This window comes from Rhineura floridana, chromosome 9 (genome assembly GCF_030035675.1).
Source record: "Rhineura floridana isolate rRhiFlo1 chromosome 9, rRhiFlo1.hap2, whole genome shotgun sequence".
Lineage (NCBI taxonomy): Eukaryota > Metazoa > Chordata > Lepidosauria > Squamata > Rhineuridae > Rhineura > Rhineura floridana.
Window position 1 is genome coordinate 31,276,048 of NC_084488.1, and position 144,179 is coordinate 31,420,226.

General features: G+C 42.3%; 1 protein-coding gene across 3 annotated transcripts; it reads left to right on the plus strand.

The window, feature by feature from the left end:
* Window positions 1-16,014: 16,014 nt before the first annotated feature.
* PDGFRA (platelet derived growth factor receptor alpha) lies at window positions 16,015-83,606 on the plus strand. Of its 3 annotated transcripts, none has more exons than XM_061583223.1 (23): window positions 16,015-16,491; window positions 36,468-36,528; window positions 37,370-37,684; window positions 42,413-42,679; window positions 43,524-43,654; window positions 46,719-46,890; window positions 46,985-47,174; window positions 50,604-50,719; window positions 54,413-54,536; window positions 55,707-55,900; window positions 57,943-58,037; window positions 58,131-58,263; window positions 64,076-64,180; window positions 65,762-65,872; window positions 66,579-66,732; window positions 67,339-67,505; window positions 70,484-70,599; window positions 72,538-72,660; window positions 73,989-74,100; window positions 75,470-75,569; window positions 76,792-76,897; window positions 77,364-77,599; window positions 79,189-83,606. In XM_061583223.1, exons 1-23 carry the CDS (start codon window positions 16,399-16,401, stop codon window positions 79,334-79,336), a joined length of 3,369 nt encoding a protein of 1,122 aa, XP_061439207.1. In that variant the 5' UTR covers window positions 16,015-16,398; the 3' UTR covers window positions 79,337-83,606. The 3 variants fall into 3 exon arrangements, with proteins under 3 accessions (XP_061439207.1, XP_061439208.1, XP_061439209.1); XM_061583224.1 differs by lacking the exon at window positions 16,015-16,491 and adding an exon at window positions 16,974-17,206; XM_061583225.1 differs by lacking the exon at window positions 16,015-16,491 and adding an exon at window positions 17,660-18,780.
* Window positions 83,607-144,179: the final 60,573 nt, after the last annotated feature.

Below are 144,179 nucleotides of genomic sequence, written 5' to 3' on the forward strand. Positions count from 1 at the left end.
ATTGGACTCGATGGCCTTATAGGCCCCTTCCAAGTCTACTATTCTCTGAGTCTATAATTCAATGAATACTCACATGAGAGCCACATAAACCAAACCAAGAGTACTGGGCTACAACTGGGGAGACCTGGATTCAAATTCCTACTCGAGGATGAAGTTCACTGGGTGGTCTTGGGCCAGTCACCATCTCTCAGCCTAATGTATCTCACAAGGCTGTTGTATATATTGGGCAGGGATAACCATTTTTCCAACTCCAGCTCCTTGGAAAAAAGATGGATAAAACTGTACTACTACTCCTGCTGCTAATAATAATACAGATCTCCTATTTTTGCTACCTGTCAGACTGCAAGAAACAGAGATTGTTAAGCACACGGGAGGACACATGACATGGCTGGTGACTTCCATTCAAATTTGTGGATCAAAAGCTGTGTAAGCCCGATCTGCGCTAAATTTCATGACCTCTTTCCTATAATGGTGGCTTAGGGTGCAATCCTATGGTGTCTGGGAAGGCATCCCAGGGGCCATGGGATAGATTGGATCTGCTCCTATGACAATGGAGAGATCCAATGTCAGAGCCTCTCTTTCCATCGCTGCTGGCTCCTGTTTGGAGCTCCAATGTCAGTAGGGCTGAACAGTGGGCATGCTGAGGACATGCAGTGGGTGTACCAGGAAGCAGCTTGCATCCAGTTCTATCTTGGTCCCCCCCCAATGCCCCAAACTGGGGATTGTAGACACATTTCTGAACATGACTCCCTCTCCTGTTTTCCAATGGGATAACAGAATTAAAAATTGAACAGTGAACAGATCGAGGAACATTAACAGCATCTCTCCACTTTCACATTGGCTGTTAGAATTGGTCTTCAGCAGTTGAAGTTTTCAAAAGCTGAAGATCTTAATCATAGGTAAGTATTAGTAGTAATTTTTATTTGTTTGACCACAAGGCATAACAAAAATAAAACGTTAATACAAAATAAAATCCAAGAACAGTATTTAGATTCAGGAAAGCAGCCTCAGCTCTACCCAGGTGATCCTTCTCATCCCATGTTTATATATATATATATATATATATATCATCCCATGTTTATAGATATAGATATAGATAGATAGATATTTTCTGGTCCTGGAAGTAGCATTCCAGCTTGCATACTAGCAACAGGAATCTTTTGTGCCTATACACTTGCTGTAATTATTGACAGTGCTGAGTGCCAAATACTGACAATCTCTTATTTGTCATGGGCTTTTTGCTTTCTTTTGATTCCTTCATTTGGGTATTTGAAGTGATGTCAGCAATGGCCATTGTGAAACCGCCTCCTTTTCTTCTTTGTTCTTCTAGGCTAGGGACATTATCAATCAAGAGGTCCATCTTCATGTTGTGACATGTGCAGCTGCCCAAACTGTGTTTTTCTTACAGTGAAACGATATTAAGAACCGCTGCTCCAAACATTACTTATACACAAAGGACATGTATATCTTTCTTCATGCCTCTTAATTAAATGGCTAAATAATCTTCTTTTACAATTCTTTACAGTTCTTCAGAGTAGGTGATTCAAAATGTCAGAAGGTTCAGTAAAACTCTAGTTAGTATGTGTTAAAACACACACATGCATACACACACACAGATAAGTGAGAGAGATGAACAACTTCTAGTCCTGTTCTTGCATACTGTATACATCTGCTAACAGCATGTTAGGTATATCTTTAATGGTTCATTAGGCTAATATTTATATAAGATGATTGAACTTTATCTAGACATCCATTGCAAAAGGCACCTGAACCAAAAATACCTTGGAGTTGTAATGAACAATTTTTACAGTATTCAGCATGACCAGAGAAAGAAGTAAAGGAGAAAAGCTGAATTTGGACCAGCTGCCTTTTTAGGATCTTAGGGTGCTGGATTACAGTATGGTGTTTTGGAGCCTGTTCTGCTATCTGCATGCCCACTTGCCTCCCATCTGCAAAACCTGCATATTTCTAAATAAACAAATATTACAAAAACACCACAAACCTCTAATATATTTAATTCTCTTTCTGTTTGCAAGAAATAATTCTTAACAGATGCTTGGAATTTCCTATTTCTCAGGGAGCAGCAAACAATATACTGTAATAACATTACAATATATTATAGTCTTTTAAAATACATTGCAATAAGTGAAACTGCTGAGGGAAGTACAGGCAGGGCCCCATTGTAGCACCCCCCAACCTCTGCACACACACACACACACACAAATGCATGCATATGTGCACTGTCACAGCCATAGCAATAATGTAAAGCATTTGGCTCCATTACCTCATTCCATAGTAGAGTTGCTAGGACTGCTTAAGGGCCAGAGGCAACTTGCTGCCAGAAAAGTCTAGCCCCTGGACTATAGAAGAAAATTAAACTTGTTTCCAGGAAAATGGCCATATTTAACTTTTTTGGAAAAAGGTTTGAGGGAAGGAAGAAACCAACATTTGACATTAAAAGCCAAAGAAAACAACAATGACAATAACAACAACAAAGAAAATATACTGAGGCTGCAACAGCAGCCACAGTAAAACAAGCAAGGAACACAATCAATTATCTTAAGTTAAACAGCAATGTCGGGTGAGTAAAACAAAGGTGGGGGAGGGGAGGGGTGGGAACAACTAGTCTTTAACTTCTTTTGTCTCTAGCTTAGTTCTCACTTCCCTCCCTCCCCACACTGGAGCCTTGCTATTCAGAGCCAAATTATGTTGAGCAAACAGAATGAGTAGGCTGGTGCTGTGGAAGAAAAACAAGAATCCAAAGAAACCATCCATGTGAGCATGTCAGCAAAAGAGCTGCCTAACCTTGTTAGACTTAGCACAGATGATGGCTGAGATCTGATGTTCTGTCCTCTCTGTTCTTTTGTCTCCACAATGGAGGGAGTCTTTAGTGTCTCTGGGAAGAGAAAGACTTGAAGCTTCACTTACATGTTCTTCTCATTGTTTGTCCTGTTACAAAAACCATCCTTGTTACTTCCTTGTCAGAAAATGGTGTGAAAAGAAAAGGTGGAGATTAAGGTCTCTCTTTCCCTTCTTAGACTGTGCCTGGGACTCCTAGATAATCTTTGGAATTACAGTTGTCATTATTTTGATATCAAAATAAATGTGGTATCAACTGTGTTTTATTGAACAAAATTGTTCTTGTTGTGCTCAAGGCTGGCTCTACCATTAGGTAGAGTGAGTGTTTCAGGGAGTGGATGCTGAGGAGTGATGAGCAGTGGCAAAATACTGGAGAACAGAGCTGTGTGCACCATAGATCCTGCCTTGCACTGCTTAAGATAACCTACTGCTTAAGATAACCTACTGCCCAGCCTCAGGTACACTAGAAGATGGTGCCAGTTGTTATAGTTGTATCTTACAGAACTTCAAAATCATTTAAATAGTTCTGATCTATCACTGCTTGGTTTAGATGGTAGAAAGAACTCCAATGGACTCCAGGAACACATGACTACACAGTGGTAGGATCCCTTGGGGAAGGGTGATAGCTTTGCATGCAGAAGATCCAAGGTTCAGTCCCTGACATCTCCACATTGGGCTGGGAGGAAACCATGCCTGAAACCATGGAGAGCCACTGCCAGTCAGTGTAGATAGTAGCAAGCCAAGTGGACAATGGTCTGACTCAGTATAAGTCAGCTTCCTATGTTCCTGTTGGGGAGTGTCAAAGCCACATTATAAAACATCTCACAAAAATTCCTACACAATTTTGAAGAAAGATTCAAAGATTAGTTTGTTTCTGTAAATGGGGCACTATCTTGTCCACCTCAGGCAGCAAAATGCAAAAACGGCTAGCCCTGGTTCTGGACCTTACCAGCTGCCAATTCATTTCAAAGCCCAGTTCAAGTTGATTACATACACTAACATATAAAGCCCTAATGACAAGGCTGACAAACAACCCAAAAAAACACTGATAGTGCCTCATTGGAAGAGGCAGTAGTGAAACCACTCCTGAAGAGACCCTCCTTGGACCCAGAAAATCTTAATAACTATAGGCCGGTAGCAAATGTTCCATTCCTGGGCAAGGTCCTGAACGAGTGGTTGCAGGCCAGCTCGAGACACTCTTGGATGAGACCGATTATCTGGATCCATTTCAGTCAGGTTTCAGGCCTGGTTTTGGCACGGAAACAGCCTTGGTCACCCTGTATGATGACCTCTGTCAGGAGAGAGATGGGGGAGTGTGACACTGTTGATTCTCCTTGATCTCTCAGCAGCTTTCGATACTGTCGACCATGGTATCCTTCTGGGAAGACTGGCTGAGTTGGGAGTGGGAGGGACTCCTACTTGGCAGGTCGGCTCCAGAAGGTGGTGCTTGGGGAACATTAATCGGCACCCTGGATTCTCCAGTATGAGGTTCCACAGGGGTCAGTTCTGTCCCCCATGCTGTTCAACATCTACATGAAACCATTGGGTTCAGTCATCTGGAGCTTTGGAGTGCATTGCCATCAGTATGCTGATGACACGCAGCTCTATTCCTCCTTTTCATCTTCTTCAGATGAGGCTGTCAATGTGCTGAACCGGTGACTGGCTGCAACAATGGACTGGATGAAGGCTAATAAACTGAGGCTCAATCCAGACAAGACTGAGATTCTGCTAGTGGGTGGTTCTTCTGACCAGATGGTGGATGTCCAACCTGTCCTGGATGGGGTTGCACTCCCCCTGAAGGAGCAGGTTCGTAGCTTGGGGGTTCTCCTAGAACCATCTCTGTCACTTGAGGCTCAGGTAACCTCGGTGGCACGGAGTGCCTTCTACCAACTTCGGTTGGTGGCCCAGCTACGCCCCTATCTGGACAGGGATAACCTGGCTTCAGTTGTCCATGCTCTGGTAACTTCCAAGTTACATTACTGCAATGTACTCTACGTGGGGCTGCCTTTGAAGATGGTTCAGAAACTGCAGCTTGTGCAAAATGCAGAGGCCAGATTGGTAACAGGGACCAGACGGTCCGAACATATAAAACCAATTCTGGCCCGCTTGCATTGGCTGCTTGTATTTTTCCGAGCTCAATTCAAGGTGCTGGTTTTAACCTATAAAGCCTTACACGACTTGGGACCACAATACATGATGGAACACCTCTCCTGATACGAACCCATCCGTACACTACACTCAGGTGCCTACTCCGAGGGAAGCTGAGAGGGTGGCAACAAAGGAGAGGGCCTTTGCAGTGGTGTCCCCCAAATTATGGAATGATCTCCCTGACAAGGTGCAACACTTATCTTTTTGGCACCACGTCAAGACTTTCCTCTTCTCCCAGGCATTTTAGCATGTGTTTTTAAATTGTTTTAAATTTTTAAATTGTGTTTTAAATTGTTTTTAAAAGATGTGTTTTAAATTTGTATATTTGTTTTTAATGTTTTTAGTTACTGTAAACCGCCCAGAGAGCTTCAGCTATGGGGCGGTATACAAATACAAATAATAAATAAATAAATAAATAAATAAGCAAGCTCATTATCTTGTCAGGTGGCAGTCCAAAATGGTTGCCATGGGCAGCAAAAAAAAGAGTTAACAGTACTTCATACCAGCAAATACCATCACAAAAAAAGCACTGATGATAATATAAAAAACTAACTTTCACAGGAAGTGAGTCTGAGGAATTGAGGCAAATAATAGCGACAAGAGAACAAGTTCTAGGTCTTATTGACACAATTGACACAATAAAACTGACAGATCATCAGGTCCAGATGGCATCTACCCAAATGTTTATAAAGAACTTAAATGTGAAATTGCTGATCTTCGGGGGGGGGGAAGTATTTTGTCCCTAAGATCACTCTCCATGCTTGAGGACTGGAAAGTGTCCAATATAACACCAATTTTAAAAAGGGATCGGGGGGTGGATCCTGGAAATTATAGGCTGATTAGCTTACTGTTTGTTTTGATAAAACTGGTGGGAAACATTGCTGAATATAGAATTACCAAGCATATAGAAGAACAAGCCTTGCTGAAACAGAACCAGCATTGCTTCTGCAAGGGTACATGCTATCTTACCAAGCTTTTAGAGTTCTTCAAGAGTGTCAACAAGCATATAGTTAGAGATGATCCATTGTGTACTTAGACTTTTTGACAAAGTACCTCATTAAAAAAAATCCTGAGTAAGCTTAGCAGTCATGGGATAAGAGAAATTTCTCTTATGAATCAGTTACTGATTAATAAACAGGAAGAAGAGAGTGTGAATAGATGGACAAATAAATTTCCCCAAGGATCAGTATTAGGACGTGTGCTTTTTAACTTGTTCATAAATGATCTACCTTTAGGAATGAGAAATGAGGTAGCCAAGTTTGCTGATGATATTAAATTGTTCAGGGTTGTTAAAACAAAAAGGTATTGTGAAGAGCTCCAAAATGATCTCTCCAAACTGGGTGAATGGCAGTAAAATGGCAAATATAATTTAATGTAAACAAGTGGGACAAAATGCTAATTGGGGCAAAAAAATATATATCTAAATTTCACATATATGCTCCTAGATTCTGAACTGGTGGTGAGTGACCAGGGGTTGTAGAGGATAGCTTGATGAAGAAGTTGCCCCAGTGTGTGGGTGAAAAAGGTGAATTCCATGCTACAGTTCATTGGGAAAGGGATTGAAAATAAAACTGCCAATGTCATAATGCCATTATACGTATCCATGGTGCAAGTGCACTTGGATCTCAGTGTTATGGTTGCCTCACCTCAAAAAGGATATTGTAGAGCTAGAAAAGTTTCAGGTAAGAGAAACCAAAATTATCAAGGAGATGGAGCAACTCCTCTCTGAAGAAAGGTTATAACATTTTGGGCTTTTTGGTTTAGATAAAAGGCAAGTAAGAGAGGAAATATAGATAGTTGCAACCATGCCATGTTAGCCCCATGGAATGACAAATGCACAAAGTCAGGTCAGGTTTTATCTTTTATTAGACCAAGTGATGTTTTTGGGTGGCTAACTCCGGGGGGCTGACGAAGCCCCCCAGCAAATTTCAGCCCTACCCCCAATACCCCACTGGTTTTAGCAGTGGTGGTGAAAAGAAAAATAAATAAATTAGACATAACACTGAAGTGAGTGAGGAGAAAGGTTTATACCTCTTTGTTGAGCCCAGCACTTTAATGCAAATGTAAATCGCCCCCTTCCTGGTCATCAGATCAATCATATGATGAGCAAGGTCTGGTTAATAACCCTGTCTCCTTAGCTATTCTCCACAGATCAGCTGAGAAGAGGGCTCTGTGAGCAACAGTGTGGATGGCCACACCCTCTTGTGTCATGTGGCCCCTATAGGGTTGGTGAAGGATGAATGGCTCAAAAGGTTTAGTCACCCCTGCAGAGACAAAGAACTATTGGATTATTTCTTTGAGTTTGGTAACTAGAGGCCCCATGAGTGGAAGGATTTCAGAATAGATTTTACCTGGTACACAAGACCACTCCTCCTCTGTCTCAGCTGATAACACCGTGTGGAGTGCCTGCTTGATTTCCTCCAATCACAGGGCACAAAATAGTGGAAACATTTGCACATGTGAATGAAACGAGTGTTACTGCTGTCATTGGCTAGTTGTTGTGGTGTGGGTGTGGGTGTGCATGCGCACACACACACACACATTGCCCCATGTGTGCTCTGTAGGAGGAAAAGAAAGAAGAAACACATTGATGAAGGAAGATGCTTGTGAGCTAATCCCACATTATTTTTGCCCCTGCATTCAATGGGATTCCAGGGACTGGCTGGAAAAGTTCTGCTTGCATGTCCTGTGGCAGTGAAAACTGATTACAGCTTCTTACCTACTTTACCACTGACAACCTCCTGCTATATGCCTGTGTGGCTGCTCACCTAAGGCTCCAAAGGACCCAGAAGTTTCTGTTTCTAAAATATATGTATGGGCAAATCTTCAGCTACTAATTGGAAATCATAGGGAGATGTACAGGGTGAGATTAGCGATGTGTTTTTTTACCTCCGCTTGGAAACAAGCGTTTGCCTCCAGATCAAAGAAGAGATTTCTAAGTCATTTCCTGCTACTATGAAAGGATGGACGTGCTACTGGTTTGGGTTCTTTGTGATTTCAAGAAATCAGTTAGGAAAGATTCCATCCTTTGATGTTGCAGAGAGTGAGGAAGATTGTCACACCTTACCGAAACACCACTTGGCTTCAGGGAAGTAATGGTGCCTTTTGTGAAAGTGTGGGGAAATATACCCCCAAACACACACACACACACCACGTTTAAGAGGTGTGCACCCACTTTTTTCTTTTCACAGTCCTATAGAATTCCAGTTATGGGGCAGAGTTGAAAAGGAGGTTAGAGGAAACGGGAATCCAAGCAAGAGGTTCTTCATGGACTGGTCTAAAACGGCTTGCAAGACAGAAAGAGGCGCTGGGAAGCGACAACTCAGGACTTGTTGTCCCAGACTTTAAAAAACCCGCCAATTTGGAGGGAGACGTTCCAGAAGGTAGAACAGGAGGGGGGGGCAGCAAGAAGGAGTTCAAATGAAATCGGCGAGTGCAAGTCTATTTGCTGCAAAAATGCATAAACACGGGCCACCATAATTGAAGCCAGACCTTCCACAGAGCAAGACAAAAGACTCCAGCACCCCGCCTCAGGGACCAGTCTGCAGAGTCCCACCCACCCCCGACCCCCTCCCAGCCGGCTCCCTCCACCTCCACTTCCAGAAGCCTCACACACACACCCATTTACAAATTAAAGCACGTTAATAAAAATTAATCTCTGGTGTCAGGGAGGTGGGAGCAAGAGGGCTCGGGGAGGACTCTGAACCAAAGGCTAGCCAAACAGCAAAGCCTCCCTTGCTGCAGTCAAAACAAAAGGGAACCAAATTAGCGCACTGTTTAGAGGCAGCCTCAGATGTGCTTGCTTGTGCCCCATTGAGATGAGGCTGGACAGGAGGGGGAAGAGAGAGGAAACATATCCCCAGCTTCTGAGTTGAGGACAAACAGCGCGCCGCTGAAGGCGGGGGCTGGCTGAATCGTCTGCCTTCGAGCCCTTCGACCCCAACAACAGCGGAAAACGTAACGAGCAGTAATGGAAAGAAACTGCTGCTCATCTTCATTTCCCCTTCCCTTAGTGTGGGCTGTCCTCCCTCTGCCTCGGGCTCTCAGTCTCTACTCAGTGTGTATATCCACACAATCTACTACACTGGCGTACATGGACAGTGAGGCGAGCACGGGTGTGTGTGCATTTCTGCTGGGGGAGAGTGGAAACAGTATTAGAATGAGCTACCTGAGGAGGGGATTTAGGTGGCAGTCTCGGGTCATCCGCCGCCTGCTGTAAAGTAAGTTGGTCTGTGAGGAGAAACAGTCCAGGGCAGCCACAGTACCCTCGGTTTGCCGTCCAGGGTTTCGGGGAGTCTTAGACCCTTTCCTTTCGTGGGATCAGGGTCCCAGCTGGGTCCCTATGTCTCTAGCATTCTGTCAGCCAATCAGCATGAAAGGGGAATGCCTTAGCCTAGCCACTGAGAAGAGTCTTCTAACGTGCTTCCTTGACTTTTCCTGCTGATTGGAGCCCATCAAAGTGAAAGGAGATGAGTCAGCCATTGAGAAGAGTCTTCTCGGTAGCTAACACTCTCCCCTTTCATACTTGTTGGCTCCCAGGAGTATCTATTCTGGAAGAAGGCATTAACAAGGATCTCATTCTCAACCCCGCAGCAGGGAAGGGGGAGGGGCGTGACTAACATGAAGTGACCCTGCACTTCTGAATTGCCACTATACTACTGGCCACAGCGCTACACGAGGTAAAAAGGCGGGAAATTGAAAGTTGTGGGGAGAAAGAAGAGTCAGTGCTAGAATTATGGACAGTGGGAGGGGGGGCAGAAGAAGACCAGCCTCCCACGCTCAGTGATGAGCTATTGTTTCCAGCTATTGTTTTTAGAAACCTACGGTGGTGGGGGTGGGCATGGTTTGGCTAGAACTCGGGGGAGGTAGGAAGGCGGCAGGGCTCGTTAGCTACGGGGCAGCCATACTGTTTCAAGGAGCTGGTTTTGGGTGTCATGAAAGGGCAGCAATGTGTGTGTGTGTGTTACTGTCAGGTAGTAGAAGCGCTTGTTGGGTTTTATTTCCTGTGCCAAAATAACTTGACGGCTTTGTTGGCTACGATGCCCCTCGACCTTTGAGAATGAGGGCGCCATTTGCTGCTGTGACTCAGGCAGCAAAATGACTTGGGCCCTCCCTTCTACCTTTCCCGCCCTTTCTAATTCGGACTCTATTGCGCCCACACGTTCCTCACTTCCAACAGCCCCTGGAGCTGTGTGATTTTCCACCTGGACTGGATAGTCTTTATTCACTCCGCAGCTGAGGAAGTCGTCAAATGATGGAGAAAACCCTCTTTTGAGAAGTCTGGTGACGCGAGGCTGGATTCTAGAATGGAGCTCAAAGTCATCCCGCCATCCCTTTTTATACTGCAGCGTGACTCTCTAAATCTAAACCTATAACCAAGCCCCCTCCAGATTCTCGTTCATTCTCCCTCTCTCTCTTTCTCTTCATTTTACAGCCTGCCACTAGCAGAACTAAGCCACAGATGGCAGAGTGTGGATTGCTGTGATATTTATTGCAGCAGCGGAGAAACAAGACCTTTGGAAATATAAGATCTAATCTTAAGTTTGCCCAAGACCTTAAAATGCCCCAGCTTTACACGACATCCATCCCAATCGGCTCAAATAAATGAGACATGCTACAAGTTATAGAAGATGAGAGACCCCTCTGTATGCCACCAGCCAATCGAATCTAAGAGGGTGTATGAAAATCACATGGCTGTCAAATATAGCGAGCGTGCAAGCCAAACCCACTTTATCGTCAGCATTTCTATAAAAAAAAAAAAAGTTCTAGCTCCGCCCCAGCGGTCCATTCTCATTTCGATCCATTAACCTTTGTTGTGGGTTTCTCTAGCTGCTTACTTTTGGACCCGGATCGCTGGACTAGCCACATGATTTCTGATTTGACACAGTAAGGCAATTTTTAGTGTTTATGTTTTAAAAGGAAAAGGGCTGCCAAAAATCTTATAACTGGGACTTCAGATTAAAACTCATCCTATAAAAACTCCTTACAAATGTATGGATCTAGCTCAGTCCATTAAAATCTAGTGGAAATAACTGGAAAGGAAAAGGAATCCTGCCATATAGCAGGCACTTTGGGTAAAGGATATGGGTTAGATTTGTCATGCTATTAAGGCTACAACCCTATATTCATTTACCTTAGAATAAGTCCATTGAACTCACTGTGAATTACTTTTACTAGACATTATCTATTGCGCTGAACAAGGTTTTAAGCTGCAATCTGCAGTGTATTTGTTTGTCCATGCCAATTAAGTTCCATTTCAAAATTTCCAAGTTACTGCTTCTTATATTTAGGACAAGGTATTAATCCATTGCCTCGCTTTTAATTGACTGATGTATAACCGATTAGAATCAAGAGTGCAATGTCCTAATAAAGGCAACATATGGTACTTCATTTATCTACACTAAATATGGTGCTTATGGGAAAGTAAATTTTATGGGAGCAGAAAAACATATACCTTACATTCCAGAAAGTGCATACAACCTGTTTAAGCTATGTCAGCATAAGTCCACAGTCTTTCATCAAGATACAGGTCTGATTAATATACAACATTATTTCATTAATTATCCTTCCCAACGAACTGATTAATAATACCTTAATGACAATCAGACAGAAAGGGACCAAAGTAGGGCAGTTTCAAATACAACGAATAGGAACTGCTATGCAACGTGTACATTCATGTTTCACCGATGGATGTGCACCATTTGATGAGTGTATCAAGACTGTGAATGAACCATCACAGATCCAACATTACAGAAAGAATGTTCATACACCATTCCAAACACAGTCGTTTCGTTGAAGTCGGTGCAGGTGACCTGATGAGCATGTCCGTGTAAATTACCTCTCAGGTGTAATGATCCTACATTTCTGTAATTCACTGTATGCACACCTGATGTACACTCTCTGGGAAGTGTGGACATGAATCTTCAACTGGTTTTCACAAAGTGGGATAATTAATCCAGACAATCGACATATTAACGCAAATGCCTACACTAAGGGTGCAACCATAGACATATTTCAAGTCCCGCTGAAAATTGGTATTTATGAGTAGGCGTCTATAAGGATGAGGTGCAAGACTACTTTCTTGTAAGAGTCTCGTTCTGTGTTAAGTTCTGGTAGCCTTCCAAAGAAAAATAACCGGCTACGGACAAACGCTCATTTTCACAATATGAGTGCCTACACATTCACCCCTCCCTACATGCTGGTTAAAATTTGTTCTTCACATACAATGTATATGAAGAACGCAGTGTTTAAAGAGGCTCTAGAAGAAGCTACAAATCACACGAAGCTTAAAAAGGACTAGTTCAATGAAAATCAAATGTCCTTCAAACTACTTTGGGGGATAGAGTTATAAGTGGTTTTTGGAACCCCAGCACACACATACAGGCATACAACCGAACAGATGCTGAATTGCACGGAAAGTTTGTTTCCGCCTCCTCCGCTGCCACACAAGTCAACACTCCCATTGCTCCTCACAGGGCTTTCTTGGCTGTCCACTTGCCAACGTGGGACACAGTCGACACAGAATGGAAAGTGCGCCTGGTGGCGCTTTCCCCTTTGGGCTAATATAGCCACAGTTCATTGATCACTGCACAATCCTGCCATTAGCAGAGTTGGCTGGCTCCTAGGCACAATGGAACAGACAAGGAGGCGAGGGGTATGAGCGGGAGGGCAGTTGGCTTCAGCCCAGTGGGGTGCCCCTTCCAGCAAATGGCGAGGCGACAGCTGAAAGGTGGTAAGAGGGGCCAGGGCAAGAGGGTCTTCTACCCAAGGACACATATGGTGTGGATATTCTCTGCTTTCTATCAACTCCCAGCTACCTAGATAAGGAGAAAAACAATAAACACACGGGCTTTGTCAAGAGGAATGGGGTGGAGGTGGGAAAAGAGCGATTTCTCGCCCTGTTCCCAAGCGCAGGACCACACAGGGATGGCACCTCTGCTCTTCTCTGTCCAACAGTCTTGTAGAATCTTACAATAACAGCGCGGGATCAAAGGCTTCTCTTGGCCTCTCTTTAGCACTCCCAGCAAAGACCGAGAAAGAGTGTGTGTGTGTGTGTGTGTGTGTGTGTGTGAGAGAGAGAGAGAGAGAGAGAGAGAGAGATTTCCATTCTGTTATTGGTGGGTGAGCTGCCTTAACATTAATCTGGTCAAGTACAGCTTATCTATCTATCTATCTATCTATCTATCTATCTATCTATCTATCTATCTATCTATCTATCTATCTATCTATCTATCTATCTATCTATCTATCTATCTATCTATCACAGAATTGTAGCATCAGAAAGAGGGACGTGTGATCCCAAAAGCTCACTTGGAAACGTATAGTTTCTCCTAGCTAACGACTGTAACAAAGGCTTTATTCAAATCAAGCGCCTAATTACAACCAGAAGATGCTTTTCTTTCCCGTTCTCCTCTCCCCCTTTCTTCCCCCCTCTCCCCTTATGTTTTTTTTTTCTTTTCGGTTTTCTAGAGCAGTGGCTCTGTCTTCACATCTGACCCGGACAATACGTTCTGCAACAAAAGTGCCCTTTATCAAGCTCCAGGCTTTATCTGCACAGAGAAACCACACACACCCCCCCCGCTCTTCCGTTAGATGCGTTGACGACGCACAGACCGACCCAGAGGACTCAGAATGTAGTAACTTGGATGGAAACAGACTGAACCTCACTGACATTAGTGGGGCCTGATCCAGGCTTAAATCCAAAGGATTTTAACTCTAACCTTTTCTCTCCATGCGGGAGGGATATTACCAATGGAACATCTTTGAGCTGATCATTGTTAAAATGGAACGCGTTTACTGCGTATCATCTTAAATGATCGAGGGTGTTTAACCACTGATTCTCGTCCCCGCCCCCTGCTTAGTTGAGACTACAACCCACAAACCACTTATGCCAAAGCACTCTTGTTGGAGTCAAACTCAAAACTTCAGAAAACCTCTGCAGCAATTATTTCGCGACTTGCAACTGGTCAATTTCATAACATTTCTCTCCCCGCTCCTCCCAGTCCATAACAAACATAAACCTGTATTTCCTGTATTAGCCTTTCAGCCATAATAAACTCCGAAAAGGTAGGTTAAATGGGAGTTTTCTCCCTTCAAGTTGAACTCATTGCAGACTGCTATTCATCTCCAGGCAATACGGTATCCTGTTAGCATTCCGAACAAGGGGCTGTTCATAGATTTGCCTCCAACGATTTCCTGAAGAAACATATGGAAGCAATAGCGAGGGCTGTGCGTTCACCCCAGCTGAAGATGCAGTAGTGGAAAGAAACCGTGCTAAGGACTGCAGGCAATATGAGCCCAGAAACATAAGGGGGAGGGGGGAGGGCCTGGGAGTACAACCGGAGGGGATCCTTGAGATGAGCGGGGAAATTCTGCCATTACATTCCTCGGCCTCCCGTTCCTTTTAGCCCTTAGAATTGTCAGATGCCTTTAGCTAGCCGCCCCTTATTTTAGCCCCATAAAGAAGCGCACAGTGGTCAGACACGCGTCATGTAAGGAGAACCGGGAGAGGAAAGAGCCCTTTCCCTATCTTACGGCACGTGCTCGGGACCACATTTCTTCCGCCCACTTCCCAGCACCACCAGTGAAATCTGGAACTCCCCTGGATCCACCGCTCCACAAGAGAGAAGGAACGGCCCTTCTCTCGGAAGAACCCGCTGTCTATAGATGAGATGCATACAGTGAGTTTCAAGGATGGCCAGCACCACACCCAGGCAGATCTGGATAAACTCAACGGAGCCAAAAATCCCTACAGGAGTCTTCTATTGGGAAGAAGGGGGAAGGAGAGGAAAAGGAGTGTGAGGTGGAAAGACAGAGTTTAACACCCATACGCTACAGGACTCTCGGTTTTTTGGTTGGTTTTGCTGCTATTTTTTAAAACCCCAACACACGCCTGGAAATGGATATGATAAACGCGCGCCCCCGCCGCTCTCTTTCCTGGAGCTACACTGCCCCCTTGGCCTCCAAAGCGGAACAGCGCCCAAGTTACAAGAGGCGCGCTTTTATGCTTCATTTCCTACGAGCTAGACAGAAAATAAATATAGCAACCTCTTCTTAACTGCCACGACGATCGCACCGAAATCTCCTTCTGCCCCCAATTCATTCTCTCTCTCTCTCTCTCTCTCTCTCTCTCTCTCACACACACACACACACACACACACACACACACACACACCAGCAACAACGAAAGCTCACAACATGCCTCTCTCGCTCAGTCATCAGGCTTTAATCTGGCCAGGATTCTCTGCCTCCCCGATCCCAAACGGTCGCTCCAGTGTCATTTGACTGATATACAAAAGTGCCTAGCATAGTCGTAGCTTGCCCGCAATTTTACACTCCGAAAGACCTTCTTCCCAGATCGAAACTTTTCTCCCCAGTTATCTTTCTTAGAAAGATCTTTAAATTCTTCCTGTCAGCAAAAAGCCGAAGCAGCAGGACGTAACAATTATGACTAGTGAAGGACATCTCCCTCCCTCCCGCTAAACCTCTCATATCCTTTTCACTTTCATTCAGAAATCCTCTGTAGTAACCCGGACTCCGTGAGCGCTCTCAGAGCTGCGGGCTATTAGCCTGTAACCATTCATCTCAGCTGTCTACACCGAGGTGCTCCAGCCTGCAGGAATCATAACGATCGCAATTTCCCCTCCATCACCAACTTACGTGGCGAGAGTGGACCCAAATCTATGCAGCTGACCGACCCACCGTCCCTGGGACTGTGCGATGAGGGAAAACTGTGTTCATTCATGAAATTGGGAGCACTTGGGAAGGGGGGGGGAGATATAGTGACCTCCTGCAGCGCAAATGTCCCCCTCCCACCCCATTCCTTACCATATGCTCAAGCTCTCCCCATCACTAACACTAACACACGCACACACACTTCTCCGCCCCAGTTCCAGATGAAGTCTGGAAGCTTAAACTGACCCCCCCTCCCTGCCAGCGTAAGAGCCACGCGCAAGAGCCCAGACGCCAAGTAAAACCAGGGAGGCTTTTATTCTGAAGGAGCGGGGGGGGGGGCTTCATTTCCTGACAGCTATTTACTTGAAGCAAATGATTAGTTTGGGCAGCATGGACTCTAGCGTTGAATCAATTACAGGACTCTGAAGTTTCTGAAGCCATCACAGGGAGAAGAAAAGAGGAGGAAGACGTGGACCTTCCTTGGGGGATGTTTTGTTTTTAATTTTAACTCCTCATATTATCTTTACGGATTATTAACAAACAAAAGAAGGGAAGCGAAGGGGATTCTTCCTTCTCTTTCTCTCCTTTGGGACGTTTCCGACGTCGGGTCCAAGCCAATGAAGAGGGCTGAGCGGCTGGATGGGCTAAGAGCGCACCTGGGGCCGAGAGAGGCGCTAGGTGGGAGGGAGCTTTTGCCACGCGATCCTGTCTCTGTCTATGCAGAAGGGAAGCCCCCCTCCCTGGCGTCGATCAAGGGGGCTCAATCCGAAGGAAGCGGTCCCAGGATTGCAGCCTTCCTTTAAAAGAACGGTGAGGCAAAAAGTAACGAAAAGGTTGGAGTTGTGGGGCAGCCCCTGAGCCAGTCTTTATGTCTGGCGCGGAGTGAGAGAAAGAGGCAGCGCTCCTGGGTGGCGGGGTGGTTTGATAGAGAATCCCGAGGATGGGGAAGGGGGTTGGGGGGGTGAGACCCAGGAGGGCGGCGGGAGGAGAGGAGGGGCGCCTTCATTCGGAGGAACAAAGCCACCTTCATTCGGATGGCCCCGGTCCCCACTCCCGATCCCTTGCTGTAAGGCAAAGGGCTCGGACAGCGTCGGGTGTTGCTCTCCGGGGGACTGCTGAGCCGAGCCTGAAGGGAGGCTGCGGCGCTGTCGGAGAAACAACAACCCTCTGCTTGCTTTGGCAGCCTTAATGACAACCAGATTTGGAGGAGCGCGGAGGGGCCACCGCGCCGCATTCCTGCAGCGGGGCTGGGAGGAGGGACTCGGGGGCAGGCAGGCAGGAGCAGCAGAGACGGCTCCTGGTAGGGAGGGGAAAGAGGTGCGTGCGTGTGTTTGTCAGCGTGCCCCAAGCTGGAGTGAAGCCCCTTTTGGAGCGTAGCTGCGTTTAAAGAGCGGGTTAATCTGCAAATGAATCACGGAACAGGAAAGGGGCTGGGGAGCTGGCCAAACACCCGTGGCTTATCCCGCCAGACTGCGCGCGGCAGATGGAGGGAGGTTGGGGACCAGCTCGGAGCCTGTTGAGGAAGGTAAGGAAGGGGGGGAAAGAGATTTTAAACCCGAGCCTCGCTTTCTTTCTTTCTTTCTTTCTTTCTTTCTTTCTTTCTTTCTTTCTTTCTTTCTTTCTTTCTTTCTTTCTTTCTTTCTTTCCAATACCCACTAAAGTTCTTCGTTCCTTGCCCTGTCCTTTCCTTCCTAACCCGAAGTCCCTCCGAATCCAGGCGTTCACACTGGTGATCCCGGTGTCCGAGACCCAGGGCGATCCCCCACATCTGCCCTCCAATTCGAAGAGGACAGCCCGTCCGTGGCGCGCTAAATGTAGCCAGATGCCTTCAAGAGTGGCGCCTTTCGCCCTTTTGGCGACTGGCTGCCGCGATACCCCCCCCGCCCCCCGCCAAGGAGATGCGTGTTTACATCTACCCATCCCGAGCGAGATTCCTCGCGCACAAGCTGGAGCTGTGAAGAAGGCTAGGAGAGGAGGGTAGTTTTGCTGTGGGGCTGAGAGACGCTGCCTATGGAAAACCCGACGGGGCTGTTTTCCTGACTATGCCAACGCTGCCTGGCGAGTTGGGCTGCCTTGGAAAAGTTCTTGGGCGGGCGCACCAGGAAATGGCTCTCTCTTCACTCGGTTGCTCAACGTTTTCTTTGGACGGGGATCATCCAGCAGCTGGTGGGCGATCCAAAGAACACGGCCGGCCGGGACGACTCGCTGGAGTGGAGAGAAACGGATCTGAGGTTGGGCAGGCCAGCGCACAATTCCCAGTCCCCTCAGAGGTGGGATTACCCCCCCGAGTTTTCTGCGTGTGTGTGTTTCTTTTCTAAGTCTTTGAAGTCGACTGCAACTTCGCTTCAGTTCGATTTGCCCCTGAAAGGACCACGGAACTGGGATGTACGTTTCGCTCACCGTTGGATCGTAGGAGAGACGTTTTCTTCCCTCTCCCCACTGTGCTGCCCCCCAAAAGGTGATGCGACTTGGGACATCGCCCGCACTGGTTGCTTGCTAGCCAGGCTTATAACGGTGTCAGGCGCAGTCTAGGAGAGAAGCCGACCCTCCTCTCTTTTCTTCTTGTTAATTGGCCCGACGGGACGGTCCTGGAGTTCCCGTTGCAGTAGCCCTCTGCGCTCCTCCCCACCCCTCGGCGTGACACTTTGCTCCCAGATGAGCCCCAGTTGGTGAAATCTGGCGTTTTCCAGACCTGCCGCTAGTCTGAAGGAGGAGGACACCCCCCCACCCCAGTCGCCTGCAACCTTCCTTAAAGCTGCCAGCTTCACCGATTTCCCCCAGCTCACCGGATTTCATACCGCTGGAATTCTTTCTATGGGCAACCATTATTTTGAATGATTTTTATACAGAGATAGCATTTCTTTTAAGCTTTTGCCTCCTGGTGCTTTGACCGAGGGAACTTTTGGCAGACGCTGTTCTCTTGCCTCCATCGCACGGATTCTCTGTTTTCACCTACAACCCCCCCCATGTCTGGATACAGTACCCCCGCCCTCGAAATACCGCTTAGACAACGCGGCTGAGAAGATTTCGAGCATCCTGGAATCTATTCCACATTTAGACAAAGGATCTCCCGGAAACCTGGAAGAATCTTTTAACTAGGTGATTTGACGACAGATCCTCGTGGAATACTACAAGGCCTCTCGGCCAAAGGACTCAGGGGAGGGGACGCCCCTTTCGCCTCGCTCACCCTAAAAAAATGTTTCTTGAATTTGGTCCAAACAATCCTTTTGCTTTCTCATGGGGGCGGGGGGAGGAGGAGGTTGACATCAGGGGGATCGTCACGTTGTCTATAACCTTTTCTTCTGCTTTCTGATCTCCTTCGCTCTTCTTTTTAAACGAGAAAGCGAGTACTTCAGCCCGAGGTGAAGGTCATGGTCTTTCCACGAAAACCGATCCTCACGCCAGTTAAGCCGCAGCGCTGGGTTTTAAGGCGTCTGATGTCAATGGACTTTCCACTCCAACGACTCCGGCTTAACAGGTTGTGAACAGCGACCTATCAACTGATCTCCCATTAAGTCTTGGCGGGCATTCAACGGGCAGGCTGGGGGACTTGTGTGAACGTAAACCGTCTCCAGCCCGCCCAAACGAAACAATGTGACAGTTGCCAGTTGTTCTGGTTTGGATGGAGCCGTTTATATGGGAAAGGACCCCTTAAATTGACCCAGGCTGGTGGATTGTGTCCTTTGGTCTGGGCTATATGGGTTTACTGCATATGGCTGAAGACTTGAGGCCCATTCACACGTGTACGGTCACCATCCGATTATACTTGTTGATGACTTGCCGCTGAACGTGTGACTAGGCAGGAGTGCAAAGGACGGCGTCTGAGGGATAGGGAAGTTCTGTCTTTAAGATCTGCGATGGCTCATTCACACATGCATTTCTATCGTCTTCGAGTGATGGCGCCAACTAGCGTCCAGATTGAGCGGTCGTCTCCAATCCAGGCTTAAGCTAAAACACTTTGCAGAGTGCATAGCCAAGAGGTGGGGGAGCTGGCAATTTAATTTTTGGGGTGCACTGATGTGGTTAAAGTGTTGCTCGTGCGAGGATTGCTTCTTAAATTTCTCTCAGGGATCTTACCCCTAATCTGTGGAAAGCGCGCCTCGTTTCCTACGCCAAACACCAAGTATTCGAGCCCACGCCTAAATTTCCCACTCTCGCGCCGAGTAGGCTCTCACGTTTAGACGGGCTCAGGCGCTCAGAACAGCGTCTGTATGACTCTAGTTTGTCACTCTTACAAATGGACGAACAGTCCAGAATACGCAGAAAGGAAAGAGGTGACGTGCTTTGGAGCGCCGAAACGAGAGGCGTCCGTTGTGTGCTGCCTTTTAAAATAAAGGGGATCCCATAGAGGAAAAAGGGGGGAGAGTATATAGCTCCGGTTCTATTCGATGTAGAGAGGGCGGGGCAGAGGAATACTCCCGCTTCCCGTTTTTGCTTTGTTTTGCTTTCTCAGACCAGACCTCGGCGATTCCCATATGGATGGAAAACAGCGGTCTCTAAATCGCTGACTAGCGCTGGGGCTGGCGGAAAGTCATGAATGTGGTTTGCTGCTCGGCTACATAATCATATTCTTCCTCTTCTAAAATTGTTGAGTCTGCAAGCCACCGCCCCTTCTTCATGTACGCTTTTCCAAGGGGACGAGGGAAGCCACTGTGTGAACTCCTTAACTGACGGGGAGTTACCAGTCATTGACTTTTCCGTGTGACATTGATCAGCAAAGGGTTCGAGAAACAGTCCTCAGCCCCACACCGGTGGCGGTGGTGGAGATAAGGCGTGGGATAGGCAAGAGCCAGAGGGAAGAAAGCCTGGAGTTTTAGGCGAGGGGCTAGAAACGCTGGACTCTGCGTGTGTATATGGGGTGCGGGGAATAGCACAAATTTCTTGATGGCTGGTGTGTGGCGGCTATGTGATGTGGCGGGGTGGGTCGGCTGAACCGTGCCAGATACTCTGATTTTCCCAAGGGAAGAGGCAGCACTAACTTATAGAACAACAGCAAGTTCCTTTAGGTTTGCGAAGCTCTGCTGCCCTCCAGCGATGATTTTGACGAATAGCACGAGCGCGTTGCGTCTGGAAGTGCGGGGTGTGTCACGTGTGGAGTCAAGATTCTTCAGGCAGCTCGTTTTACACTCGTAGCGAATCTGTTTTTGAACACTCCCCTCCCCTCCAAACATTAGTGAGCCTCCTGCAGAGACACATGATGGACAAAATGCAAAGGCCCCTCACTTGCAAGATGTTTGGGAACTCTTAGCTGTTTCGGTTATACTGCATGCAGTATCCACAGTGGTTGAAGCCTTCTAAGAACCATGCAGTCACCTAGTCTTTGAGGAGCATTTGAATAGGGAGGACCCTGCTTTGGTTGGTGCAATTGGTCTCAGAGGAACATGCTCTTGTATGCAGGAGGTTGGAGCAGATGGCGCTTCTAGTTATCTAGTTTAACATTTATACATTATAATTTAAGTATCACTTCTGCTGATAAGGAACTCAGTGTCCTCCTGCCCACAGAAATCAATCCAAAATGGAGCCACAGAGAAACAAGAGGGAGGTGTCTGCATGCTTGGGGGAACTCTTTACATATTTTTTTTTCTAAAACCTAACTCTTTAAAACAAACACACCACAAACACAGAGGGGACAACTGCCCCTCAATGGCCCAGTGAGGATTGCACATGCCTTGTGTTCACCATGAGCTACAACATGTTCAGTGTTAGTTGAAAAAGTCAAAATGGACAACTGTGGGGAAAGGGGGAGAGTTCCTTACCATTGTCCCAGGAGAGTTGAATGTAAGGAGAACATGGCTGGTGGGCGAGAACCCTGACTAGGAGCATTCCTCTTAGGGTAGAAGGATATGCTGCCACATGAGTCTAACAATGGCATTTGCAGTAGAATGTCAATAAGATATAAAGAGTCAGGGTTCAGTCCCAGCACTTCTTTTTCAGTACCAAATGGACCCTGTGAAATAATAAAGACAGAATACCTCTGAGTATGTGCAGCAGGGATTTCTCAACACGAGTGGGCAGAGGTCCACAACTAGTCCCAGGCTTTCAGAGCAGGGGATGTGACATCTGGGAGCTTGAGCCCTGACACCTCTTGATTTAAGAATACCCTGCCCCTAATAAAGACAGTCAATTTATTTCTTCCTTTAGATTCCTCTTACTCTGGTTGAATCAAACTTTGCCCATCAAGAAGTCAATGGGAGCAATTGCTATTTTTGCATAAAGTGAGAAACCACATGAGCAATAAATCCTGCTTCAAGACATTTCTAGTGCAATGATGAATTTGTATGACAATTTTCTTTCAATCAAGTTGATGTCTGTAGTCAACTTTGATAGCATGTGGATGTATAATTCTGCTCTTGTGAATGGACCACTTGAAAGACATGCCCGGTTTGTGGGCCAGCCTGAGCATGACGTTCGGAAGGCTCTCAAATGTGATTCAGCAATGACCTGGACACAATAGTTGAAAAAGTCTAAATAATTCATGAGTGCATTCTCATGACCATTTCTTACATGCTGAATATGAGAGTGTTTTGCCTTGTTCTGGATATACTAATAGCCCCCTGCATGCTTCTACTCACTCCTAGTTCACAGTCCAAGTTTTCCTAGTTAATTTTTGTGGAGGGGAGGATATATTTTTCAGTATGTGTTGATTTGGTATTACCTTACACATTATAAATTCCAAAATCAAGTCATGTGAATTTAGCTAGGCAAAACTATTGCTGTGACAACCTGGCCAGCGTACTGTGAGTTGGGAGGACTTTTTTTTTAAATGGTTGTGCGAATTTGTCATCCGATTCTGAACTCTATGACACTCAGTCTTACCTCCCATGTAGAATCAGACTGAACTCAATATCAACAATATACAGTTAAAATATACAATTTCACACTAAGTGACTGACACAGAGAGACTGGAGACAATGCAGCAGAAGCTGAACCCAATTTAGGTGGCCTGGAATCCACTTTTCAAGTGTTCTTAACAAAATTTCATTTATAAAAATATTACTCCATTGAAAAACATTATATGAGAAGTAGTGTTAAAAACCCGTCTGGGTTGTTGGATCTGTAATGGCTCATTCAAAACATTGCTCATGGCTTCATGACTTTCACTTGATCCTGATGATAGCATAGTAGCTTGCTAAGGTGTGATAAATGTGAAACTGGCGTCTTAATAGCGGTATGTTGTGCCTAGAAAGAATAATTTCTTGAAGATACTGAGACTTCTCTCTCCTGATGGGACACTGTTGGCAACAACCTAGATGTTAAGAGCAAATCCATTTGTATCTGTGTATTCATATGGGTGTGATGGAACAGTTTTGCTTTTACTAAACGTTTAAGTTTTCTATGTGCTGGGTTGCAAAAGAATGGTTTCCTCCAGAACAAGTGGATAGTGACTCTGGAATATGTTTGCTTCACCGTATAGCTAGCAAACAGTAACTGCTTGCCTAAGCCACCTGTGGCTGCTTTACCAAACCTATTCTGTGTCTGGTAGGGAGCTCTGGCATGTTGTACTTTGCTCTGTGCTTGTGGCACACTCAAAGTGGTGGATGTGTACAAATGTGTGTAAGGGATGATGAGTACTGATGTTCTTGCCTCAACACTGGAGGTGAGATTTGAATACTGGAAAAGCTTTACATTGCATGACGAGTTTACAACTCAGCTTACATTTATGCAATCCACTAAGTCCTCCTGAATTTAGTGGAGTTTACCTGTAAGTAAATTTTATTTCTCTTATTTTGACGTTTATATTCCACCTTTCCTCCAAGGAGCTCCAGGTGGCATACGTGGTTCTTCCTCTCCCCATTTTATCCTCACCACAACCCCATGAAGTAGGTTAGGCTGAGAGATAGTGAATAGCCCAAGGTCAGTCAATGAGCTTCATGGCTGAGTAGGAATTTGAACCCTGGTCTCCCAGATCCTAGTCTGATACTCTAACCACTACATCAGTGTAATGGTTGACTGCAACCTTATGTATCTTTCAGCTTTCTCTGGCTTTTAATGGTCAAAAGGATTCCTCAACAGCTGGCCTACATTCTTGTAGGAATGTTTGTAACAGCTTCAAGTTCTGTTTCCTCGCTGTGTAACTGACATGACAAAACCTGTGAAATCCTGGCTGTCCTGACATTGGTGACCTACAGCTAGGAGTTTTCATTCAGAGAATCTGAGAGGCCAACAGCCTGTGGTAATGTTGGGATACTTTCTTACCTTTTGCATTAATGGTCTTGCATAACGGCAGTAAAACCACACATATCATCCTGGAACCTCAGCCAAGTAAAAGGCAACTGATGTTATCATGTTAGGGTCAAGTGATCCTTTAATGACATAACATGAATGTGATGAAAGAGTCAAGATGCAAAGATAGGAGTGTTGTAAGCATACATATTGGGTTCCTTTGGGAGGAAGGATGGAATAGAAATGTAATATAATTAACCACAACACATTTACAGTACATTAATAGGGAAATGAAAAGCCAGTTTATTTATATCCCACCCTTCCTCCCAAAGCAGCCCAGGGCAGCAAGGATAGTTCACACATGCATATTCCTCACTTATTGACTGATGCTTCAAGTAGTGGTTTACATGTGTGAATGACCCATCACAGATTAGGCACTGCAGACAGAATCTTTGTATCACAGGTCAGCTCAGAGACACTTGTTAGTTCAGAGCAGTGAGTCATCAACTGTTGAATAATCTTGTATGATAGACATGCCAGCAGTGGAACAGCCCATAGTTTCAACTCTATGAGACTGATGACTCTTCCTTATAGTATGTGAGCAAGACCTCTTCCTACACAGATCAATATTTCATCCTAACCAATGATACATCTCCAACAATAAGAGACCACACTTACAATGAATAGATGACGTGGTAGCTTGTACTTCTAGAATGGAAACCCTTTTGAGGCATTGATTCAGAATGTCCTCCATACTGTTATTTAATCAATAGATCGTTGCTTTACTGTGGTGATGCAACAATAACAACAATGCAAGATTCAGACAATATATATATTTAGATATATATTTAGACATGTTTTCAAAAATGATGGGACAGCTCTGTGGGTAGGAGTCTATGCCCCCTCTTGACCACATGAAGAGTCAAGCATAAGGTCCTGGGTTCATTAGAAGCTTTTTGGAGTTCCCAATGCAACACACAGCAACTATACTCTATGTCTATGCAATACAGCCACAAATGGAAGGCTGGCATAGTTACTCATGAGCAGGCCTGAAACTTAAATGGCTTACCAGGTCAATCAGTTCACATATTTGATGCAAGCTTGCAGCAAGATGTTATTCCTTGCATTGAGGCAGCAAAGTAGCTAGGCATCTTGAAAGGACCCCTCTCTTAAAATTTTGTCTCTTCTCTGCTCTTTCAGCATTTTCTTGGCTGGGAAACAGTCCAGGAAATGAAATGCTTGCAGTGGGTAATGAGCCAAAAGGGAGAAGTGATGTCTATCAAACTGAGGAGGAATTGACATTTTTGGAAGACAATCTTGGATAAGGCCCCTGGATGGAGAATTTGATCTTGTAACTCATTCAGGTTTTATGCCCATGAGTTTATCATATTTAAAATGTCTTAGAAAGCCAATTCTTTTATTGCCTGCTTCTCCTTCCCCTGGAGTCACTGAAAGCTGCAGAATCTCCCACTATTCCCTGCACTGGGAGTTTCTGCTTTTGGTAGAACTTCGTTAGGAGAAAGGCCAATAATTGTGAAAAGTTGCAGGTGGCCCCATCGATGTGTTTAAAAGATGCTTGCAAAATATACAGCTTTCTTCAAAAATGGTTTTCTTTTTACTGGGCTTTCTTGAAGTCTTCTTGGATAAATGCACCATCTCCCTGGGGAGGCTAGACTTGTTAACATCTGACAATCCACAGGAAGGATTTCAATCCTTGCAAAAGTTGGACAATGTTGCCATTATGTAACTGGTTTCCTACCTGATTCTAATCATTCTAGTGCAGTTTCTAGGACTATGAGGTCATGACATTTTGCAAAAGTAGAACCAAAATCCAAATTATTTCCATTTTAACATTAAAGTTTTTCAGCAGATTTTATTTAGGTTATCTGGATTCACTCCAAAATTGACCTATGAGACAAAAGTTTCCGTGGTCAAAAGTCATAGAATGTTGCAGTATTAGCATGAATCAACACTGCCACCAACTGGCTGTTGGAGTAAATGCAGGCAAATTATGTGGTGGGAAGTTATAAACTCTACATAACTACCCACTTCATAGAAAGGATAAAGGGGTGTTTCGGGAGGCAGGGTAGAGTGGGGGAGTGAATTTTCTTCCCTTGCATTCTTTTTGCTCATACCCTTTGGCTGTATTCCACATCACTCACCCTTTAGCATGGCATTGCTAGAGTGTGACAGACAGATGGAATTTTGGGAACTGGTTATTTTATGGCAACATAGTGCCTGAGCTTCGCTTCTTATATACAGATGTGGCCAATTTAGAAACAACAGCCCAATCTTATGTATGGTTTCTTAGAAGTACACTCCACTGTGTTCAGTGGGGATTCTCAAGCAAGCTTGCATAAGATTACAGTCAGGGATGTAGTTGTGCAGGGTCTTGGTCCTAGACCCTTTACTTTTTTTGGGAGCAGGGTCCCAGCAGGGTCCCTATGACTCCAGCATCCTACAAACCAATCATCATAAAAGAGAGAACTGAGAAGAGTCTTCTAACATGCTTCTTTCCTGCTGATTGCAGCCAATTCAAGTGAAAGGAGGCAAGTCAACCACTGAGAAGACTCTTCTCAGTGCTAACAGTCTCCTCATTCAGGCTTATTGGTTCCTATGCATTAACAAGGATCTCATTCTTAATTATTTATTTATTTTATTTATTTAATTACACTTTTAAACCACCCTATAGCAACAAGCTCTCAGTGCGGTTTACAACAAGATAAAACCACATTTAAAATACGAACAAGTGTGGATTACAGCATACAATTATAAAACATATTTAAAAACAAAATTAGAGTACAAATTAAAATAAAAATTACAATTACAGTTAAGTTTAAAATTAAAATTAAATTTAAGCTTAAAATGCCTGGGCAAAGAGGTAGGTTTTTACCTGGTGCCAAAAAGATAACAAAGAAGGTGCCAGGCGTATCTCATCTGGGAGGGCATTCCATAGTTCGGGGGCCACCACTGAAAAGGCCCTAGATCTAGTTGCTGTTCTCCGGGCCTCCCTATGAGTTGGGACCCAGAGAAGGGCCTTAGACATCGAGCGCAGTGAACGGGTAGGTACATAACGAGAGAGGCGTTCCATCAGATATTGCGGTCCGATGCCGTTAAGGGCTTTATAGGTAAGAACCAACAGCAAAACAGTAACCCCACAGCAAAAAATGCAGGCATGGCTGTGATCAACATGAAGGGACCCTACGCTTCTGAATTTGCCACTACACTACTGATTGCAGTATTAGGCAGCAATATTATACACATTTACATGGGAATAATCCACAATGCTAATGGTTTACTTTAGAGTGTTTTTTGTTTTGTTTTCAGTGTAGAATAAACATGCATGCGATTGGGCTGTTACTTTGCTTTCATTCTGCAGAATTGCAGATTGACTGGATGGCGCTGTTTATTTTAATTATACTGCCACGAGAGTGGCTGTGTACTATAGCCAGTGTGGATTTTCACATTCTGCAATGTTAAATTGAAAATACCCCCATGCCATTCTGATGCTTCCCATAAACTCATTTCAAAACAAAACCTCACAAAACTTAGTCCTGAACTCAGAAATGCTTGCTTAACAACCCTGTCAATTTTCATGGCAATACACAAAACAGTCAGAGAGAATAGAGGGTTTAAAATCCAAAAAGAGAGGGAAAAAACCCAGAGCCCTTTTGGACTTTTTTCTCTCAGAGTTCTCATAATCTGTTGAAATTCATTAAAAATCAGCCATGTTCACAGAGTACCTGTAATCCTAATACTGACCTTGCCCCATACTCTGACCTTCATCTTCTGCAGTTTAAAAGTTAAAAAAAATGCCTGGCTGATTTTTAATTAATTTAATAAATTTTGCATTGAACTGAATAAGAATGTTGGGCATGCTCAGTAAGAACCAACTGTCAGTGTTCTAAAAGCCAGACTCACAGCTGATGGGCTTGGCTAATCAGGGAGCCACACCCATACCAGACTTTGATTTCACTTGAGACAGTCATGGCTTCCTCCAAAGAATCCTGGGAAGTGTAGTTTGTGAAGGGTGCTGAGAGGAGACTCCTATTCCACTGACAGAGCTCCAGTGGCCAGGTTTAACAGTCAGCCACTCTGATTGAAGGTCTGTGAGAGGAACAGGGCATCTGCTAGCAACTCTCAGCACCCTTCACTAACTACACTTCCCAGGATTCTTTGAGAGAAGCCATGACTGTCCAAAGTGAAATAAATGCCTGGTGTGGATGTGGCCAGGGACAGCTTTGGTTTAAATTTGAGTGGGAGGCTACATATGCCTGCCTGCTGTAAAATAAAAAGGTGGGGGAAACGCTGAAAAGCAATGATACTTTCCTTTTGGAAAGGAAAGGGGCTTCCCCTCTGCCCAGTGCCCACCCACCCAATCTCCTCCCCTCCCATCCTCCACCCTCCCTGCCCCTCCCCCGGGTCAGTGTTGGACTACTATCTGGGAGATCAGAGTTCGAATCCCCACACAGGCATGAAGCCAACTGGGTGACCTCGGGCCAGTCACTGCCTCTCAGCCTCAGAGGAAGGCAATGGTAAAACAACCTCTGAATACCGTTTACCATGAAAACCCTATTCAAAGGGTTGCCATAAGTCCAGTCGACTTGAAGGCAGTCCATTTCCATTTTCAAACATGATTGCACAGAAATAAATCCCATTGAACTCAAAAAGTATGCAAATGATCAAACCCACCTCCCTTCTCCTCCCTCTTATCCCCTCCCTCTTGCCCCTTCCCTCCTGCTCCCTTTGCCCCTCCTTCCCCATCCCCTTCCAATCCCCTGTTTCCCCTTCCCCCTCCTCCCCCTCCCCTTCCGCCTCCCCATGGTCAGTTTTACCTATCTTAAGCATGATTGCATGGAAGTAAATACCATTGAACGCTATAAGCATGCAAATGATCAAACCTCCCCTCCCCTCCCCCTTCCTTTGCCCCACTCCAATACACTTCTTCCCCCTCCCCTTCCTTCTCCCCCATGGTCAGTTTTTCCTATCCTAACCATGATTGCATGGGAGTAAATCCCATTGAACTCAATAAGCATGCAAATGAGTAGACCTGCTTTTCTCCTCCTTCCCCTCTCCTCTCCCTCCCCCCTCCCCCCTCTTCATTCTTCCTCCTCCCCTGCCCACTCCAGCCCTCCCTCCCTCCCCCGGGCAGTTTTACCTATCCTAAGGATGATTGCATGGGAGAAATCACACTGAACAATAAACATGCAAATGATCAAACTTGTCCTTCTCCTCCCTTCCCTCTCCTGCTTGCTCCCATCCCAATCCTCCCCTCTGCCTTTCCTCCCCTCTGTCCTCCTCCTCCCCTCCCCATCCCCTGTGGTCAGTTTCACCTATCCTAAGCATGATTGCAGGGGAGAAAATCCCACTGAACTCTATAAGCATGCAAATCAAACCTGCCCTCCTCTCCCCCTTCCTTTGCCCCCCTCCAATGCGCTCCTTCCCCCTTCCTCCCCATGGTCAGTTTTTCCTATCCTAACCATGATTCATAGGAGTAAATCCCATTGAACTCAATAAGCATGCAAATGATCAGACCTGCTTTTCCCCTCCTTCTCCTCTCCTCTCCCTTCCTTCTCTCTTCCTCTCTTCCCCTCTTCCTTCTTTCTCTTCTCCTGCCCACTCCAGCCCTCCCTCCCTCTCGGTCACTTTTACCTATCCTAAGCATGATTGCACGGGAGTAAATCGCACTGAACTCAATAAACAAATGATCAAACCTGTCCTTCTCCTCCCCTTCTCCTCCTGCCTGCTCCCATCCCAGTCCTCCCCTCTGCGTTTCCTCCCCTCCCTCCTCCTCCTCCCCCCCTCCCCATCCCCTGTGGTCAGTTTCACCTATCCTAAGCATGATTGCAGGGGAGAAAATCCCACTGAACTCAATAAGCATGCAAATGATCAATCCATTCTCTGCATACTTGCACAGGATCCCATTTCTTACCTCCCGGATTAAAAAGCAGGGAAATTCACTAGTAGGCAAAAAACTTTGCGGTTTAAGAACGTACCTATAGCCCACAGATATTTCTATCAAACTTTAAAAAGCAGGGAAATTGGGCAGCTATAGTGAATGCACCAGGGGAGCAGGAGACCTGACCTCCTCTCTGAGATATTGTACTGCCCTACAAATTTGTCAAAATGCAAACACCATTTGGGTTGGTCTTTCACAGTCCAATCCACTTGCTGTGTAGCTTGGAAGAATTTGGTAACGTGCCTCTGAGCATATGGTGAAATCAACCCAAATAATAGAAAGAAGACATGTGCTGTGCTGATCTTGTTTTAGCTGGGAGGAAGCAACATTATTAAGACAGTTAAGATGGTCACTTTAAATATGTCTGATTTCCTGTGCAATTTTAATGAAGTTTCCTATAGGAAATCATTTACTTTTGTTTCTATTTCTGTGAATATGTGAAGTACAGCAACACTTTGCAAAAATTACACTAAAAAATCTCCAAACATAATTGTGGAATATGTGAAGTACAGCAACAGTTGGCAAAATTTACACTAAAAAAATTCCAAAAATAATTGTGGAATAATGGCACTGACTGTTCTGCAGAATAGTCTCCAGTGTACCTCAGGAGTGTCTCAATTTGCACAAGATAAAACACTGGGAGGTGAAATATATTCTAGCAAAATTATAGGTGTGCTGTATGTTTTTAATTGATTGTGCCCACCTTGCCTATTTTTTTGCCTATTAGTGATATTTATTTAATTATTTTTTATCTTAAATTTTCTTGCAATGATTACTCTTCAGTTGGGCCTGCAGAGGGCAGCTCAAATGTCCATGTAATATTTCTCATGCAGTATAATGAGTTTCAAGAAGAAAAATGTTGCATATTTGCTATATATTTGATCCTTTTACAATTCAAAATAAGGATTACCTGTCAAGGCATATAAATCCATCAAGTAGGTCAGTACTGAGAAATCTTGGGGTTGCAATCCTAGGCACAATTACATGGGAACAAGTCTCATTGAACACATTGGGATTTACTTCTGTGAAAACTGGCACAGGATTGCGCTACACATCACATTAATGTCAATGGGAGCAATTTAAGCATGTGCTCAACTTTCCTGGGGACTAAAATTGCTTAGCTGTACCAGTGGCTCAGGAGGACAAAGTAGTCTTTCCACTGCAGTGCATTTTGGGGTTAGTTGGAGAAAAATGTGAGGGACCGTGGTGGTTTGTGCTTAAGTATGCATGAAGGAGAATGCCATGTTTACTAATTGGAGCAAGCATTAATCAAATCCTGTATTCTGTTTCCAGCAGTGATCACTAGATGTCTCTAGGAAGCTTATATGCGGGCCATGAAGGCAATGGCCTTCCCTCATTAGCCAGCTCCAGCCTCTAGTTGCCACAGATACACTGTCTCTAAACATGAAAGTTCCATTTGGTTATCATGGCTTAAACCCAACAACAGACATATCTTCCATAAATTTGCATACACTTTAGCCAAATATATATATCCAAGGGCCAATCTACACATTGTATACAAATACATGAAAATGTAGCTCAACAACACTTTTTAAAAAAAGCTTGAAAAACTGCTTCAGGAGGAAACAAACAGAGAGTGGAGAAGTAGCATAGGCGAGAGGGGTCTTGAACCCTTTGTCCTGTCCAACCCCTCCAGTGGCTCCCCCTCCTGCATGGGATTTCATGTGCATCTAAATGCCCTTCCCTTCTGCTTCTCTGCTGTCGGGGTGCCTCCAGACTGCCAATGCTTTGCAGGAGGAATTCAAGCACATTCCGGTAAATTTAGGTTTGTGCGATTAAAGTGAATTAAAACACTCTGTTGCCCTAGTGCAGCAAATTTACTTTTAAAAAGAAAGACTTTCTGCAGTTAGGAAAGTAAGAGGGAAATACCTTGAAAAGTGTGGAATAAACAAATAATCAAGGTGAAGATCCCACAAACCAATCAGGATGAATGTTTGATGAAGACTGGATATAATCTAACCTCTGCCTAAGCTTTGCACAAGCAAATCAGAATAAATGTTCAATAAATAAGTTATCCGGAGGAGTCCAGTATTACTCCCTGAGGTTAAAAGTTTCCACTATGCTACAGTTACACATATTTTACACATAACATGTAGTTTGGTCCTCTGCTAATGGACATCATCACATTCTGAAGCAAGGAATTTGAGAAGTTTCTTAGGTACTTTGTGAAGAAGGAATTCTTTTTGTCTGTTCTAAACTGTCGCACACCCCCTTTAGCCATTCCAGTGAGCAGCCCTGGCTTTGAATAGCATGGCAGTGGGTGGAATTTTTCTGTCTATCTGTTCTCTGCACAGTATTCATGACTCTTTCTTTTGTCCCCCAGTCATCTTTTCTCTCATCTAAATTAAAATGCCTCCATATCTTCCAATCTGTTGATCATCAAACCTAAGCTTTTTTGTGGAGCAAACGCTTTTCCCCACCCCAAGCAATATGTGCAGCACGGGGGTCCATTAGTCCAGAACTCCAGATGAGGTTTATTTTAAATATAAACACTTTATTCCAGAATGTTGAGGCATCATGGTCCCCTTTTAGTTTGGGGATTCTCCAGCTTGTTCAGGCAGCTCCCGTCAGTCTCTGGGTTATTTCTATTTGTAATTGATCGGATGACTCTAACGGCTGGAATTCTAAGCACACTTATCTGGAGTTAGTTTCACTGAACTCCATGTGTTTTCCTTCTCAGTCAATAGATGGGAGAGGGCTGCAAGAAGAGATGGCAGAGGCAGCTTGAAGCAGGAGAGATTAACTAATCAAAGAAGAGGATGGGAATTCTTTAAAGACATACGTACTGTGGATCCTTTATCTAGAAAAAATACAGGACAGAACTGTGATAATAAAGGGGGAGAAGATGGCTGGAAGGGAAGACGACTTTGATGTCCAAGAGTTTGTTATCAGTGGGAGGCACTTACATAAACACATGGCCATTATTGGTAATTGAAAAACCACGGCAAATGACTTGTTTCTGCAGGAATGCCATCTGCTGAATTTCTGGAGTTGTGCATGTGCTGGTCATTTGTCAGTCTTGGTGGTGGAATGTAGGCTGTGACTCAGGCCCCCACTTGAGAAGGCAGCCCTATTGAGATTGCACCATTTCAGTGGTCTGTAAATCACTCCTAAAGGTTTTCCAATGCACTGGTTTAACACTCCACTCTGATATGCTGTTAAATTCACACGCTGGGGCATACCACGCATGCGCATCCTGAGTATGGTCTGTGTTTAGGAACACAGGAAACTGCCTTATACTAACTTAGACCATTGGACCACCTAGCTCAGTATTGCCTACTTTGACTAGCAGCAGCTGTGAAGGGTTTCAGGCAGGAGCTTTCCCAAGCCCTACCTGGAGACACCAGGGATTGAAACTGGGACCTTCTGCATGCAAGGCAGATGCTCGATTGCCGAACTATAGCCCTTCCCCAGTTCAGTGGGGCTTACTTTTGAGTAAGCATGCTAAGAATCATTATCTAAATATCTGTTGTTTATAGCACCCACTTTTTCTCCCAGACAATGAGAAGTTACATGGATACATCTTGTATAAAGGCATTGTACTTTACTGGGTGTGTTTCATGAAGAAAGAGGTACTGATTTGTCATTTATAAGCCAATATTTCTTGGCTTTTTGAGGTCTTGCTGCCAAATTGGTTCAGAATAATCTGCTGTGTGAGTGGAGCAGGACCTAGCATAGCGCATTACAGGCTACAACCAGGATCCAAAGAACTAATTGAGTGCACGCAAGGCCATTCTCAGTAGGATGTTTTGCCATCTATTAGTGGGGGTGGGGTGAGTGCTGTTTACCCTCCCCCCCAAGCTGCTTTGTAGAAACAGCTGTGTGGATGTCATGTGGCTGCGTTTGCAACCAGTATCAGCACTGATACAGCAATGCACAACAAAAAATTTTGTAAAAAAGAAACTGTATCGTAGTACATGCTCCAGCATCACTTCTGACACACTACAGACATTAACACTGCAATCTCACCAGGCTCACCTGCATTTATACCTGTCTGCCACGCAAATTGTGCAGGTCAGTTTTGCATTAGGTGTGCACTGAAATCCTAGAGAGGCATAGCGCATCAACACAAGTTTTGCAAAAACTGACATCTACCAAAAATTGGCATTCTTATTTTGAATCAAAACCATGAATCTGAAATTCAGTTTTTTACCTGAATACCAGTTTAGTGTAATGTTCATGAGACTCAGCCATGAACCATTACATCCCTAGTTTAAATCTGCCTATGTCCTGAACATGGAGGAGGGGTTTTACGTGTCCCTCTCTCTCGGGGCCAACTAGATGTAACATTGACGACATCATCAGATTTTTTAAAAAAATGTAAAATAGAGCTGGCAGGGGAGGGGGGATGCAGTTTGCATCAGGAGCACAGCACATGCAGAGGACAGGTTTAACCCTCCCATCCCCAGCTGCAATTCTGACAAAAATCAAAATGGGATGATGTGAAGTGTTTTAAACATTCTAAATATTAAGGTGGCTTTTAAAAGAACCTTAACATTTGCAGTGTTAATTCTTTAGACTTATGAACACTTATAGTGATGATGATTATGGCAAGTTTCAAATAGGAAACCTCATCTGCTGTCAACAAACATGAAATACTATTTCATGATGTCTATCAAATACTATCAGTCAATAAACTAAAATTAAATACCTTTGGATATCAAGAAAAGTATATCAAGTGTCTAGCAAATATTCCAAATGTGCGACTGACATTTGAATTTGCAGAGGAGAATTTTGGGAAACATAGTAGCAAGCTGCCTTATACTAACTCAGAGAATTCATCCATCTAGATCAGTATTGCAGTACTTGCAGTAGCTCTCCAAGGTCTCAGACAGAGGTCTTTGATGTTGCTACCCGATCCTTTTAACTGGAGATGTCAGGGATGGAACTTGGGACCTTCTGACTGCAAAGCATATGGTCTATACTGAGCCATGATTCATCCTAAAATGCAAAAATATTTCAGACTAAATTTGTTTCAACTACAGTTAGTTGCACACTGACATGGATTTTGTGTGTGCACCTTAGCACAGAACGGTGCCAGCTTGCCAAGACAGTCAGAATCTTAATGGTTCTGTTGAATGTTCTTAATGGCCTCATTAATACTTTCTTTGTAGAGTCTTCTCCAAACCACACAGTCAGCCTGACCCATGTAACACCAACGTCATTTCCAAGATGCTCATTGGATCCGAAGGCAATTTTGTTTGAAAAGAGAATTGAATGTGGCCTTTTGGATGTGAGCAGGTGGGCAGTTTGATTACCCAAGACAGTAAATTACACATGGAACATAGGTTATTGGTTGTAATCCTTAAGAGATTTCCCACTGATTTGTAGCAATTCACTCTGCCAAATTTAAAAGAGAATGTAGTGATGGTGATAATGTATTGCTTGTCTTACTGTTCAAGAAATGAAATATGATATAAACATGAACCCAGTCTTGTATTCCTTCTCTTGTCTAGCAAGAGAGTTTCATTATACATTTTGATTTTATACATGATTTTACATAGATATACATCAAGGAAACTCTTATTTCACACTTATCCTTCTTTTAAAACTAAAATTCCAAAATCTGCAATACTAAAGCTTCAGCAAAGCATGACAGCCTTTCCTCCCACTGTCAATGGAGTAATGTGTATCCTGGCCCTCTGTATATTTACCTTAGAAGGAGTATGTTGATTGTGCTTATTCCCAGATATGTGTGCAGAGGATTGCAGCCTTACTTGTTGGAAGTGGCGAAGATATTTTCAATCTGTGTATTCAGTACTGAACAAAGATGGGTCAAAGCAAAGCTGGTATTTCTTTTGGGTTGTTTTCATATGAAATCCCCAAAGCTTAAGGATAATATTTTCAGGGAAAACAAAGGAATTTTGGAGAAGAGCATAACTAAATCCTGCCCTGGGGTCCTACTGGGAGAAAGGGTGGGATATAAATCTAATAAATAAATAAATAAATAGATGCTGCTTTTGGAACAGGCTAATCAAGATCAGGCTTTTCATTCCTGCATGCCCCCCCACTCCCTACCAATGCCGATGCCTTCCAGAATTGCATTTAACATGTATTACTCTGTTCTCAAGATGCTGAATTTAGGAGACTGAAATTTTGCAAGATCTACTTAGCATATTTTTATGGCTCTGGATTTCAGAACTGATGTTATTTTTGCTTTCTGGGGAAAAAAGATAGTGGGCCAGATTTACAGCAAGGTTCAAAGGCATGATCTTAAATACATTCAAGATTTAAGGCTGCAGCCTTATGCAAACTGACTAGGGAGCAAGTCCCACTGAAGTCAGTAGAACTTGTTCTGAGTAAATATGCAAGGGATTGTGCTGTGCGCTGTTAAGAGCATTTGTTGTGGTTATCTTTTTTTTAGTCCATAGTAACCAGAAATATATGATTTTATCTGATGCAGTCTGAAATACTGTGTATGCTTGCCAAATGCTACCCCCCTGGTGAGTGTAATATGGATTTGAATGTAACAGCCCAAAGCTGGGGGAACCAGGACTATTTGTCATTTTTGACAGTACAGAACGATTAATGTCAGTAATGCATATTTTCAAGGTGCTAATGTGCATTGCAGATGTATCATTGTCATTTTCTATACTCCCATTAACTAATCATGTCTTGTCTTTATTTCCTGTTCTTGTTTCAGTTGACCATTACCATGGGTCCTTCCCAAAGGACATTCCTGATCGTGGGCTGCCTCTTGACAGGTAACATCCATCTGTGTTTGAAATGGTTTTTTTTATTGTGAGACTTGTTAAGCCAAAGGGATCTTAGCCTAGAGTCAAAGACAAAAATAAACACAACTGCTGAACTACTTGGAATTTCATCCATTTTGCTGGCTTGGGCTGGAGAAGTATCATCAGGAAGCTTAGAGAAAGGTGATGCTAAAAGCCTAAGGAGAAAAACACTGCTCATTATGCCCCATTCTGCTTGCTGTGTAAGGACTCACTTGCCTAAGCACATTCTCATTACCTGGTGGGCATATCTGTTACCCAATGATATGACCATTTTTTAAAAGGAATCTATAAGTTGTATACAATGAAGTCATCCCATTTGCACAAGGACTTCTGCTTCCACAACAGACTTCCCCTCCCTCTCCTCCCCCACAGTGCCCCCACTAATCTGTTCTTGGAATTCCCCCAATCCTCTGGAGCAGATTTGGTGAGGGGATCATGGGGAGAGGAGGGGAAGGGGAAGTTCTGTTGCACAAGCAGAGGTCCTTGCATGGACATGACAACTTCACTGGACATGTGCATGGTTTCATATCTGTGGCTGACTTATACAAAAGGAATCACCTTAAAATGAGACAATCATGCTTGGAATATGGACTTCTCCCGGTCCCCAGCTAGGTTCTTCATCACTGTTACCTGGTATTCCAAAATAAAAAGGTAGCTGCCTTCATTAATGCATGTATTCCAGCTACCACGGAACGATGGCCTTTCCCATAGAAATGGCAATAGTTCAAAACTGAGCAGATAATCATTTCCTCACCAAATGATGATGTTAAAAGGTTCTTTATGGTAACATGTTGCACTTTTCTTTCCACAGGGCCATGGCTAGCATCTTGCCAGTCTTTATTTCCAAGTATTCTTCCAAACAATTATGAAATGGTTGTGCAGCTGAATTCTCCTTTCACTCTGAAATGTTCTGGAGATAGTGAAGTAAGCTGGCAATATCCAGTTCCTGAAGGCAACCACACTGTAGACATCAGAAATGAGGAGAACAACAGTGGCCTTTTTGTGGCTGTGCTTGAAGTGGCAAGTGCTACTGCTTCTCACACTGGATTGTACACTTGTTACTACAATCATTCTCAAGAAGAAGATGGTGAGGTGGAGGGAAAGGATATCTACATCTATGTGCCAGGTGAGTTGATTCATTTCCTTGTATCTATGATAAATTTTCCACAAGGGCTTTTGGATGGAGAAGATTGTGGAGCAACTCAATGTTATGATGATGGTTCTTCCAGCAGATGGAAATACTCACATTTAAGAACTACATGTAAATCCAGTTCAGAGCCCTTCTTATGTCTGGATTTTCAAAGCTCACCCGATCCCTTGCTGCAATCAAAAAGAAAGCCGGAGTAATCTAATGGGAATATATTTTGTGGGATTAGTCCAAACTTGACTTGTTTAGAAGGAAAGCTACATTAATTTAGTTCCTTTCCACATCAGCTTTTCTTCTGGTAACTGCTGCATGTCTCTTATGTGTGTAGCACAAAAGAATCTGGGCAATGTTAAGTTCATACTACCCAGAATCTACTGGGTCTTACCATCATTCCATGTGCAACCTACAGAATACCCAACCCTTCTGTGCTGGTATGCATCATGTGTGAAGGATGATAGTAGTTATGGGCAAATTATCATTCAGGGAAGCTTGTCTGCCATTACTGATATTTTCAATTAGAAACCTCTGATAAGCTTCCAAGGAATCCTGGGGTCCCCTAGAACACAATGCAAAAACCATTGCCGTAGATTGTATAGAATTAGGGAAGATGATTTTTAGAATTAGACGATTTTAGAATTAGGGAATCCATCTTGAATCCTTTCAAAACTATTTGGAGTATGCAGGTGTTTTTTTTATTTAGTTTCTGGAGACCATCTTAGTTTAGTTTCACCTTCATTTTACTTGTTAGTTTAGTTTCACATTAGTTATTGTCACATTAATTTTAATTTTACCTTCATTTTTACATTAATTTCAATGGAGACTCAGACTGTCTTCTAAGACTTATAGTGTTGTTGGTGTATTCAGTCCAAACGGCACAACATTTACAGGCATTCTACTACTCCCCTACCTGCCAAATTTCTCACAGATTGGTCAAAGGGACCCCATTCCAGAGGCAATTCAAAATTGCACACATTCTATACTTCCCATTGGTTTGAGTGGGAAATCTAATTGCCTTTTATCCTGTTTGTAACTTTTGTGTTTTTCAAGCAAATGTCATGAAAGCTGTGAGCATTCTTGATGCTTCCAGATGACCTGTTTACTGAGCATTCATCCTGATTTGTTTGCAGGGAGATTAAACAACATACGCTATTTAATGAGCATTCATTCTGATTTGTTTGTGGGGAGGTATGTGGGGGATGTTGCATCAAAACAAGAGTTATCCCACTTTCCAGTGGATGATTTCCCCATTGCTTTACTTATAGCAAAAAGTTCAATCCTTTGGGGAAGTGGGTTTGTTGCACAAGACTTCCCAATCAACTAGAATTGTGCAACCTGATTTTGCCAATATATGATTGAATCTCACCCCAAAATAGCAATAGTCTGGAAATGCTTTCTATTGCCACCATTCCCAGGCCATCAGACAGATTGGACAAAGGGTTCCAACTGATTATTGGAGACTTCTTGCAAGACATTGAGCTAATGTTTCTTTGCTTCAGGTTGGAGAGAGGGCATGTATTCTCAGTTCACAGATCTCTCCCTCCCCTCTTTATACCAAGTGTTTCAGAAATTTCTTCTTTTACAATGCAATACAATAAGGCAATACAATACAATACAATATTTAGTTTGCACTTCAAGCTGCATTTCTATCAACTTTGCACTTTCCAAAACAATATCAGAACCGAACACAGCCATCCTTTGATATTAGAAATTACTCAAATTTTGCAATGCAGTTTGCCAACCAGAAATGCATATATTAGGGGAAAGTGTGCATAAAAATGAATATAGGAGTGAAAATAACATACAAAAATGCATTAGATGGGGAGAAATTGCTTATGTGTACATTATTTAAAACCGCCTACAAAAATGTGTTTATTACAAGAAAATGCTGGAGAATTTAAATGAGGATTTTAAAAAAAAACAGTTTGCTGCAGAAATCTGGAGAAACATTGGAAATGAGAAATTAAGAGAACTGAAATTGACAGATCTTTCCATCCCTACAATACAATGCCTTCAATGTAAAACTAACACTAGAAACGAAAAAAGGTGCCCACTTTAGTTTCTTGCATTTGTTTCAGTTTATCCATTGCAAGTTATATGAAACTAATATGGCACATTAGTTTCACATTACTTTCTGAAACTAAGGCACATCTCAACCATTAACATAAATGGGGACTTAACAGCAGCTTGAGAACCATGAAGCATATGCGTTGCATTCCAAAGTGTGTCTTCCATGAACATAAGGAGAATCAACAAACAAATCATAATGGACTGGCCTGACAGAGATACTTAGGGCTTGATCCTGTCTAGTGCAGGGCAGCTATCTTGCCTTTATAAAAGTAAAGGGTAAATCTATACTGCAGTTTCACCATTGTTTAACAGGGCAGTTACCCTTGGAAGTATTACCCCACTAGTGTGGCATTTCTACTTGTCCAGAGGTAATTACCCTTTGCTTGAATCTCCCCCCTTCCTCCTGGCCCAGCCTGGAGTAAAGAACAAGCTGCCAGAGTTGCAGATCTTAAATGTCTTTTTGTTCTTTATTATTCTAATGAAAATGCCTCTTTCCATCATGAACAATATATTTGTCAAGGAAACCATATATTTCATGTTCCCCCTGTAAGAATTTTGAAAGCACAGGTGGAAGCCATTTTCTTTATTAAAAGCAGAACGCGTTTAAAGTCCATACACTGAAGCAATCCCAAGGCAAAAGGGATGGAAGAGGGAGGGGAGGTATGAGAACCCTATTGGGGGGGTGGAAGCGAATGCATTGGCTTTATGGAATGCAAGTTTATATGCTGCTATGTTTGAATGATTGTTACAAGGTCTCATAGTGCACATTACAAATTCTTTTGTTGGCTGGGTTCAGACATCCATATAGTCAATCACCCCCACCCCGTAAACTTGATAGAAGACATCCCAGGCTTGTAGCACAATGGTATTTATTTTTACAAGGCAGACTTTAATACTGTAAAAACTGGCTTTTTAAACATAAGCCTATCTTGCAATAAAATTGGAAAGACTGTGGGATGTGGTTTCTTTCTGTTCTTTCCAAAGAACACTTTTTATTTGCATTGCCTATAAACCAGGCTATACATACGCTGCACTAAAGAAGAAATGAACCAGTTCTGTTGTTCCCATTTCTGTGACAAGAAAAGCTGGATTCTGCCACCCATATAAATTATTTAAATTGAGCAAACTTGCATGATTTCTCTTAGTTGCATACTTAATTCTGGAAAACATTACTATGTGTTCTCTTTCTAGTAAGAGTAAGCAGCTGTCCAGAGTGGTGTTGAGCTGAAAGTTCTCCTATGGGAATTTTCAATTTGGATGTTAGGAGTTCAGGAAGTGAAAGGGTAGTTGAATCCCCTCTTTCAATTTGGGGTTGGGGAAATTTCAGAGATGAAACTCATCCCTGCCACCCAGACGTCCCCCTGGCCACTACGATTTTCCTTTCCCCAAAGTCCTTAAAGCAACTCTATATTACGGTTCAGTTTCAATGTTATGCTAAATCATAGTTTAGTGAAAGCTTCCCCAACCTGGTGCCCTCGAGACATTTTGGACTACAACTCCCAACATCCAGTGTTTTGATTATAGCTTTAATATGATTGCATTTTTTAAAATTGTTGCTGGCCACGCTAGCATTCTTCAAGAGGAATAATGGGATGGAAATTTAAGTCATCACTATTGTCATCTCTGACCACTGGCCATGCTAGCTGGGGCTGATGGGAGTTGTAGTCCAAAACATCTGGAGAGCACCAGGCTGGAAAAGATTGGTTTAGTACTAGGAGGCCAAGCCTCAAAGTGTCTGAGCAAAGCATCACACTTCTGCCAAGATTAACTTCACTTCTAAAGGATCTCATAGTATTACCTTTGAACTAGGGATCCTGAGCTGAAGCAAACTCTGGGTTGTTTAATATGCCAGCTGCAAAACTCATGGTTTGAAGTTGGTTAATTATGACCACTGTTTCACTCAGCCTTTGTACAGGGCACTAAAGTTCCTCCCTCTGGCCACTGGAAACCTTATTCAGCAATTTTCTGGCTTTGGAGGTATTTCCCACATACTTTCAAACATGCCTCAAAAATAAAGAAGCCCATTAAAAGCCATTGACAGGCTATTATGGGAAATAGAAAAGTAGTTCTTATGGCTTCAGTTCCCTCCATATGGCTGCTTGTCCCTGTCTTTGCACATACTAATGAAAATAACACACAAAAATGCATTATCTTGAGGGAAATTGCATACAAAAATGCGTATAATAGAAGAAAGTTGCACTAAAATGCTGTTGACTTTCCATGACATTTTTTTTTTAATTGCCAACTGATATGGAAATTTGGAGAGCCAAACTTAAGACTGGAAAAATGCGATTCAGAGAGAAGCTAACATTGACAAATTTGCCCACCCCTAAATTCTGCAGACCTCTCTAGAACGGCCCTCTCCCCAAGAAAGCTGCTGCTGGCCTGAACATGCTGGGCAACTCAAGTGAAACAAGCTCCTAGCAGAGGTGGATACAGGCCTCGCATAACTTGAATTGCCTGGTTATGTCAGAGTGCAATGAGGATGGCATCAACTTGCTGGGGTAAGAGAGGATTTTAATGGACATCTGTTGGAGCTGCTCTGCTTCACACACATGGAATACAGGATTGAGTCACAAGATATTAAAGTAACCACTCCTCTAGCCCTGTTGATGGTACAAAGCACCTCATTTTCCACAGATCCAGCTGTTCCCTTTGTTCCTACGTCCCCAGAAGATGTGTTCATCGTAATTACTGAGGAAGACAGGTCCTCCATCATCCCTTGCCGCACAAGTGACCCCAACGCTCAAGTAACTTTAATGAACGGTGAAGGGAAAATCATGTATGCCTTTTATGACAATAGGCAGGGCTTCATCGGAAACTTCTCTGCAGGCTCCTATATGTGCAAAACCACCGTTGAGGCAATAGAGTTCCTGTCTGATGAATTTTTCATCTATGTTTACAAAGGTATTTCTTTACATCCTTTTTCAATGGAAGGGACAAGTAATGAGTTTTACTTTCATGCCCTGAAGCATGTAATGACTGATATTTTAGGGTAAGGTCAAAGTAGCTGTAGAGTTTCAGAAATGGTTCCCCACTGAGCTTTTAGTGTTTTACTGTTCCACAAATCTATTCAGCCCAGATATAACTCCATATCCTCCTGTGACCCTACAACTCCACTCAGGGCCAGCCTTGCCAATAGGCAGAATGAGGCAGCCACCTCAGGTAAAAGATCCTGAGGGCCAAGGAGGTATAGGAGAACAGAGCTCTATGTGCCATGCAGCCTCCCTAAGCTAGCCTGCTGGCCTCAAGAGTAGCAGGGGACACAAGCCTCTTTACAGTATTGAATTAGGATTCAGCTGCCAGTCCAGCGAGCTTTTGTACACAGAATAGGGAGAGGCGCCATCTTACCTCGTGCCTCAGGCAAAAAAAGACTTTGGATTGGCCTTGACTCAACTGTTCTTTAGTATGAGGGTTGCATCGCTTATTTGGCAAAGTCACAACAGTTTGCAACATGTGAAATTAAGGAGTTGAAATAATTGGTTCCAGAGCAGGCCAGACTTTGCAGTCAGTAAGAGTAGATAGGAAAAATGAATGTAGGATATCCATTACAATGTGGAACACCTCTGAGGAATCATGTAAAAAGTTGAATGCTGTTTTCTGAAAGCACCATGGTTTATTTTAATAGACTTATTCTTGTGGCGTAGTGCAAAGGTCCCCCTCAACATTTACTCAGAGAAAATAGTTCAAAAGAAGCTCTGTAATGTGCAGAATCCTTCCTAAATGTGTTGATTTTTTTTACTGCTTCCAGCTCCATCACATCTTCATGTTGAGATTGAATCCCTCAAGACTGTGTATAAAACAGGAGAAACCATTGTTGTAACGTGTGTGGTCTTGGATAACGAAGTGGTGAATTTACAGTGGAATTATCCAGGGAAAGTGGTAAATAACCCCACTTTGTTGTTGAATAAATGACCAGAGAAGACTGTGGGTGGGAATTTTGTTATTGCTATTTTTAAAAAATGGAATATGGACAGATGAGTGATTTGTTGCATTACCTAGATGTCAAGAATCAAGAGTTTATTATTCGTAAACTTGCAGAACTTACAAGATGTTACAGGGAGATGGCTAACATATGAGGTTTACAGGAAGTGGGACTACAGTTATAGAGTAATAATACTCACTTGAACCTGGAAAACATAATATAACAAAAACGGAGTGTTCATAGAGCTGCCCACGTTACACTTCTGTTGATGAGAGAGTATAACTTCCTACAAACGACTTCCTGTCACAATCTGACAGGCCAATTCTTCTCTGAGGCACAGCACAGCAAACCAGTGGAGCTAGTGGGGCAGAGCAGCTTAAAGTGCTAGATTAGGACCAGGAAGACCTTGGTTCAACTCCTCACTCTTGTCACAAAGCTTGCTGCCTAACTTTGGGCCCTTAGCTCATCCCACCTCACAGACCTGTTGCAAAGATCCAAAGGAAGAATCCCATGCACTCCTTAGCAGACGGGTGGATAATTAATCACATTGGGTTGGAGCCAGTCTAAGCTGGTCACACTTAGGTCCTATGGAAATCAATGTGAAAAGTTTTGTATCTAACTTAAGTATCATTGATTTTGATGGGAACTAAGTGTGATGTATGTCATTTGGCTCCAACCCAATGTTCATCACAGCTATCTCAGCAGAGAAGAATAAATCCCAAATTGTCATATTTGGCCAAACGGAACTGAAATTAGATACCATGACCTTCAGCAGGCATAGACTTAAGATGGGGTCTCTCTAGTTCCATTCATGCTGATTCTGTTATTGAGAACATCTTACTTTTCTCCACAGCCATAAAGTGTCATGTAGATGGACAAGCAACACCATAACAAAGGTTTCTTGCTTCCCACCCTCCCAATTGTTATCTCACTGTTGGCTTCTACTAAACCTTTATTATAGACCTCCAAGAAAAATGTCTTGATTTTTGCCTAAACCGCACTTGCTTTAGTTTGCATATTCATCATGTGCTCTTGCTATTCTCCCCATGCTCTCAATTATTCCACCACATTTAAGGAAGGCTGTGGTTTGATCCATTAGAACATTTGCTTTCTTCTTGGAATATATTTATTCGCCAAAGAACCCTTCCTTTGACAATGCCCTATGTCACAACCCAGCTATCAGCCAGGAACTGAGGTGTGTGTGTGTTTGGTTTTTTTTGCCGGGTATTATGAATTTTGCTTTTTGAAAATCTGAATAAGTTATTGGAACAAAAGTCAGTAGCATCAGAACTTGGAAATAAATTCCTGTCATCCCAATTTGCACTTTTCCTTTTCACCATCATTTGCATTCAGTACTTTGGATGTGTTATGGATTTTTAAAAAATGCTAATTCTCGTTTTAGGCCTAAATTTTACATTCTTATGGCCTACTTTCCCTCTCTCTTTTTGTTTTACATTCACAGTGTAAAAATTAATCTGTAACTGAATTCCTTTGGCATACCAACCACGTTGTAGACCCGGCTTCCTTAAAAGTGCGACTACAGTCTTCAGCAGTCTTAGCAGGCTGTGCCAAGAGGTCATGGGATCAAATTTTCACATAAGCACTCTGCTCCAGCTAGGGCCATATGTGCATATAAGCAGCATAGCATATGTATCCCTGGCTGGAAGAGGAATTTCACAAGCAAATGAGGTAGCATGTGCGTATGATTATCCATTCCAACCTACCAGCACAGCTGTGTGTGCATCACCACAGCAATAGCACCAATCACCTCTTTGAGATGGGAAACAGAAGGATTCCATCCCCCCCCCAAACAGCGCATTGGCACTACTATGGATATCTAAGAGCAAAATTACATGTAAGGGTTAATGCACAGTGTGCAGCTGCATCTCAGCCTTTTCTTTATTTACTACATGAGGAGGGGAGGTTTATACATTCCCTACCCAGCTGTATTCGGGGGGGGGGAACCTGGCTCTCATGTGCAGCTATGAGGGTTAGGAAAAAATACTTTCCCCCTTATTGTTGTAACTGCATTGGGGGTGGGTGGGAGATTTTTTGTCTTGATCACAACTGTGAAAAGAAGGATTAAATCTTCCCCCTCTACATGCTGCACTCCTGATACCAATCACCCATCATGCCTGTTCTTAATGAAAGAAAAACACTCATTTTAAAACAGCAAAGTAATGACCATTTATTTTCTGAATACTCATTGAGATAAGGTCTTTGCTAATTTTGAGAAGTCTGTTATTTCATATATTTCTAGGCCACTTTGCATAGCAACTGACATAACTTACATAAAAAGAATAAATCACCATTCCAATAAAATATGATCAAATTAACAGCAGTTAAAACATTTCAAAAGCCAGCATCGCAACTATATAAAATTATTTCAAGCAGCAAAAAGAGCAATTAAAAACCAGCAACAATATAAACCATTAAAAAGCTCAGCACAACATCTTAAACAAAAGCAGCCTGGAGTAAATGGGTTTACAAGGCCTGTTTTACAAACCAGCACTGAAGGGGCCAAACATATGCCCCTTGGCATATATACAAATATGGAGCCACTGTCAAAAGGCTCTGTCACTAGGTAAGAAGCGAGCCTTTCAGGGGACTACCACTGTAAAGTCCTTGGCTCTTTGTCCCTATCCATATGACCTTGGGATGAAGATGGGATTTAGTGCAGGGCTTCCGAGCCAGTGTGGTGTAGTGGTTAGAGTGCTGGACTACGACCTGGGAGACCAGGGTTCGAATCCCCACACAGCCATAAAGCTCACTGGGTGACCTTGGGCTAGTCACTGCCTCTCAGCCTCAGAGGAAGGCAATGGTAAACCCCCTCTGAATACCGCTTACCATGAAAACCCTATTCATAGGGTTGCCATAAGTTGGGATCAACTTGAAGGCAGTCCATTTCCATTTTCCTCTGAGAATCTTTGTGAAACATGGAAACTGATTAAGGATCACAGGAATACCAGTTTTCTGTAGCTATGTTACTCAACCAAGTTTTTTGCTTCTTTTAAAATGCAGAAGAACAAAGGTATAATCTCACTTGAGGACATCAAAGTTCCAACCCAGAAGCTGGTTTACAATTTGACCGTTCCAGATGCATCAGTGAAGGACACTGGAGATTATGAATGTGCTGCTCGACACGTGACCAAAGATTTTAAGAAAACAGAAAGAGTTTTCATCACAGTTCATGGTACAGTCTGTTTCTAGTTCTTTGCTGTTCCCAATTGAGCATGCCAACAGCCTGTCATTGAGAGATACTTATGGAAACCTTTGTCCTCCCACAGATAAAGGGTTCATTCATCTGGAACCCCATTTTAACCCTATGGAAGCTGTCAATCTACATGAAGTTAAAAACTTTGTAGTTGATGTGCATGCATACCCAGAGCCAAAAATGTTTTGGCTGAAGGATAATGTGACTCTGATGGAGAATCTCACGGAGATTGTCACTAGTTCCAAGCAGATCCAGGAGACGAGGTAAAGAAAATGCTTGCCAAGGAATCTGTAGGTTTTAGGTGTCCCATTCTCCATTTGCAAATCAAAGTATCCCCTTGGAAATTGATTGTTCTCTCATTTGGAGACTCTGCAAGCCATTCTGTATCTATGAAAATGCCACTGGGCAGATTCTTGAGTCTCCAATTTCTGAACTACCCCTATCTTTTAGCATTTTAAACATCTTTCTTTTACCACTCTAACCATCATGTCTTTAATACAATTCACAATCATAAATCACTAATTGAAAAGAACAGAGCCACTATCGCCCATTCATTATATCTTGGTATCACTGTCATATACAGAAGACATTCCAGCAAAAAACAACTTCCTTTCCTTCCCCCTGTTTCACTCTCATTCATTTCCACTTACTGCCATGTTCCCTTGCAATCTGTCTATACCTGAACCTTTCTCTTCTGGTTCTCCTTTTTTTTCTTAATCTCAGCCTTCAGAGGCATTGTTAGGGGGTGGTCCAGGGGGCCCAAGCTCTGGGTCCTTTGAAATAAGCCCCAGATCTCCAGACCCTTTACCCTTTTTATAAAATTTTATTTATTTATTTTCCTTGAGGGCATACTAGCAAGATCTCAGCTGCCTACTATCTTAATTTCTCAGAGGAATAAAGACATATAAGCATATTCAAATTTTATGCAAATTTGTGTCATGGTCCTCTGCCCCTCGTCCTTTAAGTACCTAGCAATGCTCCTGATTCTGGTACATCTTTCACTAGTTCTGCATCGTATATGTCACACCTTTATGCATCTCTTTAATGTTCTATCCTCTCACATGGGATTCTGCAGTCTCTGATAGAACTTTATTTCTCTCTTGTGGGCACTCACGTATACTCCTTACAGTAATAATCACCCTGAACTCAAGCCAATACCCAACTTACGAGACCTTTCTTCAGCACCATGCAGGTTGTAAGAAGTCTTGCTTGCTTCTCCTTCAGATTTATTACAAGATGTGCAGTATGGGCCTATGGATGTTTACTCAGATGTAACTTCAGGTGACTTCATTCAGACTTATTCATAGGCTTACATGCTTACAGCCTGTTGTGTGCATGTTTACTCAGAAGCCAAGTCTCACTGGGTTGTATCCAATGACGTTGCACAGTTGACACTAAGGCTAAGAGTACCCTCATGTCAGCTCTGGAGGCTCCCCCAACCCTGTGGAGTATATTTAGGGGGTATAGGGGGTGCAGGGGGAGGGGGAAACCACTGAAAGTTGCTTTGCTCTCTGTTTTGCTGATGGAAGCCTTGCCATCAGCTGAGCAACACCATTGGATACAAACTATTGTGCTCAGTGAGGCTTATTCCCAGGTAAGTATAATAAAATTAGGCTGAAGTTCCATGCACAGAATCAGGCTATTAGAGAAATACACAGCCCCCTATGTAAAGGGTAGCACACATACTTTTCTTGCATAGTACATAATGTTTATCCATTTAAGTTTCACTGACGTTAATTATGTTCACTTAAGTTTCACTGAAATAGGGTTTAGGCTGTAATTCTATTCACACTTATCAGGGAGTAAGTCTCATTGAACTCAATGGGGCTTACTTCTGAGCAGACATTAAAGATGAACTGCACTGATGAGTACTTAATTCTCACTGATTACAACTGGATTTAAGTGCACTCAGCTCTCTGTGGTTACACCAAGGATGGCCAGATACAGGAGAGGATGGGGCTCCACTACTTTTAATAGTTGTGTAGTAAAGCAGGTGTAGATTCAGCAGGTGTAGATTACATGACAACCATTGACGATGCAAGAGCCCAGAAGTCTTTTGCATCCAGCTGCCCTAGGTGCAGTCCAGCTAAAGACACTGCAGGTATTGCTGATTGCACTGATCTAAGTGCAGTGACCTGAGAGTCAATTCCATTGAACAGGATTCATTTGTTTAACTACTTCAGCAATATAAAATGATCATTTATAACTTAATTAGAATATACAGTTGTACTATCTGGCATATTGATAAAACTAAAAACTATAAATGCATCACACTGCAATCCAAGTCCTTTTTGTGTGGGGCTGGGGGAGGGGATTGGACTGGGCGTCCCTCCACCCAGCCTTGCTAGCCTTTGCTGGCATGGGGCTTTCCCTTCCACCTGCTTAATGTATGGGAGGGCAGGTGGGATCCCTGCTGGGGGCAGCTAACAGAAAGCCCTGAAATGGGGCATTCTGGGGGAGGGGCTGAACCATTCTGAGATCCATTGGATCCCAACCTGGCCCCACTGTTGCCACATGATGGCACATTGGGTCTGATCTGGGTTCAATTGTTGTATCAGCTCCAGGCTGGCACAACAATTTGCCTGTCCCGCCCACCCCGACCAGTATGCACAGCAGGACTGTGGGGAGGGGGTAGTCCTATCACTCCACTAATCCCCACCAGGAGGTAGCTGGGTTTTTTAAGGACAAAAATGGTGAATATACCCTATTATAGTCCAGTTCCTACTTGGCTAGACTTCAATTTCTCACCAGAACACTGGCTCCTTTGGGAGGAAGGGTGGGATATAACTACTACTACTACTACCACTACTACTACTAATAATAGTAATAATAATAGTAATAGTAATAATAATAATAATAATAGTAATAATAATAATAGTAATAGTAATAGTAATAGTAATATTTCCTCTGAGGCTTTGGCACCTACAGCAGGTCTTTTGCAGCTTCTGCTCTATCACCTTCTGACCTTTTTATTGTCCAACAATGGAGAGCAATATGCTGCTTGTTTCTCACCCTATAACAATTTTGATGACACAATCATTTGAGAGGAGAGGTCAAAAAGTTGACTACAAGGTTGTGACCAAAAGACACTAAAAGTAGGATACTTGCTTCCAGTATCTCCCAGCTAGGTCAAAGATCATCACAGGTATGCGCACAGCACTTCATAAGCAACGTGTATGCTCCTTTCATAAAGATGGCAGCACCCTCTATGTGTAGAAATGCATCTGGCATCTGAGCCCTGCATATGTCAGAATTATCATTCTCTAATGCTGTATATGGTCTTCCATTTAAAAGCATTCTTCTCATTCTAAAAGAGAAAACATTTCACAGGAGTGTTTTCAAAGTTCACTCCAAAAAGTCCTTGGAAGAAAATGGGAAAAACCCACCCTCCCCTAATTTTTCCAGCCCCCCCCCAAAGGCCTTCACATCTCTAATCAGATCTCCCCATAAATATAAAATATTTGTTGATTTTTTGGCTTTAAAGAATTTCAGACTGATAGAAATGAAGAAATCTACACATGTAAATGCACAGGGAACAGAAATCAAGTTTATACTGGTCCATTCATCCTTACCATTCAGTCAGCCTGTCTTGTACACGCACATTGGTTTCCAATAAAGTTACCTCTTCTTATAGCTTCTAATTGTGCAGTTGTGTTGTTTTGGAAAATGACCATAATATTCTGTTTCAACAGGTACCGGAGTGTATTAAAATTAATTCGTGCCAAGGAAGAAGACAGTGGACGTTATACACTTGTAGCACAGAATGAAGATGAAACCCAAAGATATATTTTCACTCTTCTCATACAAGGTAAATCCATCAAATGGGTAAAATTAGTATTACAGCTGTTAAGTAGACATGAAAGTGATGTTATAGAGACTAGCGTCACCAGAACATGTTATGATGCATAGGCCAGTGAACAAATATGAACTACCAAGGCACAGGATATATAGAAAGTTCAGAATTCTAAGAAGTAGAGACTTAGACTGCAGGGGGGGGGGCACCTGTTTTTAAATCCTTGTTCAGCTGTGAAGCTCACTGGGTAACTCTGGGCTAGTCATCATCTCTCAGCCTCATCTACCTCAGGATGCTGTTCTCAGGATGAAATGCGGTGGGGGACCCACATATGCATCATGGCTGAGGTGGAATTTGATCCCAGGTCTCCCTGATCCAAGTCCAATGCTCTAGCCATTCCACCACACTGGTTCTCTGGGGGATTTAAGCAGTCTGGTTGTGCACATATGAACACAGATGGGAGAATAAAACTGTTCTTAGACTCTACCAATCAGACTGTGGTTGACACATCCCCACACCTATGAAAAATAATCACTGCACACAGTACTCAAGCATTTCAGGGGAAAGGCTAAATTAGAACCCTTCTCCCTGACATCTAGCTTTTTATATGCCCAAAGTCATCCAGAGAGATAATTCAATCATGTGATTCCCTTCCCTGCCCCCAATCTATGATACAGCCCAAGAACAGTTTGACCATCTCACCTGCTGTTTATGTAGATCAGGTTTGGGAACCTGCCCCTGCCCTCAGTATGGCCAACGGTCAGGGATGATGGGAGCTGTAGTCCAGCAACATCTGGAGTGTTACAGCTTCTCCGTAACTGGTGCAGACCAAGCCTAATTGTGCAGGATTGCAGCCTAGATCGCTAGAACTAGATTATTTCTTCCATGACTCCAACCATATTGTAAACCCTTGGCACAAATAACTGTTTGTACATAACGATCTGATCCTTAGAAGTAAAGTTCACTTGCCATTAATGTATTCAGCACCTGTCTTCTCTCAAGAAACAGCATGTGGTATGAATAATACTTCTGAAAATAGGAGTCAATAATAAGGAAAATTATCTAGGAACAAACTTGCTTGCTTGCTGCTGTCCATGGAAGACACTTTGGAGATTAGTTCAGGTCCAGATGCTGACATACTTAAACATCTGTTGTGCCTGGCTAACAGTCAGAAATGGCCCCTTCCACATGGATTTAATTTGGAGAGAGGAAGGGGTACATAAAAGAGACAAGGAATCACAGTGCAAAATGAGCATTTCATGGAGAACTTATTGTTGTGACCATTGTTCAGTGATGTTTAGAAAAAAGAGTTTTGGAAAGAGTTCATACAAATGTCTGCTGCACCCCATTCACCCTGCTATCAATCACTTACTTACTTATCCTGTTGTATTTATCATACTTGTATGCAACTCTTCTTCTGAATTGTTTGCATATGGTTCCCAAGCAGATTCTCATCCATACCTGCTTCAACAGCAGAATGGCTGTCATGTCATCTGCCTTCAGACCAGTCTGTTTTAGCTGAGACTGTAGTTCCTCAGTATTAGAGCACATGCTTTGCATGCAGAAGGTCCTATCTTCAGATAAAAGGACCAGGTAGCAGGTAACAGAAAAAACCACCCATTGCCTGAGTCCCCAGAGAGTCTCTGACTGTCAGATAGAGTAGATAATACCAGACTAGATGGATAAACAAATTGACCTAAAATACAGAGTGGCCATGTGTTCTATATAAAGGACAGGCCTCTATTTTAAAGTCTGTGAAGAGGAAAGTGCTTTGTTTGAAGAAGTCCTCTATTTCAATGGCTGACCAATCCAAGATAAAGAATCATTACAAGGGAGATCAGGAACATTGATGTTGCCTATCTATAGTTAGTACGTGGACAGCAGGTTCAGCGAGCACACTGGTCACAGTTTCCCCCACAATGGTGAGATTTATTGCCTTTCTGTTCGTGTTAAAGTCATTATTTCTAAATTTGCATCTACACATATAAACAGATGCACATTTTATGCAAATCTGTCCCTCTTTCATCCTCCTTCTTTAATAATGCATTTCCTCTTTTTTGGTCATGCAGAAGAAGCCACCCTATTGCCATAAGTTGGGGTTGCTTAGAGTTTGCGTTCAAAGCACCTCGAGGCCACTAGATTGGTGAAAGCTGATCTAGATGAACTATATAATATTCAAAGCAGAGCAGCAAGCTTAAATTAGTCAATTAACCAATTAAAGCTTAAATTGATTAATCAGTGAGAGCCAATTTATTAAGTGCAGACAAATTTTGATAAGTGGGACCATGAGCCTAGGGCATACTCTTTTTTTTTCAAGGTTGTTTTGGTTATGGTGTGCTACTATAACAAGGAATGAAAAATTATTTTAAATATAAATGATCTTTTTCTAACAATTAGTGATAGCTTTTGGTTATTAAATTGTAAGTTGTCTGAAAAATGCACCTTCCTTGGCTGGTCCACCAGAATCTGGCAAACAGCATTGTCAGAGAAATTAATCCATCATAGTAAGATTAGTGAGGGGAATGACAAAGCAGGATTGATGTATAGAAATTTTCAATCTCTTTCTGCCATATGTGAATTAGGGATTTCATTATCTTTATCCACTAGGGTTGCAAACCTAGTGATGAGATGTCACTAGTCCAACTAAGGATGCCCTAGCCCATGACACATAGAGAATCCTTCTCAAACCCTAGACTGTTTATAACTCCACTTGTAACATAAGACGTGCCAGGCTGTTTGCTCATTGCACTCAAGTTTTGGTTTATTGTATTGTTATACAAGTTAATAAAATATACTCTTTAAAAAGAAATAAACACACCCATGTTTGGTTTTGGCAATATGCCAGTGTATTTAAATGTAATTTATTGAAAGGCAATGACTAATCAACTAAAAACAATGAATCCATTTACAGTCTTAATTAAAAGATTTATTTAGTTATTTAGTTATTATTTGATTTATATCCCGCCCTTCCTCCCAGCAGGAGCCCAGGGAGGCAAACAAAAGCACTAAAACCACTTTAAAACATCATAAAATGAGCTATGTTTTCTTAAGATTTTCATTTGAAATGACCAACTCAAGAGTTCATTCATATCTTGACTTGAATACACAGTCACTGTGGTGTTTAGCTGCCTTTTTATGCTCATTTGAATTCTCTGTCCCACTTCTGAGCATGTCAGAGCCAAAGTATTGCCATATGTTCTTCATTTGAAGCCAAATAATTCCCTACAGGATGTAACTCCTAACTAAAGCCAGTGGACTAGTAATTCCCACTGATGACTTCAGCCTGATCTTTTGCATGTTTCCTCACTTAAGTTCATTGGGACTTTCCTCAAGAAAGTGTGCAGAGTTTTGCAGTCTAACACTATGATATTATGCATTATATACTCAGACATAAGTCATACTGCATTCAGTTACTCCCAGACAAATGTATACCCAGCTAGCAGCCCAATCCTATGTAAAAAAAGAAAGAAAAAAGTCCCACCAAGCTAAATGAAGCTTGCATTAGGCTTACATTACCGCATAAGTAATCTATATAAGACAGGAGAGGATCATGTGTTAGGTAAAACTAGCAAAGAACCCCAGAAGCTCTGAGTCAAGAAATGATTGAGTTTGCCAGGCAGATGGCAGTTCAAAAATGTGCTTGTGTTTAGTTTTTCCCCCCAGCATGGTAGAGATTTCATATGTTCTTTCCAAATTATCCCTTTTCAGTTCCAGCTTTAATTCGAGACCTAGTGGACAGTCATCATGGCTCTGCCGGGCAGACAGTAAGATGCTTCGCAGAAGGGACACCACTCCCTGATGTGGAATGGCTGGTTTGCAAGGACATTAAAAAGTAAGAAATAAATGATTGTGGCTGTCTTGGAATATCATCATTGTAATTGTACACTGACAGTGTGATTAGAAATGGAAAAGCTTGTAAGTTTTAAAAAATATATAGTGACTTTAATTTTTGGAGATGGCGGGGTGGGCGGAATCTGACTGCTTTTAATAAAACACCTTTGGGGCTGCACGTTGCTGTATGCTGCCCTCTGCTGTATGCTGCCCTCGTAACACAGAATGCCAAATAAGCATGATGTTAAATACACAGATGAATTCAACATGTTTTTTTTTTACTTTCAAGACAACATCCATGTGGTTGCCCAATCAAGACTGGATCACAGCACAAGGGGAAGGGGTGGTAAACCCGTTCACACGATGTGGTGGTCCAAGCAGAAATACCCCCAGCTGCAATTTCCTTTGGGTGGGAAGCTGCCGGCTTTAATTATCACATTGTTTATGCTAGAACCCAGATGTAATGATTTCTAATAATTTGGCCTTATAAGGTGCATCTGCTTAACAATATTTTCTAAGCTGATGTTATACTAGCTTGAGAGCAGGCACAGCTGAGGCAAAGACAGTATGCTGAAATGAAAGGATAAAATTCCAGAACTATATGTGGCTACCAGCCTACTGCAACAGAAGTACTGCTTTGTGTTCATTGGCTATCATTACTGGGCACTTCCAGATGACCTGTTTATTGAGCATTCATTCTGATTTGTTTGTAGACAGGTTAGATGGCATTGCATCAAAGAAAGTGTTATACACTTTCCAGTGCATTTTCCTGTCACTTTCCTTACCACAAAAAGTGTGATCATTTGGGGAAGCAGGTTTGTTGCACAAGACCTCCCAATCAGCTACAACGTGAATTGTATATGCTTGAATCCCATCCAAAAATAGCAGCAGCCTGAAAGTGTCCCCTGCAGTTTCCAATATAGTGTCTGTATAAGGACAAGAAATCTTTAAGGCCAGTCTTGATGTTTTGTAGGCAATATGTTTTTATGGAAGGGGTTGCCTTCCAGATGTTTTGGGCAAATCCCATCATCCCTGACTAATGGCCATGCTGATTAGGGTTGATGGGAGTCTGAAATATGGAGGATAACACATTGGCTAATCCTGCCTTATGAACAATAAAAGAGCAATGTTTGGCTTGATCATCCTAATTTAGATTTATATTTATCTTCAGGTGCAGCAATGATACCACATGGACTCTCCTGACTAACAATATCTCAGATATTACCATGGAGACCCATCTTGATGAGAAAAACATGGTAGAAAGCCAGGTGACTTTTCAGAAGGTGGAAGAAACTTTGGCTGTTCGATGTATGGCAAAGAATGACCTTGGCACCGTTACGCGGGAACTGAAGCTGGTGGCTCCGAGTGAGTTAATTTTGTATATGATTGCTGCAGCTGTCATTGACTCTATCTCCTTAAAACGATCCAAAGAGATGCAGTGAGAACATAAATGTAAATGTACATTCCGACTTATGGCGACCCTATGAATAGGGTTTTCATGAGGCCGAGAGTCAGTGACTGCCCCAAGGTCACCCAGTGAGCTTCATGGCTATGTGGGGACTCAAACCCTGGTCTGCCAGGTCGTAGTCCAACACCTTAACCACTAAAAAAAAATGCTATTTGGACAGAACTTGCGGAATGAGCAGGAGGGCCGTCAAACGCAGTGGGGATGGCTTAACAATTTTAGAAGTAAATGAAGAAATACATATTGCCATCTAAAAGGGGGAAGCACCATAAGGCCATTCAGAGCCTAAAATTACCTAACTGTGCCACTGTTTTAACTGGCCATACATTATTCATCAGTTTTAAGCACTATGATGCTTCCAACGCATCTTTAGAAGGTTTATTTATATATTTTTATTTATTATATGATTTATATCCCGCCCTTCCTCCCAGCAAGAGCCCAGGTTCAGGCAAGATATATAAGAGTTCAGTGTTCTCTCTCTCTCTCTGTGTACGTACTTACATACAGAGACTAAATGACCAAAGCTCTTTCTAAACAGTTTCACAGATCACAGAAAGCTACCCAAATAATTTTACTTAATGATTAATGATACTGAGTGTTGCTAAACTGTCTTTGCTGAAATAATTACTAGACTACTGAGAACAGGAGTAGATGGAGAATTGTGTGAAACTTTGAGGCTCTTCTTCCCCCTCATGTCACTCTACAACTTTTGTCACAATGGATGTGTGTGAGGAATTTACATAGGAAAGATTGTTATCATATAGATCTTTAATCTCAAGAAAGACAGGAAATAGCAACTGGTTGTTAAAAGGTGGATGCATACAAATTTAAAAGGGCACATGATTCAGACAAGCTAAGCACTTTTAAATCCCTTTTATTTCTGTGGGAAAGACTTAAGTCACAATCTTGTGCATGTCTAATCAGAAGTAAGTCTATTGAGTTGAATGGGATCTACTTTGAGATAACTGTCCGTAATAATGCTTCATTGAACCCAGTGGGATTTATTTCAGAGTAATCCTGTACAGAATTGTGCTTCACAGCTCATGCCTAATTCTTCCATCAGAATCAACTAGTCTGCCAAACTACATACCAGATTAATTGCACATCATTTGCTTGTGACTGCAAGATTTCTCTTTCACAAAAAGCCAGTGCAAGAGGCCCAGTCTGGAGTGGGACCCTTGCTGCAATTCAGATCCGGATCAGGCAGAGCCAGCCATAACATTAGGCAGAGTGATGCAGTTGACTTGCCTCAGGCAGCTGATTTTGAGTGTCATCCAAGGGCAGCAAATTGCTGGTTACTTCATTTATTATTACGATGGTATTTTTTCCAGGGAGAGGCACATATTGGTTGTTCTGCCTCAGATGCCAAAATAACTTGGCCAGCCTTGGATACTATCAGGGGTGTAGTGGTCTGGGGTCTTGGGAGAACTTAGACCCTTTACATTTTGGGGAGCAGCATCCCAGCAGGGTCCCTATGTCTCCAGCATCCTATGACCCTGAAAGGAGAGTGTGTTAGCCACCAAGAAGTCTTTTAACATGCTTCTTTGTCCCTTCCTGCTGATTGGAGCCAATCAGAGTGAAAGGAGGTGAGTCAGCTATTGAGAAGACTCTTCTCAATAGCTAACACTCTCCCCTTGCATGCTTATTGGCTCCTAGGGATGTTTGTTGTTGTGAGAGAAGGCTTTAACAAGGCTCTCATTCTTAACTCAGCAGCTAAAAAATAAAGGATAGGAGAGGATGTGGCTGTGACTATAATGAAGGGACCCTGCACTTCTGAATTTGCCACTACACTACTGAATACTATGCACCTTGACTGAGGATGAAGCATTGTTTGCTTTTCCACCTCAGGCAACAAAATGCCTTGGACCACACTATTTTTTTTTGGGGGGGGAGCTCCCATTGGAGAGAAAAATATGAACTGCTTCTCTCCTTTTTCCTATAGCTTTAAGATCAGAACTGACTGTGGCTGCTGCAGTGCTTGTGTTGCTCGTGATTGTAATCATCTCGCTGATTGTCCTGGTAATCATATGGAAACAGGTAATTTAGAAATGTGCTTCTTTCAAACTCTGTCTTCACTTATTCAGTAGGGAGGAAGCTAACATGCTGCATTCCATGTCTTGTGCATTGCAGAAACCAAGATATGAAATAAGATGGAGAGTCATAGAGTCCATCAGCCCTGATGGCCATGAATATATTTATGTGGACCCCATGCAGCTGCCTTATGATTCAAGATGGGAATTTCCGAGAGATGGACTAGTGCTTGGTAAGGATCACAAAAAGACCTGCTAGTGCTACAGAGAGAGCAATGTTCATTTCATGTAGAATGTTGATATCATTATTAGTAATGGTATTTATTTAGTCACTGAGTGAGGAAATTTTATTATTATTATTAATTATTACATTTATATCCTACCCTTCCTCCTAGAGCCCGGGGCGGCAAACAAAAACACTAAAACACTCTAAAACATATTAAAACAAAACTTCTTTAGCTGTGCAGCTAATAGCAAGCTCCTTCTCGGAATGTGACTCCTTAATGCAGCCAGAATGCGAGATATCAGCAGTCTTGGGGGAGCCCCAAGCTTTACAGAAATGCAACGAGACAGAAAGGGGGAGAGAGAGAACGAAATGAAGGGGAACCCCCAAAATGGTTGAATGCAAACTAAGCATGCACAATGGCCACAGAAGGCTGTCTGACTGACTGCTGGAGAGGGAATCGAATGGCATATCCTGCACAAGGGCATGGCTGGCTGGAACTCTGAACAGGAGTATTGCACACTGCAATATTTTGTTGCAGGTTTCACTTGTATATTTTAATGCTCCCATATGTACGAAGTTTTTTTTTACATGTTCTAAACTTGTATATAGGGGAAGGGCTGTACTAAACCTTTCACCCTGATATGCTTGTCCCAACACTACAGCAACACCAGAGAGGGGATGAGTCACAGAATCATGGGCTCCTCCCATGTAGCCTTGTGTGGGAAAGAGCCCTGCAGCTGCCATTAACATGGCCAGCTCAAAAAGAGGACAGGGCTCTTGCAACTATCCAAGAAAACATTTTGGCAATATCTGCTGACATATCCTCTTCTTTGCAACTTTGAAAGGTGCAAGAGCCCAGTTCTTTTAAAAACACTGTTCACCTAACTCAGCCACCACCCATCTAACATGAAAAGGGGATCCACCATGGTGAATTATTTCACTATAGGATAACTTGAAAGGAGGGTTTTGGTGTACAAATCATCACTATAGACTACAACTGGAGCATACTACATGATTGTTTATTGAAAAGCCACAACCAATTAATTTGTTTAAATTCTTTAACTTGTTTCAACCTCTCACCCTGCTTGCAAGGGGTTACTAAAGGCCAAACTATGGAAACTGAAAGGGGGGGTGGAATGGAAAGCTCATGGATAATTATGAATGTGTGCCTTCCCTTCTCTCATTTTTGAAGAAAGATGGTTTGATCCAGGGACAGGGAACCCGTGGCCCTCCAGTTCTCAGTGCTAGGGCCCATCCCTGGAAGATGTAAAAGAATGCCTCTGATTTCGCACAGAGTACTTTCCCTTCACAGAGATAAGCCGCTGCCTGCAGGAACAAGCTGTGAATTCTCATCTGACTCTGGACATTCATGTTGTAAACACCTGATAAACAAGTCTTTTATCCAAATGAATGTATATGGGGAGGATAACCTGGAGACCCACTTATAAATCCCTGACATTCAGGAAGTTCTCCCACTCTTCCCTGCACGTATTGAGCAAAAGTGTGGGCAGAGTAGGAAGTATTTTTCATGTTGAATACATACCACCAAGACATTGAGTGGAACAGGCAGAGGATGATGACTAGATTGAGCCACACCAGTAAATATTTAAGAGGAGCAGCATCCTGCCATGTGGTCCACAGATCTCAAATCACAAAGGCCTTTGGGGCTTTGGTTTAAGCTCAGCGTGTTGGCGTGGGCTTGAAATGCCATAGGAAGCTTTCTTCATCCTGGTTATATCACAAGAAGCCAGATCAAAGTTTTGTTTGGTGAATGAACTGGATGCTTCCTAGTGGGATTTTCAGGAACAGACCTGACTGTACTTGCATTAAAACCAATGATGAATTCTAATGGGAGAATTATTTGGTCAAGCTTCTCCCAGGATCACCTTTAATTTATCACACAGGCTTTGAAGGTTGCACCGAAATCTGAATTATGACGCAGATTGTGTGGGCCTTGAGGGTAAATTTACATTGCACAATGATCATAATTTTCGTGATCTGATCTGCCTGCACAAATGTGGAACTAGCATTGAGACAGATGAAAGTTGTCCTGGAACCCAGACACCAGAAGGGGGAATAGGGGCGTAGATACAGGGGACACAGTAATTAGAAGGACTGCAACCTTAACAAAGTGAGAAAGCTCCATTTCATTGCCCAGAAAGAGCTGCACACCTATTTTCAGAGGGAATCATGAGGTCTAGAGACCTGCCTTATGAATGAAAAGTGGAAATGCTTGGGGCCCTGTAGAAACTGCTATGACAGATCTTCACTACAAATGCAAACCCTTATGAAGCCAGTTTAACCTCTCATGGTTTAAGCCAAACTGAATTGCAGAGCTTGGAAAAGTTACTTTTTTGAACTAAAACTCCCATCAGCCTCAGCCAGCATGGCCACTGGATTGGGCTGATGGGAGTTATAGTTCAAAAAAGTAACTTTCCCGAGCTCTGCTGAATTGTAAACTAACTCTGGGAATTGTAATTGTTTCAGGATGCTGCAATGTCTATGTTACAGATTCAGCTACTTCATAGAAGTACCTTGACTGGGAATCACAACAGTGAAATAGGCTGTGCTTGCCCTTAGTTTCTGCAGCCATAATTCTGGGAATGCACCAAGCATGTAAATTCCCGCACCTTAGGGACTGCCAACATTTGAACTGGACCCCTCTAGCTATCCCTTTAACAGTACTTTGATCTACAGCAGGGGTTGAGAAACTGTAGCCCTTCAGATGTTGTTGGACTCCTACCTACCCCACCAATCAGCATGCCCAATGGTCAGGGATGATGGAAGTTGTAATCCAGCAACATCTGAAGAGCCACAGCTTCTACAGTAAGCAGCAGGAGACACTGTTTAGCTGCCTGCCATAAAAACCTTCACCTGCTGGTTTCTTTACAGAAGATTTTACAGACTAGGTTGATTTGAGATTTTAGCCTGTTTTATGATATTTTGTGGTATTATTGATACTGTTGTAGTTTTATATTATTATTATGTTCTGAACTGATTATATTATATTATTTTGTTCTTGATATGGAAGCCGCTTTGAGGTCACCTGGTGATGAAAAGTGGCGTACAAATATATTAAATAAACAAACAAACAAACAAATAAATAATAAGATTTCTCTTAAAGACACAGGAGCAAGCCAGCCAGTTCGCCTCCTGGCCAGTTTGCAGCTCTATGTGCTTTCCTCGAGATGGCATTTAAATCAAACAGAGACCTTTTTAAGACTATAGTGAGAAACAAGATCATAAGAAGAGCCTGCTGGCTGATCTAGTCCAGCATTCTGTTCTCACAATGGCCAATTAGATACCTATGGGAAGCTCACAAGCAGGACCTGAGTGCAAGAGCACTCTCCCCTCCTGCAGCTGGTTTTCAGGAGTATATTGCCTCTAGTACCACTGATAGCCTTACCCTCCATGGATTTATCTAATCTTCTTTTAAAGCCATCCAAGTCGGTGGCCATCACCACTTTTCGTGGGAACGAATTCCATAGTTTAAGTATGCGCTGTATGAAGAAAAATATTCTTTTGCCTGTCCTGAAATCTTCCAACATTCAGCTTCATTGAATGTCCGCAAGTTCTAGTGTTATGAAGACTCCTCTGTACTTTTACATTCGATGCTTCATTTTAGATACACTAGATGTCTGGGAAAGGTGGGGAGGAAAGTACAAACAAAACAGAAAACCTGATTTACAGGGAGATCAACGTGGGTAAATGCTGACTGGCTATGTTGTTGTTGGCATTTGGGAAATGCACTAAAATCTATTCCTGCTGTATATTAAACTTTAGTTCTTTGTTTGCTGAACTTCTGAAGATTTTCTTTTTCTTTCCCTCACATATGGGACAAATTTCCTTCAAGCTAAGGCTTTGATAATTTCTAGTCTGTTGATAATGCCATATAAAAGAATGGAATTTTACTGTTAGAATATGGCTGTGATTGACAGAGACGTTCTGGTACTGAATTAGCTGTATTACCTTCCTGCTAAGCAGAAGAACACAAGCCATTTGGAGGTGTTCCAAGAAGGTATAATGAACACACATGGGAGACAATGCTTGCCTCAATGATATTGCCCCCCTAGGTGTTATTATATATCCTTTGAGCTTATGAAAAGGGCTGAGAGTGCAGCTGGTGCAAAATGAGGTGGTGAGACTGCTTACTAGGGCAGGGTATCGCCAACATGTCACCCTGCTGCTGAATGAATTGCACTGGCTGCCCATTTGCTACTGGGCCAAGTTCAAGGTTCTAGTTTTGGTGTACAAAGCCCTATACAGCTCGGGACCAGGATACCTGAAAGACCGTCTTATCCCCTATATACCCAGTTGATCACTGCACTCTGCAGGTGAGGGCCTCCTGCAGATACCATCTTATCAGGAGGTTCGTTCTGCACAATATAGGAAACAGACCTTTAGTGTGGCGGCACCTACCCTGTGGAATTCCCTCCCTTTCAATATTAGGCAGGCACCATCTCTGCTATCTTTTCAGCGCCTTTTGAAGACTTTCCTCTTTCAACAAGCCTTTTAAGTTGAGACCTATCCCAGTCTGCATCTGTGTTGGAATTGCTTAATATGTTTTTTAATAATGTTTTAAACCCTTTTTTAAAGTTGGTTTTTTAAAAATGTTTTTAACGCTGGTTTGTTTTAATGTATTTTAAGATCTGTTTTTATGATGTTTTAAAGTGTTTTTAGCACTTTGTTTGCTGCCCTGGGCTCCTGCTGGGAGGAAGGGTGGGATACAAAGTAAATAAATAAAGAGTGACATAAGCCATGTTCAGGTGACTGCCTGCACACTCAAAGGGTTAAACCAGGGCAGGGGGATACACACAAGCCCCTCCCCGCACCCCATCCCCAGACACACTGGATGCTCTTCCGATCTTTGTGTGTTTAGCTATAGACTCTAAACTAGGGGTAGCCAACATATTGCCCTTTAGATGTTGTTGGACTACAACTCCCATCATCCCTGACCATCCCTGCCTGGGGCTGATGAAAGTTGTAGTCCAGCAACATCTTGTGGACACCACATTGGCTATCTGTGTTCCAAGCCTTTCCATATCCCCTGCATATTTTCCACAGAACCCTGGCATGTTACAGAGGAGTCTGGGCCATGGTCTAAGGTACACACTCAGACCACACGGGATAATTGGTGATTCTGTATTATTTTATATGAACTGCAAGTGCATTATTATTGAAAATATTACTATGGCAGTATATTGCAGGGGAAGATGGGTAGTGATGGGCAAGTTTTTCTCAGAGAACCTTGTCCACCATAAGTGATCTCCTCCTCGAGGAACACCTGATAAGCTTCATTTCTTTGAGCATAGTTTGAAAACTACTGATCTGAAGGTTTAATTAAACCATTTGATGCAATATTGCTGGGATGAGCTAGATCAAACTTTGATTCACCAAAGCAGTTTGCTTATGAATGATTTACTCTAGAACAATCCTACTAATGTCAGTGGAATTGCCTTGGGGTGATGGGATTGGAGATGTTCAGTCTAGCAATGGATGTTGGAATCATAATATCAGAGCTTGGAAAAGTTACTTTTTTGAACTACAACTCCCATCAGCCCAATCCAGTGGCCAGTAACTTTTCCAAACTCTGCATAATACGTGCCCAAATTTCCCATGTGAGCAGGTATTTCCTGTTTGCTCCATTTGAAGAATTAGCTCATGATGGGTAAAGGGATATTTTTTAATTAGATAAACAAATGAACTCATGCATTTCACACTCAAGTGCATATCAGCAGCATGATCTAAGGGGTGTGTTACACCATGAGATGATATGAGAGGTCACTTCCCAGTGGTTAACTGCACTCTGTTGTCCACAGGCCGAATCCTTGGCTCTGGAGCTTTTGGGAAAGTAGTTGAAGGAACTGCATATGGATTAAGCCGGTCACAGCCAGTGATGAAAGTGGCTGTGAAAATGTTGAAACGTAAGTGCTTTTCCAGTTAAGTAATCCAACCCATCACTCTGGCTCATGTCAAATCATGAGAATGACTAAATAAGAATTTAAAAATAAAACAACTGGCATGGTGTTTACCATGACATAGTTTTCATTCTTGATGCTTTTGATTCCACCAACTTGTGTATGTTTTCATGCTTTTATTGTCATTGCTTTATGTTTGGTGGTTATTGATATTCATTGTTTTGTGACTGTATTTTGTGATGCAATCCTAACCATGCCTACTCAGTTCTATTGAATTCAGTGAGGATTAGGACTGCAACCTTAGTTTTCACCCTGGGATTTTTCAGGATGAAGGGTAGGTAAGAAATCCCATAAATAAAATAATAATAAAAAAGAAACATATAAACAAAGATACCATCACAAGAAACTGCCTTTGCCCGCTAAATCTCTCAAAATATCACTTATATTAGGAATGGAGAACCTGTGGCCATCAAGATGTTATTGGACTCTGACTCCCATCAGCCACAATCAGCATGGCCAATGATCAGGGATCATGGGATGGTCAACAGCATCTGGAGAGCCAGCAGTTCCCCATCAAAAGCTGGGTCCCTCAGAGCACTTGCACTGTAATCCTCAGAGGGTTTAATTCTGGAAGTGCCAGCATTGGGTCTACTTCAAAAGCAGGCATATATGGGACTACATCATAATGGCTCTATGCTACCTTGAAGATCCTTGGCAGTATGTCACACAATACCAGTCCTTGGGGCTCATGGGCAGGAGAGTGCTGTTGGGCTCACTGCTTGTGGGCTTCCCACAGGCATTTGGTTGGCCACTGTGAGGACTAGATAGACCTTTAGTCTGATCCAGCAGGGCTCTTCTCATGTTCTTAAGGCCTTTTATTTAGTTGACTTTAATTTAATAGTAAATAGCCTGTTTAATCATCTGTGCCCACATATTGTGCTAATTAATCCTAGTAATGTTGTGGACTATCGCTGTGCACTCTAGCTGAAGAGGTGGGAACTTTGATCAAAAGGGAAATAAAAGTGGTATTTTACATGATTTAAGTTTTTGAGCTATTCCCCCACCTAACACACACACATTTTAGAGAAATCATGAGGATATAGTGGAATGGGCTTGACTCAAATAGTAGCAGAACAGAGACAAATCTGCACCTATACGACTGTAACACTGGCATAAAATGATGCCAATTGAGCCAAACCAGACTGATCTCAAGCACATTCAAACTGGTTTATCTGAAATTAACCTACCCTGATTCAGAAACTGACCCAGTTTGAAGAATTATACAAAGGCATCATTGTTTATTTGTTATGCAAGACAAATCTTCTAGTTGGGAAACCAATGATTTTAGGCTGCAACCTAAATTACCTAGGAGTGAATCCCATTGAACTCAACAGGGTTGAGCAGACACCCATAGGTTTGCACTGATTCTTTTTATTTCCCAGCAGCTTTTACTCAGGTGGGTTTCCCACAAAACCCTGTCACAAGTACATCGTTAACATCACTTTATCTTACCTGTTCAATACTATGAACATTGTTCAAGCCACAAATGTGCATTCTCATTGGCAGCTCTATTTATTTTTCCAACAGCCACTGCAAGATCTAGTGAAAAGCAGGCCCTCATGTCTGAATTAAAGATAATGACCCATCTTGGACCCCACTTGAACATAGTGAACCTGTTAGGAGCTTGTACAAAATCAGGTAGGTTTGTCTAGCAGTTTTTTCTCACTATTGAAATGAGAACGGAAAGGCACCTTGATGTTCTATTTGTTTGATCTCACTGATCTGGTAGTCAGACAGGCATGCACGCACCATAATTTGCCAAGTTTAAAAAGGTAGATGATATGGCTTTTGAGAGTCATTTCACCATAAATGTTCTATAACTTTTTGCCCACATCACATAAGCATCTGCTGGATGTAGCCATCATTGCATCAAGATTATTAGCCCTGCACCATTTGTGACCCACCAAGCCAAACACAGCCTGGCTGGCCATTGATGGAAGCTCACCTGAAGCTCAAAAGTAGTAGGGTTGTCAAGCATCTGGCAGGTCACCATTCACAGCGGATGGGTCACAAATGGCAAAGACCTGATTCAGATTGTCAAATAACGCTTCAGGACAGAGTTTATAGGTGTTAATGCAGGGAAGGCCAGATTGCAGCTGCAGATTGCATTTCCTGGAACCCTCAATGGCCTCCTTTAATCTGAAAAGGTGTGGCATGAATACCAAAAATCCTCTCAGGCAGTCTTTGTCTCTCTTGTGTTGGGTGTTCATGCAAAGGAAGAATGGCAGTACAGTTGGAACAGTGAACTTCTTGCTGATCTTAGTGATGACCTCGCCATTCTCTAGAGATGACCTTGGCAAGAGGCTAAATGTTCTTTTTTGCCTTCTTCTCCCATCACCATTAGGTCCAATTTACATCATAACAGAATACTGCTTTTATGGAGACTTGGTGAACTACCTGCATAAAAACAGGGACAACTTTCTGAGTCGACATCCTGAAAAGCTCAAGAAGGATCTGGACATCTTTGGGATGAACTCAGTTGATGAAAGTACTAGGAGGTAGGATTTATTTTTCAAGCCTGGAAATTGTTTTCTTTCTAGGGTAAGTTGCATAACAATAGGAAGCATGGATATAATGGTTATGGTTCTTTTGGGATGGCAAGAAAGATATACCTTATGTGAAATGGGTGAGGCGTTTTGCCAAATATTGTTGGGGTGGATGGAGAGTGAAATTCTCCAACAGTGTTTCTGAGAACATTTTGTTCTGAGAAATGTTGGCTCATTCAATATTTAATGAAGCGCTATCGTTGGTTCAAATTAGTGGATGTGGGAAGAAAATGGCTGAGGAGCACTAGAAGGAGGTCAAACCCATTGCTTCTTGCAACAGTATTAAAAGTAGATCCACAGTTGCACCCAGAATTCATGGATGGCAAAACTGTGGAGGTTTTTTCACCAAATATTCTCCAGGAGGACTGAAATTCTCAGACAGTTTAGGAACAGCTTGAAAAATAAAATGTCCAAAAATTTGATAAGAAATTTTTGATGGGAAGTTTCATGTTATAACTATATCTACTCTGTTCTGTGGTCAGCAAATGTAGGGGTGAGTGTGGCATAAATCCCACCATGTATTTATTTCTCTACAATGTTGTTGTGCCTTTATTCCAGCTATGTAATTCTATCCTTTGAAAACAATGGTGAATATATGGATATGAAGCAAGCAGAGACAATGCAGTACGTGCCAATGCTAGAAAGGAAAGACAGGTCAAAATATTCTGACATACAAAGGTCATTGTATGATAGGCCTGCTTCATATAAGAAAAAATATATTTCAGGTAAGTTTACTTTTCTAATACAAGGCTAAGAAGCCCTCCAGGCATCCTTTTTATTTAGCATTCAGGATGATTTGTGCTCTTAATAGTATCAGTGTGGTCACTAGGGATGTGATTTGCTTGTTGGTGCCAGTTCAGTTTCATTCCATCAAACTGGCAGGTGGATCTGTTTCATGTTACCTATTTTTCTTTAACTGTTCCAATCCTGCCAACCCTGAAAAATAACAATATTGTTAACAATGTTTTCCTTTTGGAAAATAAAGGAAAGTGGTTTTCCCTCTGCCCAGTGCCCACCCACCCAATTATCCCTCCTCCTCCTCCTCCTGAATCATATAGGATCCTCTCCCCAAGCCCTAGGAGAAGGCGAGAGTTCTCTTAGTTAGTTACCATCTGAGAAAGCACAAGATCGCATGATCAGTTTTACAGTTAGCAAAGCAAAGAGCAACCCAGTCAACTTAACATTAGCAAAACAAAGATGCAGGCTGAGCAAAGCAAAGATACACAGGACGGTCAGTTTCATATTAGCAAAGCAAAGATGCACAGGCTGGATAGTTTCACATTAGCAAAGCAAACACACACAGGCTGGTCAGTGTCATGTTAGCAAAGTTTTATTTTTTTTTACAAAAACAAAAATCTGATGTTGGGAAAAGCTGCTGAAACTCACAACATTCAGGATCAGTCTGCAAAGGTAGTGAACATGTGGACTCTCAGGAAGTCTGGTACTAAGTTCAATTTTAGTGAGATTGTTGCCCATTCCTAGTGGTCACACATACTTCTGTATTCAAGTTCATTTGTGTCCTCAAAACATTTGGGACGGTCACATGGCATAATTAACAATCTGTGCATAGTCCATAGCTTCCAGCAAAAATCCTAAGACTTTTCATACCAGAAATCTTCCAGGGTGTTGTTGTTGTTTTTAAGCTACTGGCGCCATAACGTAATGTGCTGAATGGAAGTTGTTTCTTCATGACAAAGCCACTCTCACATTCTTCCTGTTGATGATGTTTTTGTACAATTGAGTGAAGGTTTAGCACAGCAGTCACAGCCTGAACATTAAAACTGTAAAAATGAAAGTATGATACTGGCATAGTGTCATAGAGCAAAGAACCTAATGCATAAATTAAAAGGGGGCGGGGTCTGCAGTCAGACTTCTCAAAGTTGTTTGGGTTACATGGGCTTAGCCCATTTTTGCAGTCTCAAAACTGCAAAAATTGACACAGAAAATAAATTAGTGGATGGTTAGATCCATTCTCAGGGCCCCAATAGCTCAAGAACCACTCTCCCCACAGATACCAACATGGACATTGCATTCATCATCTGAGACCCTTCTTCGTGTACCCTCTCTGAGGAAGATGCAGCAGGTGGTAACAAGAAAACAGCCTTTTCCATGGTGGCTCTCCATTTATGGAATGCTCTCCCTAAGGAAGCATGCCTGGAGACATCATTATCCATCTCTAGGCGCCAGGCAAAAGTATACTTTTTAACCCAGGCTTCTGTTTTTTAATTGGGAGAGTACTTAGACATGTCAGTGGCCTTTCTCCTGCTATACAGGAAGAGGATACAGAATCTTTACTTGGTGGAAATGTTCCTTTCTGTGCAATATGTAGAGAAGCCCTTTGCAATGCGACTGATTCTCTGCAGCTGTGTGGAAAAAAAATAGTAAATTTATAAGTTTAAATGATGTAGGAATTCTTTGGAGTGACAGTTCCTTTCTCTTCTCACCCCATTCTGTACAGCACACTAGTGACAACACTTACATGTGTGAATAGAGCTGGTCAATGACATGAAGATACCAAATTATTGGAGAGCCAGTGTCATACGTGGCACTGGTGGTTTTGTTACCTTGATGTATTCAGCAGGATTCTGAGCCATTTGGCTATGCTGTTTGTTAGGATTCATTCCCAACAGCCTAGCTGCCCTTGTATAGAATATGGTTTGTAGAGTACCAAATTGAGGGTTAGTGAAGGGCCATATGGCTAACTCATCCCTTTTACTGCCCTTTGACTTAGAAATCTCATCTGTGGCATTCAAAACAGGTTTGATCATTCCTGACTCTTGGTCTCAGAAATTGATTCTTTTCCAGAAGTGGACTTCATTGGCAGAGAGGCTAGTCGACTCTAGTATTTCACTGAGCCAACAGGGTAGCTGAATAGCTGGGTTGTAGTCCCTTTGCTGCCATCATTTTCCAGGACAAAAATAAGGATTACTGCCATAGAATCACTGGTGCTTTGATGGCATTGGATGGCCCCCAACAAATACTTAACCAAGGATCATAAGAGTGCTCTGCAAAGCCAAAAGGGACAAAAATGGACTTATGGGGGGAAAAGTTGATGAGACTATGCCATCTCTAAATGATTACTTTGGGTTTAAACCACAAATGGAATAAAGTAAAAACAAGCTGTATAATATGTAGGTGGCACTTCTTTAATCCTACAATTTCTTGGAAAAAGTCTATAATCAAGGAAATCTATATTTAGTATTTGAATTTTTGTAAAGACAGTGTCTATCACTGATTGATGGAAATGTACAAGAGAGCCACTTGCTTTGAAGAAATGTTTTGGAGGGACATGTTGTAAAGCAATCGACCTAGTATCAGGGAAAGCAGAGAAGAACCATCTTTGCATACACGTAAGAGGACAAAAGCAGCAGTAGCTGTGTAGGCAAATACAGTATCCATTTATTCTGTACTTCCAGGACGCCCTGAAGATGTTGTTGGACTACAACTCCTATAATCCTTGGTCACTGTCCATGATGGCTGGGGATGATGGGAATTTTAGTTCAGCAACATCTGGAGGGCACCACATTAGCTACCTCTGCTCTATTGTAGTTTGGAATAAATACTTTCTCAGGGGAAGCAGCCCTTGCAGCCTGCTGTTTAAAAATATGTTCCAGAAGGATGACTGACTGAAACAGACTGACTATTTGAGTTATGCTTTCAAGGCACCTTCATGTTACAAATGTTGTTCCTTTTCCCTCCTCAGAACTAGATGTTAAGAACCTTCTTTCTGATGACCATTCGGAAGGCCTCACTTTGTTGGACCTATTGAGCTTCACTTACCAAGTTTCGCGGGGAATGGAGTTCTTAGCTTCTAAGAATGTGAGTGTCTGAAGGGAAAGTATGAAGGGATTGGCTAGTTTTAAGCCATGTTTAGTTTAGTTTGGTTTGGTTGTGGAATTTTTTATAGGTTTCTTATAAAAGAGCAGCAAACAAGGGCCATGCAGCTAACTGAAAGCACAAAACGAAAGGGATTATTTATTTGATCAATGTAAGTAATTTGATTTATAGCCTGAGATTCCACATAGACGGCTAAGGCAATAAAAATGCAACATAAAAGCAAGCAGCCAACCTCCTCAAACAATAAAATCAAGCACAATGTAAGATAAAATTCGTTATTTAAATCTAGACAACAAAATCAGTGACTTTCCCCAGGAGCGGGGGGGGGGGAGAACTAGATCCAGCCAGCTGGCCAGTTCTTGACATCCCCCAATCACTGTGGGCCATTTGACAGGTGGAGTCACCTGGCATGCACTTTGAAATTAAACCATGCGGGCAGAGCCTCAGGGATTTGCAGGCTCCAGTGATCAGCTGAGGGCTACCAGTTTCACACTTGAAGAAATGGCTGTGGGGGGAAAGCGGGAGAAGGCTATTGCACCTCCTGGTTGCAAACAGGATGATGTATTAAATGACAGGCGTTTGGTCTGATCTGGCAGGCCTCTTCTTATCTTCTTAAATAAGCTGAATCTCTGTACCAAGGTTGCAGCTGCTGAATCTTCTGCTCTTCCACCTGTCTCCTGCCTATTCTCCACCCATGCCTCCTATGAACTACAGGTGTTCCAATTTTAACTCCCACAGCAGAAGACAGAGAGAATGAAGGAAGAGGGACAGGAACCTCCAGAAGTTTTTCTTTTATTTTAAAGAGAGAGGGGGGTCTTTGTGGTCAGGATGTGATGAATGTTGCTTCTTTTTCAGGTGCATTTTCATATGCTTATTTAATGGGCAAATAATAAAATGATATTTTTTTTCCTGACATTGTCCTAAAAGTAATTAAAGCATCATATTTTTCCCTTATGGGTTACATAGATATTAATGTTAAAATCAATTGATGCTGCAGAAATTGTAGTTATCGGTTTGGTATAACATACTCTTACAAGCTTACCAACAATTTGCAAAACACAAATGTAAGGGGACATGGGCAATTCTGTATATGTTTTCTCAAAAGCAAGCCTCACTGAGTTCAATGAAACCAGGTGGAGCAACTGATAAAAAGAAGCATGCATTACCCTGATAGTTCTTAGGGAAAGCTAAATAGCAGGCATTAAGTGCATTTTGTTGCAAACATTCCAACTTTTTTTTTTTTTAAAGCCAGATATATATTTTCATGGGGCATGTCTTTTAAAAATCACCATTGTTAGCGGGAGGAAGGGAGGGAAGGGGAGAAGAAGCCCCTTCTTTCACTCACAAAGACCATCAGCTATTGCAACAAAAGTTAACTGAGCGCAAAATACTGCCAGCTATTAAACAACAACAATCCTGGCGATCTCCATACTTGTGAGTTAGAAATACCGATCATCCCTGGGAGAGCATCAGTTGTCCCTGGCCAGTCTTGGGGGGGGGGGGTCTAGCCCTATCCTGTTCCCTCATGTGGGATCCCTACCAATGAAGATACAAGGCAGCAGCAGGTTTGCTCAGTAATCCATGGAAGGCATTACATTATTTACAGCTACTATTTTTTAAAAAAAAGAAATAATCATAACAAACAAATGTTGTGCATAATACTGGGCATTTAATTATCTAATTAATACTATAGTTAAGCTAATCAAACCATCATTTAATTTCCTTATACAACTTACCCATCTTCTCCAACATTTGGGTGTTGAGTTTTCTGATTCTGGTACTGAATGAATTTATCCCAGTGTGTTTCAATTACTCTTTTTTGTTATACATCCTTCCCAGAGTTTCTTATAATATGAAATATTATGCATCCATATTGTATGTCTTTAGAAGGACTAACAGTGTAATTTATGTATTCTACAGTGTGTGCACCGGGATTTAGCAGCACGAAATGTCCTTCTGGCTCAAGGAAAAATTGTGAAGATCTGTGACTTTGGTCTGGCTAGAGACATCATGCATGATTCAAACTATGTATCTAAAGGCAGTGTATGTATTTTTACATTTACTTACCTTAAACTTTCATTAGAAAACAAAAATTAATATGTTGATTCAAACAATGCTTAAGGATCTTATTCTTGAGGATTTAAAAAAGGAAATTAACTGAGATTTGGATGAAAAATATTGGGAACTCCTTTTTCTTTAGCCCATCAGTTCTTTAGACACTATATCCAGTCTCTCCAACCTATTAATGCCAAACACAATTGGTATCAAAGCACTTTTTACACTTTACAGAAAAGTTGTATTTTGCTGCATAGAATTTTCTTATCTCTCTCGGGGGGGAAATTATTGTAATGTATGATGTGTCCATCAGAGCTCCGACTGGTGTGAACCAGATTTGCACAGGACTTCATAATCCAAGCACATTTATTGTGGTATAAAAAGCATATCAGTTGATGATATACCTTTACTCAGTTACTTATCCAGCTCATACAAACTTTGTATCAGAGCAACTGGACCATTTTTCAGTACTTGCAGCACTTAATCATTTATCAAACCAGCTATTCCAATCTTTTGCATAGTCAAAAACAATATTTCAGTGTCATTCAGTGAAAGTCAATAGCTGAAAGATCTTCTTACCCCTTATATACCCAGTTGATCACTGCACTTTGCAGGTGAGGGCCTCCTGTAGATACCATCTCATGAGGAGGTCCGTTCTGCACAACATAGCAAGTAGACCTTTAGTGTAGTGGTACCTACCCTTGGAATTCTCTCCCCTTAAATATTAGACAGGCACCATCTCTGTTATCTTTTTGGTGCCTACTGGAGACCTTCATCTTTCAACAAAACCTTACCCCAGTCTGTGCCTGTGTTGGAGCTGCTTTTTAAGATGTTTTGAAAGTTTTTAAAAAAAGATTTTTTAGAGATGATTTTTAATGATTTAAATATGTTTTGTTTTAATATATTTTAAAGTTTCTTTTCAAGATGTTTTAGAGTGTTTTTAGTATTTTTGTTTGCCGCCCTGGGCTCCTTCTGAGAGGAAGGGCGGGATATAAATTTAATAATGATATTAATGATGATGATGATGATGATGACGATGACAACAAGATGGCACTTAAGGCTCATCGTCAAACAATTTTTAATAATATTATTGCAAAACAGTAGAATAAAACTGAGATGGGGAAAATGGTATCACCTCTTCAGACAATACTATTGATCTGTGCTTCTGTACAATTTTTTAAAACCTCAGTTGTCTTTAACATCTCTATGAAGTTTTTTTTATGTTTTACCCATCCCAAAAGCTTTTAGAATGGACTGAAAAATATGCTGATGATTGCTATTGTAACCATTCTTATTGGTTCTTTGTATTCTTGCAGACCTTCCTTCCAGTGAAATGGATGGCACCTGAAAGCATTTTTGACAACCTGTATACCACATTAAGTGATGTCTGGTCTTATGGCATTCTGCTGTGGGAAATATTTTCTCTTGGTAGGCACCCTCATTATTTGGCACATAAAAGCACTGAGCTTTGATGAATAATTGGAGATCTTCCAAGTCTGTTGTGTAGGCATGTGGTTAGAGGCTATTTGCTCCTCTTCAAAATGTTTGGTGCTAACAAGAAGACTGGGTACAGAGATTTTAGAAAGGAGCAGAAGGACATATTCCTAATAGGCTAGAAAGGAACACCATATGTACCTGACTAAATCATTCCTTGCATATCCAAACCACAAGTGATATAACTGCCCTTCCTTGACCACTGCTTCAGTGAGTGTGAGGGTGGATTGCATTCCGCCCCTCTCAATGACTTGGTATCCTGACCACTTAGGTCACTAGACAATGCTTCTACTAAGCAAAGTGGGAGTGGAGAGGTCTAGCCCAAGAACAAATGTTGCCCCAGGCAAAGAGTATTTTTGGTTCCCACAACTTTATCCCTATCATATAAGCTCATAAATCTGCACGCATGGATTTGTGAAGCTGTAGTTGTTTATGCCATAATAAAAACATGTGTTTCCTCTAAGCTTATAGAAGCTTAAGAATATGAAACATGCTATCATCAAAAAACTGAACTATGTATCAACTTTGGGCAGACCAATATTACATGGCGTTGAAGTCAGTGACAGCCTTATAGCCAATTAGTTCAAAAGATAATGTTTCTCACTTTTGCCCTTCCAAACGGAAGCACGGCATCTCCAAAGACTGGTCAATGACATTTTCAACCAATTAAAATAGAGAGTCATTTACTTCATTCATATATCTCACTGACTGATGTTCCACCCTTATGTACCTCTGAAAGCATGACTGAGAATGTTCTAGAATGTTCAAGGAAAATACAGTTCTCAGAAATCTGGAAGATTCCATAAGGTCCATTACATTCCAGGAGGTTGGTGAAAATGTATGGAATTCATTTTACTTGAAACATTTCTATTTCCCCTTTTGTCACTAAAAACCAGAAATTCCAAAAATAATGTTGTGTTTAGTCTGGGTTTTGCATCTCAGGAAGCTGAATCCTTCATCCAGTGCGACTTTCCCAATATCTTCTGTGCTCGCACAGCATCTCCATTATACCAAGCCCTGGTGATCTATAGCCTAGACTGGTTCTCCCAACCACAGACAAGCACAGAAGTCAAGAGGGATTATTGCCTTGTTTAGAAGTTCTGTGATATGTTGACATCATGTGAATGATTCAAGAATGTGGCCATAACTTGGCTACATCCTGGCTTAACTTGCTTCTAAAGATGTCGTTGGAGTATTTAGAATCTTATCTTCTTTGACATACACTGAACTGTTTATGATACTTCCGGAAATTGTTATGGTTTCTTGAAGATTTTAATGACATCTCATTGCCTTGGACTTTCAGGTGGCACTCCGTACCCTGGCATGATGGTTGATTCCACGTTCTATAACAAAATAAAAAGTGGCTACCGAATGGCAAAACCTGACCATGCTACCAGCGAAGTGTATGTATTCAAATATACATAAACCTCTCCAGAGCTAAACTGGGGGCGGGGGAGACAGTTCTGCATGCTTGCAGCAGAGCCTGGCTGTGTATGTTGCTGACTGATGTGCTTCCTGCAATGTGCTCTTCTTCCAGATGGTGGTCTGTGCCAGATAGGGTTCGGACCCAGCAGGGTGGGTGGCTGCCAGGCTTTTGGCTCCAGAAAGGGAAGCAAGGCAAACTCAAGCATTGCATGCCCAAATTCAGGTTCTGGTAGGGCCACAACCAGCAGGGCAAGACTTAGGCAAAGTCAAACAGAACAGAAGGCAGCTTCCATTAAGGAAAGTGTGGGGAACCTGTGGCGCTTCAAAGGTTGCTGGACTACCACCCTGTGTGGCCATACTGGCTGGGGCTGATGGAGTCATCTAACTACATCTGGAGGGGCACAGGTTCTCTACCCCTGGGAGTCGAGCAAAGCAGAGGTCAGGTTCTGGTGAGACAAACCTTTCTGAGGAGGAGAGTGTGAAGCTCAGGCTGAAGAGTAAAACTCAAGCATTGCTTCAATGACAAGCAAATCCAGACTGAGCTTTGAACAGACCTGCAGCTCTGTTTGGGGGTCTTCCTCTGCTTCCAGGGCGTGACATTTCTTCAGTTAAAAGGGTCTAGCCTGCTTCAGTAGCTACTGATTCCGATGACACAGGGAAGATCATGGGTTTTGCTGGGGCTTCAGGGCTGGAGTAATCCAAGTTCAGGGATGGCAACATGACTTCCTCAGGCTAGAAAGGTGTTGAAGACATGGGCAAATTCATTTCCCCCTCCGATAGTTCCTCTGAATCCCCAAGCTTATCCCCTAAATATGAGTGTTGGACCCCACGATCATGACACAATGCCACTTAAAAACCAGTTTTACACTTGTAAAGATGTTTCCTTTCTAAAATAAGGTGGTAAATGTGCAGCTAAATGCATGGATATTCACATGGCACTTAAAATAATTAGAAAAAGATGAACAACCCACCTAAAGCATGGGGGATGGAACAAGACTAATGGCTGAGCCAGACTTCAATTCAGTTTGTACATTTGTCATAGCAATTGCACAGCTGAGTTTACTCTGTGGCTGAGGGGTACCCTGTGAGATCTTCCCCAACTTCTGTTATGTGTCTGTCTTTATACTGTCATTAATTTGCTTATGAAAACTCAAAAGTCACAGATTATTAAGCTATTCCCCCCTCCTATTCTGTTCACAGGTATGACATCATGGTGAAATGCTGGAACAGTGAACCTGAGAAAAGACCTTCTTTTTATCATTTGAGTGAAATAGTTGAGAATTTGTTGCCTGGAGAATACAAGAAGGTTTGTCCTTTTGGAAACTGGGTTGCTTCTAGGATTTCAGAAGATAATGTTGCTTGGCTGTGCTAATGATTCCTGTACCATAAGTAGGGTGAATTAAGTGTTGAAAACCCTATTCATTGGGTCGCCATAAGTCGGGATCAACTTGAAGGCAGTCCATTTCCATTTCCATTTCAGACAACATTGTATAGAATGATGATAATGTAGAAATACAAAGCCCTACTATAAGATCCTACTTCTATTTTATTATTTATTTATTTAAAATATTTCTATCCTGCCCTTCTACCCTATAATAGGGCACTCAGGGCAGAGAAACCCCAAGCACTCACATTTTCCTTGAAAGGAAACCTTACTGTGACACAGTATTAAGTTTTAGAGAGAAGATTTGTAAAGATAATATTGGGGGGAGAAGGATAAGAGAAAAGGTCATAAACAATGCCAACCAATTTTGCAAAATAAATATTTTCAGAGTTATGAGAGAATTCACTTGGACTTCTTGAAGAGTGACCATCCTGCTGTCACACGCATGAGAACAGACTGTGACAACACCTACATCGGAGTAACTTACAAGAATGAAGACAAACTGAAGGACAGGGAGAGTGGATTTGATGAGCAAAGACTCAGTGCTGACAGTGGCTACATAATCCCCCTGCCGGATATTGACCCTGTTTCAGAAGATGAACTTAGCAAAAGGAACAGGCACAGGTAAACCTGATTAAAGTTCACTGTGATCTAAATTCTGATATCAACCATTAGGGATGGAAGGATCAGTCTGTTCCTGATCTGGGTCACTTTTGTATTCATGTCTGTGTCAGTGTTACTTCATGCCTGTTCCATCCTTTTTTCATATTAATCTGCAATTTAAAAAAAATCCACACAAAAAATCATATTTAAATGACAGATTTTCTTATTTATTGATTTATATAGTACTTATAGGCCAAAATATGCAGCAGCTGGTCATGATGGAGCAGTGTACTAACACTGCCACATTTGCAGCCCCACTGCCCATTCCACTCAGGGTGGAACCTGGAAATGGTTCAGCGATTGGGCCTGGAACAGGCAGCAGCCTGATGCCATTAAGTGACTATAGCAGGGCTGACTTGGGATCCAGTGGATTCTAGGCTGGCTTTGCCCCTCTCCATCCCCTTAGTGCTTCATTTGGGGGCTTTCAGTGGGTACCAGTGATGGTAATTCTTCCAGCGGTACTTCCACCTGTCCACACATTTGGTGGATGGAACAGCAAGCTCCCATGCCAGAGGAGTGTCACTGGCATCACTGTGCAGATGGAGGCTGGCAGAACTGTTTGGGGCCATCGGGTTTGGATTGCATCCTAAATGTATTTTCTCTCAAAGTATACATATCTAAACATATTCTGTTGTACAGTACCCATGTTTGAACACATTTTCGTATCCTTGTTTGAGCCAAGAACGGCAAAAATCAATTTTTGATTGCAATAATCAAAGATTGTGTGAAATCCAAAGGATAACTTCATTCTAATTTGCACATTAGTCTAGGAAATGCCTATCGTAACTATTGCAAAAAAGAAAATCCTCAGGCATCCCTGTTACCTACACAAGGCAGCCCATCTAGAATAGTTGTTCAAAACATGTTAATTGATTTCATATTCTTGGTTAGTGATTTCAGTGATTGAATATAGATAGCTTTTTTACCATTATAATTTATCACGATATGCACTTACCTAGTCGGTAAGCTGGTCTTCAGTATTGTTTAGCAAGTAGTGAGGCCCATATAAGTTTTTACCATTCTTGTACTTCCCCAGATTTCTGATACAGAGCTCTATGTGCTATAGTCATTTCTTGTTTCCTGATGTGTACTAGAATTTCCTTTAGTTCCACACACGGCAATGGTGAAGCCCAGCAGACCTGGCCAGTGCCTTACATGAATTAAATGTGAAACCTGGAATATGTCCCAAATCTTCTGCAACAAGCAGGGGTTCTATGACAAATGCACAGGGATTCCTCAGCAAAAAAGATGATGTGGAAAAGGTTTCCCAAAGCTAGAAAGCTTGATAAAAAACATTATAGTCTCACATGTAAAAAAAGGGTTTCTTTGGTATTTTGCTAGTTTAGTAGGAAGTAGTCTCAGAAATTTGTGAGAAGGTCTGCAAGGTCAGAAGATTGGGGAGCTCTTTTTTTAATCCAAGATTATGTATATATGCCTTCTGATGAATTCCTAGGAAGGACTTCTGTTGCCCAAGATAATTGAAGAATGTGTTTTTCACATGTGCATTTTTAACTTCCTAAATGTTTTCCTCCCATGGTCTTCTTACACAGTTCCCAAACTTCTGAAGAAAGTGCCATTGAAACTGGTTCCAGCAGTTCTACGTTTGTCAAGCGAGAGGACGAGACCATCGAGGACATCGACATTATTGATGACATCGGAATGGATTCCTCAGAACTGGTTGAGGACAGTTTCCTGTAACTCCTGAAGGATGTAGTGGACAACTTTTGAGGTGTGCAAGACAATGACAACAACAACAAAGGGAATCTCAACACATAATTCATGGATTTTTGACTCCCTAAGTAAAACCACTTTAATACAGATGGTCAAGACTTGCAATGCCAAGTGTCCCAACAAGGGGCATAGAGATCTCACCCTGGTTTATGGAACAAGAAGACATTCAAAAACCAGCTCTTAAGCATCGCCCCTTGAAGTACTTCCATAGTATCTCAGTGCTGTTTGCAGTTTTAATTGGTAGGTGGATAAAGGAAAAGGCCATGGACAGTTCAATTGTTTCAAGGGCATTCACAACTCAGATGGATAACATTTCCACTATGGTGAAACATCACCAAAGTAACTATGTAATTACCTGTCTTTACGAGGATATTTTGTGGTCTATGTGGAATAGGCTTTTTGTTTTTTAAGAAGACCACTCAAGACTTCTGTGTATTTTTTTCCTTCAGTCTCATTATAAGCTGCTGTTGAACTATCACATGAGATGAAGTGCATTAAAAAAACAAACCACTTTTGAAACTCAAAGTATTTGGTACTAGGAAACTTTTTACCTTTTTCTCAGCTAACGCAAATAAAAGAAAATGACAATTTCTAACCTTTTACAATAGCTTAGTAAATCAAGTGCCACTCTTCCTAAGTGATCATAGAGGAATAACTGTTTACCTACTACTACTGTTTTCAGTATCACTAAGTATAGTTTATAACTACTCCTTGCCCTTCATTAAAAACACAGTACTTAAAAAAGTTACTAATGAACTAAAGCATTTTAGCATGTAAACATTTACAAGAAACAACTGTTCTATTTGACTGTTAATGGCTTTGATAAATTAAAATTAGTTTAGGAAGTAGGGAAAGCTAATGTATTCAATGGCATCCATCCTTAGTGGAGAGTCTATCCTAATACAATGAATGTATGAGCTAGTGAATCCTCCTTTGATTTAGTGGAACTCTTAAAATTTGAAGTTTATTTTTAAACCTTCATTTGCAACTAGGTTTCTCAAGTTATTGCACAATAAATGTGTGGCTAATCAATCAATAGCAAGGCTGCTTTAGAGTACTCAAGAAATACACTGCACATTGAAAAGTTTGTTTTGGGTTTACATGTGATTAATTGATTTGATGCACCAAATGCTCTTTCTGGAAAACCTTCTTTCTGAGCCCGAGATTTCCAATTAAGTACATTGCAACTTTGCAAAAGAAAAAAACATCTAGTTTTAGCATTGCATTTTAACAGAAATGTAACTGGATCCTATTGTCCTTGTCAAGTTTATCTATAACTATAGAGGTCAATAAGTAAGAGTCTTTTTCCATCTGGTCCAATGGGCCAAACCTAATCAGGAGTAAAGAAATTGTTTCTAAAGGCCTCTCCACATGTTACATTTTTGAGGAATGTAAAAAAACAGGATTGGCCGTAACCTCCTGTTGTGTGTACATTTAGTGGAAAATCTATCTCTGTGATCTGTAATGTGTAAAATGGTCCCAAACAGAATTGATCCTACTTTTAGGCATCCTCAAACAAGAGTTTTGTATCAGTCCTTTCTTAATCTGCATCTCTTATGAGTGTATATGTGTCACTGAAATTGTTTTATGATTTATGATGCATTCATATATAAGTTTCATTAAGTTCAGAGGGACTTACTCCCAGCTAAGTGGGCATAGGGTTGCAGCAGTAGACTGTGATTTTGTCATAAAGTCTGTGGAAATCATGAACTGGAATCAGTCTATGACATATATGGACTAAGAGAGCATGGGGGACAAAAAGAGATCCCATGATTTTCATTTTCATAAATCCAGTGCTTAATTTCATTGAAGGGTAAACCTGCTAAGGAGCTATGCTGTTAGCTCTAAAAGTCCTGTTCCTTCTTCCTCAATATGTTTGTGACAAGTAAAAGTTGTTCACAGGTGAGGAAAAAAGAACTTGGCACATTCTCAGAGGCATCTTCTGTATAGTTATAAAAAAAACATACAAAGACTCAGACCTGGTATTGAAACCAGATAGTAGAGCATTAATCAGATCTGACATTTACTTAAGCCTTGCACAAATGTGGCCCAGTGTGGAGGCTTGCTGGATTTCCTGTGAAATCAGGGGCCACTAGGTATCACTAAATGTAGCATATGGTAGCAATTGGCCAGTGGTGGATGAGCACTTTGAGCAATATAACTTTTTATGTGACAGACTCACAGACTTACCTATGATTATGGCTATGGCTCTATACATTACTGATGCAATAGTTAAAGGACAAATAGATGAATGTAGCATGTGCTAGAGACAATGCTGTGTTGGTGCTGGGCCCCACAGCTGTTGATAAGCACCTGGCAGGACTAAAAATGCAGTGCAAATCAATGCTTTGTGCTGGACCAATGATAACTCAGTGTTACATAGCCAACTCATTTGATGCTCGATAACTAACTACAATTTAAACATGAAGCACCAAGTTATACTATGGGTGAAGAAAAGCTCAATTTGATCCCCAAAGATTAGAGTTTAACCATCTCCCATTAAATCAATGGGACTTGTGCTTCCTTGTGGCTGGTCTGTGAGCATAGGGATATCTGTGGTAAATAATTCATTGTGTTGTGGCATTCAGAACCACAATGTGCCCAATATAGATCTATGCAATTACTTGGGCAAAACATGCAAGTCTAAGGCTTCTAGATATTCAGCACAGACATCTCTGCCAGATCAAGTCCCATTCATTGCACTGTGTCAGTGCAATGGTTAGAAACCATAAATACTGACTTGCATGTTTGTGTTTGGCTTTCCTGCACATGGATCAGGTCTTATGTTTCACAGGCTTTCCTATTTTACTGCCCACTAAAGAATAAGCTGCAATATTCTTACCTTGTTTTTTTCTTCTTGTAGTTTTATTTTGTATCTCACAAACAAACCCATGGTAATCCACAATGGGCATATCTTGTTTTAGGTTAACACAGGTCACATTGCAATGCACAGCTGTCTATACCATATACCACTGATGGGGATCCACATTCATTTCCTCTCTTCATTGCAATGTGGACAGGAATATATATTACCATCTGCTCTCCGTGGCGCAGAGTGGTAAGCAGCGGTAACGCAGCCGAAGCTCTGCTCACGGTCGGAGTTCGATTCCAACGGAAGGAGGAAGTCGAATCTCCGGTAAAAGGGGTCGAGGTCCACTCAGCCTTCCATCCATCCGTGGTCGGTAAAATGAGTACCCGGCATATGCTGGGGGGTAAAGAAAGGCCGGGGAAGGAACTGGCAATCCCACCCCATATATACCATCTGCCTAGTAAGCGTCGCAAGACATCACCCTAAGAGTCGGAAATGACTTGCACTACAAGTGCGGGGACACCTTTACCTTTACCTTTTACTCTCATGTTAGTGAGATCTAATACCTTTTGGCAATGTAACTGTAGCTGGATTGGGACCAAGTTCTAGTTGTGGACCAAAATATTTTTTAGATTTTTAAGCCTATGAAAATCTTAGTTCCTGGCACTACAATGGACTGCACACTGGAAAACTTTACAAAGTCAACACATTCATACAGGAGGTACCTGTTTGACTAAGGCTGCAATCCTGTATGCGCTTACACAAAAGAAACCACATTGAATTCAATTAGACTTATTTTGAGTAGACATTTATAGGATTGCACCGTTAGTCTTTCATTACTAGCTGGGGGAGTAAGAACCCTGAATTTTGTTACCGTAGTGACTGTCTGATGATAATCTTAGTAACTATTTCTCTGTTGCGGCTCAGTTTTGAGAAGCTTTCAGAAAAGAAATACCCAGCTTCTGTCTGTTCTGCATTTGTATCATGACAATCGAATCTTGCCTGTGAAACACAACTTTCCCATTTTGAATGGCAGACCCGATTCCTTAAAATGTGGTCTGCAAATGTACAAAACAGTCCTATGATATAATGAGGGACATAAGATAAGGTGATGTTATACATCAATATGTATATATGTATTTTTGTATCGACTTTGAGAGTACTGCCAAAACATTTATGACAAGCTGTATCACTGCCTTTGTTTATAATTTTTATTTTACTGTGATATACTCCACAGGCACGCTAACTGTTGCACTTTTAAATGTCCAAAATTTATATTTTAGAATGATAAAGAAAAGCGCATAAAGTTTCCAAGATGGTGGTATTGTGAAATGTTTCAGAAGAACAATTTAGATGAATGACCATAGGTACAAAATGTAATACAAATGCCCCTGTTCTTATTTTTGTCTTTTCAAAATAACATGTAAATTAAGATCTTTATATTTCAATAAATGATATATAATTTAAAGATACTTAAGAGGGTTTTTACTCTTGGCTCAAAGCAGGGCCCTTTTTTTTCAAGCAGCCCTATCCTATGGATGGTTCCATGGTAACTGGCAACAGAACAGATTAACTGTGCAATCCTAGACATGTCTACACAGAAGTAAGTCCTACAGAGTTCAGTGGGTCTTACTCCAGTTAAGTGTGTACAGGACTGTAGTCTTAGAGCATGATCCTAACCTTTTGTGTCTATTTCTGAAATGGGAGTGAAGATAGTGCATAGATTTCTGTCTCGCTGGTCTCTGAGAGGAATTACTTTTGGGGGGAGGGGTCACTGTAACCAAGATCTGAGCTACATGCAGGTAGCCAAGGCTGGATTATGGTGGCTGGGGCCCCCACTGCAGAAAATAACTTGTTGGGAGTACCTTATTTCAGACAAAACCACCAGAGGAAAGATGCATCTTAGCTGTTAGGAAGAAAAGAAGGGCAAAGTGGGAATCTAGAAGGAAGCCCTATAGCCACAGGGGTGGGGGAGATAATGGGGGTACCATCCAGCAGAGTTGTGCTTTGCCCCCCCAAGTTTTTTGGGGGGAAATTGTTGTCTTTTTAATTTGTGACATGACAGACAATGACAACCTCCATTTAAAGAATGACTGCTTGTTTTAAGAACAGAAACAATTTAAGAATAGGACTCTCTGAAGACTTCAGTGACTAAGTGACCCTTGAAGAGTTAAATATTAGAACTTTGTATTATGGGCTAGTGTTAGACCCCAGCCCTTGGACTTTCCTTTGCTCTGCTTTTGAGTTTCAGTTGTGTTCTCTATCCAGCCAGCAACAAAGAAGCATGTTTGTTTGCTTGCAGTAAGAAATAAGAGTTTGTTTATCCTGCAGTTATTATAATGGGTAGAACAGGATTAGGTGCTTATTGATAAAGAGTGAAATAAAGAGATAACTAAAATTGATCTGGAAGAAATGACTACCTTAAGTTACCTTTTACTCTTTTAAAGCTCTCACTATGCTCAGAATCACAGCTGCAACTTTTTCTTCTTTTTCTTGAGTACTTGATGGGAAAGTATGAAAAGAGCACTACCGGTACAGAAATATTGCTGTGTACACTAGAGGTAGCTGGCTGACTGGCTACCTAGGCTGTAACTCCAGCCTAATTTCTGATTTTCCCAATATGTGCAGCTCAGTATGAGATCTTTTCAGGGTTTCTGGACAGAAAACTCAACCCAGCAACCAGTGAAAAAAAATCCAACTGATTTTCACAATTAGTTTCCAATTGCTTAGTTCTTCCTTATATAACAGCCAGTTAAAAAGTTTTCCCTTGAGTGTCCAGTTGAAAAACAACATCATTAAATTCCACTTGAAAAATAAACTTGTATATACTATAGGTTTAGGGAAGGGTAGAGAGAAAATAAATACTTTAAGGTGTGTTTGTTAACTCCTTCTTGAGAGTCCTTCCTTCTGTTCTTTTTCCTGAACTTAAGGTTTTCCTTCCTGTTGGTCAATCAAGGGAAAACTCCCAGTTGCTTCTCTGGTTACCAGAACATGCTAAAAATCAATGAAGAGATCTGGTCTTGAAGGAAACAGCTCTGAGCATGCTCAGAACAGATTCTGGTAGGGTGGGAAGGCCCTCGGTTCTCCCAAGCCAATATAATATCCATTGATTGCCCTCAAAACTACAGGAGGGAGTGGGAAACAGTATAACCAGGGCTGAAAAACTGGCAATTCTTCTAGAGACACATGGGAAAGACCTCTTTAGTTTTGAACTAGGATTGGCTGAGTGATGCAGATAACTGATTGGTCTGAGAACAGGAGACTGACAGAAATGCCTCCAGAGCTTCTCTTGAATTCAAATGGACATACAAAATGTCTGTAGAACAGGAAACAGTGTGTGGCTTTGAGATTGGGGTGTGTGTGAAAAATATGCTTGACATTCGCCTTGGAAGGGTTATGCCCCAGTAGCCCTAGTGAAACAGCCTGCACTGACAGTGACCAGAGAATTGATCACCTGGTAGGCTTTTCCCTTCAATGCACATTAGAGAATGAGAGAAGCTCTCTCAGGCTTTTAGTTCTGGTCTGAGTTGCTTCAATCACACCCCCACACACCATTTCAGTCCAGTAACATAACAGGTCTGGTGCTTTAACGGAAACTTACTAGTGGATACTGCATTTGCTGAGTGCTAAATGAGTTATGGCTTTCAGGCTGTGTCGTATCCATTAATACACTTTTAAGGATATGTGTGCTAGGGTTCCTGTGGCCCTTGAATGTTGCAGGAATGTCAGACTTGCTGGCACAGTAGCTCACTCAAGGATATCCTGGGCACACCAATTCCAGTTCTATGTCAGAAAAAGATATATTTCATTTATTCACTTCAAATAAGTAGTCATATACACCACAAGTATAAGGAGCATGTTTTTTTTTCTTTCAATTAATTTTTTTATTCAAATTTTCAAAATCAAGACAATACAAAAAGAAAAACACAAATTAAAACTAATACAAGAAAAAGAAAAAGAAAAAAAAACTATTGACTTCCGATTTGTCGTAGTTCAGCTATAGGTCTATAATATAAAACAAACCTGTCTCTTGATAAATTATAAAATCACCTTCCTCCAGCAGTTATCTTAGTTGGTATCAAATCTCATTAACATCATATCATTTTATTCTTCTACAAAAAGTCAAAGAGAAGTTTCCAATCCTTGAGATATATGTCCATCAATTTTTTTCTAGATAGACATGTCAATTAATCCAACTCTTCAAGTCTATTAAATCCAGGAATTTCAAATCACTCTTCTTCCTTTATCCATGTTGATTCCATCTTCCATCTTCCATCTTTACGCACCCAATAATCTTGCTGTCATAGTCATATAATAAGAGTCTGATAGGGATTTCCTTCATCACAAATATTTTCTTGCCATCATTTCCGAACGTATCACTGAAGTATTGTTGCAGAACCGCATCTCTGTTCCTCTTTTTTACAGAATGCACTAGCACATCTCTTGAAGGGTTTTTCATTGTCACAAAACAGGAATTAATTCTGTAAACTTTCTCCATTTCAAGTTCCATCAAATCCTTCCAGTCCATGAATTTTTTCGAACCGATGATATCTTTATCTCCAATCTCTTCACCAATTCCTTCAGGGACAGCGCTGAATTCCAAACAGTAATATTTGTCTCCAGGATCCATCACAGCCAGGAAATCCAAATCTTTTTCCAAGACCATATTTAATCCAATCTCCAGGGCTTGAACCTTCCCTTTAATTTTTCTTTCATCCTTTTTTAATTTTCCAAATTTATCTTTGTTCTCCTTTCTCATAGAATCCTGAATTTCTTTCAGCTCCTGTCTCATGTCGCCAAATTCACTTATCATCACTTGTCTGTTATGTCTGAGTTCTTGTTTTGTTAGCTTAATCTCATTCATTATTTTCTGAAACATATCTAAAGAGAAAGTCCCTTCTTGTACATCCATGATCTCAACCACCTTCTTGATTGTCATTCTTAAAACAAAAAAAACACAATCCCTTCAATTTCCAATGTCCCAAGCAAAGAACAGTTTATTTCTTTATCCAGTTACAAAGGAGTTAATCTTTCAAGCCAGCTGACGTCACCCTCTAGACAAGACGAACTGCCTTATCTCTTGTATGTCCAAAAGTGCCAAAACAACTTTAATTCACAGCATCCAAATAATTAGTAGCAGGAAAAATGAGCAGATTCATCAAAAAAAAAAAAAGTAAACCGGAAAAATAGTCCCAGACATATATTACTCAAAAGTCTTATAAATAAATAAAAAAAATCTCTTTAAATTAGAAACCCCATAGCCGTTTATAATCTTTATAATGCTGAATTCCATGTCAGCTTTTTGCAATAAAAATAAAGATAAACTATTTCTATTTTCTTCCCCTTAGCTCCGTGAATAAAAGAGAAAGCTATGACTCACCCAGGGTTTCTTAATTGCTGGTTCTTTGACAAATCTCTTTAGCTGTATTGATAACAAAATAATGAGAAAAGACAGGAGAATGCTTGCCTGTTAATCCGTTTTTCTTTGAAGAAAAAAAAAACGGCTCACTTAATCAGTTGAGCTGGTTGGAAATCCTAGCTCCGTCCGAGCTGCTGGAAGACCTTCTTTCACAGAATTCCAGCCTCCAACAAACACAACAAAGCTCTGTGGAAAATCTCTACGTTTCTTCCTTATCTGGAAGAAATTTTCCCCAGTCAAAAAGCCCTTCTGACTGGTTTTAAAACTGAAAAAGTTTCCACCAAGACGGGAGCCCGTCCCACAGGCAGCACAGGTGGAGCGATCCAAGGAGCATGTTTTGATATCCTGCCCCCTTCACTTTTTTCCGTTTCTCTGTCATGTGATGTAGCTTTTTGAGGGCTGAGTGAGGATATGGTCTCCAGTTCCACTACACTATTGGCCCCTTGCCCATTTTTTTCTCTTGCCTGCTGGGCAACTATGAGGTTGACATCTCAACAGGAAGGAGACCTACAATTCCCAGAGTTGCCTGAGAAGAGGGACCGACTGTTAAACCACTCTGTGAATTGTAGCTTTGTGAAGAGAAAAAGGGGTCTCCCCGCCCTACACAAACTACACTTCCCAGGATTCTTTGGGGGAAGCCATGACTGTTTAAAGTGGAATAATAATAGAATAAATGTATGGTGTGAATGTGGCCCAAGATGTGCAGCTTTTTACTCTGCCCAAATTATCCTGCTTATTTAGGCTAGTTTTCACCACACCATTTAGCCCATCTACTCCATGTTGTTCCACTAAACTGGTTAAGGCCTGTCTAATTTTTTTAAGTGATGACCACACAAGCATTGATTCTACAATGCCTATTTTTCTTTTGCCTGTGGCAGGGTTAGCCAAAATTATGTCCTCCAGATGATGTTGGACTTCACAGTTCCCATCAGCCCCAGCCAACATGGCTAATGGTCAGAGATGATGGGAGTTGTAGTCCAACAAACATCTGGAAACCACCACATTGGCTACTTCTGGCCTATGGTGTTGACAAGACCTCCCTACCAGGATATTGGGGCTCCAGTTGCCCAAGGGTGACAAGAGCTGAGGCCAGCATTGACATTAGTACCCCTTCCTTTACCACATGTGGACAGTGATATGTCTTTTGTCTTGGAAATATCATAATCTCTGACACAACTCGCACTAATGCTAGATCAGTCAGCAGTAAGACCTCTGAGAGAAAGTTGGGCTAATGGCCAGAGTCCCCTAACATTGTGCTGTTGTAAAACCTGAGCCATGTAGCCTATTACTTGTGCTCATAGGGAAGGTCTAGCTCAGGTGTGGGGAATCTTTGGCCCTCCAGATGTTGCTGAACTACAACTCCCATTATCCCCTGTCATTAGTCATGCTTCCTGGGGCTGATGGGAGTTGTAGTTCAGTAACACCTGACAAGTCAAATGTTCCCCAGTCAGACATGTCTTGTTGTTGAACTATCTGGTAGATAACTGTACTTTCTGGAAACAACTGAAGATATTTTTGTTTCAGCAAGCTTTTCTAGCTGGATGAAGAGGTCTCTGCCTTAGGTGTTCATTTTATATTGTTTTAAACCTACTGTTATGGGTTTGAGGGCTGATAGATTATTTCTGTGAGTCCCTTTCTAGCCTCTGATTTGGAACACTGCACTTGAAGGTGAGAAACCTGCTCTGGTGGTCAGATGAGTCTCTTTTGTTAATCTAATAGAGTGGCCAGGTGGGCTAATGGGTCTGCCAAGTGCCCATTAACTGGTGAATGGGCAAGGGAGATCCTATTGTTATTGAAACTGTTCAGGAAAGCCCCCTCCCTCCTGGGGCCTAAGAGAGGCTTGTGTTAGTGGAGTCTGAGGAAAGGCTGGAAAGTGGAGACATGCAGAGAGGCTGGCTCCCTGCACTATGGTTTTAGGGTGCCTCCTGTAAGCATGATGGAAAAGCAAGATGCTTTGGACCCTTGGGTTAGAATGTGTGTAAATAAACAAACCATATTTCATAAAGACACCACAGACTCTGCCGGCCTTCTTTCCAAGGAAACCAAACCCTGGGGAAGTGCAGGAACCCTTGGAGATCTCTCACAGCTTGGAGATTGGGGTGGCACGCAACATTATCTTTAGTTGCTTTTTAGTTGTTTTATGGTGCATTTGTAACTCATTTTCAGAGACATGTAAACGGTGATTCATGAATTAATAAACAACAATAATAGATACAAGAAAAAAGAAATATGACTACTCAAATAATAATAATAATAACAACAGAAACATTAGTAGTAGTAGTAGTATTTCTTATCCTCCCTTAACCATAAGGTCCCAGAGTGGGTTACAATATAAAAACACAATATTAAAATCACTTAAAACAAAATACAATCATAAGAATAGGTTGGATCCTAAAAATATGTATCAGGTGTCAAAGACTAAAGGTAAAGAGGTGTATTTTCAGCATGTGGCAAAAGCAGACCAATGATAATGTGAAGTGTGAGAGTCAAAGGCTGTTTCTCAGTGGCAGTTGAGGGCATTCATGAGTAGCCTTTCTTTCAGAAAAAGAGACAGCTGGGTAAGGAAATTTGGATTTCTTGCAACAGTGAGCATTGTTAGATAAAGGAGATGAAAAGCTAACTACATCCTAGCACAAATAACCAAGGTTTTCAAAATACTTGGGAAATTCCTGTCAGGATGAAGTTCACTGCGGCTTTAGATAAGCCACTATTTCTTAGTTCAATTGACTTTACCGTGTTGTTGTGAAGTTAAACAAGGAAGGGGAATCTCTCATATGCTGCCTCAAGCTCCCTGGAGAAAGCAAGGGAGTACAACATCCACAGGTGATAAACCAACGTCTATTCAGTAAAATGTCTTCTCATGGCACAGGGTGATTGGAGGAAGATACTCTGTTTTGAATTCGTATTTTGGACATATATTTAATTCACTAATAGGCAAAAAACCTTGCAGTTTAAGAATGTACCTATAGCCCACAGCTATTTCTATCAAACTTTAAAAATGTTTGATGAAGACCTTCTGTTCTCTGCAAAAGATGAAGAGGAAAATGCCTCTTCCCTATACACCAAAGGCTTTCACAAAAGTGGGAGGGAGTGGCCAACACAGCACTAATTTCAGATGTTGCTTCAGCACAGGACTAGTTTCAGATAGTGAGTGAGTGAGTGAGTGAAAGAGATTTAAGATTAAACAACCAAGAGCTAAATTCAAGATTAAAGTGTTAAAAACAAAGAGTCGCATCAAATCTCAAAATAACTACAGCAATGTTATGAGCACAGGTCAAACAGCCACACACACTTCAAACAAAAAGTATTTGAGTGTTTGTCATTTATAAACCAATTTAAGGATTTATACCACCAGCATCAACCCAAACACAAGAAGCCTCTATTTTTCTCCCATGAGTGGGAAAGCAATGATCCCTCCACCCATTGCCGCCCTGGGCTCCTTCTGGGAGGAATGGTGGGATATAAATTTAATAAATTAAAGAAATAAATGCTGCTGTTACAGTTAATGGCTGTATAATTTAGAAAGAAATAACTGGATGAAGCTGTGTTTCCTCAAAACTTTCCTCAAAAGTAATTAGCTGTGTACATCCTAATCCTTCCCCTCCTCTTTTCCTGGCTTCGGATTATACGTCTGCTTTCCTTATACTCTGTAACATTTTATCATAGACTTATTAACTTCAGCATATTTCTTATCCCACGTGTAGGGCCAGCTCTGCCATTAGGCACAGAGAGGTGACCATCTCAGGAAGCAGATGATGGAAGACAGGAAGCAGTGGTCAGAGCTGTATGTCCTATGTGGTCTGCCTTGCTAAGCTAGCCTGCTGTTCTCAGGTATGATGGAAGATATTCTGTCACCAGTGCCGAAATAAGATTCAACTATCTGCCTGTCTATGTAGAGTCACCTTCTGTACATAGAATGAGTAGGGGGAGGCAAGATCTTGTTCTTCATCTCAGGCAGCAAAATTATCTTGAGCTGGCCCTGTCCATGCCCCTAAAATCTCACTGGACGAAACCTTGGCTAGTCAGATAATAATTCTACCTCCACTGTGTGGCTGTATGCCTCTGAATGCCAATTGCTGGGAATCAAAAGTGGAATAACTGCTGTTGAGCTAAGGTCTGCTTTTGGCCTTCCTATAGGCTTCATGTAAGAAGAGGATGCTGGACTAGATGAGCCATTGCACTCATGACCTGCAGGCTCTTGTTATGTTCTTAGAATTAGTTTTTCTCTGAGACAGCCACAAGGTGGAAGTATTGTTCAAGAATTAATTAAGCTTAAGACACTAATTTAGTTCTTCTTGCACATCTTCCATATTGCAAATAATTCTCTGTAAAACAACTTGCAGTCTTCCTCAGATTCATAGCCAAGAGACTACATTTTCTTTCCTATTGAGAAGTATCCTGCCTTGCTCAGTGTTCTGAAAACATTTTTAATTCAGACTCATCATTTTTTGTGCCTAAAATAGTTCTTTTGCTCAAGAGGAATTCTAGGTAGCAGTGGGAAAAGTGCAGAAATGGAAAAAAGAATTTATTCCATAAGTGAAAATATTTATTATTTTATTTATTTATTTATTTGTTTCATTTTTAGACCGTCCATAGCTAGTAGCTCTCTGGGCGGTGTACAAAACAGATTAAAAATACAATATTATAATAAAATCAATCACATATATCAACAACAATATTAAAATAAAACGTAGACATAAACATTAACATTAAAAACATTAAAAAGCCTGGGAGTACAGCCAGGTCTTAACCAGGCGCCTAAAAGAAAGCACCGTAGGCGCCAGGCGTATCTCTTCAGGTAAGCTGTTCCACAATTCGGGGGCCACTACAGAAAAGGCCCTAGATCTGGTAACAATCCTCCAGGCATCCTGGTGAGATGGTACCCAGAGGAGGGCCTTAGATACTGAACGAAGTGAACGGGTAGGTTCATAGCGGGAGAGGCATTCCACAAGGTACTGTGGTCCCACACCGTGTAATATATGCTGAATTGGTGCTTGACACCAATAGAGCCTGGAGAAGGGCTAACAAATTTAAGCTTAATCAGGATAAGACAAAGGTGTCCTGGTCTGTAAAACAGTGATCTGGGAATCAGCCCGTTCAATATGATTTGGACAGACCAAAACTTCTCTTGTAAACTCAGAGTCATGGGTTGCAGTGGGGTACTCCTGGACCCAAGTTTGAACACAAATGTCCAGGTAACAGCTATGATGAAGGGGTTGTTCGGCACGGCTTAGGCTGGTTTGCAACTGTGTCTGTTCCTTAATAAGTCAGATTTGGCTATAGTGACACATGCCTTAGGCTGCGTCCACAACATATGTTTAAAGCACATTTAAAGCACATTAATTCCCCAAAGAAATCCTGGAAACTAAGAGTGCTGGGAATTGTAGAGGGGACAAACTACAGTTCCTAGGATCCTTTGTGGGAAATAATGTGTTCTAAATGTACAATATATATGTAACCCTCATTACATGTCTTTTACATTGCTGTTACATGGTCTTGAGTGCTTCAGAGACTATCAGTATTATTTATAATCTTAAGTCATGAATAGATGATGATGATGATGATAATTGGTCCACCTTTCACCTGGAGTGTAGGTCCCGAGGTGTATCACATAGATTTAAAAGTACAACCCATACATAAAACATACAGAAATTTAAAAATACAAATACATACAAAGATAAATAAATTCAAAGATAGTAAGACCTCAGCTCTCTGAAGGTTAAATATGCATTTAACTCCTGGTTTATGAGGAGTACAGTTGAAACAAAACAAAACAAAAAAGGTTTCAACACACTTAACAAATTAAAAACAGCATATTTATCCATCGGGGCAGGTCTAGCCAATGTAGCACCCTCCAGATTTTGTTGCAGTGAAACTTCCATCATCCCTGACCATTGGCCATGCTGGCTGGAGCAGATGGGAACTGGAGTCCAACCACATCTGGAGGGTACCACATTGGCTACAGGCAAAGGACACTGCATCCAACACAAGATACTTTCGTGGCATGCACCCCTGAGGGCCAGTGGGGATCTTCCATTCTCATGCTCTCCCCCCCCCAATCTGTGGATCCTGTTCTACCTCACTGTTTTTCCTTAATCTCCTGAGAAGACTCCTCTTGTGCTGGACACTCAACACCAGCCACTGCTTCATTTTTTCCCTCTCATTGTTTTGTTTTTCTCCAACAACTTTTCTGTCATCTCATCAGCTTTCTGCCTGAATCTTCTCCAGCGATGCCTTTCAACCATAGCCCTCAACTTGGTCATGCAGCTATAGACTCCTCTTTAGAAGCCATGGCTGTTCCTCTTCTGCTTCCTTCTTAGGTCTACATTGCATCCCCCCCATCTTATTTCACAGCAGTTTTGAGAACTTCTCCCCCATGCACCTGTGACTCTGCTCTCATTGCTAAACCTTCTTCAGTACATTCATGCTCATGCTCATCTCTCATTCTATCATATGATCATACAGCTTTGGCCCTTGCACATCATCAGTTTAACATGAAACAAGTGGGCCAATCTTGTTCATTTGTTGGAGAGAATTCAGGACACAGCCATACCACAAGTCACTTAAAAGTGTTTTTCTCCCCTCAGGGTTCCCTGGGAATAGCAATGTTGTGAGGTAGTGGGCAAGGGATCACAACAGAATTCTTAGCGCTCTCAGAAAACTGTTAACTACTAGGATTCTTTGGAAGAGATATTTATTTATTTATTTATTATTACATTTATATCCCACCCTTCCTCTCAGCAGGAGCCGATGTCAGGTAACTGACATGAGCTGGTTACATACATATGTCCTCAGATTTTTTTCCCCTCAAGGCAATAGAGTCTGTGGCACTTTCAAATACAGTGTACTAACACATTTATGGAGTGAGCTTCCATAGGCAATAACCTTCTTCACCAGATGCATCTGGTTAGTGAGTGCAATTCCACAGATATGACTCTCACTTAATTCCCAATTATCTGAGTGGGATGGGTAGATTTGGAACCAGCACTTTATTGACAGGTTTCATTTTTAAATCAAAAATCAAACAAATTGGCAAGATTTCTGCTGTTTCTGCAATTAATGGAGAAAGACAAAGAACCAATTACACTAAAGCCCTGTCCTATTCCTACTATATCCTGCACAGGCCATCCAGCTGGCTTCTGAGATTTAGCTGGACAATTAATCATGCATATTCAAATTCACCTCAAGGGCTAGAAACCTGGTTTAAAAGCCAAAATCTGAAATTCTCACAATGCAGAATTCCAGATTCCACACTTGTGGGATGCACACAGCCCTGATGTGGTCAGGATCTCCACTCTGCTGCCCCCAAACAAGCTACATTAAGAAAGGCCTAGGAAGGGACTGCATGACAGAGATTTAAAGACTGGGATGTGGATATATTAATATCATCTCCCTTTTAAAAAAAACCTATTGCATTTCAGTTCCATGGACATTAATCTCATATAGCATTCATTTATAAGTGTCCTTACTGGAAATGAACAAATTGAAGAGCCCAGCAAGTCTGCTTATATGTAACCTGACACAATTGCCAATAATTAATGGACCTAATTGCAACATTCTGTCCCTTGACAGAAAAAAGTGTGGTCACTCCACTTGTGTCTCTCAATCAGAAAGAAAATTAATAATTAGAGATGCTGTAAAGCTGCCCTCAGAGTCACAAACATGTATTCTCACATTTGGAGATTGTGTTCCTAAGTGTTTGACAAAAAAAGAAAAACATTTAATAAGTTTTCCTGGCATGAAATGTCTAAGGGGCTGATGTGATCCTGCCTTGATATTGGAATCCTATGCATGTCTACTCGGAAGCAATTCCCACTTAGTTCAGTGATGCTTATTCCAAGTGCCATTGCAGCCTAAGTAGCCTTGCACCAGCATGCTAGTCATCACCTTCCACTAGGACAGCCAAGTCCCTGTGGACGCATGGAAGTAAGTCCTATTGAGCTCAATGGGACATATTTCTGAGTAGACATGCACAGGATTGAACTGTACAATTGCATACCTAAGCATGCTTCTTAGAGAGCAAGTCCTAAAGAACTAATTAAGGTTGACTTCTGAGTAAAGTTGGAATTCGTTATGTGCTGTTCATCAACTGTGTCAGAAATAGGGCTTAATCTCCAACAGATTGCCAGAAAAAACTCTTTTTAAAGCACAAATGTAGAGCATGATGTGCTCTGCCGGTAGTGCTCTTATCCCCTTGACTATTTCCCAACATCTCAAGATCCTCCCAGAAAGGCACCTGAAGGAAAGTCCCTTCTCCATCCTTTCTTGTCAGTCGTACTGCACTCCCATTTATTTCAAGAATAGATAGATAGAGGTGATCCAGTGGACATAGTGTACTTAGACTTTCAAAAAGCGTTTGACAAGGTACCTCACCAAAGGCTTCTGAGGAAGCTTAGCAGTCATGGAATAAGAGGAGAGGTCCTCTTGTGGATAAGGAATTGGTTAAGAAGCAGAAAGCAGAGAGTAGGAATAAACGGACAGTTCTCCCAATGGAGGGCTGTAGAAAGTGGAGTCCCTCAAGGATCGGTATTGGGACCTGTACTTTTCAACTTGTTCATTAATGACCTAGAATTAGGAGTGAGCAGTGAAGTGGCCAAGTTTGCTGACGACACTAAATTGTTCAGGGTTGTTAAAACAAAAAGGGATTGCGAAGAGCTCCAAAAAGACCTCTCCAAACTGAGTGAATGGGCGGAAAAATGGCAAATGCAATTCAATATAAACAAGTGTAAAATTATGCATATTGGAGCAAAAAATCTTAATTTCACATATACGCTCATGGGGTCTGAACTGGCGGTGACCGACCAGGAGAGAGACCTTGGGGTTGTAGTGGACAGCACGATGAAAATGTTGACCCAGTGTGCGGCAGCTGTGAAAAAGGCAAATTCCATGCTAGCGATAATTAGGAAAGGTATTGAAAATAAAACAGCCAATATCATAATGCCGTTGTATAAATCTATGGTGCGGCCGCATTTGGAATACTGTGTACAGTTCTGGTCGCCTCATCTCAAAAAGGATATTCTAGAGTTGGAAAAGGTTCAGAAGAGGGCAACCAGAATGATCAAGGGGATGGAGCGACTCCCTTACGAGGAAAGGTTGCAGCATTTGGGGCTTTTTAGTTTAGAGAAAAGGCGGGTCAGTGGAGACATGATAGAAGTGTATAAAATTATGCATGGCATTGAGAAAGTGGATAGAGAAAAGTTCTTCTCCCTCTCTCATAATACTAGAACTCGTGGACATTCAAAGAAGCTGAATGTTGGAAGATTCAGGACAGACAAAAGGAAGTACTTCTTTACTCAGCGCATAGTTAAACTATGGAATTTGCTCCCACAAGATGTAGTAATGGCCACCAGCTTGGATGGCTTTAAAAGAAGATTAGACAAATTCATGGAGGACAGGGCTATCAATGGCTACTAGCCATGATGGCTGTGCTCTGCCACCCTAGTCAGAGGCAGCATGCTTCTGAAAACCAGTTGCCGGAAGCCTCAGGAGGGGAGAGTGTTCTTGCACTCGGGTCCTGCTTGCGGGCTTCCCCCAGGCACCTGGTTGGCCACTGTGAGAACAGGATGCTGGACTAGATGGGCCACTGGCCTGATCCAGCAGGCTCTTCTTATGTTCTTAAGAAGAATTTTATTATATTTTTACTGCTTGGGTCTATGTTCTTCCAGAAAGTTAAGTAAGAAATAGACTGAATTTCTGTCTCCATCTCCCTCTGTCTCACAAAATGTTTTGCCACCCATTGATCTTTCTGGGTGTGTACAGCTTGCACCCACAAAAATAAGAGAGAAAGTTTGATTATTGTTACAGCTGTTTATTCTTTTACTGGCACAAAGGGAGGGGAGAGCTGGATTGGAACTATGGCACAAGGGAGTGGGTGGTTATCCTTGGTAATTCCTTCTTGTACATATATGAGAATCCTTACATCAATCCTGTTGCCAACCTTTCTTGTTAGGTGGGGACAGTCACAGTTCTAGGGGGAGCATTTTGGGGCAGGGTAGGACATAGCACCAGCCAATACCCCCCCTCACTGGTGCAGATTATTTGAGGATCAGGACGGGGAAGAGAAAGGCAGTGGCCTTCCCCCTCACTCCTCCTCCATAGAGAGAGTGTGTTAACTTAAATAATGGGCTATGTAAAAGTCATGTTAATGGAAAATTTAGTACAAACGCTAGGAATTAAATAACTGGCATATTTTTAAGATAAGAAAAAAAGATGTTAAGGATACAGTGAACAAGGGGATACCAAAAGATGTTAACTCCTCAATGGTCCCTCTTTCTAGCCTTGTTCCTGACCTTTAGATTTTCCTTCCTGTTGGACAATTAAGGGAAAACATTTTAACTGGTTGCTATGTAAAGGACTAACTAAGTGATTGGAAACTAACTGTGGAAAGCAATTGGAATTTTTGTTACTGGTTGATTTTTCTTCCCAGGAACCCTGAAAAAGCCTCATGCTGAGCTGCACACATTGGGAAAAATCAGAAATTAGGCCTGAGGTACAGCTTAAATTACCAGCCAACCAGCTAACTGTAGTGTGCACAGTTGTGTTTCTATTCCTCTAGAGCTGTTGTCATCCTTTGTTATCAAGTACTCATGAAAAAGAAGAAAAAATAGGCTCCGTAATTGTAAGTATAGTGAGTGCTTTAAAAGAGTAAAGGGTAACTTAGGGTAGTCATTTTTTTCAGATTATTTTAAGTTGTCTCTTTATTTCACCCTTTAGCAATAAGCACCAACCCTGCTCTACTCATCATCACAACTGCAGAATAAATAAACTCATACTTCATACTGCAGGCAAACATGCTTTTTCTTCCTGGCTGGGTAGAGAACATAACTGAAACTGAAAAGCAGAGCTTAGGAAAGTCCAAGGGGTGGAGTCTAACTCTAGCCCATAGTAAACAGTCCTAATATTTAACTCTCCAAGGTTTATGTTACTATACAGGCTGTTTTTTTCAGGATCAATAGGGTGATTGTGATTATTAAAAATCCACCCTCATTCAGGGAAAGTTTTGAGTGAGCAGACTTTTGGAGGCACTTCTATATGAGGCTCTTGTTGTGCTGTGTGCACTCGCTCTGCCTTATTCACTGAATTTTTCAGAGGGCCCTATTCTTAAATTGCTTCTGTTCTCAAAACAAGCTGTCATGGGCTGTCTTTGCCTGTCATGCTATAAATTAAAAATATAATTTCCCAAAAATTCCTGGAAGGGGGGAGGAAACACAGCTTGGTGGGGCGGTACATCTATTTGCCCCACCCTGGCTACAGGCCTGTCTCACACATCAAGGAACATTGACTTCATTGTGTGTGACCCTGAGTTCTTGGATTATTTGAGAGGGAGTAAAATCCCTCTCTATTTGCTCTCTTCATGCTCTTCATAATTTTATAAGCGTGGACCTTGTTCCTACTTATTTGCTTCCTAAACTAAAAAGCACAAACCTGAGTTGCCTTTTCAAGTTATTATCATCATCTCCTCTTCTTTGCTTTGAATACAGTAATACCTCAGTTAACAAAGTAGATGCATTCCTGGACATGACTTCTTTAACATAAACTTTGGCACCAAAGGTAGGAATAGCAAGGAAAGAATAAGGATAGGTTTCTACACCCGCTCATAGATGGTGGGGGCAGCTTCAAAGGAGCTTTAAAGGGTGCCTACCTGGCCCCTCCCCCTCCCCTTCTGAATTGTATTGGATCTTTCCCTCCCCAGCCCCCAGAGACAGCAAGAGCTTTAATGCAAAGCAAACACACAGGCTTGTCCGTTTCACCCTAGCAAAGCAAAGGCACAGGCTTAGTCAGTATATTGATAGCAAAGCAAAGGCACAGGCTTAGTCAGTATATTGATAGCAAAGCAAAGGCACAGGCTTAGTCAGTATATTGATAGCAAAGCAAAGGCACAGGCTAGTTAGTTTCACCTTAAAGCAAAGGTATCTGCTTGAAAGTTTATCCATAGCAAAGTAAAGCTGGTCAGCTTCACCTTTTAAAAAGCCTTCCTTAAAAGGAGCTTCGTTCCTGGAGGATTCATTAACTGAGGTATTACTGTATCAGACAATAAATAAGCCACAAACAAGATTTTTTTAAGGATAAGGGCATTATTATCTAGAGGGGAAAACAACATTTTGTACCTTCACCAACCTCAGAACTCCTGAGGCAATTGAATTGAACTGTTCTTAGCCAACTCCCAACAAATATTGCCCAAATTATATGGTCTCTCACAAACCAAAGCCCACAAAGAGCTTGTCTTGCTGCTTCCTGTTTCAGATGGCAGCAACCTATCCTGACCAGATTGCTCAGACTGGGGCAAGGTGTCCATGTGGCCAGTTCTCCCTGTTATCCTCTACTGAGCTATTCCTAGTGATCTCTTGATGCCTTGTTTACAGTAATCACCTTCTTTGTCTTGCTTTCCAGATGAACTAGGAGATAGGGTGGATGAAACTAACCCAGCACCCACATGCTGTCAAAACCAAAGCCAAGGCAGCAATCAGGCTACACTCCAGATACGCATTTCCAGCACAGCTATGTCATGATGTTCTGCCTGTTTTGCAGCAGTTGAGTGTATGTGTGCCCATGGAAAGAGCTGTACCTCAGTGTCAGAGAACAGGCGTTGACTTTGAAAGGTCCCATGTTCGACCCCCAACAATGCTGGATGATATGGAGCAGTGGTCTGGCTTGGGCTTGTATCTCTTGTTCCATTGGGTATGCAAGACAGAGAGAAAGAGACCGGCATGTTCTCCTAATAAGCTGTCATAAGGCTCATTATCCTTTCTACCAACCCTTTGTATTGCTCCTCCTTTTCCCCATGGTGACCCTCCCAAAGCTATCGGAAAACATGGGCTGTTATTGCTTTGCCAGTTCAAGCCCCATTCATTCCAGTGGCTTCTGCACCATTGCATCTCTGGGCTGCAAAGAGGGGTAATTTTATTTAAATGGGGTGGGAGAGAAGCTTGATAAGAGGATGCCTGGCACATCAGCTGCTCAGAACCAAACCAGGTTGCCAACACAAATAACAGGAGTCAAATGGACATCCTTTGCCATCTGTCAGCTGTTCAACCTATGAGGAGTGAATCATCGGCTACTTCAGATATTTTTAGAGCAGCCTCCACAGTAGTTGGTATACAGAAGTCTCATTCTCAGAGTTCTTTTCACTCCAGGTATATAGTATCCATATTGTCATGTTCACTACCTCAGTGTTAAAAATAAGATGAGTCTTTATTTAGTGTTTCAGCAGAAAAGTTAAGGAATAAACAAACGTGAATACTCGGGGTCAGAAACCAATGGGTTTAATTTGCAAAACAGTTGAGATTTTATGAAGACCTTTGCTCTGATCTAGAACAGCCTTTCCCAACCAGTGTGCCTCCAGATGTTGTTGGACCACGACTCCCATCTTCCTGACCATTGGCAATGCTGGCTGAGGCTGATGGGAGTTGAGGTCCAACAACACCTGGAGGCACACTGGTTGGGAAAGGCTGATCTAGAAGCTCAGGTATTGCAAGAGCTGATCAAAAAGCTGAGCTTGCTAAAAAGGTTTGCAACACAGCCAATTGGATTTGAAGGCTGATTCTATTTCCCAGGAGCTAAAATGACTTGAAAAGACTTGGTAGGACTGCAAAGGGCCCCAGCTATACTGCAAAAAGTTTCCCTTTGGTCTCATAAAGGGTAGAAACACACTTACTGTTGTGCTGGTTCCAGTGTGTCTTCACCTCTCTTTTCTGAAAATGGGGCATACCCAGTCAGACCCCCCTTTTTTTACTATAAAACCTTGGCTGGATCAGCTTAAGTGCATTTTTAAAAATTCAGCCTCAGGCAGATTTTGCAACTGATTGGTAGACAAACACGTTTGTCTTCCAGGTATGGCCAATGGAAACGCTTTCCTGCAGGCTCAGACACAGACAGTAATTGGCCCAATGCTTTGCTATGAAATCATGAAAGCCCTGAAGTCAGCAGTGGGGAAAGGAGGTGTAGCTAGGAGATGATGGAGCCACTTCAGTAGGCAGCCAGAAAGCCCACAGTCTTTCAATAACCAACAACATTGTTTGGGAGATGAATATTTATTTTGGTGTATTATGCGTCCTTGCAGAAAACCAATATGTAATTGAGGATTCCAAAGCCTGCTTTGAAGCCTCAAGGAGGTGTGCATGAAATGCATGTGTGTCTTTCCTGCATTCCTAAGAACCTGCACACTCCTCTTTTTTAGACTGGGATGAAAAATGTCAATACAATACCTCTCAATCAAAACGACGGGAGTTTTGTAATTCATTTCAATAGGACACACATTATTTAAGCTGTGCAATGGAATTGTTACTGTGTCATGAGAAATCAACTTATCCTGAAGCTGCAGCTGGTGCAAAATGCTGCTGCCAGGTTGTTGGGCGGAGCGCCTGGACACACACACTTTACACCCTGCGCTGAGAGAACTGCACCAGCTGCCAATCAGCAGCTGGTACCATGTTGTGTTCAATGTCTTCTTGTTAAAATATAAAGCCTTGAACTTTATATTTGGGATCAGGTCACCTGAAACATAATTTGCCCCCGTGTAGACCTCTAAGATCATTTAGATCATCTGGGAAAATTGCACTTGTAGGGAAGTAGCATCCTGCAGAATATCATAGAGCAGTGACCCCCAAATGGGCATTTTCTCCTGTTGCCCTTTTTTTGTGCCCTTCCCTCTGCCATATAGTCGCTTCATACGTCTTGTGAAGTGAAGACGTATCTTTTTATCTAGGGTTTCCCTGACTCATAAGACTGGACTCTGTTTTATTTGCTTTTATATTGTTGCACTCCACCCCAATCTCCAAGCGATGAGGTTTCCAGGGGTCCCTGCGCTCACCCTGGGTTTGGTTTTCTTGGAAAGAAGGACAATGGAGACTGTGGTGTCTTTATGAAATATGGTTTATTTATTTACACACATTCCAACCTGAGCTTAGGATGGAGGGGTTCAAGGCAGTCCAATATCCAGCTTTTCCATCAGGGTTACAGGAGGCATCCTAAAGCCATGGTGCAGAGAGAGAGCCTCTCTGCCTGCCTCCAGTCCCCAGCCTTTTCCAGACACACTAAAAAACACAAGCCTCTCCTCGGCCCCAGGAGCGGGGAGGAGACTCTCCTGAAGAGTTTCAATGATGAAAGGATCTCCCTGTTCCATTCACCAGTTGATGGGCACCTGATAGACCCATTAACCACCCTGGTCAATCTATTAGATTAACAAAAGAAGCTCATCTGACCAGCAGAGTTGATTTCTCATCCCCAGGCACAGGATTCCAAATCAGAGGCTGGAAGGGGACTCATAGAAATCATCTATCTCGACCCCAAACCCATAACACCATGCTTTGGTGTGTTTTTATATAGTCCTCTTTTTTTAGGGTTTGTTTTTGTTTTAATATTTTTAATGATAGATTGTTTTTTAGACCACTTAAGAGATTTTTGAAATATTAAGCGGTACACAAATGTTTTTACATAAATAAATAAACAAATGAGATAAATACTTCCGTGAGCCCAAAGCACCAATAGCAGAGCTTGGAAAAGTTACTTTTTTGAACTACAACTCCCATCAGCCCCAGCCAGCATGGTGCTGGCTGGGGCTGATGGGAGCTGTAGTTCAAAAAAGTAACTTTTCCAAGCTCTGACCAATAGATTGCCCATTGCATCTCTGTGTGAGGTTCTGTGCAGGCTGGACCTCCTGCTGGCCTTCATTGTGTGGGGTTGGGTAATTCCTCTGGTCCACAAGCTTCAGTCAGGTGTTCCACAGCGTGTCTATAAAAATACAATCAAAATCATACAGCATTTAGCACAGTGCATTATAATTGCTGCAACGGGTAGAAAAATCATCTAGTGGTTCATCAAGACTAGGGTTGCCAGGCTCAGGGCCTGAGAATGATTCTGTATCTTTAAGAGAAGAGAAAATTCAGCCAAGTGCAGGTTTTCTTGCAACACTGTAATGGGAAAAACCACAAGGTGAAATTCTCCGTTCCCCCTGCACAACTTTTAATGATACAGAAGACCTTTTGGAGGCTGGGCCTGACAAATAAGAGGTCTTCTGTATCTTTAAAAGTTGTGCAGGAGGAAGGGAGAATTTCACCTTGCGGTTTTTCCCATTACAGTGTTGCAAGAAAACCTGCACTTGGCCAAATTTTCATTTCTCTTCAAGATACAGAATCATTCTCAGGCCCTGAGCCTGGCAACCCTAAAAAGACCCTTCACAATTTTCAAGTAGTGTATGGTGGTGGCGGGGAAAGGTTTGCTCTGCTTGAAGAGCTGTCCAGTCTACATGCAATTTAAGGACAAAAACCCCAAAGAAGGGAGAACTGGACCCTTGAAGTTGCCCACCAACAGTTAGCTCCCATACAGCAGACTGAGCTGGCACACAAATCAGCTGGTCACAGTCTTCCCCATTCTGGTGAGATGTATTGCACTTTTCTTTAAATTATAATAATTATTTCAATATTTGCATCCGTACATATGAATTGGCATTATGCACATTGTATGCATATATGTCCTCTTTCATTCCCCTCTTTTGTTGATGCATTTTCTCTTTTTCGGAGATACAGAAGCGGCCCCCCTAGTGAAACAAAAGACTTAAGCAAAAATGGCTCTGTGTCTTCTGTGATCGCTTTTCCTTGAGCTCAAGTGTACTTTCATGTGGCATTCAGACTGGCTCCAGTTCAGCCCAACAGAGGGTGATCATCAGAAGGGCTGCCTGGGGGCCAGTATCATGCCATGTGTGTTCAGTAAACAATCAGCAGAAATGTGAGCAAGTGCTGGGTGGGTGGTGAAGCTGGCTTTGGAACTTTGCAAAACAATTATCACCACATGTCGGCCATCTTGCCACCTGTTTAGTAAATAGACAGGGCTTGACAAATTGCCCCAGGCAGCACCCATACAATACATTCTACAGAAGGCAGGTTAAAAGGCACTTTAAAATAATTTTTAAAAGAAAAAGAAAATCTAATGTAGGCCTCTCATGGAGTTGTTGTGAAGACAAATCTAAAAGGCTTGATTTTGTCATTATCGTGAGTGAGGAACTTCCACTGGTCTCAGTGGGAATTAAGTATTAACAACCAGGGCCTGCAAAAACATGTTGCAGAGTGGTATTCTTACCTGCTAACAGGAGTGTTCTTGTTAGGGTTGCCAGGTGCAGGGCCTGATAATGATTCTGTATCTTTAAGAGAAGAGAAAATTCAGCCAAGTGTAGGTTTTCTTGCAACACTATAATGGGAAAAACCGCAAGGTGAAATTCTCCCTTCTCCCTGCACAACTTTTAAAGATACAGAAGACCTCTGTATTTGGCTACTTGCCATGCAGGTCCAGCTCTTTTCCGTTGCCCTACTGCAAAAATGGCTAGTACCTGCTGAAGTGCAGTTCATGTTTGTCCCAGGTGTTTTATGGTTATTTGGAGGGGACAATGGAGAACTGGTCACGCGAGGCTTTAGCGGGAAAGGAGTTCGTGATCACTGATGCTGTGATCAGAAGGTAAGAGAGAAGTGTAGCATGGGACATCTGGAGGAGGTGGAGGGTTGGGCCCTGCTTCTGTTCTTTAACAGCTCCATGTGTAGAAATAGGCAGGTAAAGTTCTCCAAAGCGATTATAGTCTTCTAATGCCTACCCATCAAGCTGCTGTTGCCAGGATGAATTGAACTGGAGAAGTGATTTTGAGTTAGGCTAGCATGTTGCTATTAGCGTGAAAAGCATAAAACTAGCTGGAAGAATATTTGGCTGGGTTTTTTAAGCTCTTTTAAATCAGCTTCTCAAAGGGTGATTCAGCAAACAAAGCACTCATTTAATCGCTTGCTTTGTGTAGGATGTGGATCGGGTGGGTGATCCCAGTAGCAGCCCATGCAGTGGGGTGGAGCCGCTCTTCTGAAACCAGCATTTCTGCAGCTTATTTGGGTGGGACTATGCGAGCCTGGGGCTAGGTGTGGGCACACTGGAGAGAGCGTTAGATTAGTTGTTCCAGTGTGCCTGCGCAGCCCCAAGCTCACCCCTATTCCGGTAAGCTGCAGCAACACTGGCGGCTCCATGCCACCACATAGGCTGCTGCTGCTGAACCTGTCAGTCACAATGCAAACAGTTTGAACCCCATGGTGCTTGATAGTGCGGGGATGCTTGATATATCAGGAAGTGCACATTTTTAAAAATGCTTTAAACTCTCCACTTCCAAAGGTCTAAGGGAGAAGGGGCTGCTTGCCCACTCCCTTCTGAAGCCTTAGGCAACCACTTGAGATGGGCTGAAAGGGAGGTCCCATCCCCACCTTCCATCTATGAATTTATCTGAACTTATACTAAAGCCGTCTCAGCTGCTACCTCTTGTGGTGGTAAATAATTCCATGTGAAGTTATTGACTCTGTAACAAAGTTCTGAAAATCCTGAACATACTGCCAATGTACTTGCATGTGCATGAATGATGGTACATAAGGATGCAAAAGAAGGCCTGCACTTTTAACAGTTGTGTAACAATGGGGCATTTTACAGGTGTGGTTTATTATGCAGTCTACATCTACTGAAATTCCCTCTTCTACGCAACTATTAAGATCCTCCATGACGCAGAGTGGTAAGCGGCGGTAACGCAGTCGAAGCTCTGCTCAAAGCGGAGTTTGAGTCCAATGGAAGGAAGAAGTTGAGTCTCTGGTAAAAGGGGTCGAGGTCCATTTAGCCTTCCATCCATCCGTGGTTGGTAAAATGAGTACCCAGCATATGCTGGGGGGTAAAGAAAGGCCGGGTAAGGAACTGGCAATCCCACCCCATATATATGGTCTGCCTAGTAAACATCGCAAGTCGTCACCCTAAGAGTCGGAAACGACTGGCACTATAAGTGTGGGGACACCTTTACCTTTACACACCTATTAAAGGTGCAGGAGACATGCTTCCTTTTTTTTTTTAACCTGGCCACTCTGGGCTGGTATATCTGCTTTCTAATCAGTTGGGTGGGTTGTGAAAAGTGGATTTACGGTTACTTTTCAACCAGCATGTGTTGTTCATGTAACCTGAGTGGACAGTGCTATTTCTAAACTATTGGTCCTCTGTTAACACACCAAAGAATTTTCTGGTTTAAGTCAGTGTAAGCCAGGAGTAAGGACCAAATGCAGCCCTTGAGATTCCCGCCAGGCCACAATTCCTCACTAGGCCTGTTCTTCACCCTCTTTGAGCGCCATTGCTTGGCTACATTATATCCTTAACTAATGCCTGTTGTTGCCTGGATGGAAGATGGAGAGGTGTGAATGTGGGCTGGGGATGGAGGAGAAATTCGATTCAGTTTGCATTAAAAGCTGAATTGATCAAATCACACTTTCCAAAATGATTTGAGAACTGAAACTCAGCCATCCTTTGAAATTTGCACTACTCTGAATTTTACAATGCACTTCTCCAACCAACAAGAGTACATATATTAGGGGAAATGTGTGTAAAAATAATATATTTGTGAAAATATACAAAAGTGCACTATATAAGGAGAAACTGTTTGCAAAAATGCATACATTCGTCAAATCTGTATATCGAAGTGTGTTTATTAGGAGGAAAATTTGCACTAAAATGCTTAAGAAGTTTCATGAGGATTTTTTTTAAAAAACGGCAAATTGCTGCAAAAATGTGAAGAACTAAATTTAAGATTGGAAAAATGAGAAATTGACAGATCCTGCCATCCTTAATGTGGATGTGTAGAAAGGTCTGACTTAGTACATGGCGGTAATGAAGATTACTGTACAAAGGTAGGAGTCACATTCATTGCTTTGCCCATATCCACCACTGGCATGCAGTCTCCAGAAGGCTGCCTATGATGGAATATGGCCCTCAGGGTGAAAAAGATCCCCACCCCGGTGTAAGATAACAAGAGGGGTCCCATAGCTTTCAGAGTTGAACAGAAGCAGGTATGTTAGTACCTGCATTATGTCATCATGTCCAAGTGCTGCAGGGATGAAAAAAAGGCTCAACCAGATAAAATGGACTCTGCCACTATTATGAAAGATGCAAGTGTCCTGTTCTCCTTTGTATCTGATCACCCTAGGTAAGTTGGAGAACATAAGCTCTTGCAGCCATTACAGTAGGAAAAGCTTTCTGTGTCCACAAAAGCAAATCAGCTGCAATAGCAGCATTATCAAAAAATTTTTTGATGATCATCAAAGTTCTTTTCAGGTATTAAAATATCATGAATAGAAACATCAATATGGATTATGATAATGAATACTACTACTTATATAGCACAGCAGAGTGTTCAAAGACTTTATATGTTATCTCAATGATCCTTACAGCAGCATAAAAAGAGCCCTGCTTGATCAGACCCTTTGCTTTGGCATCCTTTCTCCTGCAGTGGTCCATCTATACTGTAAATAAATGTTATTAATTATCACCATATTGCAGAGAAGAGACTGAGGCTGAGTAACAATATAATGCCACCGGCAACTAGGATGTTTATGACAGAAACAAAATTTGAACTAGGGACTTTCTGCTCCTCCTAGCACAGACTCTTAGCAACTATGCTACCAGTGGGGACTAGTGACTCAGTGGGAAAGTGAATCCAGTCCGGGTTTTAGTCCATACTTGAAAATTTGGACTAAAACCTGGACCGGATTCCCTGCCCCACGGACATTGGCGCCACTAGCCTCCACTGCATGCTGCACTAGTTCTTTAAATGTTAAAACAAATAGGCATGCTCAGTCTCTCTGGGGCCTCCTGTGGTTAGCAAAATGGTATGCCAATGACTGGTAGCTACATCCAAGGAAAGGTGTTCTTAAGTGTAAAAATACCAACCAGCAAAATGCCTGTGGTCTCGCCTTCTTTAAAATCAGAGAAACTCATTGCCATGAAGCTACAGTTGTCTTTATTACCTAATTTCGTTAAAATGTAACCTAACCAGAGGCCCATGTGGTGTGCCAAATCAGTCTGAACTTCTTTTCTGTCCCTACCTGCAGGTGCAATGATTCACTTACCCTAAAAGCTGTTATTGCTGTAGAGGACGCAGCTGGAGCAGTTTCATTCTCTACTATTTTCATGTGAAGCTGGCCTGCCTCCATGGAGATACAGCTTCCTCCCTTCCCTTGATTTCACTCTAGAAACCATGTGGCTGTCTAAGGTAGCAGTTGGGGGTATTTCCCCTTCAGGTTGGTTTCTAAAATGAAAAAAGAAAACACACACACACACAAAGAGTAGAGCTACTCAAAGTTTCATATTTCTCTTTTTCGCTCTCCAGTCTAGGTATAAATTAGGACTGTCCACTGATAAAGATTTTTGTACTAGATTAAGTATCTGCCCTTCAACCAGTTAATCAGTTAATTAGGCAATGGACCTTAAATACATTTGGGTCTCACAAAAGCTTCAAGCCCCTGTGAGATATTGACAGAAGCACAATATAATATGCGGTTTAATGGGGGGAAAGCTACCACTTATTGTCAGAAAGAAAAACCATTTTTAGTATCTTTTTTATACTTTAGTGTATGAGAACCAAAACAGCTAAAAAATGTGTGCCTTCAAGCTGGAGCCGACCAATTAAAAGGCTTCACTTTCTGATAAAAATTCACCCTGCCTCCATCCCTAAATAAACTCACTGTAGTTGATAAAGTAACCACTTAAACGTGTAGGAGCCCTGTCCTCTTTTGAATCTGACAGCCACACCAGGTCAGTCCAAAAAGATAGGCAATGTATGAATGGTAGGAAAGTCCAGTGCTACACTCAATTTTTGTGACATTCTTGTCCATCCCTACATGTAATGTTATAACAATTTATTTATATCCCACTGTTTTACGAAACGTACCCAGCACAGGGTACTGTGGTTAACAGTACTGTTAACAGGGCTGGTTAACAGGTGGCCCTCCAGATGTTGCTAGACTACAACTGCCATCATCCTTTATCATTGGCTATACTGCTTGGGGTGATGGGACTTGGAGACCAACAACATCTGGAGGGCCACAAGGTAACCATCCCTGGTTTACCATCACATTAGCTTTGCTCCATCCCCCTTCTTTGGCTGCCAGTTGTAGAGAGGGAAACATTAAAGCAATCACATCATTGCATGTGTATTTTCAACTGCATATTACTAAGAGGAAATAGGGGAAGGGAGATGCAGGCTGGTGGCATCTGTGTGTCTCCTCAAAATATGCACTTTGAGTCTCACTTTTGCCTACGGTGGTTCTACAATATAGACAGAGCTCTTAATACAGAGAAGTATAGTTGGGCCACAAGCCCTGTAGACATATCTTCATTGCATATAGAAACATACACATGGAGGAGGGGATCAGGATAGGATGGTCATATGTGTCTGATTTCAGACAATCTTCTATTTGAAGGAATCCTCTATATGTTTGGTTGTCATTCAGTGTCCAGTTTTTCTTTAAGCAGAGGCCTTTACATTGCCAATAAATGGACGGCAATCTGAACAGGTGCATGTATTGCACTTAAATTATAGCATTTTTTTCTAAGTTTCTATAGCTTAGCATCCGCTAATTTTGTGCAAGCCTGTGTCCTCTTTTTACATTCCCTCTTTTTTGGCAATGAAGAAGTGGCTACCCTAGAACAGGATAGTGCACAATGGCAGCATCCCAACCTCCATGCATTTAAGATGCTGCTTGTATAGGAATCTGTGTGGACACTGAAATTTGCAGAGGCTTCCTACATGCTCAGGTATATGACTCCTGGGTAGAAACATCTTGAACTCATAGAGGTTGAAGAGGTCAAAGCCAGAAGGTACAACTCTGATTCCCTCCACATGTTTTTATGTGGAATGAATGCTTTGCAAAGGGCTTATGTCCTGTTGGATCAAGGGGACAAATCGGTGTTGATTAGCTTAAGTCCAGTTGATTTCAACAGGATTTAGCAAAGATGAACTATCTCTGGATTAGAGCCAGAGCATATATTTTTTGAAACTCATTCTCAGCTAGCATTTCTAGCACAATAATGTGTATCTTCCTCTATTAAAAATAGCACACCTTAGTTTTGCCAATTGGAGTTCTGCCATGTGTTAACCATATCCCATACACATGATTTATAGGATGAGGTGTTTCACACATGTGCACATTTTTAAAAAAACACACACACCTTTAAATGGCCTTAAGTGAGATACAAACAAGCTGAGGAAGTTTAGAATGTATTTTAAACACTATTCATCAAGTTTCCTTCTTACCCATGGCTGTCGCCATTGCATGGATTTATTATGTGATTCAGCACATTAGCTAGCCCAAAAACATTTCTGGCAGAAATCTTCGGGCTGTGCACGATTAGATGCCTCACTGGCATTTTTTTAAAAAATGAAAAAAAGGTTCAGCTCTCCCTTAAATGAGAGCACCGCAGGTGTCTCATTTGGAGGTGAAACATATATGCCATAGTTCAGAGGTAACTATATGCAGTAGTTGCAGCAAAAGCCAGTATAGAGTATAATGACTACTGTTATACTGTATTTGTATCACATCTCTTGCTTTTCATAAGCGGGTGCCTCTCTTGTGTCTTTTAAGAGAAGAATTGCTCTCAGGAGAAATACTGGTATTTTGATTTTTGTCACAAGCTCTAACGGAAACCATCTATCTCTTTAGAAGACCTTTCCCCTGGGCATTCATATCAGTTGAGGTAATCATTTCCAAATACAGCAAAAAGCATAAATCAACCCAAAGATTAAAGGGGGGGAAAGCTGAAAACAATACTGTTATGTGGATCCAGTGCAAAAATTCTGTTCAGATTTCCTGTGAGATTGTGAACTATCTCAAAGGATCAAATGTTATAATAATCAATACAGGCCAAGTCTCCTTCCAGGTTTCCTGTGTTGCTTATCTGTTCTTCAAGTGGCAGTAACAAGTATACCTCAATAGCTCAAGATCATCATAGGGCATGAGCAATGAGCCACAGAAACAAAACTGAGGAACAAGGGGTGGAAGATGTTATTGGAAAAACAATCAAGTCCTAGCCCCCACCCCAGATGCTAATTATAAGGCATGGAAAGGGAACCTGTGGTCCTTCAGCTCCCATCATCCCTAGGGTTACTAACCATACTCTTTTAAAAGTACATGTACTCTTTTTGAGATGGTGCAACAGCATACTCCTGTTTTTCACTTATTGAAGCCAAATGTACCCTTTTTGAAATGACAAAATGATGGTAACCCATCCCTGACCATTGGCCTTACTAGCTGGGACTGACGGAGGGTGGAGTCTGAGGCTCCCCAACCCTGTTATAAAGACAGAAGGTGTAGTTATCCCTCTGTTATATATGTAGACACTTCTTAGCTACCCATATGAAATTCTCAGCAGCCATGATATATAAAGTGTGTTTTTATGTCACGTAGTCTACATACTAAGAGACTGTACTTTTCTTTGTATCCCATCATATCCGGTCATCTGCAAATGTTCTCTTGATGATGCCACCCATGTCTGAAGTTTAGGCGGCAAGAAGCACACAAAGAGGTATCATTGGTGGCTGCTCACTCAGTGCAGTTGTGGATCCCCCTGACCTTGCAGCCTAGATAAATATTTCTTGGAAATATTTTATTTGGACTGACTTTTTATTTGAGCTGTATACATACCATACATTTAAAGCACATCTTCCCCCTTCCCGAATAATCCTGGGAACTGTAGTTTGTTAAGGGAGATGGAAATTGTAGCTCTGTGAGGGGTAAACTACAGTTTTCCAGACTATTTAGGAGGGGAAAATGCGTTTTAAATGTGTGGTGTGTACATAGTCTCTGACTGGCTTTTGGTGGCCAGTATTTAAGGATTCTGGGATATATTTTAGTCTGATTTTATGACTGTCTTATTTTCAGATCCTAGTTTGCTCCAAGGCACAGGGAAAGGGGGACAGCTGAAACATGGATATGCAAATCAAGCTTTATTTCTGGTGTTGGGGGAGAGCTGCAATGTGGGAAATGTCCAGAGATTGAATACATTTGAAAATGTTACTCCCTCCCCCATTCAGATATGTAAAGCCCGAATTGTTCCTAAAGTAAGGTCAGTGCCTCAACGCTGGGTCACATAGGACTTCCTGACACATAGGAAGCTACTTTATACCATGTAGCTCAGGCTTGTCGAAACTGTCTGGCAGAGGCTCTCATGGCTTTTAGAGAAGACTCTTTCCCAGCCCCTCTTGGATATGCCAGGGATTGAGCCTGAGTCCTTCTGAATGCAAAGCACATGTTCTATTTCTGAGTTATGGTCATTCTCCAAAGTCTGGGGTATGGCAAATGCCATTCAAAATATATTTATTTTACAACTAAGGCTACATAGTTTTTTTCAGAGAGTTGGAGAATTGGATTTCTACACCTCTTTGAAGCCCAGCTATCTGACATGTGGTTCTGGATGATGATCAATAGCGCCCTACAGGTGAATACTACATATGCTCACAGAACAGTGGTAGAGCATCTGCTCTGCATGCAGAAAGCCCCAGTTTCAATCCCCAGCATCCTTAGGTAGGGCTGGAAAAGACTCCCAGTCTGAAGCCCTGGAGAGCTGCTATCAGTGTAAACAAGACTGAGCTAGATGGTCTGATTTAGTATAAGGTAACTTCTTATGTCCCTATGCTTTTAGTGTAGTGAATGTGCTCTCACTTGCTGTGGGAGGATCCTGGATCCCTGGGGTCCCAAACTGGGGCAATAACACTGGGACTGGGGCAATTAAGTTGGCGATTGAGAAGACCTCTTCTTGCTTTGGAGTGGGACTTCCCCGATTCATGACAAAACCATTGCCGCCTGTGAAGTTCACACTAACGTTTCTGCCACCATCACCTCTGCAAAGCTGTTTGATCAAGAGATTGCAATGAAACAAAAGCAACAAAGCATTGTACCATGGGCAACAATGCCTTAATCGTATTACATTTAACTAGCTGAAAACCATTGTGTGACTCCAGCTTATGCTTCCTTTAAAAACATTTAGAAACAATCTGTGCATTCAATGAATGGCAGCTGTTTCTTTATTGTAATATACATCAATATTTTCACTTAGAACAGTAAAATAGGAATGAAGAAAAAACTCAGTTTCTGCATGTGATAGCAATTTGGTTTAGCTAAGCCTTGGCAGAGCCAAATCAGACCAGGGCCCTAAAGTGCTAAAGGTATATTCATGTTCTGTTGCAGCAATGTGTGACTATGTTGCTGATTTCAAAAATTAATTTCCAGAGAGGCAACCATGTTAGTATGTGGCAGCCCCTTAAACCTTAATACATTTATTCTGGCATACTGTATAAGGTTTCAAGGACTAAAATCAGATGCATCTGATGAAGTAGATGAAAGTGCAGACAGCTTATGCCATAACAAATGTGTTAGTCTTTGAGGGGCTATGAGACTCTGTTGTTTCTAAACATTACATGTTTGTAAGAGTCTGAGGCAGTACATGATACTCATACCAGGCCCCTTACTCATTTGCTTTCTGTCATCATCTCCATATTCCTCAGTCCTTCCCGCACATGCCTTCTCCCACAATAGGAGATGTCTCTAGGAAACGATCAGCATGACAGGGGAGTGTGTTCGGTATTGAGAATAGCCTTCTTGGTGGCTGACTCACCTCTTTTCACTCTGATTGGCTCCAATCAGCTGGAAAGGACAAGGGAGCATATTAGAAGATTCTTCTCAGTGGCTTACATCCATCCAGCTTCAGCCAGCTTTGATGCTGATTGACATATAGGACGCTGGAGACATAGGGTCCTGGCTGGGACCCTGGTCCCCAAAATGTAAAGGGTCTAAGACTCCCTGAGACCCCGGACAACTACAGCCCTGGTCTGAGGACACTTCCAAACAACCTGTTAGGCCTTCATCCTGATTTGTTTGCAGGGAAATTAGATGACATTGGCTATTGAATGGACATTTGTTCTGATTTGTTTCCAGGGAGGTCAGATGATGTTGCATCAAATTAAGTGTTATCCCACACTTTCCAGTGCATGTCCTCATCACATTCCTTATTGTGAAAAGTACAATCTGCTGCACAAGACCTTCCAATCAACTATAACTGTGCAACCAGAATATGCGGATATGTGATTGAATATCACCTGACAATAACCTGGGAACACCCTGAATGTCATCTGTGATGTCAAATGAGAAGATATGGCAAAAGGGACAGAATCAGGAAAACAGGAACTGGGCAGAATGGCAGATTCCAAGATCCAGAAAGCCTGTTTCAAGTAAGGAAACCAAATCGGAAAACACAGTGAGGTTTTGTTAGCGTGATGTAGCTGGTGACTTGTTTTATACAAGACCAGGGGCAAGGAAACATTCTAGCAGGTAGCCAGTCAGGATTCAAATTATACACAGCCAGTAAAGAATTATGCAGTGTAAAGAGATTACCAAGCTCTGGATAGAGATGGACAGATAGTTTGTTTCCAATCTGTGTTACTTCCGCATGTACTCATTTGTAAATCCATTCTGTCCTATTTCCACATAAATCTGTGACTTTAAAAAAATATGTGGGAAAATTTGCATTTGAATAGTATTTTTGGATGTATTCTCATAAAATACATGTTTCTAAACATATTTTCTCTCAAAATACATATATCTGAATATTATTTATTTATTTATATGGGGCACTTTTAACCCACTCTTTATTAAAACCAGAGCAGGTAGATATATTTTATCTAAAACTACATGCTTTAAATCCATCTCAGTACAATTTTTGAGCCAAGAACTGGACCACAAAACACTGAAAAGTGTAAAACCCAAGGGATAATCCACATTAGCCTGGGAGGTGTGGATTAGATCAGTTCTTAACAGAATCAGTAAAGAGCTAATTCCTCAAGCATCCTTAGTCTTAGGTGGTCATAATAAAGCAGCTTAGAACCTTTAGTGTGGTGGCACTTGCCCTTTACAATGCACTTCCAGTGAACATCAGACAAGCACCCACAATATTAGTATTTAGGTACCTCTTTAAAACTCACCTGTTCACCCAGGTTTTCCCTGAGGGGTGGTCCAGCTGTGTTGATGTATTACTCTGATTTACTTATTTCTGATGTATTTTGTATTTGTTTTACAGATGTAATTTTATTGTTGATTTTATGCTGTTCACCACCATTATATTTTTTATTAATGTTGGTGATACAGTAATTTTTGCAAATAAATACACATTGCTGCCGGATCATAAACTCTTAAAATGCTCTTTCTATAGCCTTCACAGACAAGGAGTTTCTTTGGGCACATAAACAGTCACGGACAGTGTGGTGGAGCAGTGACACTCACCTGACTGCTGAGTCATTAATGCCTACTGGGAGAGGAAGAGGTGTGAAGCAGCAGGCAGGTCAGCCCAGTGCAAGCAGACTGGTAGGAGCACTGGATTGGCTGCACTGGTGCATTTGCACTGTGCCCACCTCCCTGCCACCTTTCTCCTCCCCCTCTCCTTCCCAGTAAGCATCAGCAGTTTAGCTGTCGGGTGGTCAGGTGAGTGCTGCCGTCCCATTGTGTCATCTGCTACGGCAGAGAAACCCTACTTCATCTTATAGACTATCTTTTACTTCATTACATTCCCCAGAATTGTTAATGATGCACTAGCAAACTGAGGGTACATTGAGCAAGTGGACACCAGAAATGGTGAACCTCCATCCATCCTGCACAGGAATCGAGATTTTGTAGCAGCTGTGATAAGGAGTACATGAAAGCGACCGTCAGTGTTTCCCTGTAAAGCGCACACATTCAGCCAGTAGAGATGGTGGGGTCTGAATGGGGGACGTTTGACTCCATTTCACAATGGTGGTTAAGTCTCAATCACTTGTTTGACTAAGAGCATAATAGGATTAACATCTAAAAATACATTAGATATAAAGCAGACTCTATTATCTAAAATATACATCCTTTCCTGTTCTTTCTGTAACCTCGGGTCACATAATGTAGACAAAAAACGAACTTCTTTCAGGGCTGTACTTCTTTCAGGGCTTGGCTAAAAAAAAAACCAAGAAAACCCCACCACCACCCTCAGTTTATAGCTCCTCACAGTATCACTGGATAACTGAACTGAAGAAATCCATAGATTCCAACATACACCCAGAGTCTAGTAACATGCTTGATGCAGTACAGTTGTCATTTTCATATAAATATTTAAAGTTGGAAACTTCTTGTCCTAGTTCATTTTACATTAAAACATTGTTTTGGTAGATTGTTCCCAGGATAAAACCATTATTTTTTCACCCATTGAAAAGAAATATCAAAACTTCCTGGATAAAGTACATAACCAATGGTGTGATTTTTCTCAGTTTATTTCATTTGTGTGAAATAGCTAACAGATTGACAACTACCTTAATCTGGTTTAATGCTCACTGCCATGTAGGGCTTTGCCATTGTTGTGAACAATGTGTTGCCTGCTAGTGTCTGTATCACAAAGGGCATATCTACACCGCAAATTGGTTTAATCGCCATTTCCTACTCAGTGGGGAAGAGCCACAGCTCAGTAGTAGAGCATCTGCTTTACATGCAGAAGGTCCCAGGTTCAATCCCAGGCATTCCCACGTAGGTTGTGTGGTTTTAAATTGTATGTTGATATTTTGATGTTGTGAACTGCCCAGAGAGCTTCGGCTATGGGGCGGTATAAAAATTTAATAAAATAAATAAATAAATAAACCCTTGTCTGAAACCCTGGAGAGTCACTGCCACCCAGCATAAACAATACTAAGCTAGATGGGTCAGTGGTCTGACTCACTATAAGGCAGGGTCCTATGTCTTTCTTTTCCAGCAATATTCTGTGAGAGAGGATGGATAGTTCAAACAGAAAATTCTGGGCACTGTTCCTAAACTGCCATTCCTATAGTTCTTTGGGAAAAGCTATGGCGGTTAGACTGTGTAAAGCCAATATGTTTGCACTTGGGATAGAAAGATCTGTCATTTTCTCTTCTCTGAGTTTCTCACTTTTCTAATATTAAATTCAGTTCTCTACATTTCTGCATCAATCTGTGATTTTTAAAAAAATCCTCATGGAAATTCTCTGTTTTAGTGTGAATTTCTCCAGAAAGAAGAATTTTTCTTCTTTCTAAACACATTTTTGTCAGCAGTGTTGACAAAGGTACACATTTTTACAAGCCATTTCTCATCACATCTTGCCTTTTTGCATGTTATTTTCACTCATGTGTTCATTTTTATGTACACTTTGCCCTAATACATGATTTTTGTAAATATTGTTTAGTTGGCAAACTGCACCCCAAAATTCTAATAAATGTGAATTTCGAAGGATGGTTGTGTTTCGGTTCTCATATTGTTTTGAAAAGTGCGAATTTGATAAATTTTGCTTGAAATGCGAACTGAATCGAAATTCTCACCCCTAGTTTGCACTTACAGATATGCCCTGAGGGGAATTAACGAAACCCCTGTGGCTTTTGGGTCATCCAGAGTATTGAGACCCAGGAGAGGCCCATCTTAATTCTTTTCAGAAAGCCAGGTTGGCTATTTTTCTCCCCATTCAATCCCCATCTGCAGTTTAAAGCATATTATAACACTTTAAACAATCATGGCTTACCCCCCAAAATCCTGGGAACTGTTATTTGTTAAAGCTACTGAGAATTCTTAGGAGACCCATCTTCCTTTCACAGAGCTATAATTCCAGAGGTCCCTGGAAAGAGAGCTTGATTGATAAACCACTCTGGGAATGCTAGCACTGTGAGAACAGTGCTTTTGCCTAGCTTTGGATGTGTCCTTGAACTCTGACAATGCCTCTTGCTTGCCCGGATGGAGGACAAAGAGTGTGTGTGAATGTGTGTAGAAGCTGGCCTACTGTACAGAGATAATATTTACATTCATTGCTCCACCCACTGTTCCCTGTGGCCCCACCTACCACTGACATGTGGCCCTCGGAAGGTTGTTCAGAAGAAAATGTGGCCCTCGGGCTGAAAAATGTTCCCCACCCGTCTTAGAGGATGATAATGGGGACCTGTATCTGAAAGATCATCTTGCCCCTAATATACCCAATCAATCCCTGCACTCTGCAGGTGAGAGGACCTCCTGCAGATACCACCTTATCAGGAGGACTGTTCTGCACAACAAATCTTTGGTGTTGTCACACCTATCCTTTGGAATTCCCTCCCCTTAAATATTAGACAGGCTGCATCTCTGTCAAATTTTTGGCACCTACTGCAGACCTTGTCTTTCAACAAGCCTTTTAAGTAGAGACTTTATCCCAATCTGTGTCTGTGTTGGAATTACTTTTTTAGATGTTTTCAAAGCTTTTTTAAAAAAAAGATGATTTGTTTCAATGTTTTAAAAGATGTTTTGTTTTAATATGTTTTAAAGTCTTTTGTTTTTAAGATGTTTTAGAGTGTTTGTAGTGTTTATGTTTGCCTTGGGCTCCTTCTAGGAGGAAGGGTGGGATATAAATCTAATAAATAAATGATAAATAATAATCTGAACTCACAAAACCATTTACAAGGCACAATTAGTGCCATTGCTCCCCCTTCCTCCTAAGAGGCTGCTGCACCAAGGAGACAAGAATGAATGTATGAACCTCAGTTTAGATGAAAAATGAAAGCATACAAGCAACTCTCCACCATAGTTTGCCTGTTGTACACATGAAAGCTCAAAACATGGTGCAGGGAGCACAAACCATGGCTTGGTGTGATGTCTGAATTGAGCCTATGTGTGGCGTGGTGTGGAAGGGAATTTTGGTCTCATCCCCTCCTCTGTATAAAATATTTGTTTATTAAATTTCTATCCTGTCCTTCCTCCTAGGAGTCTAGGGTGGCACACATTAAAAAGTCAAAATAATAGAATTTAAAATAAAATAAAAATATATTTAAAACCAATTTAAAAACCAAGTAAAAACCATTTTAAGGCCATCTAAAATCACCTGGAGCATCTAAAACATTAAAAATAATGAGAAAGCAAACACACCTCATCAGGGAGGGCACCACATGAGAGTCAATGTGGTGTAATGGTTAGAGTGTTAGACTGGGACCTGGGAGACTAGCATTCAAATCCCTTCTTGGCCATGAAGTTCACTGGGTGACCATGGGCCAGTCACTGTCTCTCAGCCCAACCTACCTCACAGGGTTGTTGTGAGGATAAAGTCAGGAGGAGAAGAACCATGTTTGAATGCCACCTTGAGCTCCTTGGAGGAAAAGTGGGATATAAATATAATAAATAAATAAACAAATTTCACAAATGGAGAACCACTACAAAGTAGGCTCTCCACAGCCTACACCAGGGGTGGGGAACCTCCGGCCCTCCAGATATTGCTGGACTACAACTCCCATCATCCCTGACCATTGCCCACATTGGCTGGGGCTGATGTGAGCTAGAGTCCAACAACATCTGGGAAGGCCATAGGTTCCCCACTACTGGCCTATGCATATTCAGAAGTAATCCCTGCTCAAATAATCCAATTGGGCCAGGGAGGTAATTCATGTAACATTTCAAGAGGACGTGGCCCCAGATCTCTGAACGCCAGTTGCTAGTGAACACTAGGGAGAGTGCTACTACACTCATATCTTCCTTGTGGGATATGCAGGATATCCCATATGGCTCTTGTTGGCAACTGTGGGAACAGAATGCTAGATTGGATGAGCTTCTGGTCTGATCCATCAGGGTTCTCTTTATGTTCTTATGATCTGGACTGGGACCGTGGTAGGGAGCAAAAGGTTAACGTTTCCAGCTTGCCCTGCCAGCATCCTAATCTGGATTAATGTCTGCTATTTATTTACTTTATTTAAAAAAATACGCAATTGCTAATTGTGTGAATGGTGTCATCTAATTTAGTGAGATGATACAGCTACTTTGCACAAGCCAAGCAGGCCTTTGTCTGGTCATTAACCTGCATGGGTGGCTACCTGGAACCCCTATGAGACCTACCTTGCGTTAGGTACATTCTATAACGAATCCTGTATTTCTTTATTTACTCTTCATTATATTAGATTTCAGGTACAAGCATAGAAGACAATAAAACAAAACACAAAAACAAAGGTAAAAATAAAGCTTTATTCAATAAAACATTAATTATGGTTCATGTAAAATAGGTAATGTAAAAAAGGTAGGTAATGTAAAAAAAGGAGACAGATTCCTGTTCATTAAAATTCCTGAATTTTGGCGCAAACCCTTAAATGCATCTAAGAAACAAAGAGAATATCTTGAACAGACACCAGATTTTATAAACTGCACAGACTCTTTATTCTTGACACTTGGAATTAAAAATTAAATAGCAAAAGTTTAAGCAAGCAAGCTCATCTTGTTTAATTAAGGCTTTGCATCTTTTTAACTGGCTTTCATCTCTAACATTGTTGGAGACTTCATGTGTATTAGCTTATTTGCTTTACAGCTTGTGGCTTTAGTGGTTTAGGCCTGTATTCCAAGATCATTGCCCTTTACAGGAAAGGGAAAGATGTGGAATGCAAAAGATCAGTTAAATACAAATAATAACACCCAACAAAGCCCAAATGATTTAGTGTGTGTGTGTAAAAAAGAAGATGAGGGCCTCACAACGTCAAAATAACTCTGAAATAACCATCTCAGCAGCACTGTTTTCTTCCCCGGAGAATGCTAGATACATGAAATCAATATTGACTTGTTCTTATTTATAGTGTGTCTTTCTGTTGCTGTGAGCAAACACTGAACTGCAAAAATTATAATTTTAATTTAAAGTTTCTGGTTTTAACACATTTCTCACCCACTAACCACCCAATAAATTGACACAAGTCTTCTTTATCTATCTATCCTGCAAACCAGTCACAGCTGCAAGGAAAGAACAGGGCAGAATTAGCAACACTCGTCAAATAAAATAAATATTTATAGTCTCTCTACCTCAAGTCTCTTACCCACACGTTACTTGGCTCGGTGTGATGGAAATGTTTTTCTCTGAGCGGACAATTTGCTAGAGGAACTAGTAGGAAGACATATATACATAGCACATCCTTTCAATATATCCAGTTCCCACAGTCCATGCTTGCTGAGGGGTTGTGACAGTTGTGACAACGGTTGCCCACTTGTCCATGTAGCTAACTGCTGGCCCAACTCCGGCTATACATCTTTGTGCATCAGCATGGAGGTATCCTTGGGTGGGGGTGGGGAACCTGTTGCCTTCCAAAGTTCAGATGTTGCTGGGCTCCAACTTCTATCATCTCTGACAATTGGCCATCCTGGCTGGTGTTGATGGGGGGTGAAGTCCAACAACATCTGGAGGGTCACAGGTTCCTCACCCCTGCCTTGGGATGGTATGTAATATTTCCAGAAATGCCTTCCACATTGCTGACTGTATGCTAAAATGGAAAAATACCAGCCCAAGAGCAGCAAAAAATTATTACCTGAGTTACTTGGATAGATCTCTATTACTGATATCATGAGAAATATAGGAAAAGAATCTAGAATAATTTCCTAGATTCTGTACATCTTATTCAGATCAGTTGTATAATATGCTATTCAGAACCATTATAATAATGGTTTGGGCCCAAAGGTTCCCTTCCTCCAATGGAAAGCATTCTTCCATCAGAGGAAGACTCCTTCTCTCCCAATGGAAATTTTGCCATTGTTGTGGGTCTATACTACACATTGAAACCAGAGACAAATCAGTTTAACTGTCATAGTGCCCAACAGTGGGAATGGGTGCTCTGTGAATAGACAAGGGATCTCTAACAAAGTGTTTCCTGCACTCTCACAGCACTAAGATTTCTGTCATTTAGGAAAGGTGGAAGCTCAGTGGCAGAGTATCTGCTTTGCATAAAGAAAGAAGGTTGCAGGTTCAATCCTTGGCATCTCCAAGTAGAACTGGGAAAAACCTCCTTCTGAAACACTGGAGAGCTGCTGCCAATCAGAGTAGACAATATTGAGCTACTGGGTCTGACTCAGTAGAAGATAGCTTCCCACATTCCTATGTTTTGTGGATAACCAATATACTAGATTTTTTAAACTAAATGTATCAGGATGTGGATATCAGTTGCCAGTGGCAATTCCAACCACTTTACTGTGAAGTCTTTTTTAAAATTTAATTTATTGAATATAATGAGATACGGGCATAATATCACCTTGACTTTTTAAAACCATTGAACATTCAAACTGTTCTTCTAAAAGCTGTTATTTAGAAGTAAATTCCACTAGGATTCCAATAGGACTTACTTCCATGTTAATGCATTTAGTATCTGAGCACATGTTATAAACTGCTTCAGGACAAAGAAATATATGGCCTATCACTGGAGAAGTAGATTCACACTTTACTTCATGTACACCCCCAGCTCCAGAATACTCAAATAGACAAAAAACAGACAGACAGATAGATACCTAAACCATAATACTGATAAACTAAGATGTGTCCAGAGGACCAGGATGGTAACACAGTGGTGGCTGGTGGCTCCATGTCAGTAGGGCAGTGTAATCCACTCTGGGTTTTAGTCCAAGCTTTTAAGGAGCTGGACTGGGGGGTTTTTTTGGAGGGGGTGGTGGAATACCTGCTATTTGCATTTCAAAAAAGCTCCCACTGGCTCAAGTGGGTTAGAGTGGTTTGAGTTCAAGAAAAATAGAGGCAGTGGCAGCTGGTGGATCCAGCACCTTGAAAAGTTCCTTTGGAAGACTTTATTTATTTATTACATTTATATCCTGCCCCTCCAGGGGTCTGGAAACCAGATTCTGTGAGGAATGATTGGAAGAGCTGGATGTGTTGAGCCTTGGGAAGACAAGATTAAAGAAAGGCATGATATCTGAAGGGTTGTCATGCAAACGATAGACAGACCTGTTCTCTGTTGCTTGTGAGGGCAGGACTCGAACTGATGGGTGGAAATTGCAGGCAAGCAGATTTTGGCTAAACGTGAGGAAAATCTTCTTAAAGGCAAATGCCGTTTGACAGACTATAGAACAGACTGCCTGAGGAGTTGGTGGGCTCTCCTTTACTAGATATACTGAAGCAGAAGCTGGTGGAGGGACATCTGTCAGGAATGCTGTAGCTGCATCCTGCACTGAACAGGGGGGTTGATTTGAAGGTCCCTTTCTAGCTCTTTGATCCTATATTCTTGTGATGCTCCAAAAGGGCTTGCTCAAAAGAGCTGTCCCCAAAGGCCTACCTTACAAATGAAGGCAGATGTGGGGACCCTTTGGCCCTCCAGATGCTACCGAACTATGGGCTCATCCACACAGCAATTTACTGTGTGTCTTGTGCTACTTGCATCCCCTTTCAATTCTCATGGTTCACATGACATTGCGGGCAAGCAGAAGCTATCATGCAGTTTCCCCTTTAAATCCATATTAAGCCAATCGGCTGATAACGTGAAAAGGAAAGGAAAAATCATCTCAGCTGCACAGCACTCCTCCTTGTAGGTGCTTTGCTTTGATGTTTTTTAGTGAGCAGGTGAATTGTCACTTTCAGCTGTTCCCCTTTCTCTACCCACTGTAACTCTCCCATGAATTCCATTTTCATTCCGGTGGCTTAACCAGTGACTTCTGACTGTCTGCTCTGTCCTCCCCGTCGGAGTTTGCTGCAGCCCTCCTTTCTTTCCCCCCTTTCTACCCCAGTAAACTTCCTTCACTCCTTGGAACCAGTGATGGGCTCCATTTCCACAGTATCTAATCAGAATTGCCACTGTATTTCATCCTGCAGGGGAGTGCATGTCCCCACTTTCCCAGATGCAGAATCCCCCTTTCTCCCCAGCCTTTTCCCCAATATGCTTTCATTGTACCTGCTGCCCACAAAAGCTGCCACAGCCACTACCAATTTGCCTTTCACTTACTCCCCCCCCCCCCGTCTACCTTTCACTCACGCTTGGTCAATGGAGAAAGGGGAGGGGGGGTCTAATCAGTTTCATTGTTTCTTATCAATTGCACACTCCTCACTTCAGGCTTGAAGCCCAAACGGTCATGGGGATTGCAACTGATGAAACTGTTGCCTTCTATCTATAGTCTGGAGGGTGTAAACATGTGAAATAGGGGGTGGGACCACAAGGAAACAGCAACACTAATCCTTCCTAGAGGAACGCCTACTTGTGTGAATGGAAAACAGCGAATTGGAAGCTACCATTGAGCAAGAAGTGTGGACCTTGAAAATCTATTCCGATGGTGAAACCAGCATCTTTAGTACAAAGTTAGGCTCCCGTGTGGATAAGCCCTACAACTCCTGTCAGCCCCAGCAATAGACAATGGCCAGGGATGATGGGAGTTGTAATTCACCAACATCTGGAGAACCAAAGGTTCCCCACACCTGAACTAGCATTTCCCCTTTAAAGAACAACATGCTGGTTTCAAAAATCTATATCCAATGATAGTGCTAATGCCATGAATAAGATTAAATTAACATTAGTTGCACAATTTCTGGCAGCAATTAACCTCATTTGACCTTGGCATTCACCTTGTGACTGATTGTCCCATGGAATTATGCCCACCTGCTGAGCAATCCACATTTTCATAAAAGTTCCTGTGGGATGTCAGTTTGCATAATTAGACTTGACATTTTACTGACCAGCAAAACAGAGGCCTTCTTTTTCCTAAAGGAAACCACAATGATAGCAATATCTTTATACCAATCTGTGCACTGCTGTCAAAATTATCTAATTTGTTTTTTCAGACATTTGCAATGTCGTTTGGCCATCAGGTATATCCTTTTTTTGCCAAAGGTGAAGTACAAAGCAACCCTCAGAGTCTGTATTTGCCTTTTAATACTTCTTTTTTAAAAATGTAAATCCTAACATTCAGGTTTTGTAGATTTCCCTCCCCGCTTTTGCTGGCATTTTAACACTTGAAATCTCAAATATGCTCTCACATACCTTTCTTTGTTTATTACTACTACAACAACAACAACTAATCCTCCTCCTCCTCCTAAGGTCCTCAGATTGGGTTGCAACAATTTAAAATACAAAATTAAAAATAGTTTAAAACAATTACAATCACAAAGGTAGGGTGGGTCCTACAAATACACATCTCAGGTGCCAAAGGCCAGGGTACAGAGGTTTACTGTTCAAGTCAAAGTGTAACACACAAAGTGTATCAGATGGGTGAAAGACCACTTTGAAAACTGAAGACAGATAATTGCTGTGATTTTGAAAGACCATTTACCGGTACATTCCATACTGCAATAGAATGTAGAGTTTTAACAGCTGAGAATTGTTAAGAGACACTGTTCCCTTCACAGAGCTACAGTGTCAGAGTTATTTGGGAAGAGGGACTGACTATTCAGCCATTAAGGAAATTGTAGCTCTATGAGGGGAATATAAGTCTCCTAACAACTTTCAGAGCCCCTTACAAACTACAGTTCCCAGGAGTCTTTGGGGAAAGCCATAACTGTTTAAAGTGAAAGGATACAACTTTAAGTGTATAGTGCAGACACCTCCCTTTTTGTCCCAATTTGCACCTCTCTCAAGCTGTCCATAAAAGGAAAATGACATTGGGTAGGTAGATGTGGGGAAGGCAGAGGAGGAGGTATAATTCTGAGATTTGCGGTTCTAGCATCCAACTAGGCAATGACTTTATCAGGATCCTCTTGTTTCTTCCAGTTACAGTGCTTTTGGGGAGGAGCATAGATATCAGAAGTTGTTTCAGTGATTTCTCTCCTTTTCACCAGTTCACTGTGTCTGTTTTAGCAGCAGCAGCAGCAGTGCTCAGGGCCTCTGTAGCTTCCGAGAACGGCTTGAGAACCACAACTAAATGGAAAATGGTGTCTCCCACTGTTGCCTTTTCAGTGGGTGGTTGACACCAAACTTTCCAATCCTGGCTACATAAATGACTCTTAAGCATCAAGAATATGGTTCTCCACTGAGTCAGTCCACACACGCTCTACTCTCTGTAGCTCCTCCAGCACTCTCTCCTCTGCTACCTGGTACATGAAAGGCACCACCTTCCTGCCAAAAGTGGTGTATGCTGGCTGCTTATAATAGAGGGCCATGCACTCCATCACAGAAGCAGTGCACCTGGGATCTGCTGCCAGCTCAGAATCATCCCAGGCTATGTTTTCCTGGTCCGGCTCCTGCCTGTAACAACAGCTGTGTGCTTGATTTGGGGGTGGAGGGAGAACTGATCTTGCCACCTCTGCTACCTTCTCTGATCCTCCTCCTAGACACAACTGGTCTTGAACCACAGTGACTAGCTGGGCTTCTCAGCTCGGAAGTGAATGCAAGAAGAAATCATATCATCTCTGTGTTTGAAAGAGCAGAGGGCTCAAGCTGTGATGGCTTTACTACTAGTGAGAAAAGTTTTACATTAGTGCTTGGTGCACGCTGTAGCCCTGTGCAATACATAGTCACACAAGCATAACAACAGACAACCTTGCTCACCAGCTTACCAACCAGCTTGCCAAGTGAGCAGGTATTTTCTATTCCTCATGTCTACATTCCCCTCTGTCCAAATCAACTTTGCAGTTTCTGATGCAAATTCAGCGGAAAGAAAAAAAATATAAACCTCAAGTAGTTTTTATGCATACCTCCCTAATCCCTGCACCTATTTATCTAAAATTTAGCAGACTTCTTTCCTGTGGAGGTGGCTACCAAGCCTACAAATTTCATCTAGTTCTGCAAAAAAAATGAATCAGGTATAGGCATTTGTTGATCTTCCCATTGTAGTCAATGAGCAAGTCATCCAAGGCTTCAGAAAATTAGGTAAAGTGTGGCTCTGCTTTGGATGTGAGGCACTGTGTGATGTCAAGCCAGCTTTCAAATGGAGGTAGCCCACAACCCATGCCAATGAGGTGAGTTTTCTGCAGAGTCTTGATTATAGTATGCACTGAACTTATGTAGAAGAAGGAGATGGATTGTATGCAAACTATATGTGTGTAGGGAGGGGGTAAAGCCTAGAGACCTGAACCCACTTCATTTCTATCTGTGTTCAATGAACACAATTAGAATGTATATGGTCCTGTTCTTTGGTATGGATTAGGGTTAGGGTTGCCAGGTTCAGGGCCTGAGACTGATCCTGTATCAGAAGAGAAGAGAAAGTCAGCCAAGTGCAGGTGTTCTTGCAACACTGTAATGGGAAAAACCACAAGGTGGAATTCTCCCTTTTCCCTGCACAACTTTTAAAGATATAGAAGACCTCTTAGAGGCCGGGCATGGCAACTTGTTGAAGGATAGGGTAAATGCCTCTACAGAACAAATGCATCCCATTTGTTGTAATGTGACTATCACATAGGGATACATGTTGGAAGAACATTTGGTCGGGGAAACCAATAACCTTTCACTCCTCACGGAAAAGCCAAATGTTGACTACCAAAGGTGACACTCAAGTTCCAACATGCCATTTATTGTGGCAGTTATTCCATAGAAAATAATGGGAATAGTAAGGCAAAAGCTGGCAGATTGCTCCTCAAGCTTGGCTTGCCACTTGTTCTGGATGTGGAAGACAGCATATAAATCAGCTTCCCTCAAACTGGTGCCCTCCAGATATTTAGAGATGCAACTCCCATCAGCCCAGAGCCAGTCTGGCCAGTAGTCAGGGATGATAGGAGTTGTAGTCCAAAACATCTGGAAAAAGACAAATAATTGGGTGATAGAACAAATTAAACTAGAACTAGCATTAGAAGCTAAAATGATGAAACTGAGGTTTTCATACTTTGGACACATCATGAGAAGACATGATTCACTAGAAAAGACAATAATGCTGGGGAAAACTGAAGGGAGTAGAAAAAGTAAGACCAAACAAGAGGTGGATTGATTCCATAAAGGAAGCCACAGACGTGAACTTACAAGATCTGAACAGGATGGTTCATAACAGATGCTATTGGAGGTCACTGATTTATAGGGTTGCCATAAGTTGTATCAACTTAAAGGCACATAACAACAACAACAACAAAGGCTATCAATGACTATTAGCCATGATGGCTGTGCTCTGCCACTATAGTCAGATGCGGTATGCTTCTGAAAGCCAGTTGTCAGGAGCCGTAGGAGTAGCTTGCAGGCTTCCCATGGGCATCTGGCTGGCCACTGTGAGAACAGGATGCAGTACTGGATGGGCCACTAGCCTGATCCAGCAGATTGTTCTTATGTTCTTTTCAGGATAGGATGCAGTTCACTGCCTAGTTCTGATCTGCTTGAATTCTGAAAGTCCAGCTTTCATTGCCCATCCACCATTTTTTTGTTCTTGCTTGCTTTCGCAATTGTCGATCTGCTGATTTTTTAAGCAAAAAAATAACGTAAATTTTAACGAAAATGGCTATGAAAATGCTTATGCTGTTCCACCTTTTCTTTTCTATTTACATATCAATTAGGCAGATGTCTGATAATGGAGGGAGGTTAATGGATGTAATGGTGATCATTATCACCTAGACATCACTTAAGAATGCATCAGCTTAGAGGAAAGCCAATTACAAAGACAATAACGTAACAAAAAATCACAAAAAATCAGTGCAGGCTGAAAGGATAGCAAATTGTTGGACTATGTCAAAATCTGGTACTAAATCCAATCTAGTGGATATTCTCCTCCATTCCCTAGTTCAGGAGCTGATTCTGAGTATCATGAAAGGGCAGCAAACAGCAGTGGTGGTTTTTACTACTAGGGTGAGGAAGAGGCAGTTGTGGGATAACTTGACCAGCTTTGGGTTCTGTGCTCCTTGACTAGCCAGAGGGAGAGGCGCCATTTGCTGCTGCACCTGTCTTAAAAATGTATTCAGTCATCCCTGCAAATTGAAATGAATGAGAAAAAGTATTTTAATCACAGGAGAATTCTCTTTTTTCCTGTGAGGAACATGAAAGCATTGCACATAAAGACACTGGCATAGCGGGAGTAAAAACTGCCCCACTGTGCCTGTGTGACTTTGTCTCCACTGAAAGGGGCCATTCTGTGCTCCATGCCATATACAGTAGGGCCCCCCTTTACAGCTCTTCACTTTACAGCGATTCGCTAATACAGCGGTCTCAATTAGATGCAATTAGACTAACACCCCACTCATACGGCGCTTGTTCCGCTTTTACGGCGGTTTTCAGGCATTACGCACCATTCTGTTCAATGAGTTCCGCTTTACAGCGGTTTTCACTTTACAACGGGGGTCCAGAACGTAACCCGCCGTATGAGTGGGGCCCTACTGTATACAGAACCTCTATATGGTCTGCACTAAACCCCAAACCATGGTCTTCAAACTCACTTCCTGCCATTATTTCAATCCAGCCTTTCCCAAGCAGGCACCATCAAGGTTTTTTTGGACTACGACTCCCATCAGCCTCAGCCAGCATGGCCAATGGTCAGAGGTTATGGGAGCTGTAGTCCAAAACATGTGGAGGGCACCAGGCTGACTGTTTTAAATTGTCTCAATAATAAATGCTTTGCTAGTAACAAATACAATTGGGACTTTTGTCAGATGTAGCATCATGAGATTCCAACATAACAATAGGTCTATGGTTCCAGAATACTAATCCACCACATCAAATTATGGTGACCAGCTGCTGTTCTACTATTTTTCTCTAGAAGAACAAGGACTGCCAATTTATCATGTCTGAAGCAGCTATGAAAGGTTTAGAACTGAAATCAAAGGAAACAGCTTGGACCTGTGCCTCTGAGTTTCTTATTTCTCTCTCAAAATGAGGGCACTTATTAGTGAAGCTGCCTTTTTGTCATGTTTGCATGGGAACAGTAGATTACATAGATTTCAGTTTCTTAAATTAAGAAACTTTAATATCTGTGGTTTCTGATTGTTTGATATGGTTACAGGGTGGGATGATAGTGGGTCTAATGGTAAGATATTTAAAACAACTTGGAAGGAACATTAGGAATGTCTTGCTGAAATCTCACAGGGTTCATGGCATTAGGAGAAATGGAATTATAGCATATCATTACAGCAGCTGCTATGTGGTATGACTGGCTGTAGAATTCTTCCAGCTCCTTGGAAAAATGTGTTTTAAGGGAAATCAACTAACTCAGTTCAAATAAAAGCTTGGCAGTCAGTGCACCTCCAAAGGTTCATGTGGTTCCCCTCCCCTCCTCCTCATATACTGGTTCCTTACACCGTGGCTTTGGTTTTTGTTGTGTGTGTATTTGCTTGCTAGGACATCTGAGCTGGCAAATTATGATTATTTATTTATTTATTTATTATTTGATTTATATCCCTCCCTCCTTCCCAGCAGGAGCCCAGGGCAGCAAACAGAAACGCTAAAAACACTTTAAAACATCATAAAAACAGACCTTAAAATACATTAAAACAAAACAATGTTAAAACATTTTAAAAAGCTTTAAAAACATCTTTTTAAAAAGGGTTAAAACATATTATTAAAAAAACCACATATTAACAAGCAATTCTAACACAGACGCAGAGTGGGATAGGTCTCAATTTAAAAGGCTTGTTGAAAGAGGAAAGTCTTCAAAAGGCACCAAAAAAATAGCAGAGATGGAGCCTGCCTAATATTTAAGGGGAGGGAATTCCACAGGGTAAGTGCCGCCACACTAAAAGTCCGTTTCCTATATTGTGCAGAACAAACCTCCTGATAAGATGGTATCTGCAGGAGGCCCTCACCTGCAGAGTGCTGTGATCGACTGGGTATATAAGGGATAAGATGGTCTTTCAGGTATGCTGGTCCCAAGCTGTATAGGGCTTTGTACACCAAAACTAGAACATTGAACTTTGCCCAGTAGCAAATGGGCAGCCAGTGCAGTTCTTTCAGCAGCGGGGTAACATGTTGGTGTTACCCTGCCCCAGCGAGCAGTCTCGCCGCCACATTTTGCACCAGCTGCAGCTTCCAGACCAACCTCAAGGGCAGCCCCACATAGAGTGCATTACAGTAATCCAGCCTGGAGATTACCAGTGTGTGGACAACAATGGTCAGCCTATCCCGGTCCAGAAACGGCCGCAGCTGTCTTACCAGCCGAAGCTGGTAAAAGGCACTCCTAGCCACTGAGGTCACCTGGGCCTCTAGCGACAAAAATGGATCAAGGAGCACCCCCAGACTACGGACCTGCTCTTTCAGAGGGAGTACGACCCAATCCAAAGTAGGCAACTGACCAATTATCTGAACTCGGGAACCACAAACCCACAGTGCCTCCGTCTTGCTAGGATTCAGACTCAGTTTATTGGCCCTCATCTAGCCCACCACCGAGTCCAGGCAGCAGTCCAGGGCTTGCATGGCCTCTCCTGATTCAAATGTTACTGAGAAATAGAGCTGGATATCATCATCATACTGCTGACACCTTGCCCCAAAGCTCCTTATGACTGCTCCCAAGGGCTTCCTATAGATGTTAAACAGCATGGGGGACAAGATGGTACCTTGTGGCACCCCACAGCACAACTGCCAGGGGGTTGAAAGACAGTCACCCAATGCTATTCTCTGAGAGTGACCCTGGAGATAGGATCGGAACCACTGTAAAACAGTTCCTCCAATACCCATCTCACCAAGTCGGCCCAGAAGGATACCATGGTTAATGGTATCAAAAGCCTCTGAGAGATCAAATAAGAATAATAGGGTCGCACTCCCCCTGTCCTTCTCCCAATAAAGGTCATCCATCAGGGCGACCAAGGCCGATTTGGTCCCATAACCAGGCCTGAAACCAGGCTGGGATGGGTGAAGATAATCTGTTTCATATAAGAGTACTTGCAATTGCTGGGCCACAACCATCTCAATCACCTTCCCTAAAAATGGGGTATTTGCAACCGGTCGGTAGTTGTCACAAACCAATGGGTCCAGGGTGGACTTTTTCAGGTGTGGTCAGATCACCATCTCTTTCAAGGTGGATGGAACCACTCCCACCCACGATGATGCATTGACCACACCCTGGATCTACTTGGTGAGACTTCCTTGGCAAGCTTCAATAAGCCAAGAAAGGCAAGGGTCAAGAGGACATGTTGCTGGCCGCATCATTGCAAGCACCTTCTCTACGTCATCAGGTGGCATCAACTGAAACCATTCCCAAGAAGTTGCAGCAGACGTTGCACTGGACACCTCATTGGGGACTACAGTAGATGTGGATGGGGCATCAAGACTGCTACGGAGGTGAGCAACTTTACCTTCACAGTGGCTTGCAAACAATTTACAGTGGACCTCCGAAGGGTCTAAGACTCCATTTCCTGGAGTTGATGTCAACAGACCCCTGACAATACGGAAAAGCTCCACCGTACGGCTACTTGAGGATGCAATGGAGGCATAAAAGTGGGCCTTCTTCGCCATCCTCATCACCACACAGTAGGCACAGTTATGATGCCTGATGAGCCTCACAGCATGTCTTTCACCACTTGCGGTCTAGCCGTCGTCCAGCCTGTTTCATTGCCCTTAGCTCACTGGTGTACCAAGGTGCAAGCCGGGCTCCACAATGCTGGAGAGGGCGCTCAGGGGCAACCATGTCAAGAGCCCAATGCGCCTCACTGTTACACAGCGTGACAAGGGCTTCAACAGGGTCACCTGCTTTATCTACTGGGAACTCCCCCAGGGCATTCAGAAATCCTGTGGATTCCATTAAGCTCCGGGGGCGGATCATCTTAATCTGACCACAACCCCTGCAGGGAAGGATAAGAACCATAAGTCTAAAAACTTCACCAGGAAGTGATCTGACCATGACAATGAGGTGACATCCACCCCCCTATCTCCAGACCACCCCTTCCTCCATCTGGAGCAAAAACCAAGTCGAGGGTGTGCCCTGTCCTATGTGTTGGGCCAGTAACAACTTGAGACAGCCCCATGGTCATCATGGAGGCCATGAAGTCCCAAGCCAGAACACTAGAGGCAGTCTCAGCATGGACATTGAAATCACCCAGCACTATCATTCTGGGCTCCTCCAACACCACAGCCAAGACGGCCTCTGCCAGCTTGGTCACAGAAGCTGCTGGGCAGCAGGGTCAGAGCTTGGAAAAGTTACTTTTTTGAACTGCAACTCCCATCAGCCCAATCCAGTGGCCATGCTGACTGGGGCTGATGGGAGTTGTAGTTCAAAAAAAGTAACTTTTCCAAGCTCTGAGCAGGGTGGATGATACACCAGCAGCAACCCTAGTTTACTGTCTCCTCGGCCCGACACCAGGTGCAGGCCCTCACAGCCAGCTCCAAGACAGAGTGGTTTCCTGGTGACAGAGATGGAAATTCTGTAGACCACAGCAACTCCTCCCCCCCATCCCTGCAGCCAGTGCTGGTGTTGCACCGAGTATCCAGGTGGGCAAAGTTGGGTCAGATCAACTCCTCCAAGCTCACTCACCCAGGTCTCGGTAATGCACACCAAATCGGCACCTTCATCCACAATCAACAATTACAGTTAATTGTCAAGCCTACTTCAAACCATGATTTCAATTGTAGTTAGGAGGGAATGCCCTAACCTTTTCAGCTGAAGAATGGGGTGAAAATGCCTTAAACAAACAAATACCCATAGTTTGCCAATTAAAACACCATAGCAAAGTATGATTAGTGGAAACCAGAAGGGAACCAGCTCATGAGAGGAGAGGAGACTGGGGACAGTGGGAGGGAGCTGTGTTTTGGTGCTACAGTTGAATTAAGCCTCACTGCCAATCTGCAGTATATGGGCTCATCTATACAGTAGTTTAGTGTGTGTTTGGTGCTACGTGCATCCCCTTCTAATTCTCATGGTTCACATGACATTACTGGCAAACAGAAGCTATCATGCAGTTTCCCCCTGTAAATCCATACTAACCCAATCCACTGACAATACAAAAAAATTAGAACAACACAGCTCCACTCCGCTCCACACATCTTTGAAGACACTTTGTTTTGAAGGTTTTTAGTGGGTGGGTGAATCGTCACTTCCAGCTATTCTCCTTTCTATGCCCACTAACTCACCCATGAATTCCATTTTGTTTCCAGTGGCTTATCTAGCAACTTCTGACTGCTCTGTCCTCCCTCCTTCACAGTTTGCTGCAGTCCTCCCTTCTTTCCTCCCTTTCTCCCGAGCAAACTTCTTTCACTCCTTTTGTTTCCTAAAAAAATCTAAAGTGGATTTTTAAAAAAAGTGGCATCTATATCAATACTGATATTTTCAGAAAATAATATTGGTAATGATATTTTGAAAAAATATCAATATTGGTATTGATATTTTCAGAAAATACTGATATTGATTTTTTAAAATTTGTTGATTTGTTTTTCCAGCAGGGGAAAATTAACTCAGAAAAAGCAAGGGGCAGCGGAGAAAGAGGGGGAAGATGACCCCACTTCTTTTCAACCACCAAACTTTAGGAATCAGGGGGGCAGGAGGGAGTGGAAATACTGCTCAGGTCAAAAATATTTGCACATGCCCAAGAATTGAGCAACCAGAGGAAAAATATAAAATTAGAGGGTGAGGGCATAAGGAAACAGCGACACAAATCCTTCCCAGAGGAATGCCTGCTTGTGTGAATGGAAAACAATGGATTTGAAGTTACCATTGAGCACGAAGTGTGGACTTTGCAAATCTGTTAAAATGGTAAAAGCTGTGTATTTGCTATGAAGAAATGCTCCCATGTAGATAAGCCTTACATCTCCTTTTACTGGAAAACAAGGGGTGGCATCCAATTAAATTATACAGAAGCTGTGAGCACACTTGTTGCCTACAACAAAGCATTTCCATTGGCCACACCTGTAGGGGGAACAGGTTGATCTGCCAATCACTTATGAAATCTCTTTGAAGCTGAATTTAAAAAAAAAACATGCACTCAAGTGGCTCCTACTGGGTATTACAATAAAAAGGGGCAGGGTTTGACTAGCATTCTGTGCTCCCATTTTCAGAAAAGAGAGATGGAGACTCATGGGAACCAGTAGAACAGTGAGTGTGTCTCTACCCTTAGAGTAGACTGTGAGGATCCCAACTCAGACCACCACCTGTCAGGTCCCTCCAGTCAGGATCCTGGGTTTTATTTGTTCTCTCACCGGCTCTATCACAGATCTCGCAAGATCCCACTGCTAGGCAGCACCACCAGCCACTCCCTGTTTCACAATATTTCTTTAGGACTTTGCCTTAGTCCCCTTCTGGCTTATTGTTACTTTGTGTCTGGGTGCACTTGCAGGCCACAACCCCCCTGTATCTTTGTGCCAATAAAGCATACAACCCTGGGTTGCCCTGGATACTTGATGATACACTATCTCTTCACCACTGCCACCATTTGATACTGTTTTTCCGCCTTGGTAAACGCCCTGCCCACCCTTCTGGTCTGTACAAGCCCCAGCCAAGGATCAGGCTTTTAGTAAACCAAGAAAATATTTATTTATAAACACCAGGAAATAACAAGATTTCTTATGGGATATTTAACAAGCGTATGGTTTCATATATTGTGTTACTCTTTATGTTTCTAGTCAAATATAATCTGCCTCAATACCAGCCTAATACCATCCAGCCCACAACCAACAGAACTCCAATCAACCCAAACTCCACAACCAACCAACCCAACCAACAGAACTCTTTCTCAGCTGTCATCCTCTCATTTATACCTTCAGCCACTCAAACGCTCAGCCAATCACAATACATCATTCTCCAGCATTCTAGCCCATGTACGCCCCCCATTCACTCACTCTACTTACCACATTTACCCTACAAAACCTGCACTTACCATATTTACAATAATATCTACATACAGGGACATCACATAGACCTATTGAAATCAATGGGAAGCTGGAGGTCTGACTCCCCTCTCTGTCTTCTAGCACCTAAAGCAATTATCTTACAGAGCACATCAAACACAAAAAGCACTGGAAATGTAGTCCTACCAGGGCTACAGATGTCTGCAGTGGCTCTGGAAAGAAGTAGATTTCCCAATGTTACTTGTGCCTGAAACTGGAAGGAGAAAGAACAAGACAGTAGAAGCCAAGTGCCAATGAGTGGGTAGTGGATTTGGAGGGGGAAGGAGTTGCATTTGTATTTGGCTCTGATTAAAATCACAGCTGAGAAGTGTGGTTCTTCTTCAGTTCGTTGCTGAACTACAACTTCTATCAGCCCTAGCAAGCATAACCAATGGCCAGGGATGATGAGAGCGGCAGTTCAGCAACAACTGGAGAGCCAAAGGTTCCTTACACCTGGCTTTAGAAGAAGTAAGTTGAACAAGAATGTAATGCTTACATCTGAAATGAAAGCAAGCATTCCAAGATGCTGAGATTCATGTCGCAAGCCAGGAAATATAAATGTCTGAGACATCTCTAGCCAAAATTAATAAAAGAGTTTTGTTATGGATGTTCTCTGTCTCCTGTATTGTTAAAAACTTTTAGTGAAGATGCACGGAAAAAGTAATTTTACTTACAGAGCAATCCAAAGGGCGCGAGGAGATTCAGTGGCAGAGAAATTTCTACTTCCTAATCCCTGGCGGCTCATGGTGACCAGGGTAGAAGGCACGGGTTGGAATTTCCCTTTTTTATTTTTCCCGTTCTGCCTTTTTAAACAAATTTCCTCCCTTTGACATTAATGAGAGGGGAAATAATTGCCTTTCTCCACTGTTGGAGAGGTCAGTCTGCAGCACCCAATATCCTCTCAGGTGCCCCCCTATGTTTTTCTAGTAACATAACAATAGTGGTACAAGTGGAAGAAAAGCTGTAAAACAGGGACAGTGAACCTTTTGGAAGGCCAGATTTTTATTACCTCCCACGCTGTGGGACAACTTTGACAGGTGGGCATGGTTAATCCTGTGGTCAATCATCTCACATCACAGTGACATCAAGTGACTGGTAGGTGGGAGGTCTGGCCCACCCGTCAGTTGGCCCCTGGGGAGAGTGATCTGCTTCACCAGCGTGTTCCTCACAGCACCCAACAAGATGGAATTCTCTGCTCACCAACTGAGGAGCAGAGAGTTCAGTCCTGCTGGCTGCAGTTTGCTTCATCAGTGCGTTCCTCACATGGAATGTGCTGGTGGACCAGCACCTAGCAGGAAGCCAGTCATATCAGCTGATTGGCAGGTGAGTGTGATTTGGGGGAAGTGACTTTGCAGGCAGAAGGGTATTTATTTACATCTTACTGTCAGGAACCAGCAGCAGCTGCCACCAGCTGCCACTCATCCAGCACACCTGGCCTGACCAGATGCAAACACAGGCATATAAATAATATCATAAGGCAGCTGGTTGCTTTGCCTCCCCAGCCAGCATATAAAGCAGGGGAGGAGAGAATGCAGATCATTGACTAGAGGGACAGGGGAACAGACATTATATTTGCCTATGTTAATGCTGTACTGGGAAGAGAGGTTGTGGGACTCGGAAGCCTTGAAGGACGTCATCACAAAAGTCTTATCTGGGCTACAGGACCCAGTGTTGAGCCAAAACACAGGCACCGCAAGGCAGGAAACCAGACAGCGGGTATTACACACCAGGGAGGGAACAGGAAAAACTAGAAAGAGTGTATGTTGATGACGTGAGCTCCCAACCTTCCGCTATTAAGAACAAAGGTCTCGCCAACCCTCATCTGCAGTTAAGAGACAGGGGTTGGGCTCCCTTCCCCTACCCTGTGTCTGGAGGGATGTCACGCCTACCTTTTGGGCTGTAACTCAGTGGTGGAACACCTGCTTTGCATGCAGATGGTCCCAGATTCTTGAGGTAGCTCTGGGAATGTTTCCTGTCTGAAATCCTGGAGAGCTACTGCCAGTCAGCACAGACAATACTGAGCTAGATGGATCAATGATCTGATTCAGTATAAGGCTGTTTCCTATGCTCCTATGTTTTTGGAACAAAAAGAAAATAGCCCCCAAGACAGCTTCTTGTTTTTCATAATTATGGCCTAGAAGTAGCCATTTATTTATTTATTGCATTTATATACCACCCCATCGAAGCTCTCTGGGCGGTTTACAACAATTAAAAACATTAAAAACAAATATACAATTTTTTAAAAAAACACATTTTTAAAAAGCAATTGAAAAACACATGCTAAAATGCCTGGGAGAAGAGGAAAGTCTTGACCTGGCACCGAAGAGATAACAGTGTTGCACCTCGTCAGGGAGATTATTCCATAATTTGGGGGCCACCACTGAGAAGGCCCTCTCCCTTGTTGCCACCCCCCAGCTTCCCTTGGAGGAGGCATCTGGAGGAGGGCCTTTGATGTTGAGTGTAGTGTACTGGTGGGTTCGTCTCGGGAGAGGCGTTCGAACAGGTATTGTGGTCCTAAGCCGTGTAAGGCTTTATAGGTTAAAACCAGCACCTTGAATCGAGCTTGGAAACATACAGGCAGCCAAAACAAGCAGGATAGAATCGGTTTTATATGTTCGAATCATCTGGTCCCTCTTACCAATCTGGCTGCTGCATTTTGCACAAGCTGGTTTCCGAACCGTCTTCAAAGGCAGCCCCACGTAGAGCGCATTGCAGTAATCTAACTTGGAGGTTACTAGAGTATGGACAACCGAAGCCAGGTTATCCCTGTCCAGACAGGGACGTAGTTGGGCCACCAACCGAAGTTGGTAGAAGGCACTCCGTGCCACCGAGGTTACCTGAGCCTCAAGTGACAGAGATGATTCTAGGAGAACCCCCAAGCTACGAACCTGCTCTTTCAGGGGGAGTGCAACCCCATCCAGGACAGGTTGGACATCCACCATCCGGTCAGAAGAACCACCCACTAGCAGCATCTCAGTATTGTCTGGACTGAGCTTCAGTTTATTAGCCCTCATCCAGTCCATTGTCGCAGCCAGGCACCGGTTCAGCACATTGACAGCCTCACCTGAAGAAGATGAAAAGGAGAAATAAAGCTGCATCTCATCAGCATACTGATATATATAGGAAACAAACTGAGCAAGTCCAAGAATGCAGATATCTGGGAAGCATAGTAAATGAAGATCGAGAAAAGGTAAATAATTTGAAAAGAAAAAACAACTGCTGACCTGAGGAATATTTTTCAGCACTGAAAAACAAATATACATGCACACATACACATACATATGGAGTAGAATCATTGAATCGCAGAGTTGGAAAGGGCCTATAAGGCCAGTGAGTGCAACCCCCTGCTCAATGCAGGAATCTAAATTAAAGCATACCCGACAGGTGGCTGTCCAGCTGCCTCTTGAATGCCTCCAGTGTTGGAGAGCCCACCACCTCTCTAGGAAATTGGTTCCATTGTTGTCCCGCTCTAACAGTAAGTTTTTCCTGATGTTCAGCCAAAATCTGGCTTCTTCTAACTTGAGCCCATTATTCCGTGTCCTCAACTCTGGGATGATCAACAAGAGATCTGGCCCTCCTCTGTGTGGCAACCCTTCAAGTACTTGAAGAGTGCTATCATATTTCCCTTCAGTCTTTTCTTCTCAAAGCTAAAACATGCCCAGTTCTTTCAGTCTCTCTTCATAGGGCTTTGTTTCTATTCCTCTGATCATCCTTGTTGCCCTCCTCTGAACCTGTTCCAGTCTAAGTAGACTCAGTAGAGCTTCATACAGACCTTTAGTATGAACAACAGGCAAAATGGAAGAAAGAAGACTTGAGGCTTTTGAAATGTGGTTTTGGAGAAGAACATGTAAACTTTATTGGATACAAAGGAAAACTAATAAAGAAATATTGGAGAGGAATAAGAGCTGCTGCAAAACGTGAACAGGTGAGTATAAAGCACCTTCTGAGAAATAGTGGACTAGTTCAAGTTATGACTGAAGAAAACTAAAGTGATGGCTTCTATTCTAGTATAGGAGGACAGAGCTACTCTTAGGCAGGGTCAAGTTTACTCACTAAAAAAAAGTACAGTTTTGTACCCAAGCAATCCAAATTCTGAAGCAAGAACTGAATTGTGAATTCCTGAAATGCCCCATATAAATTATGCAAATTATACAAATATGCATAACCATTTTCATTTTGCATAATTTATTACTCAGTTTTGTCATTTGTCATTATTTATTCTGGTTTTGCTCACCACACAAACTGTAAGGACAGGATACGGAATCCCTGATCCTAGTTATTGAATATTTTACTCAGCATTGCCCAAGCATTTACATAAGGGCTGGGTGATTTCAATGTCCATGCTGAGGTTGCCTCTAGTGTTCCGGCTCGGGACTTCATGGCCTCCATGACAACCATGGGGCTGTCTCAAGTTGTCACTGACCCGACACATAGGGCAGGGCACACCCTCAACTTGGTTTTTGCTCCAGATGAAGGGGTGGTCTGGAGATGGGGGTGGTGGATGTCACCCCATTGTAGCTCTGATCCTTCCTTGCAGGGGTGGTGGACAGATTAAGATGGTCTGCCCCCAGAGCCTAATGGAATCCACTGGATTCCTGAATGCCCTGGGGGAGTTCCCAGTAGATAGAGCAGGTGACCCTGCTGAAGCCCTTGTCATGCTGTGGAACAGTGAGGCGCGTAGGGCTCTTGACGCAGTTGCCCCTAAGCATCCTCTCTGGCATTGTGCAACCTGGTTTGCACCTTGGTACACCAGTGAGCTAAGGGCAGTGAAACAGGCTGGATGATGGCTAGAGCGCAAGTGGCGAAAGACGTGCTGTGAGGCTTATCGAGCACGAGTAAACATCATAACTGTGCCTACTGTGTGCCTGTGGCCCACTTCTCTGCCTCCATTGCATCCTCAAGTAGCCCTCCAGTGGAGCTTTTCTGTATTGTCAGGGGTCTGTTGACATCAGTTCCAGGAAATGGAGGCTTAGATCCTTCGGAGGCCCACTGTGAATTGTTTGCAAAGCACTTTAAGGGTAAAGTTGCTTGCCTCCGTAGCAGTCTTGACCACATCTACTGTAGTCCCCAATGAGGTGTCCAGTGCAACGTATGTTGCAACTTCTTGGGAACAGTTTCAGCTGATGCGGCCTGATGACATAGACAATGTGCTTGCAATGATGCGGCCAGCAACGTGTCCTCTCGACCCTTGCACTTCTTGGCTTATTAAAGCTTGCTGAGGGGGTTTGATCGAACAGATTCAGGGTGTGGATCATTGCGGGAGAGGGTGGTTCCAGCCACTCTGAAAGAGGCAGTGAGTGATCTGACCACACCTAAAAAAGCCCACCCTGGACCCATTGGTCGGGAACAATTACCAACTGGTCGCAAATACCCCCTTTTTAGGGAAGGTGACTGAGAAAGTTGTAGTGCAGCAATTGCAGGTACTCTTGGATGAAACAGATTATCTTGACCTGTTCCAGTCTGGTTTCAGGCCTGGTTATAGGACTGAATTGGCCTTGGTCGTCCTAATTGATGACCTTTATTGGGAGAAGGACGGGGGAGTGCGACCCTGTTATTCTTACTTGATCTCTCAGTGGCTTTTGATAACATTGACCATGGTATCCTTCTGGGCCAACTTGATGAGATGGGTATTGGAGGCACTGTTTTACAGGGTCTCCAGGGTCGTTTTCAGAAAATAGCATTGGGTGATTCTCTTTCAGCCCCCTGGCAGTTGTACTGTGGGGTGCCGCATGGTACCATCTTGTCCCTCATGCTGTTTAACATCTATATGGAGCCTCTGGGAGCAGTCATAAGGAGATTTGGGGTGAGATGCCAGCAGTACGCTGATGATATCCAGCTCTATTTCTCCGTAACATCTGAATCAGAAGAGGCCGTGCAAGCCCTGGACTGCTGCCTGGACTCGGTGGTGGGCTGGATGAGGGCCAATAAACTGAGTCTGAATCCTAGCAAGATAGAGGCACTGTGGGTTTGTGGTTCCCAAGTTCAGATAATTGGTCAGTTGCCTGCTTTGGATTGGGTCGTGCTCCCTCTGAAAAAGCAGGTCCGCATTCTGGGGGTGCTCCTGGATCCATCTTTGTCACTAGAGGCCCAGGTGACTTTAGTGGCTAGGAGTGCCTTTTACCAGCTTCGGCTGATAAGACTGCTGCAGCCATTTCTGGACCAAGATAGCCTGACCACTGTTGTTCACGCATTGGTAACCTCCAGGCTGGATTACTGTAATGCACTCTATGTGGCGCTGCCCTTGAGGTTGGTCTGGAAGCTGCAGCTGGTGCAAAATGTGGCGGCGAGACTGCTCACTGGGGCAGGGTATTGCCAGCATGTTACCCCATTGCTGAAAGAGTTGCTCTGGCTGCCCATTTGCTACAAAGCCAAGTTCAAGGTTCTAGTTTTGGTGTACAAAGCCCTATACAGCTTGGGACCAGGATACCTGAAAGACCATCTTATCCCTTATATACCCAGTCGATCACTGTGCTCTGCAGGTGAGGGCCTCCAGATACCATCTTATCAGGAGGTTTGTTCTGCACAATATAGGAAATGGACCTTTAGTGTGGAAGCACCTACCCTATGGAACTCCCTCTTTTAAATATTAGACATCTCTGTTATCTTTTTGGCACTTATTGAAGACCTTCCTCTTTCAACAGGCCTTTTAAGTTGAAACCTTATCCCAGTCTGCTTCTATGGAGGAATTGCTCCTTTAATATGTTTTTTAAAATTTTTTTAAAACAATATGTTGTTTAAACTTTTGTTTAAGATGTCTTCAAAGCTTTTTTTAAAAAAGTTTTAAAAATAGTTTTGTTTTAATGTATTTTAAAGTCTGTTTTTATGATGCTTTAAAGTGTTTTTAATGCTTTTGTTTGCCGCCCTGGGCCCCTGCTGGGAGGAAGGGCAGGATATAAATCAAATAATAAATAAAAAAATAAAATAAGGGCTAGAAACTGGGGAAATGTAGAGATTCCCAAGAAGCTGAGTACTGTGCCTGTTAACATTTTCTGAACTTTTTCTGCACTCCTGCTAAATTGTAATATATACTCCACCCTGCTCTTAGGCCTCCTGGCTGCCTGTCACCCACTGGTTGAAAGTAACCTTTTTAAAAGCACCTTTTAAACATGTTATGAATCATTTGATAGAAATACATACATAAACTAACAAACAAAATCTGTGTGAATACATTTCTCAGTCATGTGTCTGTTATATTTGTTTTCAATTACAAGAAGGAGGAACAATATCTACTTCATGACAAAATCCATAAATATTATCACCAGGTTCTAACAACTGTATCTCGTTTTCCTTGGCCTCCTAATATTTTCATTTTGTTCATAGGTTTTTCCAGCAGTGCTCCTTGCCAGACCTTTTGATACTGAGATTTCAATGTAGTAATACACTAAAGTTCTTTCAACGACTGGCAATAATAGCCCTTGTTGCAAATAACCTTTTCTCATCATTGTTTCTTCTTGCTTGAGATATAGGCAGGTCAGATAAGCCTCATGTATCTGGTAAATTGCTCCAATAATATCCAGGCCTTTCCAATCTGCCACCCATTGTCCCATCCCCATGCCAGCTCTACCTATACTTGAAATTGTAGAGGCTAGCCTGCCTCAGCCTCCATTCCCTAGAGGTGGCCAGACCACGTCACCCTGCCAAGCCCTCCCCCAAGCCGAGGGAAGTTTGTCATCTCACAGAGGAGGTGGGCAAATCCGGCAGTAATTTGGACAGCCCCAACTTCCCTGCCATCACCACCGTGCCGGTTTCATTCTCTAGCCCCTGGCCATCTTCCTGGCTATGTGGAACTCACTCTGGAAACAGCCACCTATCAGTCAGAACCCACCTGAGTCAAGAGCCCTATAAATAGGACTATTGGGACTATGGCCAACATTCTTTGCCTTTTTTGACCCCCTCAGCCTGCAACTCATGCTTGAAGCTGCTAATGCTGGAGGTGACCACTGAGAGTAACAGCAAAAGTTGTGCCTAGTTATGTTATGTTATGTTGTGCCTAGTTATGTTAGTTGTGCCTAGTATAGGAACAGTGAGACAAATATTCTGCTATAGCTTTTTACTTCCATTTTGATTGTACTTTGTTGCTGTTTCTTCCTCTTCCCCTGTTTTATATACTCCTTTTGAATAAACTGCTCAGTTGGATTTCTAGGCTGCAGTGGTTTCTGGACACACTCCAGGATTGGCTGTCCACCCACTTTGCTTAGACCGTGTGGGTTATGCCACTGGTTGTGCTTGGAGAGGGGAAGGGCTGGACTTCCGGGAAGGGTGACTTCGCTTGTGCCTGCTTTTGAGACGGGCTCCCGCCTCAAAAGAAGCTTATTCAGATATAAATCAGTCAGAACATTTTTTTTTTGAC

Excerpts from the sequence above, each read along its gene's own strand:
- PDGFRA (XM_061583223.1), top strand. The coding sequence starts at position 16,399 with ATGCAGAAGGGAAGCCCCCCTCCCTGGCGTCGATCAAGGGGGCTCAAT. Across the intron at positions 36,529-37,369 it reads CGTGGGCTGCCTCTTGACAG|GGCCATGGCTAGCATCTTGC; the intron begins GTAACATCCATC and ends TTCTTTCCACAG. Across the intron at positions 43,655-46,718 it reads GGAATTATCCAGGGAAAGTG|AAGAACAAAGGTATAATCTC; the intron begins GTAAATAACCCC and ends TTTAAAATGCAG.